Source organism: Aedes aegypti, chromosome 2, assembly GCF_002204515.2.
Source record: "Aedes aegypti strain LVP_AGWG chromosome 2, AaegL5.0 Primary Assembly, whole genome shotgun sequence".
Lineage (NCBI taxonomy): Eukaryota > Metazoa > Arthropoda > Insecta > Diptera > Culicidae > Aedes > Aedes aegypti.
Window position 1 is genome coordinate 337,015,882 of NC_035108.1, and position 104,394 is coordinate 337,120,275.

Below are 104,394 nucleotides of genomic sequence, written 5' to 3' on the forward strand. Positions count from 1 at the left end.
ATAGGGAAGCTTCCAGGTTTTTACTCTGTTCCCAATTCTCACCAAACCCGACCCAAACCCGACTAAACCCGATTTTTTTCAAGCCCGAACCCGATCCGTACCCGATAATTTTGTAATTTTGTATCCGTACCCGACCCGAACCCAAACCCGAAACAAATTAAATTTTCAAACCCGAACCCGACCCGAACCCGTCGGGTTCGGGTTCGGGCCGGGTTTCGGGTTTGAAAACCCGAGACCCGACCATCTCTACTTGATATTCGCGACACTTTTGGAGGATCTGTCGCAACATAAAGATTGAATTGGCTCGCCAGCATGAATCACACCAATTCGATTGAGCTGTAACCGAATGAAAGTGATCCAATACTATGTCGACAAGCATGGTATAGTTCATGCTGGCGAACCGGTTCCGCTTTCCGTTGCCGTTCCGCTATCATTGCGTTTGGATCTTTATTACGTTTCAGGTCCATCGACACGCGAAAACCGATTTTTCTCCAAATCTATACGTCGAATTTAACGTCGGGCATGGTGCGCTGAACAGTGGATCTGGTGTACTACACAGCGCACTTTGCCCGACGTAGCTCCGACGCATGGATTTAAAGAATATCTGTTTTTTGCGTGTCAAAAATTCCGATTTTCAACTGTGTGAATAATACCACGCATAAAATATTAAATTTTACAACATATGTTTTTCCCGTGTGATAAATTAATATTTTTATTTCAAACGCACACAGCTTTTGGCTCAGTGTGTACCTCATGTTGCGCAACATTTTCCTACCGGTTCGATTCGACTCGTGCACCGATTCGCGGTTTTGATTTCTTTTTCCCTTTCCACCCTTTCCACCGACCGAACTGTCATTCGCTCGGAATTCGCATTGCCATCAGGGGGTGAATTCGATCGAGGTTTTCCTTCGCGGATTCCTTATAAATTTTGTGATTTTAATTCGCTTCCAAAACTTCCAGATTCGAAATGAGTGCTTCTCCGGCTAAGCTGCAGGATATGCCACCAAAGGGTGGCTATCAGAATATTCCCTTTGCCAGGATTCCAGCGAAAAAGTACTTCAAAGGTGAGTGATTTTCTTCTGTTCGGTTATGTCACCGATTGTTTTGATTGTTCTGATCTGGGGAATCTTTCTTTTGCGGACCACAGGATGGCAAATGATTGCGGCCTACGCGGGTTTCACCACCGCCGGATTGTCCATGTACTATCTGAACTGCAAGGAGAACCAGCGCAACGACGTCGAGATGCGCTCGGCCCGGAACGTAATCTACGCCCTGCTGCTGGCCGAAAGGGACCGTGAATATCTGAAGCAGCTGAAGCGAAACCGCGACGAGGAAGCGGACCTGATGAAGGACGTCAAGGGCTGGCAGGTGGGAACCTGGTACGGTGAGCCCGTCTTCAAGACCCTGCCCAAAGACCAGTTCGTGGATCCGTCCTTCCAGGAGTTCTACGTCCACTCCAGCTACGAGGACATGGCCAAGCGCAAGGACGTCAAGATGATGAGCTAGAGTGGGACCGTTCGTCGGTTCCAGACGTGGAGGACAGTTGGGTTTGAACCTGCCCGGAGAATGGTGCTTGGTTCAATTGGAATTTCGTTATAATAGTACAACCTCGGAACAGTGATGTGTAAAATAAATCGTAGGTCTGTCGATAATCACCGTTGCTTGAGAGATGGGGTTGGTGTCCGAAAACAGCATTTGATTTACAGGGCGTTTAGTATAATGTCAAATAGCACGGTATTCAGGGTGGCCATGCTTCCCGATTCGCAGGCCTGAATCAACAAACTTTCGATTTTTCAGATTTCCTACCGAGAACTACAAGGCTGGTAGCGAGTCACTTTTGAGTGACTTGGTCACATTATTGAAGCAAGTCACTAAAAAGTATTTGTATTTGTATTTTGTATTTATTGTTAGCTATTGTGTACGATAACTTGCTGTTTATACAAACGTTTGCTCATGTCAAGGAAAAACATTTTTAAGATTAAATTACATTGGATAACAAAGTTTTCAACATAATAATAAAAATAAAGTGTTTGCTTCCTTAATTACTATGCGTACGCTGCTTCAAAGCTTCCTTGAAGCTTGTTGCTGATGGCATCGTTCGAAGTGCAAAGGGGAGATTATTCCACTGGGAGATGCCACTCACAAGTATACTCTTTCTAGCGATCGAAGAATACCGTGGAGTTACGAAGGTTCTAGCTCGTTCCATTTGTCCTCGTTGCATATGCTGTTGTAGATACTCAGGCAGCTGTCCATGGTATCCTAGTCTCATAAAGCAGCATACTCGTAGGTGATAGTATTGTTGAAGATTGCAACCAGTGATTGTTTTTCTGACGGCTTGCGTCGAGTCCCTGCGCCGTAGACCATAGACGAAGCGAATTGCAGCTTTGAAACATCGATGAAGTTGTTGTTTTTGCAGGTTCGTAAGTCCAGGGTAGAATACTACATCACCGTAGGTGAGGATCGGCATCACAACCGCTTGGATCAATTTTCTTCGCGTGGGCACAGGTAACACAGGTGAGAAACGTTTCATGACTCTTACTGAGTTGAATACTTTAGACGTGATTGCGTTTACCTGTTGTGACCAATTGAATTTGCTGTCCAATTGCAAGCCTAGGTTTGTTACCACTTCTGATAATTGAATTGCTTCACCACAGAAAATGATATCAGCGTTAGATGGAAGTTCTTCTCTGCTAAATATTATCGCTTGCGTCTTTTTGGGATTGGGGTGTAGGCCGTTTCCAGCTGCCCATCGTTCAATCGCAAGAAGGTCTCTGTTGATTGCTTGAATTAGTAGATGGAGATCCTCCGTTGGACCAGTGGTGTATATTTGCAGATCATCCGCGTAGAGTTGGTAGTGGCACATCAAGACCGAAGGTAGGCTGTTCACATATAAGCTGAAGAGCAGGGAGCTGAGACACGATCCTTGTGGGGTGCCATCCAGGAGAGTTCGTGCGCTGGAAACATTGTGTCCCATTTTGACCACTTGGCTCCTCTGGCCGAGGAATGATTGCACCAAGTTGCAAGCAGTTGTCGAAAAACTGAATTCGTTGCGAAGCTTGCTGTGTAGCAGAGGATGAAGTACTGAATTGAAGGCTAGTGAAAAATCAACCAAAACCATTACTGTGCACTGCCTTCCATCCAGCCCGACCAATACGTCGTGAGAAACCTTAGCGAGGGTGGTTGTTGTACTGTGACGTTTGCGATAGCCGCTCTGATTCGTCGCTAGCATTGATGGCTCCGAAGAATTGAGATGCTCAGTAATCTGAGCGAGCAAGATTTTTTCCAGAATTTTAGACACAGCTGGCAGAACACTTATTGGTCTGAAGTCTTTGTGTGCCTCTGGAAGAGAGATCTTCGGAATTGGGTGCACGATAGCATTTTTCCAAATCTTGGGAAACACTTGGGAGGCGATGATTTTATTGAAAAGGTCTACCAGTAATGGCAACACAAAAGGCGAAAGCATTTTTATGAAGGATATGGGGATCTCGTCACTACGAACTGCGTTAGATGTTATTTGGTGCATATATTTGTTAACTTCGTTAACACTCACAGCTTGAAAATCGAACGGAGCATTAACTTCCCTAACTGGAAAGTTCTGGGTGGTGTATCTGCTGATTTGCGCCGAGAGATGCTGTGGCTGCCCGGTGTCGTTTCCAAGTTGGCGATGCCCTTCGGCGAAGAACTCATTCATCCCGTCAACATCTAAATCACCATTGCTGCAATCTTTTCGACTGTAGTTATGGACTCCCTCTCGGCGAAGATTGTTCCAAAGCTGTTGTGCGGGTAGATTGGGATCGAAATACTTTTCGCCATATCGTTTTTTAGCCGCAGAAATGAGAGTAGCAGTTCTGCTGCGTTTTTGCTGATAGTCGTTCCACTGTGGATCCCCCTACTTCCTGTTAGGGTTTCTAGCATACAATGAGTAAGCCAAATCCCTGGTCTTAACAGCTTCTTCCATTGCGTTGGTCATCCATGGCGTTCGCTTGTCACGGACGGTTAGGGGTCGTCCATAAATGACGTAGCTTTTTAGGGGGGAGGGGGGTCTTCACAAATTTGTGACGAAGTGTGACGAGGGGGAGGGAGGGGTCCTAGCTAGTGGACGTAGCATTTTGAATCAAGTCCGTTAAAAGAAAGGCGCTGAGAAAAATTGCATACAATTATTTTTCATGACACTTCTTTTTTTTTACTTATAAACTTGGGTTATAACATTATGATTAAGCTTCAAAACATTCATATGACAAGATTGAAAAAATAGCTATGAAACTTCAGATTTTCTCGATAAATGCAATCAAACAGATGTTTTGAAGCTTTAAATAATTATGTGAATATTATATTATATTCGTGTCCAAATTAATAAATTTATAAATAAACGAAATAAGTTTAATGAATTGATAAAACATTAATGCTCTAACTACTTGGAGTACATTTTTTTGCCATTTGTTAACATGACATAAAGTCAGTTTTATCCATATTTTCTGTTGGGGCTTTATTTCTTCAAGAAAATAAAATACCGTCAAACGGGGCTTCTTTTGACAATATTTCCTCATTCTTCAACTTTGAGGATTTGTAATTCTTAGAATTATGGATAGATATTGATGATTCTTACATACATTTAAGTTGTATATGTTCGTAACAAATGTGCAAAATATGAGGCAAATCCAACAAGAAATAACAAAAATGCTTGAATAGCGAAAAAAGTGTGTCCTTCAAGACAATAAAGGGGCTACTTTGGACATTTTCAGAAGTTTTCACAATTTGATAATAAAATGATTTTACCTCATTAAATTGAAATTGATTATATGGATTATCATCCATTGTGATGTAATGGAACGTTTTTGCATTGAGAAACGTAATTTAGAAAATGGCAAAGCTTGAAACAATTACACATACATAACAATTAATTTCAGCGAAACATGCTATTCGGACTTTCCAGTTTGCAGTATGAAACTTAAACTTTCAACTTCCCTTTAAATGGAACTATCAGTTACGAATGCTTGATTTTTAAATTGACATAAAAGAACAATGTTTCTACTAGGTACTGCGATGATTAATGATTAATGTACAAAAACCGTCTTTTCTATTCTTCTTCATATAACATGAACGGTATGTAGAGGGATCACATGAATACCTGTAATTAAAAGTAATTTCATTATAAACGCAATCTTTGAAGTAAAGTTGTGCAAGATCGTGGAGAAGTAAAAGATTGCTTTTGTAATATGCTTTTAGCTTTTTAGCAGTTTAGAGCTGGCTTAAGAGTTGTTTATCTTAGAAATAAATGGATGCAATTGTTTTGTACAGCAAATTTTTATAAAATATGACAGAAAATATTTTTTTTAGAGATTATGTTGTGAACTTTCCATTGGTACGTTCTGAAATATGTGTGTTTTATGTCTATTCACTTTTCCAAAAATTTATTTTATTTTTTTTATGTTGTAAAATATACAACCCAGAATATTATAACCAAAAAAAGTCGTAAAAATAAGACCTTTGATCAATTATTTTAATAAAACAACAATTTTTAGCAAAACACTATCACATTTTTTTTTATGAAACATGACTATTCGATAGTTGTGTGATGCTCCCAATAACTTTCCACGACTTGGGAAAAATTCAAACAATGTTTGCATAGCCAATGTTTTATAGCTTGTGAAAATGAATTCGGACATTTTTGAAATATATTCTTGTTTGTCCTGTTATTGTTGATGTTTTTTTCAAAAATAATTCATGTCTAGTGGTAGAGCGTGCATTGGTTAATAAAAGTGCTGAAGACACAAATTTGCTCAGAATAATATTTATGCTGCAAATAAATTTAAAAGGTGAGTGTCCAAAGTAGCCCCCGGAATCAAAAGTAGCCCCGTCCGACGGTATGCTCTTCTTGGCAAATATAACATTTAAAGCAAGATATTTATTCCGTGAATTGTGCCTTCAATGTTGCATGAGATTTCCACCCAATCAACTCATCATTTGTTTTGATATATCAATGCTCTTGATGGAATAGCCTGAATATTAATGAGTATAATAGATTCGAGTGTTAATAAAATTGCCCTATCATTAAATTTTGTTAAAAACTCGGTAATTTGTAAGATTAATTCAGTATGGAAACGATAAGGAAAATCAACTGAAATATTAGGAGAGATTATTGTATTTGTATAATAATCGCTAAAATTTTCTAAACATTCCAAATATTTCAAGTTTAATCTTTTATGTATCTGGCCACTGTTTGTTAGAATGATTTGAAATTGGATAATATTAACGATGATTCATTTCAAATTAATATATTTTCTTGATCATCTTCATTGAACTCTATTTCCTAACAAAGAATAATTAAAAAAAAAACAATCTTCTAATATAACGAAATTTTTGTTCAATATATTATAAAATATATTGGGCCCTAACTCGACAGTAACGAGCTTCATCAATCCAATCAATTTGTTTACACATTTTTTATAGTAAACTTGTTTTTTATGGTAAGAACAGTAATAGTAATATAATTTAGTCTTTGAGAAACTGGAAACCAAAACCAAGGAAAATGTTTATTTAAAACTTTTTCAAATTACTTTTAAGCGCTACTGTATATGAAACTGTTAGAATAGATTATAATCCTTTCATTTCAGTCAGTAATCAATATCAAACTTTGTATTGAACTTCTCAATTCCATTTTTTTGTTTCAACCCAGTCACTAAGGAAAACAAATAAAAAAAATATAGAGGGGGGGGGGGGTGCTCGATATGCTACGTATTTTCCAGGGGGGAGTACCAGCATTTGTGACAAAATGCTACGAGGGGGGAGGGGTGTAAAAAATCAGTGAAAAAATGCTACGTCATTTATGGACGGCCCCTTATGGTTTTCTCTGGTGCATGATTGTCGAGGAGCGTACGTAGTTCCGTTGTTAGTATTTCCGTCTTAACGTCGATGTCCTCACACTGATAGAAGTTGGTCATATCCCTGCTTACGAAGTCAGCTTGTAGCCGAAGCGGATCGATGCGCCGTAAGTTACGTATTTTGATTCGTTGTGGCGCAGGTTTAGGGACCTTAACGTTAACGATGAGGAGCGATGAGGTCTCTTATTTCGAAACATTTCTACAAAAGTCACTTTTTTTGTCTTTTTCAGAAATACCGAGGAGGTATTTTTTCGTGAAGTTAGTTCCAGTTTTAATTTAGATCATCCCTGGGCCGAAAATTAAGGAACAAATTTTTGATGTGAAACGAAAGAAAAAATGATTTTTTTTTGGATCGACTCGAGTGAAGTGACTCGCCGTGCAAATCAAATGGAGAGTCACTTCACTCGAGTCGAGAATTGTCACCTCGCTCATCTCACGCCATTCGTAGAATTAACCCAAGTATTTTCCTTCTCCTGGCAGTGAATTATGATTCGAAATATTTTACCAGGATTTTCCACAGAGATTACTTTACAAAATATTCAAAGGTTTATTCAGGATTTCCTCCAGTGATTTTTACACTGGTATTTTCAGTAGTTACTCTAGCATATTTTTCAACGATATCTACAGGAGTTCCCCCACGAAAATCCCCAAGGGTTTGAACCAGCGTTTTTGGAAGAAATTCGTTACGGATTTTCCATGATCTTTAGTTTATCAAGAAATGCTTTAAAATTCTTCATTTGATTTTTTTTCAGGAAAGCTATTAAGAGCTCTTCCAGGAATTCCTTAAGGTGAAGATCGAGCGAAGCCAAGGTTCAAATTTTCAAGAGCACGGATCTGGAGAATCAAATATTCGTTTGAGCTGAAACCCTAATCGATTGGTCACCACCAGCTAGTGATCAATCGATTATGTTTTCAGCTTAAACGGATGTATGGTTCTTCAGATCCGTGCTCTTGAAAATTTGAACTTTGGCTTCGATAAATCTTCACCTTAATGAATTTGGCTAGGGATTCATCATTAAGTTTTATCAGAAAAAAGTTCTGAAAGATTTTAAAAGAAAGAAAGTCGAGTCTAGTACACGACACTGAAGACGGCCGATACTTCAAAATGTCATTCGAGGTTTCACACCAGCAAATACTACAGCCATTATTCCGACCATTTCTGCACAAGTTATCATAGGATTTGATATAGCAATACTTTCCGGATTTTTTTTCAGGGATTTACGGAATAATGTATTAGAAAAGGTAATTGACAATTCCTCTGGAAACATTCTTTGAAAACTTCATTTGGAAATTACTCAAAAAATTGCTGCTGGACTTCTGGAAAGAATTTCTGCTAGTTCTCTGAAGTAATTTCTAAAGGTAGAGAAATTCTTGGTTGAAATCTTTGAAACCCTGAACAAAAATTCTGGAGGAAATCTTAGTCCTAATCAGTGGAGAAATTATTGCTTGGTTTTCTTGAAAATGTCCTAAAGGGAAATCTGTTAGCGAAGGCAAATTTGCAATCGAAGCAACCCCATGACTTTAGTGTTAAGATTGATTTTGAATAAAAACTATATAAGTTGTTAGACCGTCACCTAGACCACACGCGTATTTTATTAGCTCTGCCCCAATAGGTTATGGGACGTCGACACGTGTCTAGTGGAAGCGGAAGAAAATTCAAGACTTGAAGCTTTTTTCACTTCAAGAATGGCGAATCCAAATGCAGGAAGCAGCGCATCCGGCGATTACGTTTTGGTACGACAGCAGCAGCAGAGTTTCAACACACAGGGCCACCCCCACATCGAGCGGTTGGTTGGTCGAGAAAACTGGAGGACCTGGAAGTTCGCAGTCAAGACCTATCTGGAAGTGGAAGATCTCTGGGAAGCAGTGGAACCAACGCCTAATGAAGACGGAACGCTCCCCGCTGTGGACCCTCGAAAGGACAGAATCGCACGAGGTAAAATAATTCTGTTCCTCGACCCGGTGAATTTCATTCACGTCGAGGAGGTAAAAACTGCGGCCGAAGTGTGGAGGAAGCTTTCGAACACGTTCGAGGACACTGGATTGACCCGCCAGTGGTTCCTTCTCCGCGAGCTAATCACGACGTATCTGGTCAGTTGTGGATCGATGGAGGCCTATGTGAACCGTATGATTTCGACAGCGCATCAGCTCATCGGAATTGGCTTTCCCTTGGACGACAGATGGATCGGCATGTTACTGTTGGCTGGTCTACCGCCGGAGTATCGCCCCATGGTGATGGGACTGGAAAATTCTGGAATACAGATAACAGGTGACATCATCAAAACGAAGTTTCTACTGGAGACCGTTTTGGCAGAGCCTACTACGGAGCCTGCATTCGTTTTCGCGACCACGATTCAAAAAGCAAGCATGGTAAGGTAACCAAGGCAACGACCACGCAAGGTAAGGTACCGCAATGCCGTCGGTGTGAAAATTTGGGCATATTGCAAGGTATTGCAATGCCAAGGAACCGGCTCAGCGCAACAAATCGGACAAGAAAGGAGATGCTTTTTGCACGGTGGCTATCTGTGCGAGAAGCTGGAGAGGACGATGAGTGGTATTTCGACTCTGGCTCGGTGAAGCACCTCACCGAAGAATGAAATGCTACTGGAGCACATGCGGCCGGCGGACGGTAGCATCTACGCGGCAAATAAGGGAATCATGAAGATTGTCGCGGAAGGATCCGCAAAACTGCGACCCATGTGCAATGGGGAAGCAACCCGGCTTCCATTCGATCACGAGGGATCACGTGCGAGCGAAGTTCTGGAGCTTGTTCATTCGAACATAGCCGGTCCGATGGAAGAGAACTCGCTGGAGGCAGTCGTTATTATCTGTCGTTCATCGATGAAAAAACTAGAAAAGTTTGTTGAAGAAGTATCTCAGCAAGCCTTGACATCTATAGCTGTAAGAATTATCAGAAATAAATTAGTTCCTTTTTTAACCACTACCAAAGACAGACGTCTTAGCTACTCTCTACAGGTTATGGGCCTGTCGGCATTAGAAAATGCATCGACTCCAACTTCAAGTTCCGGCGGATCTTCAAGCCTCCCACCAATCGAGCGATTGGCTGGACGAGAAAATTGGTCGTCATGGAAGTTCGCAGCGAAAACTTTTCTTCAGCTGGAAGGGACTTTGGGAAGCCGTGAAGCCCAAGAAAATGAAGACGGAACATTTGAAGCGGTCGAAGAGAAAAAGGACCTTCAAGCCCGATTGAAGCTGATCCTGCTCCTGGACCCGGCAATCTACGTCCACATCGAAGACGCCGAATCGGCGCGTGCGGCGTGGGAAAAATTGGAAACGGCGTTCGAAGACAAGGGGCTGTCTCGGCAAATCGGCTTGCTCCACAAGCTCATCAAGTCGGATCTGGACTCGTGCGGCTCGATGGAAGAGTACGTGAACCAGGTAATTTCGACATGCGAATCAGCTGAACAGCATCGGATTCAAGCTGCCGGATCTGTGGGTTGGAATGATCCTCCTGGCTGGGCTTTCAGATGATTATCGACCCCATGATAATGGCGCTAGAAAATTCTGGTGTCGCCATAACGGGGGACTTCGTGAAAACCAAACTTCTCCAAGAGCGACCGTTGCGTAGCAACCAGCAAAACAGTCAAGCGTTCGCAACCAACAAACGGAAGGAAAATTTCAAAAAACAGCAGCCTACTTCATCCAAGGGCCGCAATGCAGAAAATGTGGTCAGTACGGACACATCGCAAGGGTCTGCAAGGATTCCAGGAAGGGCGAAACGTTTTGCACGGTGCTTTCCACGTTTGGAAAAGGTGACGCGAATGACTGGATTTTCGACTCGGCGGCGTATGCGCACATGACGAGCAACAAGCAGCTTTGGACAGGCATCCGAAAAGGCAAGCGGTAAGGTGGTTGCAGCGAATGGAGGTACGATGGACATCGTTGCCTGTGGCAATGCAAACCTTCAACCGAAGTGCAGAGGCGATCAAGTCAGCGTGACCGCGAGCGGCGTGCAGCTGATTCCGGGATTGACGGCAACCTTCTTTCGGTGAGCAGAATCGTGCAGAAGGGGTACTCCGTTGAATTCAACCACGATGGTTTGCAAAGTGCACAATGGCCTTGGCGAGCTGGTGGCGACTGGTAAGCCACTCCAACCACCAATTCAAGCTGGATCAGGTGGGTTGAGTAAATCAAACGAAGTTTTATCGTGTAATGCTGCAGGAAGTTTTGAGCTCTGGCACAAACGGATGGGTCATCTCGGTGCCGGAAATCTGAAGAAGCTTGCTGGTGGTTTGGCAACCGGTTATCGTGCTGAACCAAGACGCTAGTGCAGATTGTCGAATCTGCCCAATGGGAAAGCAGGCGAAGCTACCATTTCCGAAGAACGGATCCCGTGCGGCGGACGTTTTGCAGTTAGTCCATTCGGATATCAGCGGTCCGATGGAAATGAACTCGATTGGCGGTAATCGGTTCTACATCACGTTCATCGATGACAAGACGAGGCGTATGTTCGTGTACTTTCTGAAAACAAAATCAGAAAGAAGAAGTATTTGCGGTCTTCAAGAGATTCCACGCGATGGCGGAGCGCCAAAGCGGCAAGAAGCTCAAAGCGATCCGGACTGACAACGGTAAGGAATATCTGAACAAAAGTTTTCAAGGATACTTACAGAGAGAAGGCATCCGGCACGAGACGACGAACGAGTATACTCCCCAGCAAAACGGCTTGGCGGAGCGCGCCAACCGGACGATAGTAGAAATGGCACGGTGTCTACTATTCGAAGGCAAATTGTCGAAAGGCTTCTGGGCGGAGGCCGTATCTACAGCAGTGTATCTCATCAACCGATCTCCGACTCGTGGGCACAATCTGACCCCCGAGGAAGCCTGGAATGGAAGGAAACCCAACCTTTCACATCTACGTGTGTTTGGGACGAAAGCAATGGTTCAAGTTCCAAAGCAGAAGAGACGCAAGTGGGATCCCAAATCCCATGAATGCGTTTTAACGGGCTACGATGAAGAAACAAAAGGATATCGCCTGTACGATCCGAAGAAGAAGTCAACCATCGTGAGTCGAGAAGTAATTTTCCTGGATGAAGGTGTTTCATTCGACGCGATGTCTCCAGCGGAACCACTTAAGAGACCAACAACGTTCGTTCGATTGGACTTCGAGGAGCCGGTTCCCTCCCCCACACTGGAGAGACCTGTTGCAGAACCAGAAGATCCGATGATCGATGACGAAGCGGAAACAGATGACGACTTCGAAGAATGTGTTTCAAGCGATGATAGCGGCACAAGTACCGCAACGTTGACTGACCCTGTGCTCCCTTTCGCGACAATCTTCACAACCACCTCGGTCAAAGGTGTTGAGGCGCAGCGAACGGGAGCACGTTTTGCCAGGCAAGTATAGAGACTTTCACGTTGACGGCACTGGCCTACCCGGTTTACCACTTCCACAGCCAATCTCCGATGATGATTCGAGTGACTTCCATGGTTTCCCTGATGACGATTCCACTGGTGGACCGAGCGATGACGATGGTCTTGTGGCGATTACATCTGGCATGGATGGCGAATTAGGAGATGATCCCGCTTCGCATCAAGAAGCGCTGGCTCGGACGGATAGCGACGCATGGCGGCGTGCCATGCAGGAGGAATTTGATGCTCAGGTGGCCAACAACACCTGGACCCTCACCCCGCTCCCCAAGGGTAGGAAAGCTATCAAATGCAAGTGGGTATTTAAAACGAAGTGTGATGCTGACGGAAACCCGACCCGACGTAAGGCTCGTTTGGTCGTTAAAGGCTACTCGCAGCGAAAGGGGGTAGAATTACGATGAAACGTATGCTCCCGTCGTTCGCTACAGTTCGCTGCGATACCTTCTCGCACTAGCGGTCAAGCACGATCTGGCGATAGACCAGATGGACGCGGTTACGGCCTTCCTGCAAGGGGATCTCGACGAAGAGATATTCATGGAGCAGCCTCCATGCTTCGTAGACGGAAAAAAGAAGACGATGGTGTGCAAGCTGAACAAGGCGTTGTATGGCTTGAAGCAGTCGAGCCGAGTTTGGAACCACAAACTAGATGCGGCGCTAAGACGTTTCGGACTGACACCAACGAAATACGACCCGTGTGTCTACATAGGCTTCCGAGGAGGCAAGATTCTGATCGTTGCCATATACGTCGACGACCTGATGATCTTCAGTAACGACCGGATGTGGACGAAGAAGCTGAAGGAACAGCTATCCAGCTGCTTCCGTATGAAGGATCTGGGACAAGCGCAACACTGCCTTGGAATCCGGATCGAGAGGAAAAACGACTCCATCGCTTTGGATCAAGAATCGTACGTAGACCATCGTACGTACCGATGAACTACAGTGAGAAGCTTACGAAGGAAGCGAGCCCGAAGGACGACGATGAATCCGCTCTGATGAAGGATTTTCCGTATCAGGAAGCTGTCGGGTGCCTCATGTATTTGGCGCAGAGCACTCGGCCGGACATACTTTTTGCGGTGAACACTCTTAGCAGATTCAACAACAATCCGGGACTCAAGCACTGGAACGCGGTGAAGCACGTTCTGCGTTACCTACGTGGTACTTCCGGCTTCAAGCTGGTCTACAAGAAGGATGCTGATTCCAGTATTGTCGGCTACTGTGACGCCGATGGGGATCCGATCTAGACGAGCGGAAATCAACCAGCGGCAACGTGTTTTTGGCCCAAGGCGGTGCAATTTCGTGGATGTGCAAGAAGCAACCCACGGTTGCATTATCTACCTGTGAAGCGGAGTACATGTCCGTATCAGCCGCTGTACAGGAAGCATCATGGTGGCGTGGACTTTCGGCGCTACTGGACAACAACGACGACCCCATAGAAATCCGTTGCGACAACCAAAGCTGCATCGCAATCGCGAAGAATGGTGGGTATAATCCTCGCACGAAGCATATCGATATACGCCACCATTTCATCAAGGACGCACTGAGCCGTGGTGTGGTACAACTAGCGTACGTTGGCACGGAGGAGCAAGTTGCCGATGGCCTTACCAAACCACTGCAGCGGACGAAGTTTGAAGAGTGTCGTCAGATGATGGGAATCTCTGCGGCTTGAGGAGGAGTGTTGAAGAAGTATCTCAGCAAGCCTTGACATCTATAGCTGTAAGAATTATCAGAAAATAAATTAGTTCCTTTTTAACCACTACCAAAGACAGACGTCTTAGCTACTCTCTACAAAGTTTTCGTCTACTTTTTGCGCACCAAGTCAAAAGAAGAGGTGCTGCAAAAGTTTTAAGGACTTCCACAGTATGGCTGAGCGTCAAAACTGGAAAGAAGCTGAAAGTGCTGAGGACGGATAACGGCTGGGAGTACAAAACTGGAATTTCGAGAACTATCTCAAGCAATTGGGTGTCCGTCATCAAACCACGGTGGAGTACACACCGGAACAGAATGGACTCGCTGAACGAGTCAACCGAACGGTGGTGGAACGCGCGAGGTGCATGTTGTATGAAGCCAAACTAACCAACCCGTTCTGGCAGAGGCTGTGGCCGCAGCAGTCTATCTGATCAACCGATCACCAACGAAGGGTACCGAAACAACACCGGAAGAAGCATGGACAGGTCGCAAACCAAATCTGTCGCATATCCGAACGTTTGGAACTACCGTGAAGTCCCATGTGCCGAAGCAAAAACGGAAGTGCATTCTTACCGGCTACGATGACGAGACGAAGGCATACCGCCTGTACAACTTGAAATCCAAGCAGATTTTCAAGAGCCGGGACGTAACTTTCATCGACGAAGGAATTATCAAGCGAGACAACACACCAGCTGGAACAACCGACGACCAGAGGCGCAGCTATGTCAGGTTGGAATTCAGCGAGAACGTGTTGGACGAGCCCCGGCTGACCAAATTGATGCAGCTCAAGCAAATGATGTGAATTCAAGCGATGAATCATTTCAAGATGCTGACGACACGGAGGCCGACTCTGCGCTCCCGCCGCATCAATCTTCTAGCACGCCTGTGGCGTTGAGGCGCAGCGGTCGGGAGCGCTTTCTCTCAGGCAAGTATAAAGATTTTTATATCGTGAACAAAGGCTTGCCGTCTACAAAATTTACAGACTCCAAAGATAATTGCCCGATGCCGTCCACATCCGTGGCTGAGGATTCCGTTACGCTCCCGTCGTGCTCAAATCAAAGACTTGCTAGCGTTGTAACGCAACAGCGGTTGATGCTCTGCGATAGGGGGCGCATGCCCCAAGGCAAGTATTTGAACGATAGTGACAACGAATGTTCCGATACTGGTGCCGATTTTTCAGAAACGTTCTTGGATGATCCAGTGACGCATAACGAAGCGCTTAGCCGAGACGATGCTGGCCATGATCGATGAATACGATGCTTTAATCTCCAACGAGACGTGGACGCTGACCGATTTGCTGGAAGGACGCAAGGCGATCAAGTGCAAATGGGTGTACCGAACCAAGCTCGACGTGAACGGAAACGTCGACAGGTACAAAGCCAGGCTGGTCATCAAAGGATACTCGCAACGAAAGGGGGTGGATTACGGGGACACCTACTCCCCGGTCGTCCGATATAGTTCGCTGCGATACCTTTTCGCTCTGGCTGCAAGATGGGGATTGCAAGTGGACCAAATGGATGCCGTTACAGCATTCCTGCAGGGCGATTTAGCGGAGGAAATTTATATGGAGCAACCCCCTTGCTTCGTGGATGGTGGCAAGAAATCCAAAGTTTGCCGCCTCAACAAAGCCCTCTACGGGTTGAAGCAATCCAGCCGCGTCTGGAATTCGAAATTGGATGCAGCGCTTCGAAAATTTGGACTGGAATCTACTGTGTACGATCCATGCGTATACTATCGTATCAGCGGTGGCAAGGTGCTATTCGTTGCTGTATACGTCGATGATGTCCTCATTTTCAGCAACTGCAAACGCTGGAAAAATGAAATAAAAGGTAAATTTAATCAGGAATTTAAAATGAACGATATTGGACCAGCAAAATACGCCCTGGGTATCAGGATTACCAGAACCAAAGAAGCGGTTTCTCTGGACCAGGAAGCGTATATTGATGCCATGCTTGACCGTTTCAAATGGCCAAGTGCAACCCTGTTACTACCCCGATGAATACGAGCGAGAAGCTGACGAAGGAAATGTGTCCGTCAACAGCTGAAGAAGAGGAGCGTATGAGAGACGTGCCATACAGAGAAGCTGTGGGCTGTTTAATGTACCTCGCCCAAAGTACTCGTCCGGACATCTGCTACGCCGTGAACGTGCTCAGCCGGTTCAACACCAACCCTGGCGAACAGCACTGGAACGCGGTGAAACATCTCTTAAGGTACGTGAGAGGAACTTCCAAATTTCGCTTGATCTATCATCGCAGTAAAGATTCTACTATCGATGGATTCTCCGATGCTGACTGGGCATCAGACCATGATTTTTTTTTTTTTTTTTCTATCTTTATTAACGAGATTTTTAGCCCTGGGCTAGTTCATCTCGGGACCAACGGCTTTACTTCCCTTCCGAAGGAAGTCGTCACTGAAATTTTTAGTGACTATCTTGGGGATGGGATTCGATCCCAGGTCCTCGGCGTGAGAGGCGTGGGTTCTAACCACTACACCAGGTCCGTCCCCATCAGACCATGATGACAGGAAGTCCACGACAGGGTATGTATTTACCGCTCAAGGAGGAGCCATATCGTGGTGCTGCAAGCGGCAACAAACAGTAGCTCTATCCACATGTGAAGCCGAATACATGGCGTTATCGGCTGCGGTACAGGAAGCTTTATGGTGGAAGCGATTACGAGGCCTGTTCGAAAAGGAGGAAGCAATCGTTATTCATTGCGACAACCAAAGTGCCATTTCCGTCGCAAAGAATGGTGGTTATCAACCGAGGACTAAACACATCGACATTCGCCACCACTTCATTCGTGATGCGTGGGAGAAAGGCGAAGTCAAAGTGGCGTACATTGGCACTGACAAACAGATCGCGGACGGCTTGACTAAACCTGCCGTGAAGATGAAGATTTGCCGTGAAGTAATGGGACTGCAAAATCCAATGGGTTGTGGAGGAGTGTTAGCGAATGCAAATTTGCAATCGAAGCAACCCATGACTTTAGTGTTAAGATTGATTTTGAATAAAAACTATATAAGTTGTTAGACCGTCACCTAGACCACACGCGTATTTTATTAGCTCTGCCCCAATAAAATCTTTCTGAGTTTGTTATTTTTTGTTTCCCTCGGTTTGCGCGCATTTTTACTGGGCGTGCTTCGTGGAAGCCCAAGCATTCGTGTTTTTGTTTTGTGTCATCAACGCGATCTTTTGCATGAAAAAGCAAGTGTTTTCTCGCGTCTCCAGAGTGATTTCTTCCTCGGTTAGTCTGTATACTTTAAGCGAAGCGAAGCTGAAAGTGTATTGTGGCTGCTCAGTCAAAGATGAAGGATCAATTGGTGAGCTCGTTTCATGTTTTTATTTCAAATTTGTAAAATATGTATGACTGCATATTGAAACATTACAAAGGTGGGACGTATCGGCATAAACTCTTATTCATAAATTATTAATGTTTTACACTACACTTCTTCTTCTTCTTGGCATTACGTCCTCAATGGGACAGAGCCTGCTTCTCAGCTTAGCGTTCTTATGAGCACTTCCACAGTTATTAACTGAGAGCTTTTTTTGCCTATGTTGCCATTTTCGCATTTGTATATCATGTGGCAGGTACGATGATACTTTATGCCCAGGGAAGTCAAGGAAATTTCCATTACGAAAAGATCCTGGACCGACCGGGAATCGAACCCAGATACCTTCAGCATGGCTTTGCTTTGTAGCCGCGGACTCTAACTACTCGGCAAAGGAAGGCTTCTTTTACACTACACTACAGCTTTGAATTATTCAAGAAACATTACTTGAAATAATTTCATTTCAATCGCTAGAAGAACTGCTCGCTTCGATTACATATTATTAAAACATGTCAATTTTTGAGCACGCCTTCAAATGAAAGGCAAATATTGTTATTAATGATTGTTAATTTTATTTAAGGCTAAGTAGCCCGTCATTCGTTTTGGCAACAATGATGACTTTTCAGATTGCATTTCAAAGTGATAAAACTCAGTCTTGATAGTTTATATTGACTTGAAAAAGTCACTGTACGCGCTAACATGCATAAAGTATGCTGATACTTTTACAGCTATGTCAGTGTAAAACCAACTGATTTTCTTTGAATCGAAATCGTAAGATGAATTAGCCACAATCATCAACGACGCGTTCAAATTTCAATCATGGCCTACTTCGCCTTAAGCAATTATCATTGCGTTAGTTACAGATTTTCATTGATGGACTTGTGAAATTTAGTAATTAAATTCTTCACCAAAATCTTAAAAAAATAACTTAAAAAATTCAACAATGGTCGTTGTGACGCCAAATCGTAATTATTACTTAAGAAATTATTATGTTTTTTTTTTTGAATCAGTGAACTTTCGATTCGATAATCCTTTTCATTCGAATCCCACGGCTCCCTTGATTTTGCTGGCGTAAACGGGAATGCAAAATGGTTTTCGAACGAAAACAGGAATAGGGGTGTAGGAGCCGGATCCTATTCTTTTCACTTTTAATTCACTTCACTCACTGGGGTTTTTTGAAAGCTACAGAATTCAAATATGGCCACAATATGCGTCGTACTAAATCGCTTCTTAATGCAAAGTTTCGGACATTTCGGCCGAGAAAAACCCTCCATGTCATAGTGAATCATGGAAGTGCCCAAGTTGTTCTGCACACTAGATTAAATCCTTCTTACCAATATGTCCATGAAGTGCTCTTAACGTTCAACGCTCCATCATCGTGACCATCGAAACTTCAAAAGTAGTTTTTCTATTCAAAACTGAAAATTATTCGATGAAAATGTGTTTACTGTATTTCGGTTTGAGAATAGAATACAATGAACAAATTTTCCTGTAAATTTTCTTAATTTTGAACGAAAAAAACTGTTTCCTAAAATTCAGAAATCAAAGACGGATCCTGTCCCCTTAAATCACTAAGCTGAGAAACAGGCTCTGCCCTTGTGAGGACAACACTGATGGTAATGTAGATTGTATGAGGATTAGTTCTTTCAAATAATTCATTCGCTGGCAAGTATTTTTTCGACATTTTCCTTCACTTTTTTATAATTCTACATTGAGTTTTTAAGTGCATCATTTTTTACGCTAAACGAAAATTGAGGTCAATGATTAGATGAAATATCTTTCCGCGTACTAGGTGTCTATTCGGGTCTATACTGGCTAAACTAAGCAAAATATGTACAGCTTTCAAGCATACGAATCAAACATTTTTTGTTCCATTGAAGACAAGCATATGGTGGCGAAATCAAACCCAGGTAACCAATAATCCGCATGTTGGGCCAAAGTGTTGATTAATGGCTGATATAATGCCAATAGCACTATATAAGCCATAGGGATTGAGCCCGATATACGGCTTATGATTACCAGGAAATCCAATTAACATAAAACCACTTCTAATTGGATGGTTCATCTTTAACGGTCACTGCTGGTGGTATCCCTTGTTCGGTAGCTTCGCGACTGTTCTCCGCCGAAGCGAGCGGACTGGGACTGTTCTGTTCCAGCAGGCGCTTCAGATTGGGCGAAGAACTGCCCGTGGTCGTGCGGGCGTACTTTCTAAACGGAGGCAGAACCGACTCATCCAGCTCGTCTGGAGCAGTGTTGCTTCGGAGGGGTCGTTTACGTAATTCGGCACGTAACGCCGGGAGCGATTCGCGTTTCATCGTTGACCGGCGAGCTTCCTGCTCTTCCGATGCGGAACTGACCTCCTCCGACTGGCTGGAGTCGGGTCTGCCTCGTTTGAACGTTTGAACATGCTCGCTGGAACTTACTTCGTCTTCGTCGTTATCTTTGCGCGGTCCAGCGCTTCTGGAATCTGGACCGATCTCTCCGCGAAGTCTGGCAAGGACGTTGGGAATTTCCGAACGGTGTTTTGCCAGACCTTCCGTAATCTCCAGGATTATCTGCCGGCGACGTTGCATCAGAGTTTCCGCTTGGGTCCGATAGGCGGCCACATTCTGCATGAAATCCGGGTGGAATTTTTCGATGTGCTTCATGTAGTTATACACGCTGAGCTGCACTTCTCCGCATTCGGCACACTTGACGCGAACGTAGGAATGTGAGGACAGATGTCCATTGAGGGCCGTCGAGCGGGTGAATGTCTTGTAGCATACAATGCAGGTGAAAGGGCGGATCGACGTGTGGACGCGACGGTGAATGGCCAAACTGATGCCTAGGGAGAACTTTTTGTTGCACTCCTTGCACTTGTGGCGCTTTTCCGAGTAGTGCATGGCACGTATATGCTGTCGCAGGCCGAAGTGCTCGTTGAACTCTTTCAGGCAGAACGAACAGCGGAACGGACCGGAGGGGATGATCGGCGGCAGGTTGACCGCAGACGATCTGTTCGAGCTGATCGGAGGGCGGCGAAGGCTGTGGAAGGAAAGAGAATGGTTATTTGGTTTGAATTGACATGTTAAAGAACGGGGCCGTTTCGCATAATTTTATGGGAATCCTAAGAATTCCTGTGGTGTTCTCTTAAATCCTTCCAGAGCATTTTCAAAATCTAAGGATTTCCACCCATCGAAATCCCAGAACTGCTTTCAAAGGTTCTCAAAAAAAAAAGGTTTGCAAAATATACCGTTAATTACCGATCTCACACACGCCTCCAAATTTTTTTCGAAAACGTTTAATTGTTGCAAAAAATCGTGCTTCTTCTTCAGGTCAAAACTGGTACTCCTCCCCTATTTCTACCTCAGTGTAGAATTCCTCCAAAAATTTTGTTTCAGATACCTCCAAAAATTCGCTCTGAACGGTTTCTAAGGATAACCTATGAAACCCCAGAGATTCCACCAAGGATTCTATGATAGTAGCCCTAATGGCATTCGGCATTGGCTCGAATATGAGGAACGCGAATTTCACTTCGCAGCACTTTAACACGAAACAGCATATGTTTCAAAGAAGGAACGAATTCAGCTAAAACGTTGCAGAAGCTTCTAGCTATTTTCCAATCAGCTTGCTTTCCTCTATAAGTAAACTTTTTGAGAAGGTCATTTTAAACAAAAAGATTAGCCTCATCAACGAAAATTCAATTTCTGCTAATGAACAGTTCGTATTCCGACATGGACATTCGACCAATCACCAACTTTTACGTATCACAAATTTGATTTGTTCCAACAAATCTGAAGGCTATTCTACTGATCTTGCTTCTCTAGACATAGAAAAAGCATTCGAAAATGTTTGGCATTGTAAGATTGAAAAACCTAAATTTTTCAACATATATTGTTGGAATAATCCAAAGCTATCTGTCAAATTGTATACTTTAGGTTAATTATCAGAACTCTAAGCCTGAAAGACTTCCTGTAAGAGCTGTTGTTCCTCAAGGCAGCGTTTTGGGACCAATATTATACAATATTTTCACTTCTGACTTACCCGAGTTACCTCAGAGATGTCAAAAATCTTTGTTTGTGGATGACGTAGGCCTCTCCGCCAAAGGACGAAGCCGGAGTATCATCTGCCGTAGATTGCAAAAATGTTTAGATATTTTTTCTTCATACTTGCGAAAATGGAAGAATTCTCCTAATGCTAAAACTCAAATTGAACACATAAACCAAAAGCTCTTTATTTGAAAATTTTCTCCAAAATGCCAATAGGGATTTCTTATAATTTTCACTAAAATTATCATTCAGTATTCCTATAAGGTTTCAACCAGGAATTCCAATAAGGATACAATCTAGATTCACTTCTTAGATTTCATTCTTCCTGGGAAGTTTCCAGAGAAATGTCAAGGAAGTGTTTCAGAAATAATTGTAGAAATTTTCGAAAAAAATCAGATACTGTTTTTAAAAATAATGTTTGGTAAAAATCTAGTTACTTTACAGTTTATCCTTAATTAATTCCTGCAAGCATTTCTAAAAATCGCCTTGGGCTCTTATGAAAGTTTTGGATAATTTGCCAGATAATAAATAAAATAAAAACAGTCGCACCTCATTCTTTATGATTTTCTAAAGTATTTTTTGAAGAACATCAAACGGTACCTCGGAAGAAATGCGTATCGATGATATATGATCAAAGGAATTACTGGAATAATTTTTATAGCATTTGCTGGTATGGAACCTTATTTTTTTTCATAAGCTGTTGACGAATCCATGGGAGAAATTACCCAAGACATGTTTGAAAGAATTGCAGAAGTAATCCCTGGATAAAATGCTAGAGAAATTACAGGACGAGAAGTTCTGATCTAATATAAAAAGTTCTAAAAGAATAATTGAAAAAATCGACGTAAGGATTTTGTAGGAACGATTTTTTTCAAAAAGCTAGAATCACTAGAATAAATCTTTGTGAATTTTTTTGGAAGAACTCACGTATGAATCTTTGGAAAATCTCCTAGGGACAGAACTGGAGGAATTTCTGGGTAATCTTCGGATGTTGTCTGAGCAATTCCTGGGCAAATTACTAGAGGAAGAAGCGTTGAAGTGCCCAAGGTAAATTCTGGAGGGATCCCTGAAAGTATTCAAGAAGGAATCTCTGGAGAAATCACTGAAAGTATTACTGAAGCTTTCCTTCAAAGAATATGATTTTCTGAGATCTGAACTCCTGAAAAAAATATGGAGTAGTCGCTTAAAAGTCTCTGAAGGCTAATTGAGTTACTAAGATTATTCTTGAAAAAATAATAAATTGAATCTCTGGATAAAACCGGGAGCGGGAAATTCGGCATAAAGCCATTTGAAATGAGGTCATTTGATATTACGCCGTTTGGTATAACGGTGGTTTGGCATAACCCTTTCGGTACGGACGAATTTTCAAATTTAAGCTAAGTATGCTGTTTCGCTCAGGAAAAGTAAAGAATTTCCTTGACTGAATGGGTCAAGAAATTTCCTACAGAGAGCTTCATTCGAAATGACATTGCTTCTCAACTGCGTACTGCGATCAAATAAAAGTGATTTTCCTGATCATTTCTTGGAAGAAATTCCCCACGCATCGAAAGGGGCGATTAATTTCTTTGTCAGCAGCAAATCAGTCCTTATTGACAAATTTCTCTTGCTAAGTGGTAACGCTCCAAAATGAATGTCACTCTTTATGAGGTGTTAATGTATGTCATTGGTCATGGAAAACTGAAGACGGAGATAATGTAAATGTTGATCCAGCCATGTATGAGCTATTTTGAGAAAAGTATGTGCTGCTTCGTCCCGAAAGGGATAAAGGACATTTGGCATAATGATAGAAAAATGATACAAAAATACAAAATATGATACAAAAATTGACGTTTGAACTCACTGAGGATTTCTGTAGAGGTTTTAGGAAAAAGTCTAAACGAATTTCTTCAAACATTCTGAATTGAATCTTTGGCGTTTTCCTTAGATGACCTTATGTAGGAATCTTTAATAGGGAAAAACACTTATTTTTGACCTACAAGAAAATTTTGCCAATTTTCAGATTTTCTAAGGGATAGTACACAAATTATGTCACGCTAAATTTCAACTTCAACAACGCTGCCGAATATCAGCGAAAACGTGCTTACAACACTGGTTTAACATTATTCCTGTTACATTTTTTGGCACTGTAATGTCCATATTGAAATAAAAAAATATATATTTAGAAAGATAGTTCTATACCCAATTACATAACCCATCTTATCCTAATGTTGAACGATTGTCACCAAATCTCGATTACTTTTTCAAATCGACGTAAGTAACTTTCGAACGGTTTTGAAAAAACTAATTCAGAAGAATCACAACCGGTCTTCTAAAACTGTTTTAAAATGAATCACCTTTTTAACATTTTTTCGCCGTGTACATCGCTCAAATTTTGCATACAATCAGATCGCGTTCAAAAACTAGGTAGTTTCTATTAATTTCAACAAAAATAATTATAACAAAATGATAAGCCGTTGCATACAGTTACTTTCGACGTTTTTCTACCAGTGTAAAATCGGCTCAAGTAGTGTTTTGTTTTGATTCGTGGTTAAGTCACTTTGTCTCTCTATACAGCGGGGCGGCGAAAGTAGTGATTAGGTTGCGAAAGTTGAAAATCTTACTTTCGTCGTTTTGTAAATTCGGAAATTAAACGTTCTAAAAGTGAAAAATCTAGTTGGGTAGGAGCGGAACAAGTGGAATTTCGTCTGCGAAACACGTAGGATCAATAAAGTAAGTTTATTCACTTTTTTGACTTGAGACTATTTGAATAAGTTTTCGAGAAATGTTGACCGCTTTACTCCCGCATTCATTCAACTTGCAAGTTCGCGCTCCTCGTCGGTTGTGAGGACAGGATAAGGTCCGCGAAGCACTTTCCCTGACTACTCTGGGCTGAGACGGAAGTGAATCGTCCCCTTCGGCACTCCATAGACTTTAACGGCTTCTCCTAATGTACATTACCTTCGACATTACAGCATCAATCGCGAGATTGAGGTTATACTCCGGATAAATCGGCAGCCGATGCGTAATTTCAATCATGATGTAAACAAACAAACGGTGATGGCATTGATGCCATAGTGAAGATAGTGAAATTCGAAAAAGATTCAGGATATAGCCAGGGATGCAATTAATTATACTTTACTGAATTGCGTTTTTCATCATTGAAACAGACACCATTATAGGATTTTTTTTATAATAATTATTCAACACATATTTAAAGCAATAAACAATACTATATTGTGTAATGCAACATTCCATTTGAATATAGGTGTTTGCTACGAAAATTAAAAATCTGGCAATACTGTTGATGAAACCAAGACGGTCATGTTATGCTAGTGTTCAACAAATGGAAAATGTACGTGAAACGAAAGTGCAATTGAAAATGTTTATATGTAATTAATAGGTACGAGTAAATTGTACGGTGTTTAGAAAATAACTAAAGTAGACTTTTACTGATATCGTGAATAGGTGCTTAACCCAATAAACGTAGTATGTTTTACTACACAGCTTATTTCATAGCAGCCCAGCTTAAGTTTTTTTCTAAGAGAATATGGTCCTAAAGGCCTGTCCCAATTTTAGTGCCAAACGCTTAATTTTAGGCTAAAAACACATATTTACTCAATTTTTTAATGTTTTTCTTTTGTTTAAGTCCAAAAAACATTTTTTTTAGATTTTGTCACACTTCTTGGCTTAAACTCAAATTTTGGGTGTATTTTGCTTTCCGTGTCCCTTCCAAAATGTCAGATAGGAACAACCCCAGTGTTTTTTTTTTTTTTTTTTTTTTTTTTTTTTTTTTTGTATGTTGCTAGCCGTACAGTGAATACTGTCCAAAGCTCTAAACTAGACTTTAGATAGAAAAGAGGACGTAATCCTTCTGAAGCAGTTCACCAGACGTGCACGGAAAGATGGCTTCCAAGAAGACACTGTTGCGATCTGTCTCAGAAGGTTACGGTAGAAGGTGGGAAACGTTCTTTTCACACTATCACTTCACTTGATAACTATTAGATTACTTCATAGCACTATTCACTGGTATTGATATCACTATCTTTATTATCAACTGAATTTCTACTAACAGCGTCACCATTATCTGTACCAATTTTGTTATTAACATCACATCTATAACCCAGCCAAAACACAACACTACTGCTCTATCAAGTTTAAAGTATAAAACTTCTCATTAAAAAATAATCACTGTAATAAATAAATCATATCAACACTCAATATCATTATATTCATTAAAATAAAAGTAAGGTTTTTGTTGCTTATATCACTAATATTTATAATATCACCAACTATCATCACTCAAATAATCACCATCTTTGTAGCTTATTACTATTAACCACACAAACTTATTCGACACAATAACATCATCTCACTATATTATTACATTATCACTATTTTCAAAACCAGCAACGAGATTATTCATATAGCTTCTTAAGGTGATCTCGTCGAGGGGCTGAAGGCCGCAATAATAATGAGAACAATGTCCTGCAACAATGAAGCGCATCGCACAGCAATCACAAGCGCAGATTATACTAATCACTTACACTGGGCTACCTGTTTTCACTAAAACTACCTCCGAGTACGCGTCTAAGATAACACTCCTTAATCAGATTTATTTTAGAATGGAATTAATGGAATAGTATATGTGCTTACCTTTTCAGTGTTGGGGGTGTTAGTGATTATTTCCTACTCACTTATATCCTAGTTTTTTTCTCATGAGCTACTATTCCTATTTGCGGTTACGGGTACCTATAAATAGAGATAGCGATTAGTCACAAGTTTTTTAGTCTGACAGCATTCGTTTGACCAGCATAAAACTTCTTTCATAACGCATATGTTCCATGCTTCAATTTGAACACTTTATCAGTTTTTATAATATATTCAATGCTATGATGAAAAACTTAATCCTGAGATGACGCTAGCTGACGAGAAGAGAGTGTTATAATTAGTAAATTAGTAAATAGTGATATTATTGGTATAAGAAACGGATTTAATAAGATTCTGCTGTATCCTTGTACGGCCATGTGTGTTCCTGTTCAGCGCGATTTCTTCAATGTTAGGAGGTTTTGATGCACATTAAAACAAATAAAATAATGCTCCGGATGAGTGTCTGGAAGTATAAATAAAATGCGTATAGAAAAAACAAACAAGGGCCGCTTCATCATAGACCACGTAAAGTATCAGTTCACGGCGATGGTAATCAATAGTGTCCATTAGAAAACACTTTTGATTATTATCACCATTGGCACCACTAGTGTGCATCTTTCTCTTCAGAGTAAAGATACATTTAAGCCCCGAGACCTGACAGCAATCAAGCTGATCACAAGGTTGTGCCTTTGCCCAGGGAGATAGGAACAACCCCAGTGTTAAAACTAAAAGTCCTGTGGTGTTTTTGTCGATTAAGCGAACGTCAAACATGATCAAAACTGTCAAGGTCCATTTATGGACCCAATTTTTAAATTAAAGTTTCAATATGATGTAGCCGTTATTTGAGCGGGAAAAATTGCTAAAATAGTTGCAGTAATATGCTCTTTCGTGTCATTAAATAAAAACAAGATTTCATTAATTTAAAAAATTTTAGGACCCAATTGCAATTTTCGTTTCACCTACCGATAAAAAATTTCAATCAATATTTCGTTTAATAAATTAATGTGTTCATTAAATTTGTTGTGTCCAATAGTACAGCTAACTTACAAAATAATATGTATAATTTATTGAAACTGTTTGAACATGGTTCAATTTCCTGTTTTAACATGGTTTTTACAGATCGTTCAACATTTGGGTACCGTTCAACAATTAGCGAATTACCCTAACGAGAAAAATTGGTGGAAACATTCTTGAGAAAAGCAAACATTAAAAAGTGTTTTAGAAAATATTATAATAATCCTTGAAGAAATTCCTGGTTAAGCCTGATTCGCTGCTGACAAGTAATTTCTTGGCCTATCTTGATGCATGGAAAATTCCTGCAAGGAATCGCTCAAGGAAGCACTTTTTTCTGATTGCAGTATGCAGTTGAAAAGAGATGTCAGTTCAAATGGGAGTCGCTGTAGAAATTTTCTTCAAGGAATCGGCGAGAAATTTCTTTAGCGATTCCTGTTCAGCAGCAAATCAGGCTTTAGGTCAGGCCTGCCAAACCTTTTCGAACCGCGGGCCAAATTTCAGAAACAATATTTTGCGGCGGGCCAAAGATTTTTTTTAATGCAAAAATTTACAAAATAAATCTTTTATCAATAGTATTTGCTTCTATGGTAATCTAGATAATTCTGTGAGAATTGTGATTACGCCTGAATCCAACCCAGGATTCTTTTAGAAATTCTTCACAATTCTGTGAGAATGTTGCTCAGCATTTTGTAGAAATTATCATCAGAATTCTATCAGAAATTTTCGTCAGATTTTGCCAGAATCTCATCTGGTGTTGTTTGAAATACCCTAACTAGATTTATATAACAATGAAACTCTGGATTTTATGACACTCCAGCGTAGGATTCTGTGAAAATTGTCCTTAAGGTGAAGATAAATCGAAGCCAAACCTCAATTTTTCAAGAGCACAAATCTGGAGAACCGAACACCCGATTGGGCTGAAAACTTAATCGATTGGTCACCACCAGATTTGAGGGGTGGCTTCGATTCATCTTCACCTTAATATTAAGCAGAAGCCCAGTCTCAAATTATTATAAAATCCTGACCTGGAATCTGGAATATTCTGTCCTACTCAGAATTCTGTAAGAAATTCACTAAGGATAGCTCAAGCTAATTTTGTAAACTAAAATCCAGTATTCGGTGATAGTCATTGCTATCATTCTGTAAAATCTTATCGGCCTTAATATTTTCGCCAACATCTTATCACAGACAAACAGACGTCACACTCTCATAATTGTCTATCGACCACCTTTTTAACGGTCGATTCAAAAAATATGGTAGGTGGCCAATGCGCCACCCGCAGCGCTCGCATCGTTTTTGTTCATGTTTGACGTTTACACACTACCGCCATCTGTTGGCCTGTCAGCCAAACACATCGATTTTAGCATTGGGCGTATATATCCTAGTGACTATGATTATGATCGAGATTTGTTATAAGTGTTACGTCTGTTTGTCTGTGATCTTATGTTCGAACATTCAGTTTTGTCTATTTAATAGTGAAGGATGTTATTGGCGAGATTCCTCGTGCATATTTAATCCTAATGAAATTTAGTATTTTTTTAAACGTAAGAGCGCTGTTCAAATATCTAGTTTTAGAGTTTCTAGAGCAATGAAGGGGCCAGATATAAGAAGAATCTTCAAGCTCTTCGCGGGCCGCACAAAATGGAGTGGCGGGCCGGATGCGGCCCGCGGGCCGTACGTTGGGCAGGCCTGCTTTAGGTTTTTGAATCAAAAGTTCACGGCAAGGAGAGAAAAAATATTAACATTTTAGATCATGTTGCTTAAAAATCGACTTTAGAGATTTTCAATTAAGGTGATTATAGAACGAAGCCACACCTCAAATTTTCAAGAGCACAAGATTCGAGAACGAAACAGCGCTCCGCGTAGAAAATCTATGCCATTGGTCACCACCAGCAAGCAAGCAATTTGATTGGTTTTCAACGCGAACTGTTGTCAGATTCTCTCGTCTTGTTCATTTGAAAATTCGAAGTTTGGCTTCGTTTTATAATCACCTTAAAAATAGAGACCAGATACTCGAATTGAAACACAGACTAATGGTGGTAAGCTCCATCGAAGTTAATACGCCAATCGCATATTATCCTCGATTTTTCTATAGTAAAATCGAGGATAATACGCGATTGGCGTATTAAGGTGACACAGTTTGGAATCAACTCTTAAGATTGCACTGAAACTTCAAAGGCGCAAATCTCGCGAAGAAAGCATCCAACAACAGTGAACATTTTTATTTTGGCTTTGTGCACTAGCAGAAAGCTTAAAATAAGAAGATCGGGAACGTTTGCCAACTATTTCTCCAGTTTTGTGCCTTCAAAAACGTGAGTAGGGGGAGAAGTCGGCTATTGTGCCGGTCATCTTTGGATTCCGAGATGTTTCACCTTAACTTCGATGGAGCTTACCACCATAAGTCTCTAAAAAATGATTTGCTAGGAGTACCTACTGCATAATGAGAAAAAAAAACAAATGCAACCTGTTCTTGTATGAATCTGATTTATACGAAACGCCCTTATGCTAGACGTCTTCAAGCAAAATGCACTATCCCCGCAAACAACTTACCTCTCCTCCAGAACCGGCATCCGTCGAGCGGAGGACACCGGCTGCGAGTCCAGCTCCATTTGCTCTTGCTGTTTCTTCTGCTGCTGTTCCATTCGCTCCAATCGTTCCAAGAAATTATGATCCACCGTGGCCACTGCGCTGATCACGAAGCCACCCTCATTGGAATGGTCATTGTCCGCGGGAGCGTTGTCCGGAGTGCCGTTGCACGGGGAATGCTGTTGGCTTGGCTGCTGCAGGTCGCTGTTCGTGTTGAGCAGCTGCGTTAAAATGGGATTATCGGACACCGTCGAGTTGACTTGGTCATCGCCGAGGGCACTTTCAGGTTCCTGCTTGATCTCGATGACGTCATCGCTTTCTGGCACTTCCACTTCCGACGAGATCTGCACCTTGCCGGACTTTGTGGCCGCGGGGGATAGGGATCGGGCATCGGTTTTCAGCGCTTCCAGGAGGAACGACCCATCGCCGGAGGAAACACTCGAGACGACCGGGTGAACCATGTCCATGTGCTTCTTCAGGGTGAGTTCCTTCTCGAAGACCTTCTCACACTTCTCACATTTAAGGCTTTTCTTCGAGAAGATGTTCTTCTGCTTGAGATGAGCTCGCATGTGGAAGTAAAGCTCATGCTTCTCAAAGTTCGCTTTGCATTCCACGCACTTGTAGGGACGCTGCTCGTCCCCACTTGGGACAAAGGGTTGATTCGAGTTCAGGACGGCATTCGATCCGCCTGCGTCCGGTAAGGGATCAAGCTTACGCGCCACCGGTCCATTGGCAAACACGCGGATCCCTGCCGTCGATTGGCGGATCGGATGGAGAGCCTGCGGTGGATGAGTCCGCAAGTTGGCCTTGTGAACATTGACGTGAGATCTGAAGTGGGGAAGAGCCCCAAACATGGTGTTGCAGTAGCGACACTCAAAGGGAGCCTCCGGAACGTGGGTTTCCTCGTGGATAAGGAGCAGGTCCCGATCGAAGAATGGCTCCTCGCAAACGCAACACTGGAATGGCTGGCCGGTCGGTTTGGGGATCAGCTTTGGCATGGCCCGCACGGCACCGGACTGCGATGGCCACTGTGACGGCGTTGAAGAACTAGCGGGGGCATTGGAAGCGGAAGCGGAGGCAGCTGCAGCAGCAGCAGAAGCCGCTGCCTGTTGTCGCATTTGGTCGAACAGACGTGGGGTGACTTTGGGGTCGACTCCATGACTGCGGCGGTAGTGCGACTGAAGATTGCAGGACTGGGCGAAGCTCCAGCTGCACAGTTCGCACCGGTACGGCTTCTCGCCCGTGTGGGTTCTGGGGAGATAAGAGCGGAAATTTGAAATGGTACAATATAGGGATGTAATGACTTTAATGAGGTGAATTAGAACGGAATGAATTTTGAAATTTATTTACAAGTCCAATCTAAGCTCAGTCTGTCGAATCTAAAATAATGTCTTTGGGAAACAATACGGGTTACCATTTAATATAAAGCGATTTTGGTGGCCAATAAATCAGAAATGAACCTCGTGATTAAGCTTCTGTAAGTTGAATTTTAAACCTCTCATTCTTTTCAAAAAATCAAACTACTATTTTTTTGCATATTCCAAAGCATGTTCTTCTTCCGTACGTATAAACTACCTAAACATAAAAGGATAGCCCATTAGACTGATGCAAATTTTGAAGTTTTTGCTCCCCTATGCTTAAACGATGTCAATTATGCTGAAAATGATCCTCCCAAAATTTGAAGTGATTCGGAAGAAATTTGGTTGTGCACACGCTATTTGAAGTTTACATGGAAATTACTATGGAGAAGGCAAACATTTTGTGTTCAGTCCTCTAACTGCTCGTCATAATAATCTATGGAAAAGTGAACACACTCATCTCATGTGAAAATTTCCCAGCTACAACTTTGCCGAAGAACACATTTTGATGGGACGTAAGGATAATTTGTTATTATTGATAACAAAGTCTAAATCATGCTGAGATGATCATTTAATTACTTTCAGAGCAACACTGCTTTTTTGCTGTAGAACATAGTAGCCTGGATTAATTTGATCTATTCTTCCCGCCAGGAGCACCACTGTTGCCTGCCGAACAGTTGCTTAAGCATGCTACATGCAAACCAACTTTATGATGATGAATAACAATTTATCCTGACGTCCAATCGAAAAGTGGTCTTCGGCAAAGTTGTAGCTGGGAGGATTTCACATTAGAAGAGTTTGTTCACTTTTCCATAAAATATTATGACGAAGAGATAGAGGGCTGAACACATAGGATTAGCGTTTTCCATAGTAATCTCCATATAAACTTCAAATGGCGTGTGCACAATCAAATTTCTTCCGAATCACTGCAAACTTTGGGAGGATGCTATTTACCATAATTAAAATCGTTTAAGCATAGGGGAGCCAAAATTTCAAAATTTGCATCACTCTAATAGCCCATATTGCGTATTACAGTTTGGCATATAGCCATTTAATATAACTGTTGTTCCATCATAGCTACAGGGATGAACCAGCCTCGGGGAAAATTTTCCACATAATAAAGAGTCAATAAAAAATCCTATGTGCAGAATAATGTTTAGGCTCTATAATGTTAGATTAAGGCTTTTAGGCTTAAAATTTTACAACCAGCTTTCTTCCGATAGGTCAACAAATCACGAAATACTCTGTGTTCATGTACACCAGACAACTTCTTGATACGAGGGGAATTACTCTTCAGAGTTATTTTAGTTTTGGTCTTCGGACCCTCTTATTAATATTTATTATTCATTTGGTTTACATGGTTTATGGTTCTTCTTCGGCTGCTGCACGCTTTCCAGGTCCTGTAGCACCTGGTAAATTCACTTAGCTTGCTCTGTTCCAAGCATTATCGTTTCAACCGGATTTGATGCAAAAATGATTTTTATAAAGTTGTCATATGCTATTCAAACATGCCTTGTCCAGCGTATTCATTCAGCTTTAGTCACCTTCAGGATGCTTGGTTTGTTGGTAAGCGCGTAATTCATTTCAAGTCGCCACGCACCATTCTTATGCACTCCCCCAAATATGGTTCTAAGCACTAGTTACTCGAAGACTCTGAATACTGGGAGGTCCACCTCCAACATGTGGACCATGATCATGTTCATTTTCATAGATTTCTACAGATGATGCGACTTCTCATTTAACAACTAATAACTTTGTTGTCAGCCGTCGACAAAAATCGGAGGTAATCGAACTCATCACCACCCGTCTATCCTGCTACTGCTTCCAAGGCGAGTCCTATCTTGTTCAGCTCCACCTAGCAGCATGCACTTCGGATTCAACGCGATCACCATCAGCCCAACTTCTATAGCCTTGCGTTTTTTTAACCAATAATATCCATGTCGTCTGCGAAACAAACAATTTGAGTGGATCCTGTGAAAGTCTCTCGGTGGTTATGTCTGGATCTTCGTAATATTGTAGCTTCGACCCCTAGTCAGGTGTACGTATCCGCCATTGTCTTAAAGTTCCGTGTTACAATATCAATGTCGTTGATGAAACCAAGTAGCTGAACGAATTTTCTGAAGATCGTGTCACTCGTATCTAGCCCCGCTCTTCTTATCACACCCTCTAAAGCAATGTTGAACAGTAAACACGAAAGGCGATCGCCTTGCCGTAACCCTCAGCGAGATTCGAAGGGACTCGAAAGTGTCCCTGTTACTCGGACTACACACATCATTCGCTCCATCGTCGCCTTGATCAATCTTTTCAATTTGTCCGTGAAATCGTATTCGCGCATAATCTGCCATAGCTGTTCTCGATCGATTGTATCATAGACCGATTTAAAATCAATGAACAAACGTTGTGTGAGTACATTGTATTCGCGGTATTTCTGCAACATCTGGCGTATGGCGAGAAACTGATCCATTGTAGCTTATTTGACCATAAATTCTGCCCGATATTGCCCAACAAATTCTCTGACAATTGTTGATAGACGATAGCGTAAAATTTGGGAGAGTATCTTGTAGGCGGCGCTCAGAATTGTGATCGCATGATAACTGGCGCAATCCAACCTGTCGTTCTTTTTGTAGATAAGACACACGAAACCTTCACTCTTCCGGTAATACTTCCTCCTCAAAAATCTTTGAAATAATCTTTTTTTTTTTTTTTTTTTTTTTTTTTTTTTTTTTTTTTTTTTTTTTTTTTTTTTTTTTTTTTAATTTCTTTATTAGTATCATTCCAAACATTACATTCATTATTTCTTATATCTAGGTGTTCTGTGTTATTAGACAACACTATCATCCTAATTTGGTAAAACAAATCTAAGATTTTATTAACATTTTGTTAACAACATATTACATTTCATTTGCCGTAGCAGTTCAGATTTTTTACAGGTGAGTTGATTTCACCTGCTTATAAGAGAAAAAAAAGTTTTTAATACACTTAACCTAACTTAACCTAATCATATAACGCATTAATCGTGGCAATAGAAGATTGTAACGATTTTTGCCTGAAATTATTAATGATTGTATTTGACATTTGTTCCAATGTTTCAACATTGGATATCCTATGTAACTCATTGGTACTATACCAGGGAGGAAGCCTCAGAATCATTTTCAAAATTTTATTTTGAATTCTCTGCAGAGCTTTCTTCCTGGTATTACAACAGCTAGTCCATATTGGTACAGCATACAACATGGCTGGCCTGAAAATTTGTTTGAATATCAAAAGCTTGTTCTTAAGACAAAGTTTTGATTTTCTATTAATAAGGGGATAGAGACATTTTACATATTTGTTACATTTGGCTTGAATGCCCTCAATGTGATTTTTGAAAGTTAAATTCTTATCTAGCATGAGTCCTAGATACTTAACTTCATCTGACCAATTTATTGGAACCCCTCTCATCGTGACAACATGTCTACTTGAAGGTTTCAAATAAAGAGCTTTTGGTTTATGTGGGAATATTATTAGTTGAGTTTTGGAAGCATTAGGAGAAATCTTCCATTTTTGCAAGTATGAAGAAAAAATATCCAAACTTTTTTGCAATCGACTACAGATGACACGCAGGCTTCGTCCTTTGGCGGAGAGGCCTGTGTCATCCGCAAACAAAGATTTTTGACATCCCTGAGGTAACTCAGGTAAGTCAGATGTGAAAATATTGTACAATATTGGTCCCAAGATGCTGCCTTGGGGAACACCAGCTCTTACAGGAAGTCTTTCAGATCTGGAGTTCTGATAATTAACCTGAAGTGTACGATTTGACAGATAACTTTGAATTATTCTAACAATGTATGTTGGAAAATTAAAATTTTTCAATTTTACAATCAAACCTTCATGCCAAACACTGTCGAATGCTTTTTCTATGTCTAGAAGAGCAAGACCAGTAGAGTAGCCTTCAGATTTGTTGGAACGGATCAAATTTGTTACACGTAAAAGTTGATGAGTGGTCGAATGTCCATGGCGGAATCCGAACTGTTCATTGGCAAAAATTGAATTTTCGTTGATGTGGGCCATCATTCTGTTCAAAATAACCTTTTCAAAAAGTTTACTGATGGAGGAAAGCAAACTGATTGGACGATAGCTAGAAGCTTCTGCAGGATTTTTGTCTGGTTTTAAAATTGGAACAACCTTAGCATTTTTCCATTTGTCAGGAAAATATGCTAATTGAAAACATTTGTTAAATATATCAACTAAAAATGATAAGCTACTTTCTGGAAGTTTCTTGATGAGGATGTAGAAAATTCCATCATCGCCAGGAGCTTTCATGTTTTTGAATTTTTTAATAATAGTTCTCACTTCTTCCAAATCAGTCTCCCAGGCATTTTCGAAAACGTTCTCTTGATTGAGAATATTTTCGAACTCCTGAGTAACTTCATTTTCAATTGGACTAGTAAGTCCTAAATTAAAATTGTGAGCACTTTCAAACTGCATAGCAAGTTTTTGAGCTTTTTCGCAATTAGTTAGTAATAATTTGTTTTCCTCTTTCAATGCCGGTATAGGCTTCTGAGGTTTTTTCAAGATTTTAGATAATTTCCAAAAGGGCTTAGAGCCGGGGTCCAATTGAGAAATTTTATTTTCAAAATTTTTGTTTCTTAATTGAGCAAAACGTTTCTTGATTTCTTTCTGCAAATCCTGCCATATAATTTTCATAGCAGGATCACGAGTGCGTTGAAATTGCCTTCTCCTCACGTTTTTAAGACGGATCAAGAGTTTAAGATCATCGTCTATAATCACGGATTCAAATTTTACTTCACATTTTGGAATTGCAATGTTCCTGGCTTCAACAATGGAATTTGTTAAAGTTTCAAGAGCATTGTCAATATCAATTTTAGTTTCTAAAGAAATGTTAACATCAAGATTAGAGTCAACATACGTTTCATATATATTCCAGTCGGCTCGTAAATAATTGAAAGTGGAGCTGGTAGGATTGAGAATCGCTTCATGCGATATTTGAAATGTAACAGGGACATGATCAGAATCAAAATCAGCATGAGTAACTAATTGGCTACAAAGATGACTAGAGTCGGTTAAGACCAAGTCAATCGTAGATGGATTTCTAGAAGAGGAAAAACATGTAGGGCTATCAGGGTATTGAATTGAGAAATATCCTGAAGAGCACTCATCAAATAAAATTCTGCCGTTGGAATTACTTTGAGAATTATTCCATGACCGATGTTTGGCATTAAAGTCACCAATGACAAAAAATTTTGACTTATTGCGAGTCAATTTTCGCAAGTCAGTTTGAAGCCAATTAACTTGCTGTCCAGAGCATTGAAAAGGCAAATAGGCAGCTATGAAAGTATATTTACCAAACTGTGTTTCAACAGAAACACCTAAAGTTTCAAAAACTTTAGTTTCAAATGACGAAAACAGTTGATGTTTTATACGCCTATGAATGATGATTGCAACTCCCCCACATGCCCCATCAAGTCGATCATTACGATAAACAAAAAAGTTAGGATCTTTTTTAAATTTGGATCCAGGTTTTAAATAAGTTTCGGTAATAACTGCTATATGCACGTTATTAGCTGTAAGAAAATTAAACAGCTCGTCCTCTTTACCATTCAGAGAACGAGCATTCCAATTTAAAATATTTAAATTATTATTTGGATCCATTAGAAAAACGTAATCCAATAACAATTTTATTTGTAAATTTTACACCTACTTGGACTGCTTCAGTCATAGTGGTGGTTTTGAACATTGCATCAATCATTAGATTCAATTGTTCAGTTAGAAAATTAAAATCAGAGGCAGACATATCATCTGATGATTTCCCATTGGAATTTTCGGTAGACGAAGAAGCGGGGTAGGAGTTACCTGTGGCGGTAGGGTTTTTTCCATTTGATTTGAAACAAGTAGAATGGGTACTCATGGAACGAACAGGGGAAGAGTTCAAATTACCTGCTACGATATCGGCAAAGGATTTACCGTGGGTAGATACATTCGAAATTGAAAGATTCGAACGGCTACCCGACGGATTAAAATTTGTTTGTGAATGAGCATGATTATGATCTTCCTGGTGGGTATGATTCCTAATCAAGCGATCGTTAACTGAAAAAAGAGCATTGTTCGATACTCTACCAGGCAAATTCCGGAAACGACCGTTATCGTAACGGATATTATCCTTCATCTGCTTGGCACGAGCCTCAACGACTCTTTTGCGTGAAATGCATTCCCAAAAGTTAGCTTTGTGAGGGCCCTTGCAATTGGCGCATTGAAATTTTCTGGTATCTTCTTTCACAGGACAGTCGTCCTTAGCGTGAGAAGAACCTCCGCAAATCATGCATTTAGCATCCATGCGACAATTTTTTGTACCATGACCCCACTTTTGGCACCGACGGCACTGAGTGGGGTTCTGGTAATTTCCTCCAGGTTTCTGGAAATGTTCCCACGTCACACGGACATCGAACATAAGTTTAGCTTTTTCTAAAGCTTTAATATTATTTAGTTCTTTTTTGTTAAAGTGAACTAAATAATATTCTTGAGAAAGCCCTTTCCGAACAATGCCAGATTGGGTTCTCTTTTTCATAATGATTACTTGGACTGGTGAAAATCCAAGTAAATCATTTATTCCATTTTTGATCTCTTCAGGTGACTTATAGTCACTTGAGAGACCTTTCAAGACGACTTTGAACAAACGTTCAGTTTTGTCGTCATAAGTAAAAAATTTGTGCTTCTTCTCTTCAAGATATCTGAGAAGAAGTTCGCGATCTTTAAGAGTTTCCGGCAAAACGCGACAGTCTCCTTTCTTTGCGATTTGGAAGGAAACCTTGATTCCCCTAATGGAGTTCAAGATCTCCTGCCTAAATCCCCCAAATTCGGAACAACTGACCACGATAGGCGGCACTCTTTGCTTCCTCACTTGAATCAAAGAGCCTGGGCTAGAGGCTGCTTCGATTTGGTGTTCGGAAAATTTGTCTAGAGCATCGAACTGATTGCTCATTTCAATACAATTATTCATTTCACCCTTGGAAGAAACTTCGCATTCCGGGGAAGCGTCCTTTCTTCCATTCTTGCCACGTGTAGTGACAGTTTTAAAACCCACTTTTTTGGAAGGAAGTAGTGAATTCAGAGATTCACCCTTCCTTTTGTTAGTTGTTGATACCATGTTTAGTTAATAAACGAGAAAGACGTGACCTTCGAGAGGTTTTTTCCCTAGACGGTGTCCAAGAAGGATTACCACCGCTAGCTTTCGCCAACGGGTCCAACGAAAAATCGAAGGCACGGGTCCAAACAAGGATCGTAAAGGGATCAATAGTAGAAAAAATAGTACTGAAAAGTACTGTTTAAGTAGCACTGAAAAGTACCGTTTTTAATTTTAGCACTGAAAAGTACTGTTTGTGTAGCACTGAAAAGTACTGTTTTATTGCTTTAGGTAGTTTTTAAGAAAACTTCCAAGAGCAGAGAGAATTCGTGTACGCACAGCACGAAGGTACGATGCGCACTGTTTGAAATAATCTAGTGCAGCACTTTTGCCAGTGTATCACCACCGTATTTTACCAGCTCGCTATATAGTTGGTTGACTCTAGCGGATTTGTTGCTTTTCAACTGTCCAATCTGGAGATCTGGAGGCGAACACAATGACCTACATTGCTGAAATAAATTTTCTAAGGTTCCAGGGAAAACTGTTTCCGTAGTTGACCTTCCATGCCTCCTTAACATTGATGAGCAGGTACCTAAAGATCTGGTATGCATGGCATTTTTGGAGGATTGCCCGCATGAACAATATCTGGTCCGTTGGCGATAACTCCCAACGACCTTATTTGCTACAGGTAATATACAGCCAGACCGCGAAAGAAATCATCGTTGAACTCGAGTAGACCGCGTTTTGTGATACAGTCATCATACGCCGACAGCATATTCCAAAGTGCTTGAACAGTATAGCGATATCATGGCGTGGAAATCTCTAAACTTTTTGGCGCATCGTCAAAGAAAGCCACACGCTCGAAAAAGGGTTCTGGAAAACGTGAACTGTCAAAAATACACCATGAACTACCACCAACGGTCACATAAACATGATCTAGTTCACGGTGTATTTTTGCTTGTTGACGAGTTCACGTCTGCTGTTCACGGATACGAGAACGGATTTTTTCTGTGCAGGGGCTGCCAATCCTTGATGTTGATGTATTCGTTGAACTGCAATTTACAAACGACTGTAACTCCGACATCATGGACAGAACGCATCTATCCAAAATGCCCGAGCGAATTCATTTCATGACTGACATCGGGTCAACGCTATGGATTTGTACTTTTTAGACTGTGTGGGAAGCACTATCACGTGGACGCTACTGTGTTTCTGTAGTTTTATTATTGCTGTTTGCATTTGAGATGAAAATCTCGACTAAACGTCCTTCGAATGCGGTAACACAAAACAATCAAAGGAAACCTAGCAACGATTATATAAATCACCGCCGTCCTAGCAAGAAAAACCTATCTTTGACATCGCATTACTTGTGAAAAATCTTACCGCGTTTGGTGTTCCCGCATTTGATATTTGCATTTCAAACGCACACAGCAATACCGACACAAAATCAATTTGTGTCATACAGTGTTGCTCAGACTCATTTCCCCGAAAATAAGCATTTTCCGAACTACGAAGCCACGAACTACTACAACCATGCTCTATCCTCCTAAGATAGAAAAGCAGAGGGTTTAGCTTGAGTACTGCACACAAAATCGATCAATTTTGATCCTTTCGTGGCAACGGAGTATTTTTTAATCAAGGATTCATCAAAAAATTGTTCTTTGCCTCGATCTCTCCCTATCTCGATGGTCCCTTCGATATCGAGATGTGGTGAGGTGACTGTAGTTGCAAGATCACGTGATGTTACTTTTATCAATTAAGAGAGATCCATTGTTCCTCGCCGCTAGTCGGTTGTGTTATCCGGGGTAATTAGGGTATGTTCGCCGTATTCCGATGACCATAGCCATTGGACGGGTGGAACTTATGAAGCGAAAGTATAGCCTACTACGCCACGTGCCCCCTCGTTCGTTGATTATATCGGCGAAATGCCGTCCGTCCATCAAACGTGCTCGGTTTAAGATTCGGTCTGCTGCTGCTGATTTTTTTTCTTTTATTCGTGTATAATCTGTCATAGCTGATCTCGATCGATTGTATCGTAGGTAGGTCTCAAACGCACTGGCAGATGCACCTCTCCATAGTATTTCAACAGAAAGAAGATGGCCCGTTGCAGCGGCTTTGTTGTTATTTGACTGGCTAATATTCCTCTCTACCTTTTGAAAACCGGAAGTCGGAAGCCTCTCGTCCTCCACGCGTACTCCTATAGTTATATCCACGCAATTATTCGCAACTACCCAATCACCATTAAGGTACTCATCGTAGTGCTGAATATACTACTCGGTAAAGTTTATTCGCGAGAATATTTACGTCACAGTTTCTGCACGTTTCGGCTTGTGGTACAAAACCTTTCCAACCGCGGTCCAGCATCTCGTATAATTTCCGTGTGTCTTTAGCGCGAAACAGCTCTTTTATTGCTTCGCAATCTCGTTCTTCCTGCTGATACTGCATTCTCCGGAACACCCAGTTCTGTCTGGTCAAGTTGTTTCTTTGATTCGTAGTCGCTGAACCTAGTGCTTTTGAGCCAGGCTATCGACATGGATGGATCTTCTATGGGGCCGAGACATCCAGTCTATTAATCGCTGCAGTTGATACAGGACATGTCCAAGGTGTGTGTTGAGCGGATAGAATTTGTCAGCAGTCATGTACCAACTGTTGTGCGTATTCTTGAACTACTTCTGCGTCCCGGAGCCGCTCGATGTTGAGCCGCGGCGTTTGGCTTGGGAAGTGGTTCGAGACTATATTCGAAGCGCGAACATTGGTGATACAGGAGAATTTCCCGACGATTAGAATGTGGTCGATTTGGTTTTAAATATGGTTGTCGAATGATCTCCAGGCATCTTTATGGATATCTTTGCAGAGGAAGAAGGTGCTTCTGACTACCATACCACTAGAGGCTGCTAAGTTAAACGCATTGTTTACCGTTGTCGTCCGACACGGCGCGCTGGCTGCTCTGTCCGATTACCGGTCTGTACATTTTCTCTCTATCTATCGGTGCATTTCCGTCGTATATCTGCTCCAGGTAAGCGTAGAACGTCTCTTTCTCGTCTCCAGGTCTCCTATCATTGAAATCTATGTTTAATTGTTTTAGGTAGATTATTTTTTATCGAGTATGTTCAATCGTCTTGAATCTCATTTCGACATTGAAATTATATATAGTCAAATTATAGAATTAGAAATGTAGGTAGATGTTTCGTATTTTCTGTGTTCACACTGTAAGATCTTGATTTGGATATCAGAACAAAGTATTGTTTGCCAATTAGATCTCAAATAAAAAAAAATCCACAATTTCTTTCCAGGCCACCAAACATTGCATCACAGTTCTCACCTAAGATGAACCTTCAGGCTGGACGCTTCAGTGAAGGCCTTGTCGCAAAGAGTGCACTGGAAGGGTTTCTCTCCCGTGTGAATCCTTCCATGTCTGGCGAGATGTCCCGGACTAACGAAGTTTTTCCCACACAGTTTACACTCGTATCGTTTGCCCTGTCCACCACCACCACTATTACTATTGCTATCGTCTTCGTCCCCGTCGTCAAACTGATCCTCATCGTCTTCGACATCACTCATCACTTCATACTTCTTCGTTTCATTCACTAACTTTGTGCTCGCCGGACTATCGTACAGGTCGATCTGGTGCATCTCCAATTGTCCTCCTTCCGGATCATCGTCGTCATCGAAGTCGTCGTCGATGACCATCTCCGCTGCCGGAAAGTAAAAGTCCGGTTCCACCCTGATCGTCTCTACGCTGCGACCTTTGTTTCCACCTGTGGTTGATTCCATTTTCGTCTACTTCCTGCAACAGTGGAGAAAGAAATGAAACCTCGTTTAGAACATAAACAGAACTTGGACAACATTTACATTCTATCGTAAAAACAAAGCTGAAAACATTTCTGAAGGATGCTCTCAATAATGAAAGAAAAGGGCACACGCGAAACCAGCACACTTACACGAGGGCCTACACTGCTATACTGCGACTGTGACTGAGGCGAATCGACGAAACGAATGGGCCCAACCCAGACACACTCTACTCTACGTCTACGTCGAGACAAAACTGACCTCTCGGGTTGAGCAACTCTCACACTCTTGGCACCGCCACCCCGTCTGGCCATATCCCACATTTTACTCGCTTTGACATCAACCCACTTTTCTGCTCTCTCGCCGCCTTAATTTCAGTTGAATGTTGATCATTCCAATTAATATCTGGGCCAAATCGGGGCGGCCGCGAGAGAGCGCGCGCGACTGAATGAATCGAACGTGTGCGAACACAGAAAAATATGTGCAATATAAAATCAGCAGGTATAGGGTGGAGGAGTGTGTGCTTTCGAATAAGTACGAGGCGATGCGACGCGACGCCCCGAACTCGCCTATCGCAGGGCTGGTATGGCGACTGAGTGACTTAAAAAATGGGAACTTTGGAGATCTTGTGTTTGAAAAAAGAGATCACAGAGAGATCAGACAGGAAGAAAAGAAGAACCTCAAACCGGAACCAAAAACAAACCTAACCAAAACCAGGGGATAAGTGTTTGAATTCATAGAATATGACCAAACATTTTTCTAACAATATTTTTAAGATGCTCGTTTTCACTCTTTAACTGTTCTATGCCACTAGAAATTGATATTTTGGCAAATTTACAATCTAACGCAAAATAAAATAAATGGTTGAAATCAACTATTTTAACCATTTCCTGCTCAGTAGAAACGCATTTGTTATATAAATTCACGTAATTCTCTTTGTAGAACAAGTAGATTTAAGATTAGGAAATCATCGCAGGAGTTTTTCATGATTTTCTCCAGGGATTTCTTTTTTTGTCAGTAGCGATAGGGGTAGTACTGGGACTTTTAATCTGCCCTAAGCTCCTGCCCAAAATTTGCTTTTATAAGCCTCTATTACATTCATCACACAAACGTTCCTAAGCAATGTTGCTCAAATGGTCACTGTGTACCCTAGCAGCAATCAACCCTTGCCGTAGTTTTGCAGTCTAGTATTCCAGACTAATGCTACCAAAGTGGTTGAAGTGAAGAATGAAATAGTTTTATTGAAAAGTCCTCATTACCCATTTCATTTCATCAGTCACTGTCACATAACTATCACACTTTTGCTGTAGTGACTTTTGTTTTTAACACTATCACTAATATCACCGATTATCACTCATTAACTTTCGTAATACACATCATATATGTATACTTTCCATTATATCACTTCACTTTCACAGCTACATTATTTTATCAAACATCACACTACTTTCATAGTAATTCATTTTTGTTACCATTTACCATCTGTTATCATAACTAAATAATTAAAAAAAGTCAAACTACGATTTAGCATTACGATCAAAAAAGTTACAGTAGATAAATAAAATCACTTCGATAAATTTTACTGCACTCGCTGTCATTATGAACACTTTTATCATGAATGTGTTAAGAAATAGGCAATAGTTTTTATACTCAGAGAAATGATTGCAGAAAATAATAACCACGGTTCATATTAGTATTATTATGTACGTGTTTTTAACAAAACAATCACAGTCACTTTCAATGAAATCATAATTAGCATCCTCAAATTAACTAATTCAAAAACGACGAGTGCAACGCACAGTTCCACCAAACACCCATTCTTAAGTTGCATTATAAAACGATTGATCACACGTTAGCTTTGAAACTTAACCACCATTACTGATTAGAACAAAGGTTGCTACAGCTCGTGTAAACGAACTGAAACATCAACAACCAGCACTGGTTTATAAGTAACTACTGAGCCCTGGCGGTCCCTCCGTTCGAAGAGGACCTGATAAAATGCCGAAACATATTAACGCCTGATTGCAGCAGTTTCATGAAAATCATGAACCGTTAGATGTGTGCCAAAGTATTGGGAAGGTGATACGTTTCACAGACGAATATTATTATGGTGCACCTTCTACTTTGGCATGAAAGATGTCTGTTAAGGCCCAAGTAAACATGGTGCAAAAGTCAAAACTGAAAAAGCGGTTTTCTCTTTTTAATTAGACAAATCGAAGAAAATAAATACACACAGCTCTTTTATTTTCCAAATTAAAAGGCTGTGTGTTTTTATTTTCATCAAATTGTTGTTTTAAAAGGAGAAAACTGCTTTTTTAGTTTTGACTTTTGTGTCATTTTCTCTTGCGCCTTAAACTAATTTATTTAATATAGGAGAAGTGGTGGTAAAATAAATACGTTAAGGATTTCATCTGGTTTCTAATGAAAAAACGATGAATTTGTATAGTTCTATTCAATACAAAAATTCAGATTGATATAGCTAAACTTTCACATATTTTTATCGTCACCAAAATATGATTGAAATGTTCATTTTACTGGCACTTTACCAACAACAGTAAACCGAACATCATATAAAATAAGTGAGCAAATCGAAAATTTTTGAAAAGTTCTATAACATGTATGACTAGTAATTCGGCCGGGTGACTGTTGACAATTGCTTTTTTCGATTCAGTAGAAAGCATTCTTCGCCCTTCTTCATGCTACATCGCAAAATGTGACTAAAATCGTTTGATTTTCATGTAATAATCTAAAGAGAAAATTGTTGAAGAGAAATCGATCAATGCAGATACGCCTGTATGATACTAAACGCAAGATTTGTTCTAATTTTTGAACGTTGTTTTCTAAAATCTTGGTTTTCGTTGATGTTTTCACTTCAATTGACCTCCGTAACAACTTTAACACTCTAATTTATGCACTTAATCGTCCGTGTGTGATAAAAAAATCGAATGGCTGCTGAATTCACTGCTCTTGATCCAAACACACAGTCTCCTTCTGTCGAGTCATTCGGATGTCAAGGACTTTGTGGGGCAATCCAAGATCCTTCATCACGAACTTCAATGTTAGCTGCTTCTTGAGATGGTTTACCCAACGCTGGTTGTAGGAAAATACGAGAAGGTCGTCGACATACACTGCTACTATCAGGATCTGTCCGGTTTCAATCAGGTAATACAGGCATGTGTTGAATTTTGATCGCTTCAGTCCAATGCGCTTCAATTCTCCATCCAGTTCCTGATTACAAATTCTTCAGCTTGCAGATCACCTTGCAGAAACGCAGTTACTGCATCCGTCTTGTGAATCTTCAGGTCCAACCTGGCATCTAACGACATCAAATAGCGGATGGTAGCATACCGGATCACGGGCGAGTAGGTTTCTTCGAAGTCGACACCCTTGACTCGAGAGAAACCTTGGTCACCAAACGGGCCTTGTAGCGCTCGGTGGATCCATCTGGATTGGTCTGGACCGTACACACCCACTTGCAACGGAGTGGTTTCCTTCCAGCAGGAAACTCGGCGAGCTCACAGGTCTGATTCTTCATCTGTGCTTGATACTTCAACGGCCACTGTCTTCGTACGAAATCGCTGCCAGGAACGCCTGAGGGTCAAATGCTCACATCACCTGTTACAACGCAAAGCTGTGTAATTTGGGAACTTTGCCAGGAAGAATACTGAGACCCAAATAAAAATCTCGATACTTGCCTGGGATTCCGCGCTCCTGCAATTCCATTCTGCTTCGGAATGTAAGGAACCGTTGTCTCGTGGTGGATTCCAGCTCGACGCAAGAACCGTTGCATCGCAAGATTAACGTACTCCTTGCCGTTGTCCGTTCTGATTTGCAGGATTTTCTCCCCGGCATGATACTCGACAAATGACTTGAAATCTTCAAATGCTTCCAAAATGTCCGCCTTAGATTTCAAAAAAAAAAACAAAGAGCTTTTTTGCTCGTATCATCGATGAATGTCAGGAAATATCTGCTGCCATCTCCATTGGTCCACAGAGATCAGAGATCACCTTGAATACAGGGAACATATTTCGCCACGTCTTCTTCTTCAAACTGTATGAATGTCGCTATAATTTTCAGCCGCTTCATGCCCTCGGAAGAGAAATTTCCCAATCGGCGTGCCACGTGAGCCTTCGGATCCTTGACCAGCTTCAGCTTGTACCATCCGAATACTGTCCAACCACTACAATCTCCTTCATTGGGCTAACGACCTTGCATGCTTTCTTCTCGAACGTCACCTGGTATCTGCTCTGTTAAATCTTACCCACGGACAAAAGATTCAATGCTCGGTCTGGGACACACAGCACATCCCTCATGGCGATACCTTATGACGAACCTCCGATGTCTGCTTCCAGATGGAAGACGCCCTTGGACATGACGGAAGCTTTGGCATTATTCGCAACGTTGATACTTGACGACACATTCTCAGCTCCTTCCAAGAGCTTCCTGTTCCGTTGTTGCACCGGAATCGACGACTTCACTGCGTTGAAGGCCGCGTAGAATGCAATTTCTTCTGGCATTGGAATGCGTAGCGCCCTAACTTCATGCACCGGAAATACTTAAGCGAAAACTTTTTTCCAGATTTCTGCTCCGGTCTCGAATGACTGTAGAACGCACCATCGCTTGACTTGCAATCGTTGCGACCTTCACATCCTGATTTTTGCTTCGACGATGTCTGCCGTAAGCTTCACATCCGACGACTCCAATCCCGGGATCATCGATTCTTACTGCTTCGGTAGGCTTTTCATCAGCAAGCTCCACTTCAAATCCTACCTCCGAAAGCTGGTGACTCGTGGTAAACAGTTCGTTCACGTAGTCCTGAGTGTTCTGGCTTCATCCCGTTCAGCGCCAACCAGTCGAATTCCCGTCAATCTTCTGAACAGGCCAATCTTTCGGGCCGAGTTGCTATGCTCATAGGTATTGCATGCATGTATTGTCACATGCTTTGTTTGAGGTTTTGGCGTTCCACACTAGTCCGTAGATCTTGGGATCGATGTTCAGGATATCCTGACCGAAGCTTGCTCGGAAACATCGTTGCTTAACGCCATATCACCATCCTGCCGGTCCTCCACTGCACACCATGTATGTTCTTTGATCAGGATCAGTGCTGGGAATAGTAGGCTTGAATTTCGCGAAAATCACGTGGCTCTTTCTAGTAAAGTAGTTCAAAAACGTGAATCTCATTAAGTAGCCTGTGATGGGTGAATGAATTTTCTAAATCGTTTATGTCATTGAAGGCTCTAAATGTGGGAAATAGAACATGTTTCTACAGTAATTTTGGGTTGCCCTTAGCAACGGGTGTTTTGCAATTTTCAAGTCTTTTTGCCTACAGCAGCGATGGGCGTGAGTTTCACTGGCTTCGCTGACTGTGATTGGCTTTGTTTGGGAGTGAATTTCAGATTTTTTCCCAAACCTGGTCAGGATCATTTTGGTCGCGAAAGACCACGAGCTGTAATTCTTCGAACTACCAAAACTTGCTGCCCGACAAACGATTTCCAACGGAGGCTTGATTCCTGGAAACATCGCGAACTCCATTTTCTTCTTCGGTCATTTCTTCAGATTGGCACAATTTGCTTCGCCAAACAGAGCAACTGCCAGCCTGGAACCCATAACCTAATGGACAATTGATTAAAAGACGTCAGCTCGATTTGATATGTATAGCTAAACTAATTTATTCATTATCATACAGATGATGAGTTCAACTCGATGGTTAGTGCGCCTACAATTTCACCAGAGGTATTCCCGAGCCACCAAATAGCTCTTTGATTCACCGTGCGAGTCAATATAGAGTTCAAAAAAGAGAACTAACAGGCATTTGTTTTACACTGAAGATATTTTCAGGAGTTCATTTGATGTTTTTTTTTACGAACATTTTGTAAAGTTCCTTCAAGACTTTTGCTTAGGATATCGTCAAGAATTTAACCTAGAATTTTTGAAAGCATAGCCATCGAAACTACTTCAGAAATTCCATTTAGAATTTCTTTATAGATTCTTTCATATTTTTTTTTTTTTTTTTTTTCAAGAAAGTCCTAAGCTCTCAAGGAGTTTATTCAGTCCTTCCTCCAAGATTTCTGTTTAGCACATCTTCACGAATTCCACCAGTGATTCATTCAGAGATGTCTTTGAGCATTTCTCAGGATTTCCTATAAAATTGTCTTTCAGGATTTCTTTAAGATTTCAACCAGGATTTTCCTTGAGGAGACAGAAATAAACTCAAGAAATTCATTCAGAAATGTCTTGAGAAGTTTCCCATAGAAACCTCAAAAATTTATTTCCAGTCGCGCTTCCAGGGATGCCTGCAAGCAATTGTCAAGGAAATATTTGGGAAAAATGGGAAATAAGATTCCTAAGTAAACTCTGATGAAATTTTTACAATTTTTTTAAACAAGGATATCAGAAAGACTTCCTAGATTTGCCAAGAAGTCAAGATTTCTTAGAAATTGAAGAGTGTTTTAAAATACGGAGAGCTTCTGATAAAGGTATCTTCTTAATTTGGCGTCTCGAGAATTAATGATTAACATATGGTGAAAGACCCTATTCTGCTATTCATAGTCTACTTATGAATATTCGATGAGCTCATTGCCTACATAATATCCTATAGCTCGGCCATCCTATCCTGCAGGAGGAGTGAATTCCTGGAAAAACCTCGGACTGAAACCCTGAAAAAATTATGTAGGAATGGTCGGAGGAATTACTGGAATAGTTAAATGGTGTGAAACCTTTTATGAATGTTTGAAGAACCCAGGGGGATTTTATTTGAGAAATTGCTCCAGATACTTGGATGAAATGTTGAGGAAACTTAAAAAATCAAAAGGATTTTAATGAGGAATCCCAGGTTACATTTGTAGAGGAATTCCTAGAAGAGTTCTTAATAGATTTGTTCGAAGAATTTTTGGAGCAATTTCTGGGAGTAACCGTAGATGGACTCTTATAGGAAACAATACGGAATGTCTGGAAAATTAGCTTGAAGGTACAATGCCTGGAACAACAACTGAAAAAAAAACCAAACCTGAACGAATGTTTTAAAAAAATTTGGAATAAACCATTAAAGGTTTCTTGGAATAACTCTTGTAGAAAGTATTGAAAGATCTCCTAGAGTACCAATTCGCTGAAAGAATCAGTGTATTTTTTTTATGTAATCCTAGGGTAGTCTCTGGATCCATGTGGGAATTACTGGAAATTCTCTGGAGGTCTTTCTGCAAGCAGAGTAAGGAAAAAGTGATTCAAGAAACCATTTTGTTCAAAATATACAATAATTATAGAACATATCTATTCCATTAAAATAGACTTTTCAGAGGCTTGCACCAAAATTCCAAAAAGAGACTTGTTGCATTCAAAATTTCTTGACTATTACATAGATAAATATATCTATGAATACTGTCAGGAATTGCTTCAAGAAATGTAGGAATGGAGATGGAGGAGTATCTGATAAAATTTTCCCTGAAATACTTTAGGGAGATATCTCTGGACAAATCACTAGAATTGTTGGAGCTTTTCCTCGAGAAATCTGAGAATAAATTAGGATACCAACCATTTTGGTAAGAAAAAATGAGACTTTTGAGACCTTCCATTGACATTTTAACAAAAATAGTGACCAAGTCTCTAAACAAAAAGAAATCTGCTACCAGCCCTGCTATTGCGAGGTGTACGCGATAGTTAGCATCGTTTCGTCTGATCGTTCGTGAGTTAAGTCGTTTTAGTCCAAGCCGAATCGAAGTAAGCCGACCATGTGGCCGATCGGCCGGTGAGAGCGAGAAAAGAGCTCGCACTGTTGAGAGCCGTCCATTTGAAATTGAGGGCTTTCTCTCGGTGTTTGGCCTACACAGCATCATCATCGGGAGAGCGAGGTGAGAGCGCGGTTGACCAATCAGGGCAAGAAGAATGGAGATTTTTGGTCCACATTGTGCGAGCCATGGATGGGCGATCAACGACAATCGGAAAGTTTCGATACTTCACGTGAATGGCAAAACGTGAAGCAATACGTATAACACTGCAGATTTAAATGGAGACTTGCAAAATGGGCAAATTGCTTTGGACAAAAAAGAAACCGCCTGCACGACGGTGGAGAAGAAGAAGGGACAGTTTATGAAATTCAAGACCTCTTTCACCATACAAGTCTGGCGATTTAGCAAACCGTGTGCTCCGGTAATCGAAATGTTGAAAAGTTCAGGTCAAGCTGCTCCGATTCGAAAGCATGTGGCAAAACTTGACGGGGTTTGTCTGTTTTAGACTATCTTACTGGAAGGCATCCAAACTTTTGAACGTTTTTCTTCAAATTTATTATAACAAGTAAGCAGATTGAATATTTATATATCTGTCTTCTATCTATCTATATAAATAAAAATGGAATGGTGTTTGTATGTCACGAAATAGCTTGAGAACAAGTCAACTGATTCACCTGATCCTTTTACAATTAATGTTTTTGAAGTGTTCCGACGTGTTTGTGTGTACAAAGCGTCGAAGAACTTCATGGAAAAAGTAAGATCGGTCTTACATACTTGCGATGCAAGGATTGATCATAAAAGAGGAATGGGAAATCAGATTTTTTTACTTTGATTTAAGGATTTTTGGTGACGATATGGTCTACCCATCTTAAAGTTGATGGACTCTTGAATCTCGAGTTATTGAAAGTTAAATGGTTTCTAAAACTCCAACTCTACATAACTCGATATTGAAGGGACCATCGAGTTATAGAACGTAAAATCAGTGCAACTGTGTTTCCTGGAAGCATAATATCGAAGACTTATAAAATATATAGTTTTAGGTAGAGTTAACAAAAAAAAAAAACATGATTACAATGATGGTCCCCAAAACAGCTTTCCAAATTTTTTTTCATGATTCTATATTGTCGATATCGATTGAAGGAAGTTTAACTTAAATAAATGTTTACTAGATTCTTTCGATTATTTCAAAAAAATGAATTTAAATGAACTAAAGAATAGATTGTACACTGATCTCATTTTCCAATTTTATTAGCTTTAAATTTTATTGAAGTCATGTGTCACATATATTATCGAACTTCCATGAACCTCCGATCTTTTTTCACTAAAAGTTAGCCTTGGTGGTCAAAATAAGCTTACGGCATATTAAGAAATTTGAAAAAAGTACCTAGCTTCCTACTACATTCCAAGTTGTCTAAAACAAATTAAATCCCCAACGACGATGAAGCATCAAAAGCATTACAATATTTAAGATAAAAAATGATCTACATTATAGCATCTTTTCCAAACCTCAGCGTGCCTTTCTTTGCTTCCATTCCATCATGGTGTCGCTCAAAAGCCAATGAACCAGATCGATCGAAGCAATCCACACCACACATCGCTTTAATGCCAAAGGTGGCGAAACTGGCTGCAGCTGCAACCCCGACCTCGTGACCTCATAATTTAAAGTAAAGCTCATCGCCGCCAGAGTCTCCCCTCCAACAACCGATGATGATGACGATACTGATGATGGCCCCAAAACCGCACCCGAAAATTATTGTCAACTTTCACTCCAATTTTCGTCGTCACCTTCGCGTTCGGAGCTTCGGGGTCGCCCGCCGGTCTGTTTTAGATAGCCTAACGAGGTCTCCACCTCACATTCATTCATTCAATGCAATGTAACGTCAGGTCCCCCACTAGGTTCCCTCAGTGAGAATAGGGTGTCCCAGAAAAAAAAATCAATGTTCGAAAAGTTATGGTGCTCAACCCTCGCAAGAAAGATATGATTATTTATAGCATTTTTTTTTCAGCTTCCTAAAAAATGTTTAGAGGTTCCACCAGATCAATTTATGAAAAAGGAAAAAAAAAACATATATTTAAATTTCTAAGCCTACTTTTTTCTAATATTGTTTGATGGCTTTATATGACCATTATTGGGTGTTTGGGTGGCATTACTTTTTGAAAATATTATTTTTTATAAATGTGTAGAATTTTTAATCCGAGGCCCAAAGTACTTATCCGATAGCAATCTTCAAAACCGTACATTTTCGAGAAAAAAAGATCTCAAAATTATTGCCAAGGTGCTGAAATATTGCCGTTTGAGTACATGAGAAAAATATTTTTTATCGGTTTTTATATTTATTAAGAATTTGCTGTGCATACACCGATGAAGGCACATCTACTTCTTTTTCTAATCGAGAGTTGAAGAAGTGTCTTTTGGAGAAATTGTCAAATAGACAATAATTGTTCTTGATTACTTTTTCAAATCGACGTAAGTAACTTCCATACGGTTTTGAGAAAATTAATTCAGAAGAATCACAACCTGTCTTCTAAAACTGTTTTAAAATGAATCACCTATTTAACATTTTTTCGCCGTGTACATTGCTTATATTTTGCATACAATGAGCTTGCGGTCAAAAACTAGGGAGTTCTTGGAAATACCCTCAACAAATATTACAAAATGATAAGCCGATTTATTGAGTTACTTGCGACGTTTTTGTATCAGTGTAAAAAAGACTCAAGTAGTGTTTTATTTTGATTCGTGGTTAAGTCACTTACAGCGGAGCGGCGAAAGTAGTGGTTAGGTTGCGAAAGTTGAAAATCTTACTTTCGTCGTTTTGTAAATCCGGAAATTAAACGTTCTAAAAGTGAAAAATCGAGTTGGTTCAGAGCAAAATGTGTAGAATTTCGTCTGCGAAACACGTAGAATCGATAAAGTAAGTTTGTTTTTTTGACTTGAGTCTGTTTGAATAAGTTTTCAAAAATTGCCGAGAATTATTAAGAAGTTTATCCCAAAATACTTTGGTGATCTTGCTCCAGATCCTGACTGTGATGTTTACGATTACATCATAATCTATAATACATTAATTAATAATAAGTTCTGTGAGAATAATGTCATGGATTATTTAAATCCTCTAGGTAGTATTCAGTCGGAATCTCACAAAGGATACTGTCCGGATCATATTCTGTACATAATTCTGAGCGTTTTATGTCCCGTATTCTGCAAGAGTCTTGACCAAGATTTTGTACAGGATTCTACATAAATCGTACCTAAAATTTCTTTTGAATTACGCCAAAGAGTTATTTTAAAACAGTGATGCTTCCCTAACCAAATCTACCTATTCCACGACTAGAAATTCATGAACTGCAGCAACAAATTTGCATCTAATAAGAAGAGATTTGTTAAAAAGTTTTATTCCAAACATTTACTGTTTTGTTTATAACCTAAATATGCCGAATTATTCATTTTTCAACTTGTAGAACAGGTAAAAAGTGAGGCTACGAGTCGATTTTAGCTAGGACTATAAGAATCGTAATAACGAAATTGTAAGTATCCTGTCCATGGTTTTATTTCGTAAAAAAATCTGCCATATCATGAAACAACCCTGCCAACGATTATACATAAATCCTTTACAGGATTGAGCAAAGTATCATGCTCAGAAAATAATAAATACTCAGATTTTGAATGTTCGGATCCCAAATGAGAATTCCTAGCATATAACTATGCGTATTTGCAAAATTTGTAATAACATTATTCTAGAAATCCATCAAATTTGAAAAAATGATACATAGAATAATCAAAATGAAATAATAGCTTAATATTGAATCAAGCATGGAATGGAAATATTTAGACTTGGTATGATTTAACTAAGCTGATAGAACAGTCAAAGGAGATAAGACATTCCTCAAATTCTTCGCGGACCGCACACAATGCAGGCTTATACTGTCTCCTTGTTTTTTTTTCATCAAAAATCATTAGGAATAGATATTTTTCGACTTTTTCCGCAATAATGTTCATTATAAATATGTAGTATTGGTTTCAGGTTGTGACATAAAAAATCTTACATATAGTTTGGATTAAATATATAACAAAAAATAATACCCAATAAATCGAATTTTATTAGTATTAAAAAGCTTTATAGAGGAACAACAATTTGGTTGGTAGACTCGCACTCAAAGCTTGATCATTGAGGTCTCCCGCGAGAGCAAACTCTTTTCAGTGAAGAACTAGCCGGATGAGATAAAATTTACACAAATAAAGTCAAAAAAGCAAACTCTTTTGAGATCTGCTTCGCAAAACTCACGCAACTGCCTGCGTAGTAGTGCATGGTTGACAAAATTTTCTTTGTTTGCTGTGAGAACTGTCACAATATTGCTTTTGTTAGTGATCCTTTATAAAGGATTTCTACACTGAGGAAAGCAAACGTAAGACTGTCATAAGATTTGCTTATGGAATTACGACACAAGAAAAATCTTTGAAATTCATAAGACCATCGTATGGTTTTCGGCAGATGTTGTTTCCATAATACACCTCGAAGGAATTTCGTAAGATGATCTTATGAACCAGCATTGACTTGATAACAAAATCCATAGATAGTCTTATGAATTACGTTCTGATCCATTCTTGGTTCCATAAGACTGTCTTGTGTAATTTGAGCTTTAGATTATAAATTTCAATGAATGAATAATACTAATCCGCGTTGAAAAATAGGTTAACCAACTTGGGAAAATAAAATTTTCATCCATTTTGTCATGTCGCAATTCGCTTAAAGCCCTTTACTGTAAGCATCAGAATCGATTTGCGATACGACAAAATGGATGAAAAATCGATTTTCTCTAGTTGGCTAACCTATGTTGAACGCGAAGAAGTATATTACAGCAGCGAAACATTATTGAGAAAAGTTGTGAAGAACGCCTGAATTGGTGCAGGTTTACATTAGGGGCGGATTAATGGATGAGGGGGTTTGTGATTTCTAACGCGTCATACAAATTGTTTTGAATTTTCAGTCAAAAATCTTATTCTTTGGATCCAGTTCCTTAATCTGATCGAAAGAAAGTTTTAGTTACAGCGGAATTGATGATAAATAGAAAATATTTACCCTTTGATGCATTAGAAACGGAGTCAGCCAGCGACAAATCAGCAAACACGTCCATTTCGGAAGCCATATTGAATTTCTGATAGTACCGAGAAAATTTGCCTCACGTGGTTCTTCACAATGATGAGCAATGGGGTTCATAAGCGTTCTTATGACATTGACAATTGATTGTTATGAAAAAATTACACTTGTCTTATGAATCTCAATCTCGTCGAATGAAATACGCAAGTGTCTTATGAACCAACAAAAAAATAATAAAAAAACGCGTTCATTAGTGTGATCTTATGAAAATCATGCGAGAATTTTGCCTCAGTGTAGCTTTTGTTAGCTGTGAGAAAGCAAACATAAACATAATTGCAGAAAAACAAAAAAAAACTTTGCTTTGCATGAAAAACCGTGAAACTACGAGCTAATGAGTCAAATGGATGAGCCAACTAATGCATGAAAAATCTCAAACATGGATGCCCATTAAACCTATTCATATTTTCAAAAATGTCTGGAGACTCCCTAGTCAATCAATATTTTGATAATTCATGTCGAAATGAATTTCTGGTCACAATTTCAGCCAATTTTGGGAAAATTTAGGTGTGCTTCAAATCATGTATGTTTTTTGGCTTAGAAAATAATAACTACCGAACAGAACACCAGAACTTATCGGAAATATCTGTACATAGTAGATTCTACGAACTTTTGTCGAACACGATTTTATGATTGGAGCAAGTTTGGTTGATGTTTGCACCTCAATGTTCTTGAAAATCAATATTTTTGGGAAGTGTTCTCTCTAAAAAACATACCTGTATGAAAATTTCGAATTTTTAATTAACGGAACAATGATAACTATGCATATCAAAACTCAATCATTTTTAAAGTTATCATTATCTTACGAAAATAAAATTGTAAAAAATAGATAATCAGGAAACACTTTTGTAAATTTGCTGTGGGTGAGCCAAGAGCACCCCGTAAGTTTTAAAAATGTAAAAAATAAACCCGTTAGCACTGCTTTTTCTCGGTCGATGATGATTATTGTTTTCAAAAGTTTCTGAATAGTGAATTTATAGATTTATCATGTTTGTTGGCTAGGGCCTGAAAAAATAATGATCATGTGTGTTCTCAAATCACAAAAAACTGTGATTTCTGGGTACTGTGGAGAACAAAACGAGACAAATTTCGTCTTTGGAACAAATTTCGATTAAGGTAAAACGGGAGACCGTGTTATTTCCACTATCTTTTGTCTCGCTCTAACAATTTTCATCAAAACTTTGCGGAAGCAAATATCGAGTTTTAGTGAACCGATGAAGCTGACAATTTAATGGGTTGCGCACTACATATATAGAATTATATGATACATTTTTCACATTATATATGGAGTGGTACTTGCGATTTGCTTCTTCAAATGGATAGGATTATAATGACGTCCCGTGCGGCCTCAAACAATGTTAAAGCTCAATTTAATCTTATTAGGGACAATAGCAAGTGGTTTTGATTTTCCACCTGCTAGTTATGATTTCTCAAACTTTCAAATAAGCCCAAAAACACGTTTTTAACTTGAAGCATACTGCAATCTTTGTTCAATGAGCTAAAAATTTGACCAATAATGTCTGTAGCAGAATCAGACAAGAATTTCTCTAAAATCTAAGACTTTTTATTAGTAATTCCTTGCTTCATTGCCGCTAGTCTTACTTCAATCAACTCTCCCTTTCGTATCATGATATCGAGTTAGAGAGCCATAGTATAAATTTGTTTTCATGGTCCCTTGGATCGCATTCGCAGGGCTGGTACCAAAAATAGTTAGCGCAGCTATTCAGCAAGACCAAGCTGAGGGTCGTGGGTTCGAATCCCACCGGTCGAGGATCTTTTCGGGTTGGAAATTTTCTCGACTTCCCAGGGCATAGAGTATCTTCGTACCTGCCACACGATATACGCATGCAAAAATGGTCATTGGCATAGTAAGCTCTCAGTTAATAACTGTGGAAGTGCTCATAAGAACACTAAGCTGAGAAGTAGGCTCTGTCCCAGTGAGGACGTAACGCCAGAAAGAAGAAGAGACAAGATTAAAAAAAAAGTGGCCAGATAGTTACTTATGGTTTTCAAAAAGTGACTTGGAAGCAAAAACGTAATCAGTTTGTTTCTAGTTCAATTACACTGTGCTGGAAAACAACATGTACATTTTTTATGATCTTATTTTTTATCACATTTGCAACAAAATGTATGATAAAATTTATTTCCAATCATGGCTCTTTAATTTTGAGTTCATGTTTTGCATTTTTGATTTTTTCGCTACGCATATTTTGCACTTCATGGGCTTTCGAATCGATTGTAGCCTTTTTCCAAACAAAACATTAGCATCCATTTTGTTACAGTCAGTTTTGAATCCTCTATTTTAAAAATATGAAGTTAAGGATATGATTTATTGAAGAAAAAAAACGTTTATGACTCTTAAAGTTTTAATAATCAAGAAATTTTCGACGCAATTTTATATTTTCATTTATTTGAATACCGACCACTTATAACTTATAATTATAGTTTTGAATTTGAAAGCATGCTTAAAAAAATTAAAACAGGAATTACAAATGATTACATATACAAGCTCAATCTGTTTGGTAAAATACTGAGTTTTTTGGACTACCGAAAAAGTCAGAAAAACTAAGGAAAATTGTAAAAAATCGGAAAACAGATATTTTATTTGAAATTTTTGCATATTGTTGCGATGGATTTTTGGTGAAACTGGCAACACTGACCTTGTTGTATGTAGATATATAAAATTGTATTGAACTGGATTAGTTGTGAATAAAGTCACGTATTTCTCAGAAACACATAAATATACTGACGAGCCTCCTACCAAACCGTCTCTCAGCTCATCGGAATCCTAGTGTGCTGCGATAGCCGGAGGATTACAAAAATTCAGAAGGCGCATTATGCAGGTGACGGAGCGCATGAGACCGCATCACTTAATGTGTATTTCATAAAAGATACTCAATACCCTTTCGGGACGAAGCAGCAAAATTGTGCTGGACATTATTATTTGAAATGGCATGTTGAAATGTTCTACAATTACACGAGGAAACTAAATTCCTATGAAAGTAGAATTTTGCAATATTGCACTTACAGTATGTTAACATGGGTTAGAAACTATCAGAAGTTTATATTGACACATATATTAGATGTTCGGTAATTCCATCCACATAGTCATTTCATTAATCAGGAATAATCAGAAGTTGCAAATACTGTGATTTTTTTTCCAGGTTTCTTGAACAAATATTTATACTGCTATGAAGTTGTTGTGGAAATGATCTAACTTAAAACTGAGATTAAAATCAGGATAATAGGTTGTAAATCATCTCGGAATTTTTGGCCAAAAAAGTTGGAAGAAGTGATTTTTGTTTCGTAAAAGTTACTTTTGTAGAAATGTCTCAAAATAAGGGACTCGCTCCCAGCCCTGCATTTGCAATAGTTTAACGTTATGTAACTTGATATTTCCCTAACTTGATGGTCTCTAGGAATATCAACAGATTTACCCAAAGATTAAGAAAATATTTCGAAGATTTCTTCAGGAGTTGATTTAGTGATTATATCCCATTGAATTCCTCCAACAATTATCATAAGAAGTTTCTCCAAAAATGTTGTTTTGTATATGTTAAGAATTCGGCATGGGTTTCATCTTTGAGATAATCAGTAATTTCTCCAAAGATTTTTATTTCATTTTTTTTCAAGGATATCCTACATCCTCCAGGATTTCATCTAGTCAATATTTCATCGATTTCCCTAGAACATCCTCTAGAAAGACAATTTTGTGGGAAATCCTAAGATATACGGGGAGACATTTTTGAAGAAGTTCCTTGTTGAAGTTTTGAAGATGTTCTAAGCGGGTATTTAGAACATCTTCAAAACTTCAACAAGGAATTTCTTCAAAAATACCTCTCCGTATTTCTTAGGATTTCCCACAAAATTGTCTTTCCGGATTTCTTTGAGGAATTTCTGTAAGGATACCATTAGCTATTACTACAGAGATTCCTCGGAGGATTTCTTCAGGAAGTCCTCCACTAATTATTTGAAATATATCTTCAAACATTTTTCCTAGGTATTCATCCAGGAGTCCTTCCAATAATGTCTCTAGGGAAATGTCAAAGAAATTGTTCAGAAATTAAAGGAAATTATTTTATAAAACAAAAATCCGTGAGATATTTCTAATAAAAATCCTGAAGTAGCCTCTGATGAAACTTATGTAGGCTCTAAAGTTACCCTCGATGAACTAGGATCTCTGAAAGATCTCCTGGCCTCTTTAGGAAGTTTGAAAACATATCCTAGATGATTTTCTGAAATAATTGAAAAAAGACAATCGAATCTTTGTTGCGGGATTTTCGAGAGGAATTCCTCGAAACACATCGAATGAAATTTCTAAACAAAATTGTAAAGGAATTAACTGTATATAACTGTAGTGTTAATTGCTGTGAAACCGTCAACAAACTGTTGAAGATTCCATTGGAATTTTTAAAGAAAACTTTGAAAAGACGACAGGAGTAATTCTTGTAATGTTGGAGAAATTCCTACAAAATCAAGAGAAGCTTAATCTTTGGTCGAATTTATTGAGTAATTCCTGGAGGAAGGAATATTTGGAGCAATTTATGGGAGTAACCGTGGATGAATTCTTGGAGAAATCAACTTGATCTGGCGGAGGAATCCTGCAGGGTTTCTGGAAAGAACTTTAGTGGATTTTCTTGGGAGAAATTCTGGATCCCTGAGGAAATTACTGGAGGAAGTAGCGTTGGAGTAGCTGAAGTGTAAAGTTGTGGGAGAATTTGTGAAAGAATTTCTAGAAAACTTCTGGAGAAATCCCTGATGGAATCCTTGAAAGTATTGCAGATGATCTCTAGATAAATCACTAGAACTCCAGAAGCTTTTTCTCGAGGAATATAAGACGAAATTTCTAAAGGTCCTATTGAAAAGTCACGTTATAAGACCTAACGAGTATTTTTTTGGTTAAATAGGGACTTTAGAGTACTTTCGTTAAAAAGAGAGACTTTTTAAAGACTTGCATTTGAAAAAGAGACAGTCTCTAAAAAAGCAACCAGTAGGCGAATTCCGGCGCGTATTTTCTTCGAAGAGAAGAAAAATTTCTTGCTGGTGAGAGATGGAAGAAAATTTCTTCTCTTCGAAGAAATTGTTCGTCGGAATTCACCTACAGGACTGAGAATATGACAAGTATTTTTTATAAAGTTCACATGTTCTACAAAAATGCTATTTATAAGCATATCTTTCAACATTAATGTTTTCTGGGACACCCTATGCACCAGCCGTCAGTGCTGCTGCTGAGCTGATTTCGAGAGCACTCTTACCTTGTCCTCTTTTTCGTTGATTGGGTCGCGTGGTGGCACAGTTGGCCGTGATGACTGATGCTGGCTGACGGTTGCTGCTGCTGCTGCCACTAGCAACGAGAAACACACTCTCGCCCCCAGCGAAGGCCTACTAGACCAAACAATGCAATGGGGCACTAAACAGCCACTAAGGAACCCGATTCTGTTGTACGTTTTTTCGGTCCACCTAAATATGTAGCAGAAGCAGTCAGGGCCTACTTTTTATGCTCTGTTCCACACTGCTCGCGGGGCAGTCTTCGTTTCGTCGTCGTTGCTGTGGAAACGATCACGAAATTCGGTCACCATCACTTGAGCCCAATTTGCGAAGACACATCGAAAACGGAGGAGCCGCGGGCAAAAAGATGCAGAACTTCTTCCCGAGTGAGCACAAGACAAAAAAAAAAACCTTCTTGGTCACGCACCTTCTTGCTGCTGTGCTTCTGCTTCTGCCCCAAAGCTATTCGACCCGACGCGACCAAGAGCGTGTCCTAATTTTTCTAGGTCAACGACGCCGAATGCGCGCGACACTATTTTACGGGCCCCGCCACCGCCAACTGCGACGACTTCGACACCGACGCGGGTAGAAGGAAAAGTCCTTCGAAATGAGAGCTCTCTTCCAATCCAAGTCAGCCACACTCTTCTTTCTTCACTGCGTTTTCGCGTCGTACTTTTACAACATCGGATTCGTATGCGGCGATGGAGAAGTAGGCTGCAGCTGCTTCAGCTTTAGCAACACAATCGCGAAGGCAATGCCAGTGATCGAAGCAAGCGAGCAAGTGATGGCCGAGCCGAGGTGCCCTAGAAATGCACTCCTCAAGAGCAGCTCCACACGAACACTAAACGAACACAAACTAACCGAACGAGAGCACTACCAATGGTGACTAAACTTTTTGGCTGGAGGCAGAACTACTGACTGACTGGGACTGGCCAACAAAATGACGACGGAGTAAATGCACACGCGTCCGCACCGTGAAGGCTACCGAACAAGTCTGCCAGACTCCGACCTGCGTCGTGAATGAGAAACTTCAGCAGCAGACTTCTGCACAAACACAAACAGCTCCGTTTTGAATGAAAACAATCAAGATCAATAACCATGTATATACAGGTAAACTATTTCGGCTTCTCGTGTTAGTGTGAGTATAAAGTGTACGACAGTCTTCGAGTTGGATTGCTGTTAGGGGTGTCCCAGTTTTTTCGCACATGCTGATTCTTTGTAAGGGGCCTTCCTTAGCCGAGTGGTTAGAGTCCGCGGCTACAGGCCCAAACGCAATGATAGCGGAACGGCAACGGAAAGTGGAACCGGTTCTCCAGCAAAAGGTGTCTGGGTTGGATTCCCGGTCGGTCTAGGATCTTTTCGTAATGGAAATTTCCTTGACTTCCATAAGCATAGTGTATAATCGTACCTTCCACACGATATACAGTGGTCCAATTTCATATTCGTACAGGATACTGTTTCCACATCAAGTTTGTAAAAAACTATTAAATGAAGTATTGAGCTACAAATACTTTATCCACATTGAAGGTAACAGGTGTTATCTATTGTTTGCCAATCACAAAATGTTTCCATTTACATTCATCTTTGGATTAATAGAAAAGTATTGAATTGATGTCTAAAATTCACCCAATTCCATATTCGTACACCTACCAAAATTCATACGCACAACGTTCAAAACTAAATTTAGAAGCTCTATTTGATTACTGAAATGCTTTATTATGATGTTCAGATGTAGTGAAATACATTTGGACAATTTATTAGTGGACATATATGAAATTTAGGTAAAGTTATGAAAAATGCCAGTTTTCTAATGATTTTTGCTATTAAATCCTACAATTCGAACAATAACGTTTATTTTTGTCATTGGATCCAATCTATAGATTATACTCGTAAGCTCTGATAGAAATTTAGTTGAAATATATATAGTTTACAGAAATCATAAACAGTTTTTGCAGTGCAGAAAATTGTTGTGCCATAAGTTCAAAACTCTTCTAAAATGATATTTTTAATCAATGTAAACCAAATTTTCATTCTAAACAACAGGTAAATGTTAATTTTGAATTTGCCTGTAAAAATAATTTGAACTACGAACTTCGTTTTACAATAAAGTACCCTAAACTACGCTGTACATACCTCCACATAATTGATGTCATCGTAATATTCAATTATCTTTGAAATAATATTCAAATTATATTCAAAATAGCACCCTATTTTGCAATTTATTGATTTTATAAGAAAAATACAAAATAACTTGAATGATCAGAGAGCATTGAGATACTATGTAATAGAGTATTTCCTGTTGTTTTCATCATTTTAAAAAACGTTTGTGTTGCGGTTATGGCAATAATATTTATTCTTTAAATCTCTATAATCATGTTTGGTAGTAAAATGTAAATTAAAAATGATAATTACGCAATGTTTTGATAGGAACATTAACTATGGATTATGTATATACATTTAGGAGCCAAACATAAAGAAATTGACTAAAATTTTTGGTTTTGGATTTGTTATAAATGGTATACTACCTAAGATTCAAAAGTATAAGTTGTCGATATCCACTCCTAGCTACTCTAAAACTGATTATACTTTTTTGAAACATGTTCAATATTCGCAGTTATCATTATTAAGGAAGTGATGTTGAAAAAAATGCAATTTATTGTTCGACTTACCGAATATTTTAGCAAAAACATGGGAAAACTGGTATTTTTCTTAAATTTACTTAAGTTTAAAATATGTCCGCTTTTAAATTTTCCAAATGTATTCTACTGCATCTGAACAACACAACGAAGAGCTTAAGTAATCATCTAGTCCATTAAAAATTAGTTTTGAATGCTGTATATTTCTGTTTTGTTAGGTGTACGAATATGGAATTGGGTCAATTATAGACACAATCTCAATACTTTTCCATTATTCCAAAGATTTATGCAAATGAATATAGTTTGTCATTGCCAAACAATAGATGGCACCTATAACCTTCATTATTGATAAAGTATATCGAAGTCCATGCACCATTTAATAGATTTTTACCAACTTGATATGAAAACAGTGCCCCGTACGAAAATGAGATTGAGCCACTGTACGAATGCGAAAATGGCAACTTTAGAAAAGAAAGCTCTTAGTTAATAACTGTGGAAGTGCTCATAAGAACACTAAACTGAGAAGCATGCTCTGTCCCAGTGAGGACGTACTGCCAAGAAGAAGAAGATTCTTTGTCAAAAATTGAACTGCGGAATTCATATAGCTTCAAAATTTGTCGTGTTTAGTTGGAACTTCACTTGGAATTACAGCCAACTCTCCATAACTCGATGTTCAAGGCACCATCGACTTATAGAATTATCGAGTTACAGAATTATCGACACAAAAAAAATCTTGATATCAAAGAACATTTTTTTGTATTTCTCGCGTAACAATTCTAAAGGGCCAATAATCAAATTGTAAACAAATCGGGTTTTGATACCATTCGATAGCATCTCCCAACACCCACAAACTATGCAAACATTGTCAACATAATCATAAAACTTACCGTTATAAACTCGGTTTTCAAAACGGCCAATAACCGCTTTTTTCCAAATCATTCATTGGCCCCCGCTTGAAAAGGCCAATGATTGGTTCTCGCTCCATCAAGAAGGCCTACAATCGGAAAATTTCGCAAACTGTCATTGGCCTTAGCATGGTGAGAGGCCAATGACTCTCTCTTGCTCATTCATTGAAAACCGAAAAGGCCTAGCCTTGGGCCAAGCACGCTAATAAAATTCTATTTTGGCCAATAAAAAAGGCCCATGCCTTGATGAAAATCGAGAATGGGCCAAGCATTTAAACTCATCATTTTTTCCACATTTTTGTCAGTTTTCAGAATAAAATCAATTATTAGTGTGTAGTAACAGTAAATCGTCACTCAACTAGCAAGAAATCACATTGATTGATTTGAAATCTGAAAAATAGGAATTGAAAATGTGGTGAATGATATTCAAATCGAATTTTCTCAGAGTCAACGATCTGAGGATTGGCCCTTTTGAATTGTTACGCGAGATTTAGAATAATTCAGAGGTGCAATCTGGGCGATAAGCCCCGAACGCAATGATAGCGGAACGGCAACGGAAAGCGGAACTGGTTGGCCAGTATGAAATATAACATGCTTGTCGACTCAGTGTTGGTTCACTTTCATTTGTTGACAGCTCAGTCGAGATGGTGTGATTCATGCTGGTAAACCGGTACCACTTTCCGTTGCCGTTCCGCTATCATTGCGTTTGGGCCTATACTGACAAAATGTACACAATAGGGTCCTAAAGCCCTGTCTCAATTTTAGTACCAAACGCTTAAGTTTAGGCCAAAAACACATGTTTACTCAATTTTCTAATGTTTTCCGTTGGTTTAAGCCCAAAAAACATTTTTTTAGATTTTGTCACATCCTTTGGCTTAAACTCAAATTTTGGGTGTATTTTGTTTTCCGTGTCCCTTACGAAATGTCAGATAGGAACAACCCCAGTGGTCGATCTAAAACCCCTGTGGTGTTTTTGTCGACTAAGCGAACGTCAAACATGATCAAAAGTGTCAAGGTTCATTTATGGACCAAATTTTTAAATTAAAGTTTAAACATGATATAGCCATTATTTGAGCGGGAAAAATTGCCAAAGTAGTTACAGTAACATGCTTTTTCGTGTTATTAAATAAAATCAAGATTTCATTAAAAATTTTAGGACCCAATTCAAAAAATATAAAGCGATGAAATTGTAACAGCCTTAGAGGCCGGTTTGCTACTGACAAGAAAAGGAATCGCCTATCTCGATGCGTGGAAAATTTCTTCCAAGAAATGGTCAAGAAAATCACATTTTTCTGATTGCAGTACGCAGTTGAGAAGAAATGTCACTTCAAAGGGGGCTCTCTGTAGGAAATTTCTTGACCCTTTCAGTCAAGGAATTTCTTTACTTTTCTTGAGCGAATCAGCAAACTTAGCTTAAACAGCAAACCTGCCTTAAGAGTGCACTTTGGATGTGGTTTCCTGTGAGACAAGCAAACAAACAACGGTTAGCACTCGTGGAAAAGATTGTGTTCAATTTGAACAATTGAAATACTGCAGTCCGCACCCTCTCGGTTTATTCCATTATCTGAATGGTACGTTTTTATCCGGGAAGTCGCATGATCGATTTCTTTTCATCGATCCTTTCTTCTGGGACTAAAGGTTACAAGATGTGGGTTTGTCAGCATTTGGGTTTATTCACAAATTTCATAACGCCAAAAACGACCTTTTTCGACACCCTCTCACCTCCTCGTAACACATTCTGTTTGAATATTTTTCAAATTTTATGTGGGCTGTAACATTTTTAGGACACCCCACCCCCTTTAGCGTTATGAAATTAGTGAATGAGCCCTATTTTCACCTCAGGACGCAAGATTGCATCGCGGTCTGAAGTGAAAAAAATCTAAAAAAAACCGCATCTTGTCACCTTGTCCCACCCTTGAATTTAACTATTCACAAAATTCAAATTTGTAGAAGGCGAATTCACCATACAGGCCAATAAATTTCTTTTCAGTAGCAAACAGTCTTTATAAAATTTTAACCTCTTTGATTGGTTCAGTGTTGTTGCAATGCAACATGCAACACTATGCTTGCGACATAAAGAAACTGCGTGACGAGCGAATCGGTTGCGAAGAGACGATCAAAACAAAATCATGAAAATCACAAAACAGTCGTTGATTTCGCGCGCGCCGGTCGTGTTGTTTCGTGAAATTTGTTTGAAATAAACAGCTTTTCAATTTAGCGCTACTTTCTTCTATGTGTAATAAGTTGGTTTCAAATAATTTCACCTGAGAAATTAGTTGAACATAAAAGTTTGTTAACGAGAACATGGCCCCGAATGTGGCGGCCGCTATAATCAAACTCGGTCAGCAGAAAAAGAATGATGAGCTAAAGGAGATCTTGGAACGAATCCCGAATAAGGAGGTAAACATGATCTCAACTCAACTCATTTTCGAAATGAAATCATAGATAATAAAATAATCCACCTTTCAGCTGACGGATTTGGTAACGTCGAACATCACGTCCACCGATGGCTTCACGCTGTGGCACTTCATCTTGTTGGGATTGGCCCACTCGAGCAAGTCCAAGGAGAAACGGTTCCAAGTGACGCTGGCCGTGTTGAACCAGCTGAACAAAACCGAGCTTAGCACCAAGGTGGTGTTCGACATCGTATCCCGTCTGGTGCTGGATTTGCCCAAGTTCAGCTCGGAACAGCTGGTGGAGATTATGGAGTACTGCGTGGACTCGATTCGCGCTGGAGACCCCAAATGTATGGGATGGAAAGATTTGTTCCCGGATGTGCTGAAGTTGCTGAACGAGCAGGTTGGGAAATTTAGCGCCAATGGGTTCATTATGACCGGGGGTGAATACCGGAAGAAGGTCCTGGACGATCTGTTCAAGATGAAGATCCAGAATGCGATTCTGACGTCGTTTACCGGGATGCTCCGGGAGGTTCAGCTGAGCAAGGACGAAACAACGCTGGCGGTGGGGAAGATTTGCGATGCGATCCGAGGATTTGAGCCGTTGGAGATTCCGGCGCTGTCGTTTCAGCTGTTTCATTTGTGTCTGAAGAATAGCAGCTTGCTGGTGCTGCCGATCTACGCCCTGCAGAAGTACTTCCACAAGCACTACTACAAGAAGATGCTGTCCAACGACGGAGGGGACAGCACGGATTTCGATAGCATCGGTAAGTTTGTTCTAAGTTTTTATGTCTAAGCAGTGCCGTAGCGTGCGGTTGGCCAGGTTGGCACCCGCCAAGGGCGCCGGGTTTCAGGGGGCGCCAAAATGCTTGAGGCACCTGGGATTTTTTTTGGAGTCACATTTAGTAAAGGCGTTTCTGCAGCCACCGAATCTAGATATAAACAAATAGCGATACAGAACTGCGTCACGGACAAAGTTACGTCATTATCACAATATATTTTATAAGCTTAATGTTTATGACATGATAGATTTAAACTATTTCTGTAACGTTTTGAACAAAACATTTTCAAAGCATTTCATAAGGTGTTCAATGATGCGTAAATAGGATATTTCTGAGATACTTATCATTAAAAGTTCATTCCATAATTTCGAAAACAGTTTTCCATAGCAATGATAAATAAGCTTATGCACTGCACAACATCTATAACACAATCTCAAAATGAATATGTAGATAACATCTGATAAGTAAAATAGTAGGATTCCACAGAATTTCTGGAAGGATTCTCAAACAACTCGGCACACAATTTCCACAAAAAAGTAATAAAAAACCCCAAAAAACCCATATCATAGCAGAATACTAGACGGGTTCCAGACAGAACTCTGAGCAAGATTCTTTGGTATTGGTTAATTTTGTACTCACAGAATGTCAAGCAAGATTTGCATAGAGTCCTAACGAAAAAATTGATTCAATCCTAAAAAATTATCACAGAATATATGAAATGGAATAGTGTATTGTTGAAACAACAGTTTTTATATATTTCTTGAAAACAATGCTATTATTGTTGGAGGCACGACACATTGAAACGAACATCTGAAAACTTATAATTAGCGCGTTATTCAATTCCAGAATTCATTCCGTTAATAATATTTAGATAAATTTCTGGAGAGAACGGTTGCTTGAATTAAAAAAATCATATCGGAGTTCTAAAAATTAACCAACATAAATTACCTGTAAAGAATCATGGTGTAGAATTTTAAGAAAAAATGAATACATTTTGGAAAAAGTGTCTATGTGATCTCTAAACATTTTTTTGAAGTATTTCTGTAATATTCCTATGGATTCTAAATTAATTTCTAGGAAAAAAATCATGACTGAAATAAATTCTTCAATATTTTTTAGAGATTCCCGTAGGTGAATTTTGGTGAACAATTTCTTCAGAGAGAAGAAACTTTCTTCCATTATTCACCAGCAAGAAAATGTTCTTTTCTTCAAAGAAAATATGCGCCGGAACACGCCTACTGGAGGTGTAATTATAAAATTCTTAAACTTGTCCAAAATCTTTGGACTAGTTTATGGAGGAACAATGTAAGAGTTCTTAAAACATAATTCTTTGTGATATTAAAGTCATTGGATAAAACATTTGAGGAGGTTCTGGGAGAAATATTAGAGGAGTTCCCGGAGAAAGAAGTATTGGAGGAATACTTGGAAAGATACATTTAAGAATTTAAAATGTAATTTTCTAGAATTATTTTTGAATTCCTTGATGAATTTCTCAAAGAGAGTTCTTTGGCAATGGCTGTAATTTTACCTGAAAAAGAAGTAACCAAACTTCAGGAAGAAAGTCCTTTTAATAAAAAAGCATAGAGTGACGTCTTATGTATGAAAAATGGTATAATCAGATTGCGGACGGTGTCCACAATTGGGTTGTTTAGTGATGAAAAATTCACAGTTTTTTGTAGCTTTATCGAAAGAGCAAGTTTTTCTAAGTGTAACACGATTTTATTGCGCGTTAATATCCTAATTTCGATATAGTAAATGATTAAAACAGATTTCAATCCATCGACTCAATGACATTTCAATTTACATAATGACAGTTCGTCCCGAAGTAAAATTTGCCGAGGGGTGATTCAAACGCGATTTCCATACTAAATTCATACGTGTTTTTAACATAGTTCCAGGGTAAGGAAAATTATGAAACTTTGGATTCTGGCTCAGTTTTTAAAGTAGAATTAGAATATGTATAAAACAGGATACCCCTAAACAAGTCAATTGTCCTTTATGACTGAAACTTGTGAAATTATATCTGAGGTAGTTCAATATCCGAATACATCGTTTTCTACAATTTTAAAAGTAACTTTTGCGCTTGAAGATTTCAATATGATCAGTAGATGACTCAGAATTTACTTTAGGCGGCATCCACAAATTACGTAACGCTCTAGGGGGAGGGGGGGAGTAGGCTCAAGCGTTACGGCTCATACAAAAATTTAAAATTTTTCATACAAAAAGCGTTATTGAGGGGGGGAGGGGGTCAAAAATTTCCAATTTTAGCGTTGCGTAATACATGGACGCCGATTTAGCTGCTACTCTGCTTTTACCGCTTTCTTCTTCTTCGTCTTTCTGGCATTACGTCCCCACTGGGGCAGAGCCTGCTGCTCAGCTTAGAGTTCTTATGAGCAATTCCACAGTTATTAACTGAGAGCTTACTGTGCCAATGACCATTTTTGCATGCGTATATCGTGTGGCAGGTACGAAGATACTCTATGCCCTGGGTAGTCGAGAAAATTTCCATCCCGAAAAACATCCTCGACCAGTGGGATTCGAACCCACGACCCTCAGCTTGGTCTTGCTGAATCAGCTAAGGCTATCTGGGCCCCGTTTACCGCTTTATTAATACGAATTATCAAGTTTGCAAAGTACATACCCAATCATCATGTCAACTTGAAGATAATTATCGTTACAACTATTGCTCAGTTTACTCATACGACCTAAAACATAAACTCAACCTAACAAACAAATCAACATGGTCTGGATTTTTTCTGGAAAACGGCTGGAAGGTCAGGGAAAGTCAGGGAATTTCATTTTCGAAATTGAGTCGACACCCTGAAAATATACCTCTCTGGAATTTTGACATCCGTTTCATCAAGTATTGCTCTATGTTGCCTGAAAATTTGAGCTTGCGATTTTTTGCGCCTTTGGAGATATTAATGTTAAAAAATTGCTCTATTTTTGAAGTTTTTTCATAGTTTCTTAACTTTAGTGCGTCGTATTATTAAAAATGTTCCACCAGAGCTTGCGTTTGCTATATATTTATCAGCAAAAAATATTATATGACATGATTCTTAGGAAAAATGTCAAATTCGGTGAAAAAAATCGTTTTTTCACTAATTTTCGAAAACAGTAGGCTGTGGAATTTTGACGTCTTCGAGAGAGTTGTTTATTTTATCAAAATGAACAACTTTGCCGAACATGCCAAGTCTCTAGAACATCACAGTAAAAAGTTAGATTGTGGCGCCACCTATGCGGACGATTTACGAACTATCCGTCAGTAGATGGTCCACGTTATTACAAAAAACTTTGCCGAAGATACCAAATACCGGAAACGCTTTGTTACCGAGTTATTAATTTTGTCCCGCCAGATTGCGTCCCTGGCCCATAGTGGCAATGGTGCTTAGATAAATAGCTTCTGACCTTCATGTCAAAAAATATTTTGCGACGATTTATAGCAAAACGGCTACAATAAGCCACTAGTGTAACTATAGAGGACTGTCTACTAAGGGTACACCGACCCTATATGCCATAATTTTGCATCAGATGTATCTATTGACGCCAAACCTAAAAGTATTCCACAAGAATCTTCCTAAGAACAACATTCGGTAGAAGAAGCACAATGCACGGTATGAATCCATCAGAAGATTCCGGTTAAATCATGCCACCGAATTCAATTGGATTGTAAACGAACATAAGAAATACCGGTAAAGGAAAATATGATGAATTTCATTCAGAAGCTTCCAAGTAAATCGAAAACAACTGCAAAACGATGTAGTTTTTCTTTATATATAAATACACGTTTTACCTTTGATTTGATGTGCTCAGGAAGCCATGACTTTTGGGAGTTGAGCATGTGTGAATATTCAATAAATATGGATTTATCTCTTATCGTCTATTATTAAAATCGAATTTAAACGAGATAGAAAAATATCATCTTCTCCTAATTTTGCTCAGAGGTATTCGAAAGACTGCAAAATCATTAGGTGGGAAGATTTAATTTGTTCAGGTGCTCAAAATTGAGATACAAGGCATACAAAATATTAAATTTTAAGATGAAAAACTCAAATAACATGAAAACCATAAGAAATATAACTATGGTATGTTTAGCAAAGTTGTACCAAATGATAAGTATAAAAGCTTTGTATAACATAGTTGGCCAACAAAACTAAAAAAATAAAGCACTTAAGAGCGAAAAACAATATTTTTAATTAAGAACACTCAACTATCTCGGCTCTTAAGCAAAACCGCGAAAAAGTTTGTTCAGCAAATTTGTTTCTATGATCATTTGCAGAGTTGCTCGCTTAAAATTTGCTGATTTGTACAGGCCGACTACGATACAATTCGGATCATTCTATATCACATCAACATCATGCTGTCTACTCCATCACCATCTTTGAAAAAAAAAAACAAGTGGTACGTAGAATGGTTCTTGGATAAATCCTTGAAGGAACTCCCGCTGAAATTCATAATACAAATGCAGGACATATCCCGAGAGGATTGTTTTTCAGGGTTTTGGAAAATATCTGCACATGTTTATAAAATAATTTCTAGAGCATTCCACGGTTCATTACTGGATTGTCCTTTAACAAAGAATTCATAAAAAATTGCAGGAATAATTTACAAATGTCTAGACAAATTCTTGCAGAAATATATGAATATTTCTTTAAAACTATTGGAGAAAATCAAAATGCTTTAATTCAATATTCCTTTCTTAGACATATTCTGGAGAAATTCCTGAAGGAGTATTTGAACCATTTCTTGATGGAACTTCAGGAAAATTTTCTGATGAAATTCCTAAAGGTATCCCTAACCTTCGGTAAATGATCTGTAACTTTGTAAAGATAAGAAATAGAAATATGAAATTTTCTGACTTTTCCTAACTTCTGAAAAAGAACATTTTCGTGCTAAAAGGTGCTTTCAGCGACATCTAGGAGCGGCGCTACAAAAATGTGACACATTATGCATAAAGGGTCAAAAATGATCCATGACTTTGAAACGCCCTCAAAAATCCACCGATTTTTGTTCGCTTAGGTTTATTTGAAAGATATGCAACTTTATAATGGAAATTAGGTCTTTTTAAGGAATCTATGACAAAAGGTTGAAAGGACAAAAGGTCGAAAGACAAAAGGTCGAAAAGACGAAAGGTCGAAGAATAAAAAAGAAGGGACAAAAGGTCGAAAATATTTTTTGAAAGAAGGAAAAATTTCCCACCATGCAAATAGTTTTCGACTTTTTGTCTTTCGACCTTTTGTCCTTTCGACCTTTTGTCCTTCGAACTTTTGTCCTTAAACCCTTTTTAGGCCTTTCTGGGCAGAAGGGAACCTGGAACCTGTTCCAGAAGGAACTGGCGTATATCACAGCAGTTCGTACACATCTATATAACGACGGTTCAAATTTCATGGTTTTCCATTTCGATTTGCAAGAACACCAAGAGGACCCACATTTAGATTTAACTGGATTTGGTCGGAGTATTCCGGAAGCGGTCCCGCTAAGATGTGATGTGAACATTTTCAGGCCATCATAGAGATCCATCATGCGACGGCTCAAAATACACGATATATTTGACCATTTTTGCCAATGTATATCATTAGCACGAAGATACTTGTTGAAATCAAAGCAACTCAGCAGTATTTGAATTCCGTATTATATACAGTTAGTTTCCCTGTTGCTATGATCATTATATATAACAACTGCAAAGCAACCATAGTAGTATAAATATCACCCTGTCGCTAGTACCAGAATTCAATTTCCAATAAACCACCAGTTTGTTAGTGTTACCACGTATTTCTCTTTAACACTTTATGCCTGGGAAGTCGAGAAAATTTCCAACCCGGAAAGATCCTCTACCGGTGGGATTCGAACCCATGCCCTTTCAGTTTGGTCTAGCTGAAAAGCTGCGCGTTTACCAATGGGCCTGCCTAACATTAAATTATCATATTCGAATATCATTTCCGTAACAACCAAATTCGAAAAAAAGATTATACAGTCAACTCTGCATAATTCAATATTGAAGGGACCATACACTGAAACAAGCGTTGCAGTAATGAGAACCATGAACGTGTTTTTAAATTTACTATTCCAACCACGATTGAGCTATCATGAACGCTTTTTATTTGCGTTTTGTTCCCTCTCAATCCAACCGCGTCGATAGCCGAGCGGCTAGCGTTCGCGCTTGACAATCGCAAGATCCTCGGTTCGATTCTGGTCTGCTGCAAGTTTTTAACCATAATATAGTAATTTTTTCTATACAAATGGTGCCATGGTAAAATTGAATGCACAAAATATTCTAAATAAATGCGAATTTAGTCTGCACAAATCAAGTGGCGTTGTGTATTTAATTTAACCCTCTGATATAGTATTTTCAACCGCAACGCTGTTCTCAGTGTAGAGTGAGGGAGGTATACAGTTAAAGATAGAGTTACCGTGCATGTGCTGTAGCCTTATGTGCAGGAGCCACAAGATCCAAGATACCGTTTTGATTCATATTACGGACAGCTTCAAATTCCGGACACTCTACTTTGTATGGGAAACATTTCACACGAAATGTTTCAATTTTTGCCGTTTAAAAGTTCTCGATTTCAAGGCTTGTTTGATTAAGCATATTCCATAAATATCTTTGAAAATTTATAATGCCCAACTACCTTAGATGTCTCTTTAGTGGTTTGACGATTTCAATTAATGATTTGACTGTTCCATTAATGATTATCATGAGCTGTCCGGAATTCGAATCAAAGTGTCCGGAATATGAGGCAAAAGTAAGGAAGCGTCCGGAATAAGAATCATGAAAAGGCCACACATTTTGATTTATTAAAAATTATTCAAGTTGCGGAAGCGAATTCTTTACCCACCATTCAAAAGTTAAGGGCTTCCAACGCTTGATAACGCTAAAGAATCATACAGAATGATTTATTCTGTATGCTCTCTGCTGGGTTATACTTCACTGAGGCCTTAAGTGTCCGTAATATGAATCAAAACGGTAATCTCTACTGTAATGCTTACAGCGATTTCTCCAGCGGTTTCCCTGAGATTCCACCAGGAAGAAATGTTGTTTGCTACCAGACCAATTCGTTCAGGAATTTTGACAGGAGTTCCTCCTGGGATTCCTCCAAAGATTATTCCAGGAATTTTTGCAGGGATATTTGTACAAGGATTTTGCCAAGAGTTTCTACCGCAATGTCTTTAGTGATCCCTCCATAGATTCCTCCAGTAAAGTATTCACTATGATTTCTCCAGGAATTTGTCCAAAGACTAAGATTACATCTGGGACTTTTCCTGATACTCCTCCAACAAAACTGAAAGTCCCGACCAGAATCACATAACAAGATAATTACATATTGTAACAAGAGCTGTTAAAATGACAGAAGTTGATATAATTTTGTTATCAAGAACACTTAACTTGTCTTTTTATTTGAAACAGATTTATTACAACACTTCTTATATTTTTGACGTTAGATTTCAAGCTTTTTCTTTAAGGGCGTAAGTCGCATGATCGATGTCTCTTCATCGATCCTCTCTCCTGTGAATAAAAGTGACAAGATGCAACGTTGTTGGCACTTTTTCACTTCAGACCGCTTGGCAGTGATGCAATCTTGCGTCCTAAGGTGAAGAATGCTGACAAAATTGCTACTTGTCACTTTTATTCACAAAAGACAGGATCGACGAAAAGAAATCGATCATGCGACTTACGCCCAGCACACGCTTGGAGGAATTCTCGGAGGAAATTGTGATGAAATCACTAGATAAATATCTTGAGTAAACCTTGAAAAAAAAAATGTTCTAGTTTAACTCCTGGATGAAACCTCGAAGATATGAAAACCACTAATTGAGCACTAACATACTCTAATAATCCCTTCATAAAATTAAAAAAAAGGTCGCTTTGAAGATTCTCTGGAAGAATCCTTGATTTTCTGGAGGAATCTCTCAGGGAATATCAGAAGAAATCGTTTGAAAATTCTCTGGAGAAATTCCGAAGCTTTCTTAAAAGAATTCCTGAAACAGATCTTGGGGGATTCTTGGGAGAAATTCGTGGAAGAATCCCAGCAAAAATTTTACTGGATCAATCACTATGTAATAAATCTGCAGAAATTCCTTGCGAAATCTCTAAAGAAATATCTGTAAGTATTGTTTACAGGAATCCTAGAACGAATTCCTTATCGAATCCCTGGAGGAATTGCTAAGATATTCATGAAGCCCTATCAGACCTGGTTTAAAATGTATCATGGAGAACAATAGTTCTTCCTGGAGGAATCTCTGGCAAAACCCTAGTAAAGAAATTGCTGTAAGGATTACGGTAGAGATTATCCCTGAAAGAATCGTCGTCCTGGAGAATTCTATGGAAAAGTCTCTGAAAATATTTAGAGAGAAATTCTTGAAGGAATCTCTGGAGGTTTTCCTAAAAGAACGTCTGGTGTTCCTTTTGAGCAGGTATCAAAAATGTGATTAGTGTCAAAAAGTTATCATTTGCTAGCAATAAATGTCGTTTCACTTTTCCAAAACATGCAATATGACTTGTCGAACGATTCCGATTCCTTATATTACATTTTTATTTTCTAATTTGGTAATAACGGAACCGGAATTTGAGTACTATAACTTTATGTTTGAGAGGCCCATATAGCCTTAGTGGTAAACGCGCAGCTTTTCAGCAAGATCAAGGGGCATGGGTTCGAATCCCACTGGTAGAGGATCTTTTCGGATTGGCATCATCGTGCTTGCCAAACGATCTACATAAGCAAAAATAGTCAAACGGCAAACCTCTCTGTTAATAACTGTGGAAGTGCTCATAAAAACACTAAGGTGAGAGACAGGCTCTATTCCAGTAAGAACAAAACGACAGATATATGGCATGGTGTCCATTTAGATCTGGATGAAAAATCATATATTTTGAGCCGTCGCATGATGGAACTATATGATGGTGTGAACATGTCTACATCACACCCTAGCGGAACCGGTTCCGGAATATTTCGAATAACCGGCCAAATCTAAATGTTGGTCCTCTTGATGCTCTTGTAAATCGGAAAGAAAAACCATGAAAGTTGAAGCGTCGTTGTATACATGTGTACGAATTGCTGAATATGATATACGCCAGTTTTTTCTGAAACAGGTTCCAGGCCATACTCACAAACAATTGACGGGGTCCATTGTAGAGTTCCATATCTTTCATATAAAGCTGAAAGAACGAAAATCGGTTCAAAAATGGATTTTTGAGAGCGTTTCAAAGTAATGAGTCACTTTTGGGTAACTTTTTCTTAAAGCATTAGGAATGTTAAAGCGATTTCTATAGTTTGGAAACCTGTCGTTTTTCAGTTTATACGTCAGTTTATTGCATGAAGATGTCTTCCTTAAGATCTCCGTGAAGAAACGCTGTTCTTACGTCCATCTTATGAAAATATGTTGATGGACGCCAGCCGCTAATGACATATTCCACGAACATCGCACACCCCTTGTGGGAGTAAGCGACCAAACACTATTAATATACTCAATATAATTATTTTTAATTAAGGTACCGCGGGGCAAGTGGGTAAATGGGGTAAGTGAAAACAATTGATATATTTCACTGAATATGTGAAATAACGTTTTGAACTCATGCGTAAACCTTTGAGGCCATTGAGAATATTACGATAGGTAAGATATTTCTGAGATTTTTCAGCCATTAGAGATTGAATTTGTGTTTTCTCTTTAAGTCGCCATAAGTAAACATGGTTCGCAATTATCATAGAAAAACATAACGTGCTGATAATTCAAGAAACACTATACTCAAGTGTTAAAAGCTATTAGAAATCATGGAATTTCTCTAAAAGATGTTGCCAAACATTACAATATTAATATGTCTACTTCGGGCAGCCAATTAAAAGGAAGACATTGACTGAAAAGTTGCAATATTAGAGAACACACGAAAATTTCGTGGAATGTATATGTAAAGCTAGTTCAAAACATAAAAATGGGATATAGGTCTATCCACATAAAAAAGATTCTAAATACGTTATTGAAGGATTCCGTTTGATTTCTCCCGAAGAGTTATCCGACGTCATATCCGACTTTCTCAAAAACAAATAACGAGCGGTGGGAATTATACAGAGCAGAAATGCAATTGCTGTCATATAATGTAAGAACTAACATTGGAAATGTTGCAGTTATAATGTTGTCGAATCATTTCAACTAACATAACTGAACAGAAGAAAATTCAAGTGAAAAGAATAACATTTTCTTTGTTTACATATTACTTATGTTATTGTTCATTGGGAAGCCTTAACAAATGTTAAAGCTTATAGAAATCGTGGATATAACTGTTTATTTTTAAATTGATTATTCAAAACGGTAAACTTTTCACTTGCCCCACTTTTGGGGCAAGTGAAAAGTAAGGAGACATTTTTCAAAAACTTTTTCTGTATTTTTTTCTTTAATTTTTCATAAAAATCAATTTCAGCATGCGGCTTATATTAGGTGGGAGTCAAGCTAAAAAATATACACGACCTCATTTGTTTCAATTTAAAGTCTCTAGAATTTTAAGAATCTCAACTATGCGAATTTCATTACCCACTTGCCCCACGGTACCTTACATATAATGCTATTTAATATTGATGTCGATTTCAGAGCCCGTCTCGGACAAGGAGATACGTGAAGCGGAGGAGACGGTCCTCTACCATCTGTCCAATGTGACCGAGTTCCGTCTGGATGAGGTCCAGGTGGTGGCAATGTTCAAACCATTCCAGAGTATTCCGGAGTTCTTGCTGACGCCGTTTGTCATCAGTTCCTTAATTGCCATGAGCAAGATCAATCGCATGCCGGATACCATGAAGGTGGTATCTTCGCAGGTGATGGCCTTTCTGGTCAAATTGGTGATCGAGAACGAAAACGAGAAGGATCTTTGCCGGCACTCGGCCTGGTGCCGGGGAAGAATCGAAACCAAGGCCGTTCCGGACGTGGAACGCATCCTTGCCATCATGACTGAACACAGCCAGGAGGGCATGGAAGTGGTCACTCCAGGCGTGATTCATTTTGCTTTCGCGATGCTGATTGCGAAGAAGCAACCTAAGCTTCATACGATCGCCATATCGTTTCTGCAGAATTTCGTTAAGAAGCGATTTATCTTCGGGAACGGGATCGTTGCGAAGCTGAAGCAGTACTTGTTTGCCGAGCTGGACTCGATGCAGTTTTCCGAGTGTTTGAACACGCTGAGTCTGACCAGTGCGCTGACGCTCTCGGAGTGTACCAGTTCGATCAACTACATTTTGGAATATTTGCTTCTGGTAAGTGACCAAAGTACATACAACTATTGGCCGGTGTAGCATGTACTTTATATACGCGGTTTCCATGTAGCATGAAACTGCGTAGATTGGGACCCGTAGCTTATGGGATTTTAAGCGAATCATGGAATATCTTGTTACCCTTACGACTTAGAAGTGATGATATCCTTTCCAGATCGACGGACTTCACGCGATGCGCATAATGACATTCCTCTTCCCACTGATCCGGATTTCGCACACCATACGGGATGCGTTCATCGAGGTGCTTCGGAAGGCCATGTATCACAGCGAGGTGCACACGAGGATGATGGGTGTTTTCGGGTTTTGCGCTCTGCTGAAGCAGCTCAAGAACAACAACTCACGACGGGCCGTTCTGGGAGGTTCAGCAGGGAATCTAACGCAGCTGTCCATTTCCGGGATGTCACTGCTGTCGCAATCCACGCTGGGCCGGGCGGACAATCCCGATCTGCACTTTGACATGTTGACACTGGAGATTTTGGGGATCTTGAGACGGTGTTTCACTCAAACGGTTGAGATTCGGGAACTTTTGTACGAAAGTCTTGGACGGGCAGTGGAGTTCAACGGTAAACTGCTGCCGCATGTAATGCAGTTCATCGATTGGCACTTCAGCAGCTATTTCAGCGAGTCGCTGGAAGGTACGCTGGAGATCGATTTCGAGAAGTGCGTACGATATAAGAGCGATTCTGCGGAGGATGGAGAAGCTGATGATCCTCAACATCAACAGCTGGAGGTATACGATAACATTGGAAAGTTGACGGCTTTTATGGTGCACTGCGTGGTGCTTTGCAATCAACTGGATATCGAGCATGACACGGAAGGAGTTACGAAACATTTGAAGACCGTTGTTGAACAAATTGAGAAGGTTACGTTGGACAGCCTTGGGATAGTGAGTACTGTAGTTGATAGAAGATTTAAAATAGAATTATTCTTCACTATTTTTTTCAGATTGGAACGCTGGACGCAAAAACCTGTGTTATTGGATGTCACTATTTGAACATCATCGAAGCCGGTATGGCTTACTGCATTTGGAGTGCGAAGCCAGATAACAGTTTACTCAAGGATCTATTAAAACTGTTCAAACACCATCAGATCTGTTTTGACAAAATGAAGGTTCGTTCGATTCACGTGTCTATACTAACTAACTAATGATCATTGTTATAAACTTTCTTGCATTGGCAGAAAATGGAGCCTAAAAAAGCAGGCAGAAAGGGAAATAACGAGACAATAGCGCCAACTGCAGCTGCCGGAGGTTCTGGAAAGGCTGTGCCGTTCCGACCAGAGAACATTTGGGATTTGGCCACAGTGGAACGATTGCTGCGGATTCTTTTCGAGTAAGTTTAATGTCATATAAACAGGCCTGTTCACGCAAAACTCGCGAACTATACTTACGACGACGCACCAGAACTTTAAACGATGTCACGACCGATGACTTGCGGACTTGGTCGACTGGATTGATTCGCGGCGGACTGGTAAACCACTTCGGATAGAGAAGACATTCGATGCGTGTGATCGGTTTAACTGCTATATTCATACTGAAGTAGTGTTTTACAATTTGCTCAATTCATGTACTGAGTATGGATGTGGTAGTCTTGGAAATTGAGAGGAAATCATGAAACGCAACTCTCTGGAACTCACATCTAGCGTTACGGAAATTTATTTGAGTGAATGTTCGAAATTATATTCAATGCAATTTAAAATGATAGTTGAAACTGGTCATTTGATATTTGTAATTCTTTAAGTACTCATAACATCCCGGGCCCCGTTGAACCGGCATGGTTCAACCTTCCTTGGTGATCTCGATCAGCGGCTTGCATGTCACCGCCGACATCTTCCTCCTCGATTGGTAATGGACTGACCTCAGTAATTGCTCGCTTGTAGAGACCACGACCAGTACGTACGAGGACTACACGCACTAATCCATCCGGTCCGACAAAGGTCTCCATGATTCGTCCCAGGGGCCATGTGAATGGTGGATAGTTGTCTTGTTTGACCAAGACGATGGTTCCAGGGTCGATGTTCTTGGTCGCCTTCCTCCACTTCGAGCGTTGATGCAGAAGAGTTAAATAATCTCGTGACCAACATTTCCAAAAATTTTGGACCGCACGACGCATTTCCTGAAAACGAGACAATCTGGATACAGTAACGTTTGTTACATCGGGCTCAGGTAACGAAAACATTGGCTCCCCGATAATAAAATGCCCAGGTGTCAGAACGGAGAGGTCGCCAGGATGATCCGTGAGAGGCGTGAGAGGCCGAGAGTTCAGGATGCTTTCAATGTGTGTAGCTGCTGTTGTTAGTTCGTCAATCGTATACGATGAGTTACCGAAGATTCGTCGAAAGTGGCGTTTAAACGATTTCACTCCGGCCTCCCACAACCCCCCGAAGTGCGGAGATCGGGCAGGGATGAACTTGAACGAGATCCCTTGGTCGAGACAGTAGCTATCCCATTCATCTGTCTGAAACTGCTGCATATACCGACGACGAAGTTCACGCATCTCACGATCAGCTCCGACGAAAGCTGTAGCGTTATCGCACCGGAGTTCGATTAACCGACCGCGTCGAGCAACGAACCGTTTTATGGCGTTGATACACGCACCGGACGACAAGTCGGAGACGATTTCGACGTGAACGGCCTTCACCGACAGGCACACGAATACGGCAATGTACATTTTGACGCTAGCCCCCCTCCCATACAGCGGACGGACGTTGAATGGTCCACAGTAATCCAACCCCGATTTGGAGAACACACGAGCAGGTGTTATTCGTACTGATGGCAGTGGTGCCATTTGTTGGTTTGTGCTTGCAGGCGAACAGCGAAAACAGGTCACACAGTTGCGAACAATTCGACGAACCAGTTGCCTTCCTTGTATTGGCCAATAACGTTGTCGCATCGTCGAGAGCAATAGAGATGGACCAGCGTGTGCAGTACGTAGATGCAAAGACCGAGCAATCAACCAACTCAAACGATGCTTCGCTGGAATAACAAGAGGAAATTTCGTGTCATATGGGCCTTCCAAGTTGCTTAACCGGCTGTTCAGACGAATTAATCCATTATCGTCGAGGAAAACATTGAGGTTTTTAAGAGGCGACTTTGAATCGATGGCGATATTCTGATTTGCGTTCATTTTGCTGAGGGTTAATTGATGGATTTCCTTTGAGAAAACAGCTGCTTGTGCCAGGTGGATAACCGATTTTAAAGCCTTCTCTATATCAATTGGTGTTAGCTTACCAATGATACGCTCGTCCGCTCTTTTTCGAATATTGGTGGAAAATCGCAAACACCAAGCGACGACCTTCAAAAGCTTCCCCAATTCAGAAAACTTGGAAAATATAGAATCGTCGATTTCCACACAGTTTAGAGCAACGATTTGTCGTCTTTCAAGCTCCATCTCAGTCATTGGCAATGGTGTAGAGTTCGGTAATGTTTCAGGCCAATAAGATACCGGCTGTGAGAGATATTGCGGCCCATGCCACCAAAGTTCGTCGTCCATTATTTGATTAGGACGAATCCCACGAGAAATTTTGTCAGCTGGGTTGTGTTCTGTGGGAACATGTCTCCATTGGAATCCCTTTGAGAGCCTTTGTACTTCGGCAATTCGATTGGATACAAATACTTTCCAATCAGCTGGTGGAGCTCGAAGCCAGTATAATACCACGGTAGAATCTGTCCAGAATGTGACGGATCCGGTAAAATCTGTCCCGTTACGTAATTTGTCCACTAATTGACTGCCTAGTACCGCTGCGCATAACTCGAGTCGTGGGATCGACAACCCGCGTAATGGGGCGACGCGAGACTTTGTAATCAAAAGCTGGCTTATTGTTTGACCTTCTGTATTTTGGCTAACCACATAAACACAACAGCCGTATCCTCTCTCAGAGGCGTCACAAAAGCAATGGAGCTGATAATTTCTATCTGAGTTTGAGAGAACTCTACGAGGAACGGCTAGTTGCTGCAATACTTTCATCTCACTTCGAAAATTCATCCACCAGGCACTCTCTTCGGTCGAAAGCTCTTCGTCCCATGATATATTTTTTGCCCAAAGCCGTTGAACGAAAATTTTAGCGCTGATGACAATCGAACCGAGCAGTCCTAATGGGTCAAACAGTTGAGCTGTTTCAGAGACTACAATGCGCTTAGTAACTTTGGCCAATTCCGGAAAGGAAGGAATCTTAAATTCAAAGAAGTCGCCTGGTGGATTCCAAAGAAGACCCAAAGCAGTCACCGTTGAACGACAAATTTCCATTTTCGAGGCATTTTCCCACAACTCGGTAGGAATGTATTTCAAAATTCGTGTATCGTTGCTGCTCCATTTCCGTAACGAAAACCCTCCGAGATGCAGTAACTCACGGAGCTGACGACATGTTTCTGTAGCTTCATTAAGACAATCACTTCCAGCTAAAGCGTCGTCGACGTATATACGTTTAGTAACAACAGCAGCCGCTAGTGGATATTTATGCCCATCTTCCTCAGCGAGTTTCATAAGCACACGAGCTGCATGGTAAGGTGAACAGGCAAGCCCATAGGTCACCGTTTTAGCTGATAAATTTGCAATGGTAAAGATGGGTCCGGACGCCAGATTATCTTCAAATACCGCCGGTCATCGGGGTGGACCCATATCTGACGGAACATTTTCTCCGCGTCCGCGGTGAAAACGTATCGAGGCAGCCGAAAATTCAAAATATGAGTCAGCAAAGGTGGTTGCACTGTTGGCCCAGTGTGAAGGGTGTCGTTAAGCGAGAGAGCGCCCGAGCCCTTGCTGCTGGCATCAAAAACAATGCGAGTTTTCGTAGTGCTACTTTCAGGCCGATGTACAGCGTGATGGGGGAGGAAATACTGCGGACCCGCGACACGAGAACCGACTTCCATATGCCCTAATCGTTCATAGTCGTCCATGAATTTCGTGTACTCCTCACGCAGCTTCTTGTCTCGAGCAAATCGTTTCTCAGCAAGCAAAAATCGTTTCACAGCCTGGTCGTAAGAGTCATCCAGCAACGAACTCATGGACTCACGAAAAGGAAGGCGAACAATGTAGCGGCCAGTGGCATCACGTGAAACAGTTTGAAGAAAGTGATTTTCGACGTCTTGTTCTGTCTGCGTGAGTGCCTTTCCAACGTCAAGATTTTCGACCTCCCACATTTTCTCTAATTCTCGAAAACTTATTCATACAGACTCAAGTCAAAAGAGTATACAAACTTACTTTATCGATCCTACGTGTTAAGCAGGCGGAATTCTACACGTACCGCTCTGTACCAACTCAACTTTTCACTTTTAGAACGTTTAATTTCCGGATTTACAAAACGACGAAAGTAACATTTTCAACTTTTGCAACCTAACCACTACTTTCGCCGCCCCGCTGTATGGAGAGACAAAGTGACTTAACCACGAATCAAAACAAAACACTACTTGAGCCGATTTTACACTGGTAGAAAAACGTCGAAAGTAACTGAATGAAACGGCTTATCATTTTCTTATAATTATTTTTGTGGGAAATAATAGAAACTACCTAGTTTTTGAACGTGAGCTGAGTGTATGCAAAATTTGAGCGAAGTACACGGCAAAAAAAATGTTAAAAAGGTGATTCATTTTAAAACAGTTTTAGAAGATAGATTGTGATTTTTTCTAATTAATTTTCTCAAAACCGTATAAAAGTTACTTACGTCGATTTGAAAAAGTAATCGAGAATTGAGTGTTCAAATCCTGTTCAGTAACTACGTGGCATGTTACTGGTCCAGTGGTGTTGGCTGAATATTTCCCACAAATTACGTAACCAAGTACCGTTTTTTGTAAAACAGGGTAATTGTCGGCCAGAATTATTTGATGCGATTCAATTAGCGAGAAAAATAGTTCTGCATCCACAATCATGTCGATGCCATGACTGATATTGAATTTTGGATCTGCAAGTGGAACGTGGCGTGGAATGTTCCATTTTGAGATATCTACATGGCGACTTGGGAGATTCACAGTCAATTTTGGAAGAACTAGGCAGTCAATGTCTTGTACGAAGCTTCCAAAACGTGATGCGAGGGAGATTTGTACACAATAGCGTACACTCACAGTCGCCTGGCCAATGCCACTCACGGGCAGATTTATACGACTGCGTTTCAAGCCTAGCTTCTGGCACATGGACTCGGATACGAAGTTTGACTGTGATCCGCTATCGAGTAAAGCTCTTGCAAAGTGACCAATACCGTCAGCATCTTGTACTCGTACCAATGCTGTAGATAAGAACACTGTGCTTTCTCGGGATTTATTTGTTGGTGTGAACGACATGGAGCTTTCATAAGAGCAATGGGGAAGTGGTTCATTTTGTTCGGAACGATAATTCGAGTATACCGACGACGAAAGAGAGGGGCTACCGACGGCGAACGTTTGCGGCGACGACGAATTTGCCTTCGGTGGAGTACGCGAAGGCACCACCGATGGTGCTACCGATACCGAGAACGAGGATTTTTCTTGAGTGATGGTTCCATCGGCAGAGCAAACTGCCGTGCAAGACGTAGTATTCGCTGGCCTTTCATCCATCGAACTGGAAGCAGACACAATTGGGGGGAGGTGAAGTAAGCTGTGGTGTCTCTTTGCACATGTTTTGCAAAGGCTGCTCCGACAATCTTTAGCTAAATGTCCTCCTCTGAGGCAGTTTATACAAAGTTGATTCTTTTTGACAAAATCCAGCCGATTGTTGGGCGTCAATTTCAAGAACGACTCACACTGCGAAATAGAGTGAGCCTGTTTACAGCTAGGGCATTTGACGATGTTTTCAGAGGCGACATGAGAGGATAGTTTCGCTCGGGTGGGCTTTTGGACATTCGTTGGATGCGAACCTTGTAATGGTTTGCACATTTGCAGTGTGCGTGATCGTTTTAGAACAAAGTTCAGCAGATCTTGGTATTGTGGTACAACATTATCGTTGCACTGGGCTTCCCAATCCATTAACGATTTCTCATCCAAAAGGCTACTAAGGCGCTCTACTAGGAACGAATTCCAATGGACTTCTGGTGCTTCAAGTTTATCAAGAATGGCCACATGTCGGGTAAATTCATCGGCTAATTCTGCGAGAGCAGATGATGATTCTCTCTTAACATGGGAAATTTTCAGAATTGCGGACATGTGTTGCTTTACTAAGAAATTTTTGTTTTCATACCGATCACAGATCGTTTTCCAAGCGAGAGTGTAATTATCCGAAGTGATAGCGAATGACGAGATCAAACGAGAGGCCTCGCCTTTCATGGCGCTACGTAAGTAGTGAAGCTTCTGAACCGCGGGAATTTGGGGATTAGTGTGCACTAACGATTTGAACAGATCACGAAATTCGATCCACTCATCTGGTCTACCTCCAAATTCCGGAATTTTTATTTCAGGTAGCTTAACCGACATGGGTTGGTTAGCAGGTGGTACAGAGTGCCGTGAGGAGCTAGGACCAGGGGAAGGAGAATTAGTACACTGAGGAAAAAAATATATCGATTTCCATACGAAACGGGTATGAAATTTTACCAGAAGAAAATATTATAAATTTCATACGATGTCGTTATGAACGAATTAGCTTGTGGTATAGTATGCTTTTTGCAGTACAGTAGTATAGATTCCATAAATGTTTCGTATGAAATCTATGAATACTTGTTATGAACATCAAATTGTACTCGTATGAATCTCAATATATTTGAGTATGACCCTTGTACGACACTTCATGTAATTTATTTTATATTATTATGACTTTTGCAATATTTCAATTGTAACAAAACGTTTCTCGTAGTTTTCTTTGGAAAATGTTGTTTGCAACTTTTTAAATTGATTAGAAATGAGCACTTCAATATATGTAAACTATGCTATATTTTTGCAAAAAATTGTCAATAAAAACATCATTCACTTAAAAACATACATTTCGATCGCTGTTTACAAATCAACAGTTTGTATCCCCGTTGAAAATGACATCCAATTGAATATTGCCGATGTCAGAACTGAAGTCTCCTGGCAGTTTGGCACCGCTCCAGAAAGTTTCTTTGAGATGTTGAACAGATTCTGAAGGAGATAGTCGATTAATAATATGAAACATAAGATAAAATCTAACAACTCAACTTACGTTTTGTTCTACCCTTCTTGATAACCTCGTATTCCCATTGTGCTCCCATTGCACGAGATAAAGCTTTACAAATTTCTTCTTTTGGCCGCCGTATTTACGCTCTACGTAGAATTATCGATAATTACTGTTTACCTCTAAACACGGCAAAGGCCTTCATCAAAACTATGAAATTCGCGAGCTTCTTCTGTACAAACGCCATTTTGATCCGAATAGAAAGTAGGCTCGATTCATAAGAAAAACGTATGAACTTTTTCCAACAAGGCTTGCATTGGATTTCATAAGTACATCGTATGAAATGTTATAGAGCCTCGTATGAATCTTGAATTTGATTCGTATGCTCTTCATAAATGATTTATGGGAATCATACGAATCGTATGAAATGTTTTTCAGCTAGCAAAATACTGTTTCATACGAAAGGTGTTATGAATAACATAACTCCAGTTTCCTCAGTGTAGTTACTGCCCTGGGGAGTTTACTAACCAGTGACGCCTTGAGATCGAAGTACAGGTTTTGGAATTCCTGTCGAGTTTCCGAAAACCCTTCCTCATGGTCCTCTAATGCTTCAATTTCATCCTCCGTGTCCTCAAATTTATCCCAAAGCCCATCTAAACGCTCAATTCTTATAGCAACTTGATCGATTTTGCTATCGTCATACTGCTCATTGAATTGCTGGATTAATTTAGCCGACCCAACTATGTTATCTCGTTTACGACGAAGAACTTTGAGATGCATAACATTTTTCCGCAAACCTGCCTTTTTAAAACTCATTTTCCCAGAACGTGGTCTAGAAGCACCCACCTGTTTGATGACTTCACTTACGGTTCCCACGTGGTTATCGTAACCTCAACTTCTGGAGCACCTGTTGGAGCACGCGAACCTTCTGGAGTCCTTCCTTTTACTGGAGATTGTAGGGCACGTGCGACGAAGAAATTGGCGCAGTTCTGCGGCCAGCGACAGTGACAATGACGAGATGTGCTCTATTATCCAAGGTGTAGGTTGCTCCTTGTCCGACTGGTATGCTCCTTCTACGGTTGGGTATTCCTCCCGGGTTTCGGCACCATTTACTGTTCACGCAAAACTCGCGAACTATACTTACGACGGCGCACCAGAACTTTAAACGATGTCACGACCGATGACTTGCGGACTTGGTCGACTGGATTGATTCGCGGCGGACTGGTAAACCACTTCGGATAGAGAAGACATTCGATGCGTGTGATCGGTTTAACTGCTATATTCATACTGAAGTAGTGTTTTACAATTTGCTCAATTCATGTACTGAGTATGGATGTGGTAGTCTTGGAAATTGAGAGGAAATCATGAAACGCAACTCTCTGGAACTCATATCTAGCGTTACGGAAATTTATTTGAGTGAATGTTCGAAATTATATTCAATGCAATTTAAAATGATAGTTGAAACTGGTCATTTGATATTTGTAATTCTTTAAGTACTCATAACAAGGCCGTTGTTATCAATGAGGACATGAGGCACACGATGGCCTTTAAAACAACTATCACCACTCTTCTTCTTTGAAAGTGTATCAGTACTAGTAGGAAACAAAATTCATATTCTGGCTCTTCCAGACATTTCGCTTGGAATTTCTCAAACCATAAAAATATCATCAAGGATTCCGTTCGATGTTATATTATTATTTCATAAATTACACAGCGTAACAAAAATGACATTTTACGTGTCTCAAGGATCAAACTATGTGTCTCTGGTGTTCCAGCACGTCATAGTTTTCAGGTACAGGTCGCTAAAATTGTATAAAACAATAATTTCGTCGATGGATACATGAAGTTCAAGGTATGATTTATCAAACTTTTTTGAGATGTTATCCACCAAGCATGCAAAATATGACTTTAACTTTCATTTCAGGTACAATTAGGTGAGCAATTCTCGCTGAAACCAGGCCGCCATCGGCACCCATCGTTAGAATTCCAATTTTATGTCTCTGATCGCTAGCTTTCGATAAAACTTAAGGGTGGTCCTTTTTGTTTTCTCAAATTGGTGGACCCCTCGTACGCCAGCTAGCTAAACAGTTTGCAAAAAAGCCCATTTTTTGATAAATCTTGGGTATTTCTTCACGTGATATGTCTCATATTTCCCTTGGAACACATACCAAACTTAATGGCATCGTATAGAGAAAGGATATAGCTTTCATTTGATGTTAAAAAAAATCCGGCGGCCATTTTGAATTTGGCCGCCATCTTGAATTTTGTTAGAAAAATCGTTTTTTCACCATTAGCGCACCGCTCGTTTTGAATTCTGAGATCACCATCAGAAAGCTGAGGAAAAATTGCGTAAGATAGGCTACAGAAACTAGGTGTGCAATGGTATTTACCCTATGAAATGAACGATTTTCTAAAACATGTTCCACGATTTTGACGTATATGGCGAGTGCAATCAATGCAAACATCATTTTTGGTACAACAAAGATACAAGTTTTCAATAGTTGATGTATTTTTCGAGTCAGATGAAGAATAGGAGTATTATTTTGAGTGAAAAAATCTGGCGGCCATCTTGGATTTTGACGCCATCTTGGTTTTAAGTAGTAGAATGAGTTTTCACCTTGATAACACTCAACATGTTGAATTTTAATGCCACCGTTACACTTACTATTCTTCTTGTTCTTCTTTTTCCTGACGTTACGTCCCTACTGGAATAGAGCCAGCCCCTAAGCTTCAAAAATAAATTAACAAGTAGAATTTTTTAACGCTTATTTGCCACCTGAATGATTGTTCTGCATATCTGCGAGTTGAAAAATAGCATTAATTCTAAATGAACAATCTGTTGAACAGCTAAAATAAGATAAGAAAAAAAGAATCTGTTTGTTTTTTAACGGAGATCTTTAATTAATTAAACATGAAGTGCGCTGAGAAAGTAAAAAATCATTCTACTGCTAAAAACTAAGATGGCGTCGAAATCCAAGATGGCCACCAGATTTTCCAAACTCAAAATGATTCACCTGAGTTTCGGCATTACGTCCACATTAGAACAAAGCCTGCTTCTCACCTTTCAATTTCGCTATTTTTCACATGCATGTTGGGTGTTAGTAAAACAATACTTTATGATTCAGAAAATCAACGATTTTTTTTGCTAAAAATTTAAGATTTCCATTCTAAATTAATGCACTTTTGGAAATGTTTTACGTTAAAACTACAGATATTACCACAAAACTTACTAATGTCCCAACGCACAATTTATAAACTTCATTCGATGACAAAAAAAGCATATGGTAAAAAAAAAATTGTTTATTTCAATCAATGTTTTTGGACGGTTTTTATTCATTAAATTTATTTATTCATAATAACTGGATTCAAAGATATGTCGAAGAAATATTCTGTTATTAAAAATCGTATTATAAAAGAAAATTCCTATTTAATAACCTGTATTTATAACTAATAAAGCTGAGTATCAGGCTCGGTTCCACTAGGGACGTAACGTCAGGAAAATGAAGAATAATAAGAAGAAGAGTATACGTAACCTTGTTTTTATTGGTAACCTCTAAATTCGACATGCTGAGTGCTATCAAGGTGAAAAATTCATTCTACTAGTCAAAATCAAGATGGCGTCAAAATCCAAGATGGCCGCCAGATTTTATCACTCAAAATAATACTCCTATTCTTCATCTGACTCGAAAAATACACCAACTATTGAAAACTTGTATCTTTGTTGTACAAAAAATGATGTTTGCATTGATTGCACTCGCCATATAAGTCAAAATCGTGGAACATGTTTCAGAAAATCGTTCATTTCATAGGGTAAATACCATTGCACACCTAGTTTCTGTAGCCTATCTTACGCAATTTTTCCTCAGCTTTCTGATGGTGATCTCAGAATTCAAAACGAGGGGTGCGCTAATGGTGAAAAAACGATTTTTCTAACAAAATTCAAGATGGCGGCCAAATTCAAAATGGCCGCCGGATTTTTTTTGAACTTCAAATGAAAGCTATATCCTTTCTCTATACGATGCCATTAAGTTTGGTATGTGTTCCAAGGGAAATATGAGACATATCACGTGAAGAAATACCCAAGATTTATCAAAAAGTGGGCTTTTTTGCAAACTGTTTAGCTAGCTGGCGTACGAGGGGTCCACCAATTAGAGAAAACAAAAAGGACCACCCTTATGTTTTATCGAAAGCTAGCGATCAGTGACATAAAATTGGAATTCTAACGATGGGTGCCGATGGCGGCCTGGTTTCAGCGAGAATTGCTCAGGTTAAAACTGCACGTTTAATTGTAGATAAAATCAATTTTTTCAACATGCTTACAGTATACATACAAAATTCTTCGTTTCTCTTATATGGCAAAATACAATACTTTTCTAAACCATACAAAAATAACTTTTGAGCATCGAAAGTATTATGAACTTTGTTGATAAGTATAGTCATACACATGAAGTTTAAACCCTGTAGCAAATCTAGCAAATAAAGAAAACAAGACGCTTCGTTTTCGGGACGCCGGGAGTTTGGTTTTCGGTTCGCGAGTTGTGCTGGGCAGTGTTTTGGAAAGCCCAAACAAGACGCTTCGTTTTCGGGACGCCGGGAGTTTGGTTTTCGGTTTGCGTGTTGTGCTGGACAGTATTTTGGAAAGCCCAAGCAAGACGGTTCGTTTTCGGGGCGCCGAGAAGTTTTGCTGTTCGCGCTGTGTGAGTGCGAAAAGATATTCGTGTTCAGTCGAGGATGGATTACCAACTGGTGAGCTCGTTTCATGCTTATGATAACACATTTTTTCATTAAAGCGTTACTTTTTTTTGTAATATGCAATCAAACTTTGTATGGTTCGTCACTATAAGTGTCGGCATTATGCCTGTTTTATACAATTCTAATAAACATACAATTTTTGACATTTCTTAAAATATTTTTTGAATTGTTTGGCATTATGAATGTCGACGTTTATTTTAAAACTTCTACCAAAGACATTTCTTCTTGAGGCATAAATGTTGTAATTTTCAAACAAACTATGTATGGTTCGTTACTACATGTGTCGGCATTATTCCTGTTCCATATAATTTAAGATATACGCATATATTTTTCTCTTTTCGCCATTAATAAAAACTTCTTTTGAATGGTTCGACATTATAGATGTCGACGTTTATTTTAAATCTTCTACCGAAAACTTTTTGAGACAAAACTAAAAACTAGCTTTAAGTATAAATCGTATTTTTCCTCCTTATCCATGGATCGCATCACCGACCAAAGGTGACTCCCAGATCTTTTCCTTCTTCACTAATAAACACCCTTCCCGTGGTGATTGTGGAGATGCAGAGGTATTCTCGGTCTCTAGAAGCAACAATCATTACACCCTAACATTCCTTCCCCATCCCAACTGACTGTAAGGACTTGGCCGGCGCCGTTATTGATCAATAATATTAGATCTGCTAAAATTGCACTCCGAGAGTAAGCGGAAACTCCCATCCCTTATTCATTTGGATCGCAGTGCAATTATTACCAGTTCCGATCAATCACGGAGTAGCAACCATTGACATGTACAGTCAGTCTATGCTATGCTATGCTATGCTATGTAGCAAATCTAGCAAATAAAGAAAATAATTGCCATACAAGCTGATAAACTTGCATACAAGTTGGCTGAAATACAGGGTGTCCGCAAATTATCCGTACAAACTTTGAAGACATGTCTCTATACAATCAAGCATAATAAATTCAATATCCTTGCATGGTTTTATACATTACCTTATTATATTCTTAAGAAGTAAGTTTGACACATTTCCGAATTCAAATATTTGTAAAACCAAGCCAAATGTGTTGAGGTTTCTTAAAAAATGCTGAATTTCAAGCTTTATGGCGGAAGAGAAATATCCATAGAACTCATTGTATTTGAACCGAATAATTGTCTATTTCCAGTCTAACTTGAAGCCACTAAACTGTAGGTTACTTCAAATAATAATAGGACATATGAATTCATCTCTTTTAGATTTTAGGGATAACACATCTCCAGTATGACTAGCGGCCTTCAGGAAAATCGTCCCCGAAAAATTTAAATTTACCTTTCTTATTAACAAGCAATCAATTCGAAATTATTTCAAGTTGTATTTTGAGTTAACATATAGATGTATTATAAAAGGTACATGGACATAGATTTTTCATTGTTTTCAATGCGAGATCATCTCTCTCATTTTTTGCTGTTCGGTTAATTTGCGGACACCCTGTAGTCAAATTTTGCATTTTCAACAGCCAATATCTCAAAAACTAGACGTGCTACGATATTTTTGAGAACAACAATGGATTCAGCAACCCTTAGTTAAATAATTTGGTATTTTGGTGCTTGAGATAAAACCGTGTTCCGCAGTCCAAGTGTTCTTTAAAAGATCCTTGTAGGAGCTCATCTGCAATTAGGACAACAGTTTCATCAGGATTTAAAATTTCCTTTAGAAATATATGTCGATTTTTTTTTAGCAATTTCTCCAGTGATTTAAGAACAATTTTCTTAAAAAATCGCATGATAAATACTTAGAAGTAACCTTAGGAGAGATGGGGTACTTTCTAAACATATTCTGAGATGAATTCTGGTTGAAATCTTATTCTGACTGTTAATATTAAATTCCAAGATATTAGCATTTGTACCTCTAAATGACGAGTTCAGTTCGTTCCTCAACGTGGATTTCATGATAGACAGCGCCGAAGATCAAGTTGCTGAGAGTAGTTCCGCTAGTATAAAGTGACCAGACCCCCGGATTTTCCGGGACACATCTGATCACTTTACGCTAGTGGGAATGCCGAATCGCTAATCGCGTCCTGAATCTGGCAGCAAAAATGGAGCTGATTCCGAAGACGATTTGATGTTACTATCATTTGGTCCAGCAAACAAAAGCATTTCGAAGAAAAAGCTTTACGGCTGCTGGCTATTAGTTGCCGTTCGCGATTTCAAGGACCATTCGTCGGAAAAAAGAAGTTTGTTAGTGCAGCATAGCTCATTAACATCTAAAAATTCGTGCAATGGTCAATATCTGTAAAGTCATTTTTGGAGTAATTTATGCAAAATTTGGTTTGTATTTTAAAAGGAAAGAATTTTAAAAAGAAAGATTGGAAGAAGTTCTAGATAAATCTATGAAAAATCAGTCAATCTGGTCAATCCTCCTATTATTCCTTCACAATTTTTATCAGGGATCTCCATGGGCGTAAATAGCCATCAGATTTGAGGAGGGACACGGCCCCTTATCATGAGAATTAAAAGTTTTACATTAGATTTAGGATTTAGATAACCTTACAATGCTTGTTTCGATAATATTTGTGAACCGATTATAGTGGAGCACTTTCATACAAAGATCGGTATATAAAAACTTGAATAAGGTTCAACATCGATTGATAAACTTTGTTACCAAATGTCATTTTTATGGAAAAATAGTATATAGTATAACGCTGCGACGTTTTATATTGCCAAGATGACGTATTCAACCCAATTAAATATATCTCCAATGAAATACAAAGATTTAAAATTCAGCTTTTCATCAGGATCAACCAGGAAACAAAATTACCTTTCCAATACGATTTGAAAATTTTAGCAGAGTTCTAAAACAAGATAAAATTTCAAATGTATCAGTTCAATTAAGGTAGGGAAAAGGTTCGGCCTTAGTGGTATAATCAAAATTTTCATAAAAACAAAAGCAGTTGAAAAGAAACAAATACCACACAGTGAACCTCATTTGCTATAATTTTGCTATACAAAATTGTGTTAAAATATTTACCAAGTTTTAGTTACAATAGTTTGAAACTTGATTGTCTTCGCTGGCCGAAACACAAAATATCGACACTTTTACTACAGACATACTTTATATCAGCCATAAACTTATGTTTACAGAAAAATACACACTAAATTTTCATCAAAAAATTGCCCAAAACAAGGTTAGTTGTAATATACCAAAAAACAGTTTTTCGCAAAACTAAGTGGAAATGTGAAAAATGTTGGCCACTTTTTTCGCACAATCAGGCAAATTTCGCTAAACTTTAAGATAAAATGTGGATTCGAGCTAATTTGTAAATTTCGCCGCCCCACTATGGGCCAAAAATTACACTCCAGAGCATTCTTATGATAGGCCTAGAAACGCCTAGAAGGACGTTTGTCATAAAGCAGTTTCATACAAGAACAGGTAGCATTTTAAAGAAGGCATATAATTCTCATTATGCCAAAAGTCCATTATGTCAAATGTCCATATGCGAAACGTCTTTATGTGAAATGTCCCATCATCCCGAAAAATTCATGGACTCATTCTTAAAAAACTATCAGTTTTTATACAGGCGATTGACATAGATGTAAGTAAAGGTCGCCTAACAAACGGCTGTTTCATTGGGCTTGGCAAAGTAAGGAATCTGAGCCAAGAAAAATTTAACAATATTTTGTGATGTTGCATGCAAAAATTCTAATATTAGTGTGACTAACAGAAAATCGTTTGCAGTTTCTAGATTTGTTCAAACTTTAACTTCTAGGTTTGTTCTAAAGAAACAAAGAGTAACATGGTCTTATTACCTTATCAATATAAGAACTTCAAAAAATTGGTGTCAATTTCACATTTTAAAACATTGTTGCGACATCCCCGACTTTACTCGGTTCGATGTTGTTTTTGTACGAATCCGCCGCTATCTTACTATACATAAAGAAATTTCAAAATTCACAGTTTTGCTGTCACATTTGAATGCATCTGCTTCGCTATTGTTTACTTACCAGCAGTTCATATCTGTTCCCGACGTCTCAGAGACAAATTTATCGAATGGCTCATAAATTTGAAAATACAGTATTTGAAATTTCGCAAAAAAAAGAATACAAAATAATATTTGCTTGCTGCATTATTGTTTATTTTTGAAAAACATTTTTTTTGTAAAACTTTTTTTTTTGTAAACTTTAGGAGTATTGTTAATGGATCAAATCAGTTCTGCTAAATCTAAAACGTGTTTCAATGAATTTCAATATCGGGAAAGGCCAAAAAGTAAACAGTATGGCAATATGTGACGTTTTAAAACTATATAGGGAAAGTGTACCAGTTATGGCCATAGTGGTTCCCTATTTGGCCATATGCAAAATTTGGATAACTTTTACATTTTTAATCTTTTTGAATGTTTTAACATCAAGATTTATCCTTAATTTTACTGCTAAAACACAAAAGATTTTTCAAAATGTAAAAGCATACAATATATCACGTATGGCGAAATAGGGAACCACTATGGCCATGACTGGTACACCTACCCTATTTCTATTGGCTGTCATTGAACGCGTGCAGTATCATAAGGGCACTAATTTCAACTATATTGTTATTTCTTTTCCATTTTTTTGGGGGGGGGGGGGGCTAGGCCCCCCCTGGCCCCTTTCTATTTACGCCAATGGGGATCTTCGCTAAGGCTTCCAAAGGATTCCGGCACGGTAATATCCATGGATTTTTGTTTATTAATGTTTTTCTCAAGTGTGAATCCTTTCAGGATTCTTCAGATGTCTTTGGAGAAATACTTGAATGAAACTTTATGTAAATGTCTGATGAAATTGAAGGAGAACGCCATAGAAAAATACTAAGAATGACACCAATTTCTTCTTATTCTTATTGGCAGTACGTCTCCTTTGGAACAGAGCCTGCTTCTCAGCTTAGTGTTCTTATGAACACTTCCACGTTTATCAACTGAGAGCTTTCTTTGCAATGTTGCCATTTTCGCATTCGTGCGTGTGGCAAGTACGATGATACTCTATTCCCAGGAAAATCAAAGAAATTTTCATTACAAAAAGAACCTGGATCAACCAGGAATCAATGCTAGGGAAGGCCCTAAAGAGTATGTTGCTTTTTTCAATGGAAAACTTACCCAACCAACTTTTTTTTTATCTATTTTTCAGTAACTCTACCAACTACGCAACGGAACTGGATCTGGAAGCTTTACGGTCGCACCGTGATTTCGTACAATATGCACTCAAAGTTGCCTCGGACAAGCTTGAAGCACTGCGCAGCAGTCCTGAATATTGGCAGATCAAGCACAGTAAACGGGTTTTCAGCCACGTGTGCGAGTGCGGAAAAATCATCTACGATCGCTGCGTTAGAAAAACTAACGAACTGTGCGCCAATGGCAGTGTTCAAATAGCTTTAATTGCTGGAGAGGCTTTCCGCCAGGCTCAGCTAACGACATTGGCCGTCTATGAGAGGAAATTTTCAGATTTTTTGAGATTGATCAGTTGCACTTTGGGCAGCACCTTCAAATCGGATCTGCTGAAAACCTTGCACGAGATCATTGACAAGTACTTTGAGGATGGAGCAGAATCCGAAACGGCTGGCGAGAAAACCGTAGGCAATCTGTTTCTGTGTCTTGAGATTCTGTATCAGTCGAACACCTTGGATACCGATCACCTAAATATGGCTTACACGTGGTTGCAGAACTTTTGCACCAACAACAAGCTCAAACAGAAATCGCTCGGCTTTGTCCATCGGATTCTGTTCGAGCTTCGAATGCGAACCCAAACGGGAGCCTATTTCGACACGGTGTCCATGCTGGTGGAGCGCAAATTTGGCCAAATCGAGGAGGATGAGCTTGTGCCCAGCTTCACGTTGAAATCCATAAGCTCGCTGACCGTGGAATCGGCCTTGATGGCACTCTGCAACGTTACCAAACAGCAGTTGGACGATGTGGACCATTTCATCTTGCGAACCAACAGCGTGTTGGGCAGGTTGAAAATCTACGGCCAGGGCGAGAATGATGAATGTAAGTACTTCTGCATAAGGTTCTAATATACTAGAAGTCTTTCGCCTCTATCTGACGGGAATCCTGGCTACATCCATGCATACCAGTGAGTGAGCATACTTCTTCCATTTTCCAGATCTACATCAACTGAAATCAATCGAACGATCCATGTGTTCGCAGCTGGTTCACATCATGTCGGTAGCTACCCATTTGGCCAACACCCAGCTGCCACTCGGAACATGCATGGACTCTCTGCTGAAGCTACTGATCAACCTGTATGCGACTCTAAGCAATTTGACGAAACATTTTCTCAATCGCAATCCTGTGGCTGCAGTTTCTCACGATTCGACAAAGTTAGTTCGTACTTTAATCTTGTTTAGGTAAAAACTCTTATTTGTCATATTACCTTGCAGGTTCAACCTCGTAATCAAATCGTCCAAGCCCTTGGCAGTCCGTATCTACAATCTGTTTCCATTCATCGAAGAGAACATTCTGGGACAGACGGAAGCACCAGATTCAGATGATGACGCGATCGATAAGGCCAAGCTGAAAAATGCTCAAAACGCCAAGAAAAATCGAGAGAAGGTTCTCCGCCAAACGAAGCTCATTCCCAAGCTGGTGTTCCGCATCGAAACGTTCAACAAGTTCGTGTTGCTACTGAGCAAAAAGACCAAGAAAGATCTGACTTATCTTTTACATATTGGAACCGTGCGTGACTTCCGCATCAAAGAACCTGCTCTAGTCGAGGCCATCAACAAGGCTTGTGATAATGGGCCAGGTGTTGCCGGCTCCGAGTTCGGTGACTTGGCAGATCTAGAGGTTCAGGAAGAGGAAGATGATATGTCGTTACTCCGGCCAACGGAATCCTCACTGATGGGAGATGCACTAGGTGCAGAAGAAAGTCAACTCAACGAGCAGGAATCGAACACGGAAATCTCCGACGTTGGAGATGAGAATCAAGCGCTGAAGAACTTGGCATTGCTCAACGAGCGAAGTAAGCGCAAATCGCGTAAGAAGCGATCCAGTGGCGAGGGAGAGGAGGAACCGAAGCGAGCAGATGAATCGGCGGGAGGTGGTAAGAAGCGAAAGGTGACGAAGAAGAAGGCCGAATCGCCGAAGATTAACAAGCGAGCACTGGAGACGATAAATGAAGTTGCGGCGGTAGCGGTGACGACTTCCAGGACATTGGGACCAATCAGACGGAACTCGAGGGGGGTGAAGAAGAATTGAAGGTGTAACGTTTTTTTAAGGTTTTTTTTTTAAATACAATAAATGTATATAAAAGACAGACTGCTTGTTTATGCTATTTTTTTATGGTGAGCTCGTTTCATCATATTGTTTCAAATGAAAGGATACCTACCTTGTACCTTAATGGCGGCAGCGTAGCGTCACGCCATTGGCTGGCGCATCCTTGTCGGTCTTGGGCGATCCTTCTCCAGTTGCCCTGAACGTTTAAGTTCGCTAGGTCCTCTTCCACTGCGTACAGCCCAGGCATTGAAAATGCTCAACTCATGAGCAAATAGTAGTTTACGGAACAAGTTGCAGAATGATGATTTTTACAGCACGAGTCGTAAATTTATCCTACGAGGCTTGACGCTCGCCTTCAGAATCACCTGTGATCGTTGCCGCTCATCAATAAAAATACAACTGAGCATCTTGGAAAACAGTAGCTTTTTGGCGCACTTGAAAGCTGGTACGTTTATAGATTGAGGAACAAAATCTAGTTACATTCATCTTATTTTTTATTCGTTTACTCAGTCGTCCCTTTGGATTAGTGGGGATACTTTAATTGGTGATATGGGATGTCCCAATAAATGATTCAAGTTTCTTGTAGCTTCTTACAACGCGAAAGCATAGACATAAAAACCAGCCGTAAGTAATTTACTGGCATATAGATCTGCCAAAGAAAGTCCCATTAGGCCATATGGTTGTATAATTGAAAAACTTGTTAACCCTGCAGGCCGAATGAATATTCGTACTTCAAATACTGTGCATGCCGAGTGAGACCAATTTTGTTTATTTTTTTTACTTTTACAGCAGTACGTGCTTTGGAACGTTTAAAAAAAATCCTTTCCTAATTGTTTCGGAGCTGGTAAAGTTATTTCGATTGTTCTTCTTCTTTCTGGCTTTACGTCCCAACTGGGACAACGCCTGCATCTCAGATTAGTGTTCTTATGAGCACTTCCACAGTTATTAACTGAGAGCTTTCTTTGCCGATTGACCATTTTTGCATGTGTATGTCGTGTGGCAGGTACGAAGATACTCTATGCCCTGGGAATCGAGAAAATTTCCTTTACGAAAAGATCCTCGACCAGCGGGATTCGAACCCACGACCCTCAGCATGGTCATGCTGAATAGCTGCGCGTTTACCGCTACGGCTATCTGGGCCCCCGATTGTTCTGTTGCTTCCTTTTAATTAATTAAGATAGAGGCAATCAATGATTTACGCCCTCAGACCGGTACTAGAGGTCAATGCCGAATCAGGTAATGGCCCAACGATAACATTAAATCTAGAAATCAAATTGTTTCTTTATGTTAATCCCTCTACCGGCAGCTTCATTTTTTACCGCAAAATGAATATTCAAATCGTTATAACTTTTTTGTTTTTCAATATTTTTACACCATTTTTTCACAAGTTCTCAAACAATTCTTCTTCCCTGGGCTTGGAATTATATTTTCCAGGGAGCGATGAATTTTGATAATTGATCGCTGTTGTTAGTAGTTTTGATTAGATGTTGGGTAAATTTCAAAGCAATGGCAAACTTATAATTACAAAATTTAGATTTTATCTTCTGACCTAAAAATTTTGGTTAAACTACTGTACTATGCAGTTGGGCTGCACTACGCTATCAGTAGTAATCAAAATTACTTTCACTTCGGGAAAATATAATTTCAAGCTGGCGAGAAGATTACAGACTGAGGGTGGGTTAGGAGCACAATCACAATCAGACTCTTGAATGTGCAATGTGGGGTAGTAATTGGGAATGCCATTGACGGTTTGTAATCTTCTACGAGGTTTTCGAAAACCAACAGGGCGCGTGCACCGGGTTGCGGATAGGAGCTAAGGAAGATCAATAGCATCTACTTAAAATAATAGAGCAAAAAGCCGTTCCATGATTAGGTAATGTTTAGCGATCTTCTATGGTGTTCTAGCACTATAAAATTCTTCACTTACTGAGAATTCTGGCCTTGATAATATCAATAGTGATAAAACCATAAAATAATACCTAATACTTAATAAGTACAATGTAGCTTCAATGTAGTAATAACTGAAATAAAATCAATTTTCTATACTTGACAAGGTTTTGAAAATAATCAATGAGTGAAAGAACTACTTATTAGAAAAGCCACATCAGCTAAGGCTATACATATACAAATGTTGGTCATAGGGTCATGGCGAGCATTCTGTATGTATGTCTATGACTGATTCTTATCTAATAGGGGCACTAGAAGACCACGCGGACAATTTCGAAACAAATTATTTTTAAACATCGGTCTTACGATCCGAAGCTACTGTTTAATTGTTTATAATTCTAACGAAACTACATAATTAACTTATTACGAATCACTGTTCCTATATTCTCTCTTTTTCTCCTTCTTATCTGTTGCATGATTATGAGCGTCACTAATATAATGCATGAGCATACACAATAAGAATAATTTCAGGTTTGAAAGCAGTACATGGATATTTGGATAGAATAGCTTCGAAAAGGATGCTGTAAATAGAATATTTCTGGTCAGGGAAGTATTATCATCAAGGGTATGTAAAATGTTTCCATTATTAACATCACACAAACAAATGAACTAATAATATCAAATATTTTTTTTTATAAATCATCATCGTCAAGCAATGCAAAAACAGATAAAGTTTGTATAGTTATCACCATCGATTGAATTGCGCTCTTTATAGTAATGTTCAATCAGTATCAAAATCTCCTAAAGCGTCGCATCGTGCCATCAGCAGCCCTTAGCATCTCTCTCATATTGTTTTTATTTTGTTGTTTATAAAATTTCTAGAAAGCGATCAGCATATTCTTTCTTACTTGTACAATGGCCGATCTATTTGGAATTTTAATAAGTCAAATCAAACTTCAAAAGTCAAATTAAATTGCTTTCAACACATTTACATTTTGCAGCATTAATCGCATTACTGTGTCAAGTCTTCTCCAGTTCCCTATACTCTACCCCAACCCTTCTTATCCTTTCCGATGGTGTTCAAGTGGTCCACATAAACTATTACGGCCATTACCTATCCCTTCCCCGGCTTTGGACTGACTTGCGCTCTCATTGCCCCACCAAACGCTGCAAAATGAAAATGAAAATGAAAGTTCTCAAACAACTCTTCTAGTTTAGGAATCCGTATCGATATTAATTATTTATGATCTGGTTTAAAGATATTCCGATGTTCCTTGGGGGACCGACATTTTCCATATAAAATGTATTTGGCGGCCATTTTGTTTTTGATCAATTTAACAAAACAATAAATTGTGGGCTATATAATGACAGGTAATAAGGAGCTTCTCTGAAAAAATCATTTAAATCGGTTCAGTATTCTTGGAGATATCTGAAAATTACGATAAGATATTTTTTGAAGTTTTTAAGATCTTTATTTGGCCAGCGTGGTTCCAGAAACCTAAATGCTCTTTACTTGAAGACGGCTGCACCAAATCGCTTCATTTTTTCACTAAGTTGTCTTTTAAAGATCATTTTACCCACTAAGGTCTCTCTCATAATTATAACACTTTTGATTTGAACTTTTGACAGTGGGCTAATGATTCAGCTGAGAATTTTGTACTTGCGGTAAAGGTACAGTTTACTCTCCCTAACTCGATATTGAAGGGATCATCGAGTTAGGGAGGTATCGAGTTACAGAACACAAAACCAGTGCAAATGCGATTCAAGGGACCATCAAGGTAGCCATGAAAACCAACTTTTACTATGGTTCTCTAACTCGATATCGAGATACGGAATATCGAGTAATGGAGAGTTAACTGTACTTGCAGAAAATTTTAAATTTCGAGAGTTCAAAGATCAAGCAATTAGGGATCTGTAAATTAGTGGATTTAATTTAAAACGGTTGATAAAACAATCATTAGTATTGAGAAGACAGATAGCAGGGCTGGGCACATGGATGACTATGGGGAAGCTAGTGAAGTATTGTCGGTCAAGCAGCGGCTAGGCAGAAAATACAGTGAAAGCGATTATAGAAGACATAGTTCAAAATCTTGTAACCGGAGCTATAGTTGTGATCGCAATGAGCGTAATAGGGGCTGTCTATCAATTACGTAAGACAATTTCCCCATTGGTACGATTTTTTGTATGAAAACCAAAAATTAATTGCATGACGCGTAAGGACAAGGAAAGATCAATTCATGCGATCTCAGTCAGTGTGTATTAGTTTGGGTGTTACTGAATATTCAGAACAAGTTTTGAGTACGACAAAACAAAAAATGCTTCGGAAAGCATAACCATTGAAAATCATGAAGTTTGATGCCCATATTGATATGGTTCCAGATATGTTCCTAATTGACCACTTCCCCCAGGGTACCTGGAACCTTCTATAGAGTGGTCTGTGCATCTAATGGTTCTGAATACGCTGCAGGAAACATCATTTTTAAGGTTGGTGTCCACTTGGATATAGCTCCGGATAATATTTACATGATTGGAAATTCTAACATGACTGACCATGCTTTCCGGAACCAGTTTTACGGAAATGGTCATATTTTTGAATATTTTCAACCAATCTTAATGCGTCCGGTTGCATTCAACTTCCTATTAGTTCTAGTTTCTAGGAAAATTGTAAACATCTATTTCTTTTTACACCGCACAAAAATACAAGTGACAGAAAAAATGACATTTGGACATGACCTCAGAAAATCCGGAACATCTCCGGTGTCCAGTGACCAATATGCATGGCCAAGGAAGTTCCTAAAACTGGACCAAATTTGCCGTCGACTCCTTCCAGATGCATCCAATTTCATCCATTTTTCATAAAGCTATAAGCATTTGAATTTAGGCAAAATGTTGCCTATCTCAATCATTTTGTCTATCCCCTGTATGTCCAAATTTGCAACTTGTTGTTAGGCACTAAGGAAGGCCTTAAAAAATATATGTTCCAGGAATTCATTTGTTTCATTTGAATTTCATCGCTCATGAAATCATTCATGTTTTGTTCAAAGAAATGTGAATAGTCGGATTCTTTTCTTGAAACTTTTGATTCACTCCTGCAGGCAGTGCTGGAAAAGATCGCATCACGAAGCAGTTCACGAGTGTATACCAACGCATAACAAACATCGCCACTTTCCATCACTGCCTGCAGAAGGTTTTTGAAAAGCCACGGAGTTCATATTTGACAAGAATATACGTGGTATTAAAGTATTTTAATTATTTACATAGTTCATGACAATTCGACCGACTATAACGCCCAATGCCAAGTGTATCATGAAAGTGTCCTAGTAATTTTGATTGGACTATTAGAAACTTAGTTCTAATTGTTGGGTGCTGCACTGATGGCCCTTAACCACGGCATCGTATCCATCTTATTAACAGTGGGGCGTTTGCCTACATTGACAAATAAAAGAGTAGGGTAACTGGGGGTAAAACGCGCTCTCTAAGGAAGGAAGCGTTTTTTGCTATGAAGAACATTATTATTAGCCTTGTTTTTATTCATTATCTTATAGACAAACATGTTTTCTATGAAATAGTAGAAACAGCCATCCATTTCCGTTTCACGTAGCTCGTGTGTTAAGTCTTTTTCTTTTGTCCGAGTGTTCTCGATTCCGATTCCCGAGTCCGCTGTTGTTGTTTGTGGTCGTTTCGATCACTGCGCTTATTTTCCCCTCACTAATAACTGATTTAAAAACATAACTCAGATGACCGGCCTATTACGCCAATCGTCTTTATGCTAAATGTCCATTCGGCCATTAAACGTACCTCCCATTAAACATACTGATAGTTTCAATTTCACTAAGGCTTGAGTCAACCATTTGTTCTCCCTTAGTCGGCGTCTATGATACATTGGTAAGCATTATTTCAATCATATTTGATCTTATATTATCATTTTTAATTTGAAATATTGATTAACGGTCAAATATTACATTATCTGTAATCTTGATCTAGTTACACAAAATAAAGCTAATAGAAAGTATTTATATGTAATGTATGTAATATTACATTTGATCGAACTTCATATGTACGCTTTTAATTTTCTAGGTTAAATCTTAAACTCTTATCGACTTGAAATTATGGAAAAGTTTTGGGATCCACACAGTCTACAGTTTATAGTTTACAATTTTAGTGGTTTTCAAGATGTTTTTTTTTTTGAGTTTGAATGAAAATGCGAATGTGTGTCGGATCCTATTCTTGGCACTTTTGATACACTTTGGAACTTGGGTTTTTTGAAAGCTTTTTAAAACAATATACTTTGGTGACATAAAAGACAAAAACGGTGATCTTTTTCAAAGCATCTTTCTAAATTTTTAAAAGGTTGGAAATCTACCAGAAAAACGATTATTCGCGTAAATGCTAACTTTTCTGTTAAAAAAATTGGTAATATCTTAAAAGTTTGGAAGTACAATAAAAAAATCCAAATTTGGTACTCAACTAGACCTACTACCTGTAGCAGATCATATTGGATTTTTCCTTCTGCATCGTAAAACAATGTAGTAGAAATGAAGTAAAACTAATTACCTAATTACGTTTTGATTTTCAAGTCACTTTTGTCACTTTTTCGAGA

General features: G+C 39.4%; 3 protein-coding genes across 9 annotated transcripts; 2 read left to right on the forward strand and 1 right to left on the reverse strand.

Moving 5' to 3' along the window:
• Positions 1–795: 795 nt before the first annotated feature.
• On the forward strand, positions 796–1,653 carry LOC5566662 (NADH dehydrogenase [ubiquinone] 1 alpha subcomplex subunit 13). The gene is made up of 3 exons (XM_001651020.2): positions 796–900; positions 961–1,064; positions 1,148–1,653. The coding sequence occupies exons 2-3, from the start codon at positions 968–970 to the stop codon at positions 1,504–1,506; spliced, it is 456 nt and encodes a 151-aa protein (XP_001651070.1). The 5' UTR covers positions 796–900; positions 961–967; the 3' UTR covers positions 1,507–1,653.
• A 17,302-nt stretch (positions 1,654–18,955) lies between these two features.
• Positions 18,956–87,238, reverse strand: LOC5566911 (zinc finger protein Xfin). 7 transcript variants are annotated; one of them, XM_021846045.1, is made up of 5 exons: positions 60,804–60,974; positions 59,930–60,221; positions 41,337–41,801; positions 29,501–30,787; positions 18,956–20,306 (listed from the first exon to the last, which is right to left on the reverse strand). In XM_021846045.1, exons 3-5 carry the CDS (start codon positions 41,786–41,788, stop codon positions 19,334–19,336), a joined length of 2,712 nt encoding a protein of 903 aa, XP_021701737.1. In that variant the 5' UTR covers positions 41,789–41,801; positions 59,930–60,221; positions 60,804–60,974; the 3' UTR covers positions 18,956–19,333. The 7 variants fall into 7 exon arrangements, with proteins under 7 accessions (XP_021701737.1, XP_021701736.1, XP_021701740.1 ...); XM_021846044.1 differs by having other exon boundaries at positions 60,370–60,974; XM_021846048.1 differs by lacking the exons at positions 59,930–60,221; positions 60,804–60,974 and adding an exon at positions 86,790–87,238.
• On the forward strand, positions 65,613–97,949 carry LOC5566660 (Fanconi anemia group I protein). Its single transcript, XM_021846041.1, has 9 exons — positions 65,613–65,883; positions 65,953–66,646; positions 77,240–77,895; positions 78,068–78,799; positions 78,859–79,023; positions 79,093–79,244; positions 95,824–96,680; positions 96,796–97,012; positions 97,073–97,949. The coding sequence occupies exons 1-9, from the start codon at positions 65,788–65,790 to the stop codon at positions 97,887–97,889; spliced, it is 4,386 nt and encodes a 1,461-aa protein (XP_021701733.1). The 5' UTR covers positions 65,613–65,787; the 3' UTR covers positions 97,890–97,949.
• The last annotated feature ends 6,445 nt before the right edge of the window (positions 97,950–104,394 follow it).

Coding starts and splice junctions, on each gene's coding strand:
- LOC5566662 (XM_001651020.2), top strand. CDS start 968: ATGAGTGCTTCTCCGGCTAAGCTGCAGGATATGCCACCAAAGGGTGGC. Junction 1,065..1,147: donor AGCGAAAAAGTACTTCAAAG/GTGAGTGATTTT, acceptor TGCGGACCACAG/GATGGCAAATGATTGCGGCC.
- LOC5566911 (XM_021846048.1), bottom strand. CDS start 41,788: ATGGAATCAACCACAGGTGGAAACAAAGGTCGCAGCGTAGAGACGATC. Junction 30,788..41,336: donor AGCCTGAAGGTTCATCTTAG/GTGAGAACTGTG, acceptor TTATCTCCCCAG/AACCCACACGGGCGAGAAGC. Junction 20,307..29,500: donor ATGCCGGTTCTGGAGGAGAG/GTAAGTTGTTTG, acceptor TTCCTTCCACAG/CCTTCGCCGCCCTCCGATCA.
- LOC5566660 (XM_021846041.1), top strand. CDS start 65,788: ATGGCCCCGAATGTGGCGGCCGCTATAATCAAACTCGGTCAGCAGAAA. Junction 66,647..77,239: donor CACGGATTTCGATAGCATCG/GTAAGTTTGTTC, acceptor TGTCGATTTCAG/AGCCCGTCTCGGACAAGGAG. Junction 79,245..95,823: donor TTGCTGCGGATTCTTTTCGA/GTAAGTTTAATG, acceptor TCTATTTTTCAG/TAACTCTACCAACTACGCAA.